General features: G+C 41.4%; 1 protein-coding gene and 2 pseudogenes across 1 annotated transcript; 1 reads left to right on the top strand and 2 right to left on the bottom strand.

Annotated features, from left to right (window-relative positions):
• Positions 1 to 8,685: 8,685 nt before the first annotated feature.
• Positions 8,686 to 8,804, bottom strand: LOC134937519 (5S ribosomal RNA; annotated as a pseudogene).
• Positions 8,805 to 35,134: 26,330 nt separating this feature from the next.
• LOC134937516 (5S ribosomal RNA) lies at positions 35,135 to 35,253 on the bottom strand (annotated as a pseudogene).
• A 54,780-nt stretch (positions 35,254 to 90,033) lies between these two features.
• LOC134934260 (zinc finger protein 260-like) lies at positions 90,034 to 118,009 on the top strand. Its single transcript, XM_063929734.1, has 5 exons — positions 90,034 to 90,110; positions 92,104 to 92,686; positions 100,751 to 101,179; positions 109,195 to 109,895; positions 117,556 to 118,009. The coding sequence occupies exons 1-5, from the start codon at positions 90,034 to 90,036 to the stop codon at positions 118,007 to 118,009; spliced, it is 2,244 nt and encodes a 747-aa protein (XP_063785804.1).
• The last annotated feature ends 26,170 nt before the right edge of the window (positions 118,010 to 144,179 follow it).

The raw sequence follows: 144,179 nt of genomic DNA, 5'->3' as shown, positions 1-144,179 counted from the left end.
CAGTGTATATACATCTTGATCAAGAAGCCAATTTTTATAATTCCAAATCTTTTAAAATTCCCTTTATTAGCCTTATAATATTTGTACAAACTGCAGAAACTACAAGGCATTTCAGCCATGTAACATGTACTTTTCATACTCTGCTTTTTTCGATTAGTCATAACAAGCTCAAGGTACTAAGTTTATGTTGTATTCTCACTCAAATGTCTAAAAATGTTATATCAAATCAAAATCAGAAATTAACTTGATATCAATATGATATCAAATTGGAATCAAGGGGACGGGGCACCTGTCAAAATATATTTGATGAAATCTGGATGAGTTCTGCTACACTCACAAACTAACTTATTAATAGCACCTCACATCATTGTCCAAATACATCATAATGAGTTTAAACAGCAGATACACCTCACCATCAACTGATCGAAGAAGATATGAATCAGAACTTTATGGTAGAAAAAAATATATATGTATATATATATATATATATATATAGATATATATATAGATATATATATAGATATAGATATAGAAGAAAGGGAAATTGGCGCCCAGAGGTGATTACAACCTATAAATACATGGGAACCCAGTGGCTTTCACAATTATCAATAATTTGAAAACATAAGCATGAACTGTTCTTTCATTAAAAGTTTTTTTTATTAAAATGTACTGAAGTAAAGAAGCATGTCCATCATATTACATAGACAGAATGATGTAATTTCTCTTCGAATACTCCACCATTGGAGTTGGTAGAGGAATATCGGCAACTTAGTACAGTATCTTTATTCTTCCTCATATGATATTCAGAGATAACATCAAGTATAACAACCCAACATGTTTCGTCTAGTAACTAGACTTCATCAGGGGTATGTTTAAAAATTACAGAACAACTAGTCAATATTTATACAATGTTACATACAGTAAAAATTGTACAAAGAACAGTCCATGGAAAATAGAATGTGCGAGACATGGTAAAACAAAGCGACAGACAATAATTGGGCTGATGGCAAAATCTGAAAACTGGATTAGATGGTTACAATAAGAATCCATATATATTATCATCATTGGGTATTTTACATACCTTTTGGTATTAGCGCCTATCAGAATGTAATCAAACAAGGTGGATAATCAGGATTTTTTAAAGATTAATCTCAAAGCATCACAATCAAGGCTGCTAAGGCTTCCAGCCATTCTAGTTAAAAAAATAATTAATAATTGACTCTTATTATTATCAAAGAATGGATTACCGACCATTGTATAAGTCATATGATTAAAACATCACATACCTCATGCGTCCAACTGATAAAAATTAATCTACTTCCTACATTTCTAATTTTCAAAAGGAAGGTGGGGACAGCAAGATGCTGCCAGAAATGGACTTAATGAGTCAATTCATTTTAATGATTAAATGTCTGGGACAATTATGACAAAGGAACAAGAGAGGAAGGGAGGAGGGTGAGTGGAGGCTTAATTATCATCACCCTCATTATTGTTTTCAATAGGGGGAACACATATGTGTCTAATACATGGATCAAACTAAAACTAACTGATCAGTATAAACTGATATAATGTACACATAGTCCCCTGACAAAAAAATAGTATAAACAACCTTAGTGGTAGCGAAAAAGGAAACACATTAATCAAGATCAACAATTATATTGGTATTAATATAAATGTTTTTATGGATATTACAGATAGAATTCTTGAGAATCACAACATACCTCATGGGTCAAATACGAGCGTTAAAAATATATACGGATAGGATGTTCATACAGATTCCCACAGGAAACAACCTAAGGGTCAATTAGATAATAACCAATGATTTTAGATATGGTGGCCATACTCAACTACTAGCTTGATCACCTGACCTCTGTATGAGTGTTAAAAACTGAGACATTGTGCATTGCTCACATGCTAGCAGATTTATAATAAATCCAATTCACATTAATTAGACTACATAAGTAAGACATGATACATGTTCAAATAGTCAATCTTAAATATCACTCCTTTTATACATAATACCTGGCACTATGTAAGTCTAAATTAAAGACTAAGAACTTTAAACATTAGAAAATTAAGTGCCAATCAGCCTAACCCAGAATAATATACATATCATAAATTATATATATGAAAAACCCTTACTTTCCAAGCAGACAGCCAGTAGTACTCCAGTATCCTTGCAATGGAACATGGGAGCTCAATTCAAACTTCTTATGACATCATTCCCCTGATTAGTCTAATGGACATTAGACCTATGTCAATCTCATCTGGAAGCCAGTTAATTAATCAATTAAATGGGTATATAAGTCAATTTCACTAAAGTGTGGTATATAAACCATGTTTATTCTGTGCACCCCTAGTGCTACAGTGTACAACTACATTGTTCAAAGTGACATAGTACTTAACAAATAAAGGTAATGAAGAGCGTGCCCAGAACCCTGCAATATTAACTTTATATACTTGTGTGCTAATTACCAAAATTATCTAGTCAATCCGAGTCGTGAATGAGCGCCTCACTGCTCGTCACTCGTGTCGCTGTCCCGGGGTTACCAGGGGAACCTTCCCCATCCGTCCTCGTCACGTGAACCAGTCACGTGGTGCGGAAAAGGTCCGGCTTGCGTTCCAGCGCCATAGCAACTGGCGCTGCGCATAGCCGCCTCTGTGCATCCTTAATAGATGCAATCACCTGTTGTTACTGAACCAATGGGGACACGGAAGGGTTAGTGCCGCAAAGAAACTAAACTTAACATGTTTACAGTATACAGAAACCAGTTAACTAAAGGGGCCTTAAGTGTGACTGAATTACTATTAATGATGTGTGATGCTCGTTCAACCCGATAATTATAAAGAATGGTATAATGCCTCACTGGCAACATTAGCAACAATTATGTCCTTTTTAGACTTATTTACTTTGAGGAAACCTCTCCAAGTAGTGGAGGTGAACGGGTTAGATCTAAGAAATATACAGCTTAATATGTTACTCATACTTTAGAGAAAAAGGCTCCACTTTTACAAAAGATATCAGTATACACATACATTAATTTCCATAGTAAAAATGGACATTCTACATAGTATACATTGAATCATCCAGCAAGATATTAGTCCTTACAGTGCAGTTCTAATGCACAACACATGTCAGATATCAGAAAAATATTCACTGCAAAAATACACAAGAAGAAGAGGGAAGAAGAAGGAGTAAAAGTGGAAAAGAGTGGGGCCTAATTTGAGAGACCTGACTAATGAGGAGCGAACTATACTCAGGTTCTCTGTATTCACCCTAATATATATATATATATATATATATTAGGGTGGTCCTTAAAGTACCATGTTTGGCATTTTTCAAATATATCTTTCCACCATATATTGAAGGTCATGAAAAATAAGCCTTATGTGCGTAATTTGACTTTATTTCTATAATATTTACAGGTGTCACATTGACATTGAAAAGAGCAATTACTGTGTACCATACATGAAAATATAATAATACATTTACAACTCAGTACCCAATCTACCCATTGTATTTAAACCAATAATAACTACAACATTTGTTTAAAAAAATAAAACATTGATCCTTGATCACAGTTACAACCTGCAGAATATACAGTGTTTGGTTTTCTTTCCTTGCTAAAATGTTTTTGAATGTCCGCATAAGAGCAACACCTCTTTCAGCAATGTCATTTACAACCCCCAGGTTTAGAACAGCAGATTTAGCTGCCTCGTAATCTTCTCTATCCTCCCAATCCTGTGTATCAACTTCTAAAAACTTGGTTGGCAAGTTGAGGATTTCAAAGAACTAAAGGGTTGAATGGGTAACATAATCTGCAACTGTCTGCTGAAAAACCAATGAGTTGATAACTTTCCAAATTGATTTGCTTCAGACAGTTTTCTGTTCCTTCCTTATGTAAGGATTTGAGCATCTCCTTTTGACTGGCAGGCTTTTTTCAGCATCAAAAACAGAGAGGAAAACCAAAGTCTCACTAAGGTACCATTGGTGATGAGAATACGCCTTTACTACTGCCTTGGATATCTGTTTGTCTACATATGCCTCTAACTTCTTCATTAGACAAAGGTCGCTTCTTAGGGCAGCAGCTGCTAACTGTGTAAGAAACCAGTACTGGACATAAATTGTGACCATAAAGGTAGCAAAATGCTTCATACCAAGTACTTCATTCTTTGTCATGGGAATTGTGACCAGAACAAGCAAAGTTCTAAAGCATAGCTGATCCATATGGCTCTATGCAAAGCTCCTGTTGCCTCAAATTAACTCCTTCAGCACAATTAATTTCAAAAGTATCTGTAATAGAAATACTACCATTAAAAACTGAAAAAATCATCTTTCATTGCAAGCATACAGTCTGCACAGTTCGAGCTTCAAGTGACCTGCAACAGTAATATTGAATCATATTTGCTAAAACTTCAAACTCCATGTGACACCACTAAAACCTTTGAATCCCTATGAAACTCTACATAGGGTATTACTACTATACATACATCACATCAAGGTGGTGAGACTTCAGATCTTTGGACTTTTATCTTTAGGACCACCCTAATATATATATATATATATATATATGCTCAGCAATAATAGGCACTAACTTATGGATGAATGCCGAGGTGCCTTCCTTAAAATTAATAGAAGTAACTCCTAAGTGACCAGGTTCCGGAGCTGCCAGGATGTCGCTCCCACCGCTGGCTTCTGGCAGAGATCACAGAGGGGCTTACGCTGTAATGACGTATTCACCTATATAAGGTAAGACTTTGCTGCATGTCTGTCTGTTTACAGCATAGCACCTAAAAAAAGATGCCCTGCATGTCATTGAAATGTTGGTATTTAACTATGTCTTTTTTCACTTAATACAATTAATTATTTATAAAGACCATTGAGTGCAGCCTGGTTCCTTTTGGTTAAAGGGTGGACCTACTAGTCTCAACCCAGGGAACACTGCAACTCTCTCTCTCTCTCTATATATATATATATATATATCTGCCTGGAATTATATAAGATCAGTCGGTTTTTCGGGAGGCTGCACCCCTCACAAAGTTCACTGGAATGAGACATGCTGGGAGACTTACGATGTGATGATAATCTGCTACTGTCCGTCTGCCATAACTGAGGGCTGAGACTGACTGAGGGAAATCTCAGTTGTAGGGGCTGGCGTGTAGGTGAACCCTGGAGGGGAGATTAGGTTCCTAGACATGCAGTATGATTATAGCACCATGAGCCCGAAGGCGTGACCACAACAATGGAGTAAAAATATAAACAGTCAGTTTATTGAACACACAGTATACTCTTGGCAAAGAGATAGCATCAACAGTGAGTGCAGGATAACAATGCAGCGCAGTTCCTGAGAATGCAAATTGTTAATTGAGACTGTGGTTATGTAGAACAAGATCACAAAGTCCTTTGCTAGAATCTGGATTTGGAAAGTCCGTGGCCACAGATAACTGCTGCAAGGAGTAACAACAAGTACTGCACAGTAGATGGTAAACAGGAGACTGGAATAGGCACTGATACACTGAGGTTGAAATATTGTAGACAGAATTGCCAGAGACTATCGGACGGAACAGGTGTGAGGAAAGCTGTGCTTGAACTCACCACTAGAGCAACAGTTTGATGGTGAGCATTGATGGATACTGTGGTCCAATGTTGTGTGGGATGAAATACTGGGTGATATATGAATACCGCTGGGGATGAGATGAAGCACCACTGAAGACAGATGGTAACACCCAAGACTGCTGGAAACTGGAAGCAATGGAACGCTGGAAGCTGGAAGCCAGTGACAAATGTACCTTGAAGATAGAGAGTGATGCAGTAGTACAGAGCGATATAGGAATACCGCTGAGGACAGATGGTAACACCCAACACTGCTGGAAGCTGGAAGCAATGGAACGCTGGAAGCTGGAAGCCAGTGACGAATATACCTTGAAGCTTGAGAGCGATGCAATAATGCAGAGCTATATAGGAATACCGCTGAGGATAGATGGTAACACCCAACACTGCTGGAAGCTGGAAACAATGGAACGCTGGAAGATGGAAGCCAGTGACGATTTACCTTGAAGCTTGAAAGCGATGCAACAGTGCAGAACAAAATAGGAATACCGCTGTAGGTGGTATGGATCAGCACTGTAAGCAGATGGTAAGATCAATTACTGCTGGAAACCGAGAGCGATGTGAATGACACACTGAAGCTGGAAGCCAGTGACACTTTACCACAGAAGCTAGAGTGCGATGCTGTAGATAACTGGAAACAGTAATGATGCCAGGATACCGCTGGAAGCTGGAGGCAGAGTAGAACCTGCACTGGAAGCCAGTATCAGGATTGCTGTAGAAAGCCAGGAAGCAGGGCTGGAACAATGCAAGAGTCAGGCTGCACCACAAGATGGTAATTGGTGTCAGTCTCTTGGAGAAGCTGAATCACAGGAGATGGAATCCCTGGAAAGTCAAGCTGAGCATTCACCAAACAAGAGAGACATGTATGCAGGATTGACAACTAAAGCACTGACGATCATCCAGCCCTTGAGCAGGATATTTATCCTAGCTGGTGAGCAGGGATTGGCTGAATAATTACACAGAGTCCAGACTGCAGTGGATAAACTGAGAACAACATGTGATGCAAAACAAACATGGCTGCGCCCATGTTTGAAACTGGAGGGAAAATCTGTTTGTATTCCACATGTGAGAATCGGCAGTAATGGTGGCGGAGGCCGAAGAGGGCAGGAGACGCATACTTTAAACAGATGGATGTTTACTGTAATGTTGCCATGTCAGTGCTGCAGTGATCACAGAGAAGCAACTTGAGATTCAGATATGCAGCACGCTGCCCGCAGACAGTGCTGGTGGAATCTGGGCCTGGAATGCCGGGACAGTCTCAGAAGGCACTGAGCAGGTAGATAATGGGGCCTGATAACCCGGATCGTGACAGCACCACCCTCCCTTTAGGAGTGGACCCAGGACACTTCTTAGGCTTTAGTGGAAATCTGATGTGGAAAGCCTAGACCCACTTGGGAGCATGGTCATCCGATGCATTTGTCCAGGAACGTTCCTCAGGGCCATAGCCCTTCCAATCAATTAGGTACTGAAGATGACCATACCGGAAGCATGAGTCCAGAATCTTAGCGATCTCATACTCCACACTCCTTGTTGAGTTTCAACCTTTGGTGCTATAAGGAGTGCAGAATGGAAATGATTCAGGATGACTGACTTGAGAAGAGAAATGTGAAATGTCTTAGGAATCTTAAGGAATGGAGGCAACTTAAGTCTGTAAGCAACTAGATTGATGACTTGTTCAATCTGAAATGGGCTGATGTATTGAGGAGCGAACTCCATACAGTATATGGTGGTATCGCTGGACTTATACGGCAGCACCAATGGTCTGGACTTATACGGCGGTACCCCTGGACTTATACGGTGGTACCCCTGGATTTATACAGCAGTACCCCTGGACTTTTGGCAGCACAGGACACCACCATTGGACTGATGCAGCACAAGACAGCACCAGTGGACTGGACTTATACAACAGCTCTAGACTTATGGCAGCACAGGACACCACAACTGTGACTGGACTGATGCAGCACAAGATACCACCACTGGACTGATACAAAAGAGCAGGTTGCCACCCCACCCACGCAGCACACCACTTTTCTGCGCAAACACTGAGGAGACACATCCTCTCACTACACTGTCCAGGACTGGAGTGAAAATGGCGGTGTCGCCCGACTGTTTATATGTAATCCAAATCCTGTGAGAATCCTACAGCGTGATGATGATGTTTTGCCTCGTTCTGGTTTCCGAGTCTGGCTGGAAGTCCTGAGCCAGTTCTCTGAGAACCGAACCCTCTCATCTCTAATTTTAACCAGCTGAAATGTAGGCTTGATGTCAGCCAGCCACAGAACCTGTGTAATCCATGAGCATATACTAAAGATAGTTCCGCAACAGGTTATTTTTTCAGACATTGACCAATAATAGATCTAAGTCTGTGACCGACTTAAGGCTAACAATGTACAATGAGTGTACTGAACTAATTACACGTCGGTGGTGCTCCCAGAGTCAGTGGGTTTAAGCAACAAAACAAAAGAGGAGAAAGACTCTATGTTGGGGCACTCTTTATCAAAAATTAGACACTAAAACTTAACTTTTAGTGAACATAGTAAAATATAGTGACTCAAATATGAACAAAAAAACATTAATATGAATATTAGTGCATGTTAATAATGCTACTATTATAAGAATATATAAGTGGAACGCCTTGGTGAAAATAATTTGTTATTAGTGCGTCAAACTGGGAAAAACCTGTCTATGATATGAAACAGGTTGTATTTTTTAATCCCAGCGGGATAATGACTCGGTTTAGCTTCTCCGTATTGTAAATGCTCCAAGAAGGGAGAAATGTCATATAGCAGGTAAAAATGTGGCCTATATAGGTCCTTAAGCACCTACTGCTCTTTGTTTGGGCAGTTGTGTTACCAAAAGGCATTTACTTCAATAGTTGTATAATTAGACTTTTTGCAACAGGCAAAAGACTGAAGATATGAGATTGCTGGTTTAGTATAAGTGTGTATTTAAAGATGAAGCTATAGCATATTCAGCAATCACAAACTGAGTTATTTAAATTCAAAACGGATAGGAAGAAAGAAAAGATAGAATCAAAAGAGAAGGGGTGTCTTACTTCTGCTGTTCAGCTGGGTTGTTTACTGCACCTGGTGTTCACTGTTGGTCCCCCACACAATTACTGACCAGGCCTGCCACAGTTTAGCTTCCAAGATCGGACGAGATCAGGCGTATTCTGTGGAGTATGGCCGTAATCTGCTGAATGAGAGAGTATGACTACCAAGATGCTTCTGCTGTCCGGATTAGTGGATGAGAGAGCATTGAAAACATGCAAAGTATAATTGGCTAGAAGAGAAAATGTAAGCTGTGTCTTAAACACACATATATATGGTGATGTTTGACTGGTATTGTTGCTAGAAAAAAAAACTTCAATCTCTATGGTGTGAACATGGGGGGTAATTCCAAGTTGATCGCAGCAGGAAATTTTTTAGCAGTTGGGCAAAACCATGTGCACTGCAGGGGAGGCAGATATAACATTTGCAGAGAGAGTTAGATTTGGGTGGGTTATTTTATTTCTGTGCAGGGTAAATCCTGGCTGCTTTATTTTGACACTGCAAATTAGATTGCAGATTGAACACACCACACCCAAATCTAACTCTCTCTGCACATGTTATATCTGCCCCCCCTGCAGTGCACATGGTTTTGCCCAATTGCTAACAGAATTCCTGCTGCGATCAACTTGGAATTACCCCCATAGTTTGTAACCCACGCTGGTATGTTTCTAATAATGAGTCAACCAGCCAAAAGAAGAAAAAATCTTAAAAGTTGGTGCTATTCAGAATTTGAAACAGAGTTAGTTTAATCCTTATAGAGACTGATAAACTAATCACATAACCCTGTCAAGCTAATACCCATCAGGTATCAGTTTAATTGTCAAGCAAGTTTTTTTGCGTGCTTACAGAACCATATTTTGGCTGATAAAGTTAGTAAATTTATTTATGTTGCAAAATGCGGTATCAGAAAAGATTTATAGTTTAAAGTCCATGGTAAGGAAAAGCTATCATTACACCGTTATTGCATAATTGCTATGAGCTAATACCCACTAACGCAGTCCCACTAGGTCCCACTAACCAAACGGCCCGTTTCACCAATATATAGGCTTGCTCACTGGTGAGCAAGCCTATATATTGGTGAAACGGGCCGTTTGGTTAGTGGGACCTAGTGGGACTGCGCAGCCCACTCCCACACAAGGGACACATCGGTTTAGTAAGCGCCCATTTGGGCCAAATGATTTATATTCATTCTACTATTATAATTGTTTTCTCTTATTGATATAACTATCTCCTTAATTACATGCTCGATATCTGTAACAATATGTAATACCAGTATAGCAATGATGCAATAACAGTATAATGATAGCTTTTTCTTTATCATGAACTTCAAACCATCGTGATACCTCCTTTTGCAACATAGATAAATGTATTAACTTTATCAGATAATTATAGTTTTTGTAAGCACGCAAAATAACTTGCTTGATAAGTAATTTGACATCTGATGGGTATTAGCTCTTAGCAATTATGCAATAATGGTGTATCGATAGCTTTTCCTTACCATGGACTTTAAACTATAAATCTTTTCTGATACCTCATTTTGCAACATAAATAAATGTACTAACTTTATCAGCCAAAATATGGTTCTGTAAGCACGCAAAAAAACTTGCTTGATAATTAAACTGATACCTGATGGGTATTAGCTTGACAGGGTTATGTGATTAGTTTATCAGTCTCTATAAGGATTAAACTAACTCTGTTTCAAATTCTGAATAGCACCAACTTTTAAGTATATATGTTTGAAAAAATCTTTTCACTTATGATTGATAATGTGCTGATCCAGAGTTCATACAAACTCCACACAGAGACTTGATATGGAAATTATGATACTATTTAAAAAGCACTATTGATACTTGTCATTTTTTGCAATTGCTTGGTGGTTAAGGTGTGAGTATAGAGAGATTTTTTGGTATTTTAATATTGTATTCAAACTTGTGAGTTGGGGTATGCACCATTCTGCACCAAAGATACCTTGATTGGCTTTTCCCACTCTACAAATCTAGTGAGTGGGGCACGCCAATCTAATCACATTTAATACCATATTACACACCATATGATGACAATCATATGGTGGTAAACTAAAAGATACCTTTATGCACATATCTCTACGTACTAAAGTGTGAGTCAGGGTACGCTCCTATCACATCTATATGCACTTAACCAAGAAGGACTAGAAAATAGTTACATGTGAACATTGAATGCTGTTACTATAAGACAGTTCTACACATATGCACTATTATCTGTTTTTCATATTTTTCACAATATTTGGAGAATAATATTGGATGAAAACAGAATGAAGAAAAGAATGCCATTGGAATTCACTAGGAGGAACGTATTGTATTTATTGTAACATATGTATGTGGGCACATTCGTGTTTTTTTCACATTTCTAGTTTTTGTATATATTGACACAACATACAGCACCAGGGTTGCGCTTCTTCCAACCAATTTTTGTCCATTCTCTGTTTGAAAGTGTGGTAACACTTTGGGAAGGAGCACAATTCAGGGCAGCTTTTCCAGACACCAGTGTGATAGGAGTCCCCTACACCATTTTTTGTTCTGGTACATTGCTACCTATATGTTTGCTAAAATCTCTACCCTTATGATTTATGATGGGATGATGGAGAGTTCATACAAACTCAATACCAAGATTTGATATGAAAATTATGATACTAATTAGAAGGCACTACTTGTAATTTTTTGCAATTGTTTGGTGGTTAAGGTGTGAATATAGAGAAGCCAATTCTCTCAAAGTATTGTAACGAGGTAATATACCTCTGAGAGAGTTTTTGATATTTCAATACCGCATACTGTATATTTCGTTATGATATATTGGATAACCGTCTCAAGAAGTTTGTGATTACAATTTTGATTACTGTACCAAAAGTTTATGATTACAATTTTTACATATCACCATGTTGCTTTGTGAGATGATCTGTTTTAATTGAGAATATTAAAAGTTATATTGTATTAATATTTTTTGACAAGTGTGCCCCAGGACAGACTTATAGTCTCCTTTTGTCTTTACCTCCTATGTAAAGATTTTCCATTTATACAGTTTATTGTACTATTTTTTCTGGGAGTACCACCAACCAGGTGCCAGGAGTATTTGACCCTTTACAGGGCATGTGCTACTTTGTGAGTAAGAGACTGAACAAAAGTCTCAATACAACATCAATTGGCATTAACAAAAGCCTGGGGGGAGGCAAATTGAAACCTAATTAGTTGTCTGCCTTGGGATGGTGCACTGGGCCTGATGTACTAAGCTTAAAAAGTGATAAAATGGAGAGTGATAAAGTACCATCCAATCAGCTCCTTACTGCCATGTCACAGGCTGTGATTGAAAATGACAGTTAGGAGCTGATTGGTTGGTGTTTTATCACCCTCCACTTTATCACTTTTTAAGGCTTAGTACATCTGTGTGCTGAGTCAAACAATAGGTGAAAGCGGGGGCACTTCAAGAGAGCAGGAGGCCCGTGTGATTGCTGACATCGCTGGACTGAAAATCACTCAGAGCATACACACTGAGCGATTTCCCCCCGGCCCAGTGATGTCAGCGGGAGTGATGTCAGCGGGAGTGAATGGCTTTCCATAGCAGAACGCTATGGAAAGCTGTCCACCCTGATGTACATCTGCTGGTATTACCAGCAGATGAACGGCAGCCACCGGTGATGAAGCAGGAGTACGCATCAGCGCTCACCGCTCAATGCCGAGGCTTAACACCTTTACACAAGCCTGCTTTGTCCTGGAAAAATTGACTAATGAGGCCTACACACATAGCTATTTAGGCTGCTTTTCTAAGTGATTTGACTGAATCGCTTAGCAATTCAGCACAAATCGCTCTGCGTGTGGACTATAGCAATAGTGATACGTGTCGCTATCGCCCGTCTAGATAGTTCAAGCATGTTTGAAAGATCTAGTCATCTCCCGTGCTTTCCCTATTGAGAACACAGGCAGTGACAGATCGCTCAGCACACATCCCTGGTGAAGCGATGTGTGCTGAGCGATCTTGCTGAGTGATCTGAGTGATCTAGCATCGCTCAGATCACTGACTGCAGTCACCCCATGTGTAGGCCCCATTATTCAGCTGCAGAAAAGAAAAGTTTAATATATCCATTGGACTAAAGAGAAGCAATAGGTTATAGCAGACATTCCCAACCGCGGTCTTCAAGGCACACCAACAGTGCAGGTTTTAGTGAAATCCAGGCTTCAGCACAGATGGTTAAATCAAAATAACTGAGGTACTAATTAAGTCACCTGTGTTCAAGCCAGGATATCACTAAAACCAGGACTGTTAGTGTGCCTTGAGGACTGAGGTTGGGAAACACTGGGTTATAGCAATACAGTAACTAAAACAGTTTAGGCTCTGTTCATGAACCCATGATAATCTCTGGATTACACACTGAATTGGGAAAAAACTGCTTTCTCTCCCTCTTTCATCATCAAATGCTGTTCATGCTTATAGTAGGTAGGGATGAGTGGGCTCAGATCTACAAGATCCGAGCCCACACGGACTTCCCGATCCAAGCTGGGATCAGAGTCTGGCTCGGGTTTTCCTGCCAGACTTAGATCTCGGAACAAGGCAAAACATCATAATCCCGCTGTTGGATTCACGTGAGATCTGGACTATATACTATTTCACACTTCTTGCCGCAATTATCACTACGGCATTGGAGAGGGAGCAGGACAGACGTGTCTGTTGTCTGTCTGCAGGAGGGTCACGGGAAGGGAGGGGTGGGCGGGTGCTGGTTCTGCTCTTGGTGCTGTTGTCCTGTGCTGTCACAAACCAGTCGAGTGCTTGGGGTCTGTCTGCCATACAAGTGGATCCTGTACCTGTCTGACACAAATCAGTCCAGTGATTGGGCTGTGCAATCATTTTAACTGGACCCAGCAACGGGGAACGCGGTCCGCCAATGGCGTCCCCGTTGCTAGGGTCCGTGCGGCTCAGTGCGCCCGGCGTCTAGCGTTGCCAGGGAGCCGGCGGCTGTACGCGTACGGCGTCCCTGGTTGCTAGGCGCCGGGCCGCACCGACGAGCGGACCCCGGCGCCTAACAGTACCCCCCCCCTTGAGGAGGGGTCAAGGAACCCCTAAAGCCCGGCTTCCGAGGAAATTCCCGAAAAAATGCCCTCTTGAGCCTCGGGGCATGAAGATCCTTATCCAGGACCCAAGACCTTTCCTCTGGACCATAGCCTCTCCAGTGAACCAGAAAATAATGCCTGCCCCGGGACAATTTGGAATCGAGAACCTTCTCCACCAGGAACTCCTGTTGTCCCTGTACATCCACTGGAGATCTTCCCTGAGAGATCTTCCGAGGAAATCTACTGGAAGAAACGTATGGTTTCAACAGGGAGCAATGAAACGTATTTCCAATCCGGAGAGATCTTGGTAAACGTAACCGGAAAGCAACTGGGTTGACTTTTTTAATAATATGAAATGGTCCAATAAATTTGGGTCCCAATCTAGCCGAGGATTGTCGAAGTCTAATGTTACGAGTCGACAACCATACTCTATCTCCCACCTTAAAAGTGCAAGGACGTCGGAGCCTGTCAGAAATTTTTTTCTCTCGAAAGGCCGCTTTTCTGAGAGCAAGGTGCACTTTTTTCCAAATGGCTCTGAGATGGGAGGTTAAGGTTAGCGAGGAAACCGAGGAATGTTGAAAAAAAGAATTAGCTCTGGGGTGAAAACCAAAAACTGAAAAGAATGGAGACACAATAGTGGAGGAATGACAAGAATTATTGTAAGCAAACTCCGCCAATGGAAGAAACTCGGACCAATCATTCTGGAGTTTGGCTGAGTACAAATGCAAATACTGTTTCAATGATTGTTTAACTCGCTTGGTTTGCCCGTTGGATTGGGGGTGGTAACCGGATGTTAATGACAATTTCATCTTTAATGAAGCACAAAAACACTTCCAGAATTGTGCAATGAATTGTGGACCCCGATCAGAAACAATATCAGTGGGCAACCCATGAAGTTTGAAAACATGGCGGAGAAACAAAACTGCCAATCCTTGGGCAGATGGCAGTCGGGGAAGAGCAATGAAATGAGCCATCTTGCTAAAACGGTCCACTACCACCCATATGACTCGGAATCCGGCTGAAAGGGGAAGGTCTACCACAAAATCCATGGAAATATGAGACCATGGCCTGAGGGGGACATTTAAGGGCATAAGTTGCCCGATAGGCAAGGAACGGGGAACCTTATGCTGTGCACAAACCTGACATGAAAAAACAAACTCCTTAACATCTTTAGAAAGACCAGGCCACCATACTGAGCGGGAGACTAACTCCAAAGTCTTAGAGATACCCGGATGCCCGGAAACTTTGTTATCATGGAACTCAGTCAAAACAGTAGCTCTCAAAAACTCAGGGACGTAAAGACGACCAGCAGGAGTATTTCCAGGAGCTTGGTGTTGAAGCTGTTTTAACTGGGTAAATAAATCTTGTGTGAGGCCTGCCCAAATGACTGAAGATGGAAGTATGGGAGTAACAGGACTGTTATTGTGAACCGGAAGAAAACTGCGTGACAGGGCATCCGCCTTGGTATTCTTGGAACCTGGCCTGAAAGTGATAATAAATTTGAAACGAGTAAAGAATAAAGCCCAACGAGCCTGCCGGGCATTCAGCCGCTTAGCTGATTCGATGTATTGCAGGTTTTTATGGTCAGTCAATACTGAAATAGTATGTGTTGCTCCCTCCAGCCAATGCCTCCACTCCTCGAAAGCCCATTTTATTGCCAGTAACTCCCGGTTACCAACGTCATAGTTGGATTCAGCGGAGGAGAATTTCCTGGACATAAAGGCACAAGGATGTAGTTCCAGAGACTCCGGATCCTTTTGAGATAGGATAGCCCCCACTCCAACCTCCGAGGCATCAACCTCCACAACGAAGGGCAATTCTGGATTGGGATGTCTGAGGACTGGAGCCGAGACAAAAGCTTGTTTCAGGGCCCGAAAGGACAACTCAGCTTCACGCGACCAGTTGGTAGGATCCGCACCTTTCTTTGTCAGAGCCACAATGGGAGCAACCAGGTCGGAAAAAGAATGAATGAACCTCCTATAATAATTTGCAAACCCTAAAAAGCGCTGAATTGCTTTTATATTGGTGGGTTGCGCCCAACTAAGGATGGCCTGGAGCTTCTTAGGTTCCATGAAAAATCCCCGAGGGGAAATAATGTACCCTAAAAAAGATACCTCCGTGACATGAAACTCACATTTCTCCAGCTTGGCATATAGATGATTCTCACGTAACTTTTGAAGAACCTGACGCACCTGGGTAACATGTTGTTCAATTGAGTCAGAATAAATCAGGATGTCGTCTAAGTAAACGACCACGAATTTCCCTAGGAAGTCACGGAGCACATCTTTATTGAGGTCCTGGAAAACTGCTGGAGCGTTAGACAAGCCGAACGGCATCACCAGGTACTCGTAGTGACCCGACTGAGTACTGAAGGCCGTCTTCCACTCATCTCCAGACTTGATTCGGATGAGGTTATACGCTCCTCTTAGGTCAATTTTAGAAAAAATCACAGCCGAACGCAGCTGATCAAAGAGGACAGAAATCAGCGGCAGAGGATAAGTATTTTTAACTGAGATTTTACTCAGGGCTCTAAAGTCAATGCAAGGTCTAAGCGAGCCATCCTTTTTCTCCACAAAGAAGAAGCCTGCACTTAAAGGAGATTTTGATGGCCTAATAAATCCTTTCCCTAGGCTCTCCTTAACATAATCATTCATGGCCGCAGTTTCTGGCCCGGATAAAGCATATAACCTTCCCTTTGGCAATGCGGCACCAGGAATTAGCTCAATAGCACAATCATAAGGCCGATGTGGAGGCAGAATGTCTGCATTGCCCTTGGAGAACACATCAGCAAGCTCTTGGTAATCCACGGGAATGAGTTCAGGAATGGCAGCCGCTATTCTGACTGGAAACGTAATACATTCCTTATCACAGAAGGTACCCCATTGTGAAATCTCCCCCGACCACCAATCAATGGTGTGATTATGAAAGGCCAGCCAAGGGTGACCCAGAACCACTGGAACTGCTGGGTAATGGGTAAGGAAGAACTCGATTTTTTCAGAATGAAGAGCTCCTACCGTAAGTAGTACAGGGGGTGTACAGAGGGAAATAACCCCATTGGACAGTGGACTCCCATCTAAGCCATGCATGGTGACACACCTACCCAAAGATAACTGAGGAATGCCTAAGGCCTTAGCCCAAGTTAAATCCATAAAGTTTCCTGCAGCTCCACTGTCAACAAAAGCCGACACCGAAGAACTGAGGCTGCCAAAGGAAACTTTAGCGGGGACTAAAAGGGAGTTATTCGAGGAGATAAGCTGCAGACCTAGGTGAATACTGCTACATGCTGCCCTCAATGCTCTGGTATAGGGAGAGGCCCCATAGTAAAATGATTTTCTAGGTGGTAGTGTGGTAGTGGGGTTTCTCCTCTCTCAACCATAAACAGCTATAGCCATTCCTCCCGATTTAAGCTCCAAAAGTGTCTGTCTGCACTGGGCTCTTCAGTACCATTTAAAAAACAGGAGGGAAATAGTCATCAACTTTGCCCATGCTGCGCCTGTGATTAAGTAGAACCTGATGTTAACACACATTAATATAATAACAGTCTATACAAGCACAATCAATATAAGTTCTAAATACACACAGTATAATGAAAGAAAGTCATACAACCCTCTGTGGAGACCCTCAGGGAAGGTAAATCCCAAGGACAAATGTCTGTGTGCCTATTGGACAGCACACGTTTACAATGCTAACATTATGTTTTACTGGAAAAATCTGTAAAATAACATTATGCAAAAATGAAACACAATACGTTCATGAATGAGATGATTAATTCACAAATTATTTCTTTTTAAATGTAAGTAATCTTATTTTCTAAACCATTTAACATCACTTTCATAGTCCAGTATTATTACTAAATGCAAATATTAAGGGAAGATTTGATAGACAATCTACCCTATATATCCCATGATAACAATTGTAAGAAATGGTTACTATTACTAGGTGAAAAACATGGATTTATTATATATAAATGACTGTAGATATACAAATAATCATAAATCAATAACTGGCAATTAATGTGCTATAAATAATATTAACAATACATATGTGACTATACATGGGGTAACACAGACTAAAGTCTATTTAACCACTTTTGCAAATGACAGGAATAGTTACAGCAATGCTGTTTCTGATGGCACTCAGTTGGACACAGTATCAACCCCTTTTTTTCTTGGAATCATTTTAATTATTTTAGAGTGGAACCAGCTGTAAATCTTGCACCAACTTGCAACCTTAGGTTATCAGAGTACTGAGTTATTTTCTCTGAGCATGGTATAAAAGTCAATGAGAAGGCAGGAAGGAGATCCAAAGTGACTTCTAACATCCATAACTATGTATGATGGTGGCCGTTATATCTACCAGACTTCAACAATTACAATGGATAACACGCAGATACTGTATAATTCACAGGAGTTTATAGGTTAACTTGACTTGTGTATTATAATAGTGGTAAAAGTAATCTATTTGTCTTTATATGTTTAACTATATTCTCAGAAAGGAACGTTGTAGAAAATATTAATGACAGGCGGACAGATTACACTATATAGTTAAAAGCATTTGGAAATAAAAACAACAGAAAAAAATCCAGAGCAAAGATGAGATAAATGTAAACCACCTGTATAACTGAATGCCTGAAACAAAAGAAAGGGAAAACATTTACACAACTTATAAAGTTATAATGGAACTTTCAGCATCCACTATAACATTTTCATGAGGCAGTGTGTATTCAGGAGGCAAGTGATATCTATTGCAAAGCTTGTCCCTGCTAATCTCTTCCTCTTTCCCAGCAACCATACCGGGTTGGGGAATTCTATTATACAGTACTACTGCCTTATACAACAAGAAGAACTCATTTTATGCCCATACAGATAAACCAGTAATGCCATCTGAAATCTGAAAAAGTAGGATTAAAATACAACCCCTATGTACTACATTTCATCCGCTGTACATTTCCAATGCCAGATTTATAGGTAAACTACTTACTGCGACAATTGTTAATTTTTTTAGGGCTTCCAATGCTAATACTGGTAGCAAATTCAAATGGGTTGATCCCATAAGGCTAAACCACAGCGGTGTGTGGGAGCTGCAGATACCACAGCCCTGTGTAGGAAACAAATATTTCATTTAAACCTAATGTGCCATTCCTCTGCATTGAGTATCTGTGGCCATTGCCTCTCTGGGTAAAAAATACATAATTATTCCTCTAAATTGCAAATGTTAGTGTAACCCCTCTCTCACCACCCAGGGGTACTTAATACATATGTGCCTCCACCCAAGCTATATTCTATTTGGCTTGCTTGGGTAAGCCTGATAGGTAGGCAATCTGTGTCCTATGTATAGGCATGTGAGATTACAATTGTACTATTTTAAACAATACCATGACATTTACACCTGAAATTGTTGCTGTATAAGAATACCTGTACTCTTTATCTGCTTTCACAAAGAATATTACACTAGAATGTTATGCAACAGACAAGTACATAGGTTTTAATGTAAGCACATAGGTATAATAACATTGCCAACATTAACATTTATCGAATAGTTGCGCCGTATGTAGTTGTAGAACACATAGCTATGCCCTATTATATACAAATAACAAAACAAAACCAAAAATCATAACTATAAACCCGGGTTCAAATTTGTCTCACTGTGTACTGCAGTAACGTCGGTGCACTTACGTTGGGGCCCTTTAAGGAGGATCTTAAGTTTCGTTAACTGTGAGTTATCTTTAAGTATTTCACTAGTTCCACTGTGAAGGATTAGTCAGCACTATATGTGCTGTACTGTATGTTGTTGCTTCTCCTTGTAAGCCTAAACTGAGTTTGAAGTTATATTTCTCTGTTTAATAAACTCTTTAGTTGAATGTAGAAATGTTTTTGATTCACGCAGAAAATTACAATTCACCTACTCAATATAGCTGCGTTTAATCCCCTTCAGGAAAGAGTTCAGTCATTTTATATTTAATTCACTCCTCCGTAAAACTCAACTGTAACCATCAAATAAAAATGTCCTTTCCAGTTTTTAACTTTGCTTTATATATTATAGCTACATTTGTTTAAAATCCAAAAAGGCGGCATATTTCTCTTCATCTGCCTCCATTAGATCTTAGTTACGAGCCTCTCATTTACTATATGGAGTCACACATACAGCCACTCTACGGTCCTGCCACTCTTCTACTAACTTGTGTATAGTTCTGTTAGCTACTCTTCTCTCTGCAACTGTTATGGAGTTAACGCAATAGGTAGCAATGTCACAGATGGTGCTGCTTATTATGTGAGCTGAGTAATGTAGCTATCACTACAATGTGTATGAACATCCGTAGATGAGATCAATGATATTTTATGCAGCTATACTGTACTTTATCTTCTTGGATTAACTGTCACTTAGCTGCTATAATAGCTACAAAGTATTAGTCTAAGATATTTACTCCTTTGAAGTTACAAGTGCATGCAATATTAGCTGCAGTGCAGGGGCTGTCACTTTGCCTTGGTGTAGCTGGGGTGAGCATAGTATTACACTTACAAATGCCTCACTGCTGCTCAGTCTCCGCCTCCTGCCGACACTCCCCCAACTTCTCCCTTACACTTACAGCCACACAGAATGGAGCCTCTGCTGCTGCGGCTTCTGTGTTGTGACTATCAGAGTCTGTTTCTGTAGTAGGTAGAGCTGCCATAACTCGGGGTACAGGAAGGAACCCTCTCTGCCTCCCTGTCACAGACGCGCCCTTCTAATACTGCTGGTTGATTTGAATAGCACTGATGCCGGGTTCTGTGAACAGTGCTGAGCCTCAATGCCGTTGACGCCACCTTTACAGCCAGGAAGCTCTGCTCTGGCTTCACATACTAAGCCCCCTCCGGCCGCTGCAATGTATACTACTCAGCTCTAATGTGGGCGACGGCCGGAGCAGCAATTAGGTGTGTGCTCTCACCAGAGGATCCGCAGTCTCCTTGTCAGCTACACTGACAGCACCTATCCACCCCTCTCTAGTAGTCACATGACTCACTCTGAGGTGATGCCCCACTAGGTGATTGACAGTTAGGAGCACAAGGACATTAACCGTTCAGATGAACTGTGAAACCATAAAATAAGCTTTAATTGTTTTTACCACTACATTTACATCTATGTACATACAATTACATATATGTGAACTATATTATTTACCTCAGAAAATGCATATAAAAACATTAGTTAACTTCAATATGCTTATACTTAATTTTTTATTAAAATATTTGAACTACCTCAGTATAAGTGTTGTATAAACCCTTAATCAGGGTTACATTTGTTACTGCACAACATGATCCATTCCATAGTAGTTGTATGCTGGCTAGTAAACAATATTGGCATAGAGTAGTAAAATACCATTTCGGGATTATGTAAATAGGGACTTTATCAGTCTTCCTCTAATTTGTACCATCTAAGGGTTAATTTTGCACAAAGGTGTGGTGGTGTAGCCAAGCTCTTATCTAAAACAACTTGTCTTGTAAGAGACGTTTGTGATTGCCCTATGACTTGGAGAAGAAGAAAAAAACAATTTATGTATTATGTTAATTTTAACGTAATGTACCCTGCAACTCCTGCACTAGGAATGGTGAGGAACGCAGGATTGGCCGCATATACTTCCTGTTTAAGGGCCTAATTGAGACCTGATCACTCACAAGGGTTTTTTTGCGCTGCTGCGAGCAGATAGTCGCCGCCCATAGGGGAGTGTATTTTTGCTGTGCAAGTATGCAAACGCACGTGCAGCTGAGCAGTACTAAAAAACTTTGTGCAGTCTCTGAGTGGCCCAGGACTTACTCAGCCACTGTGATCACTTCAGACTGTTCAGGGCCGGAATTGACGTCAGGAACCCTCCCTGCAAATGCATGGACATGCCTGCATTTTTCCAAACACTCCCTGCAAAATGGTCAGTTACCACCCACAAACGCCTTCGTCCTGTCAATCTCCTTGCGATTGGCTGTGCAAATGGATTCTTCATAAAACCCATCACACAGCAACGTTCCGTTTTGTACCCATGTAACGTGCTTGCAAATTGCAGTGCCTATGCATGCGCAGTTCTGACCTGATCCCAGCACTGCAAAAAATGCTATTGAGCGGTCAGATCTGAATGACCCCCTAAGTATTTAGAATGCAGTGTGAGAATGGGCACAACATTACTTTCTGTTTGGAGCACTTGGAATGCTGACTGGAATACTTGTAGTACTGGTTTGGCGGTCATGTTACTTCTGGTTTTCTGAAAACTTCACAGAGAATTTAGACAATTAGCAGGGTTGTTATGTAACTATTTGAAGCTGTTTTATGCACTGTATATAAAGGACTATATGCATACTGTGCCACAGACTCATTAGACAGGACATACACATCAAGTGTACTACCGGGACCAGCTCCCCGGGATCAGCAATATCTGTCATTTTTGCTGACTGTAGGATTTTCCAGCTGTGTCTAATGTGATTGGGGCATTGTGGCTTTGAAGTGCTTATTACCATCTTTACATCCAGCAGGAATCCTTCACAAAAAGGGGTAACATGCTGTATGGTGGCTTATTATATCATGTATTAAATGGCTTTAGTACATGTGAGTAGGTGTCCGTATACTTGGTCACACAGTGCCATCATGTTGCATGTGCATTTGTCTTTTTTATGTATCCTTAAAGAAAACTGGAAAATATGAATTGTTCCTTCAAGTGGATTTATTGATGTGTAGACAGTAAACATTATTTAGTGTAAGGAGATGCTGAACATATCCCGTATTATAGTATCACTACTCCATAATTATTACTCTGCCCGTGAGAGTGTTTGGACTGTTACTGGCTATGGTATGTGGTTTTCCCCATCTTACTGTATATTTTGTCATGAATACATATAATCAGTAGGTGTGTTAGGGCTGATTCACTTACATCTACCTCTTTTTGCAGCATTTAAAGACTTATCATCTTTGTTTTTACAGCTGGGCTGCACCTTTTTCACTGTTCTGTTATTTTCTAATACAAGACTATTGTACTATATTTATAAAGTAGACTGCACACAAAAAATATAAACCTGTTATAATGAACAAAAAACTGAGGAAAGTTTGCCTATTTCTGGCAATCCAACATCTACAAAAATGGAAGCACCAAACCTACATATATTTCTACATTTTATTATTTCTGAATGAACCCTCATTTTTTACTTTAGATTTTTTTTCTATCACATGTACATTAACAGAATAATATCTTATAAATGATTATCTATATGCTACATCAAAGCAGCAACATTTTAGAAACTGTGTATTTCTTGCTGTGAATACATTAATGTTTTTTTTACATTCACTGAACACTTTCTAACACCAGCCACACTCAATAACACCATACATTTTACAGAAAAACATGAATCAAAATACAGTCTACTGAAATTCATACCTCAAAGAGCTTTCAGCAGATTGAACCATATCTGCTACATACTGTAGATCTCTATCCAGTAGAGAGTTCCAGCACCTCCTCTCAGTTTCTTTCTATAGGACCACTTCAATTACCTGCAAATTTCTCATGTCCGCAAGTAAGTGTGACTGCATGCACCAGTTACAGTACAGCTGGACTCATGGATGTGTCCATATACACAGGGGCATAGCCAGAACTTTGTGAACCAAATAGCAACATTTTGAAGGGGCCACTGTCCCAATGCTTGTAGAGAGACACCTATCCATAGCAGGTGTTCATTTTATGCCCCATAGAAGATCCCTACTTCATTTCCTGAGCCATAGTAGTGCCCAAGTACATGTCATGTCACATTGTAGTGCTACCAGTATATATTATTCATCACAGGACCCCCAATCCACATTATGGGGTTGATCATATTACCCATGAAGTGTGTGATGTGCCATTGCCGCAGTGTTTAAATGCCAGCAACGGCACCTGATCTCGTCACCCTTCATGGGCTGAATTTGCATAATAGTGCTTGGAGCCCTATGGGGGAGCGAACACTTTTGTGCAAATTCAGGTTGCCATAAAGTGCGCCCATTGCCACAATGATTCTCACCCACAATATCATTGCAGCTAAAAGGATTGAGCCATATGACTACAGTGTTTTCAGTTCATACTATGTTACATTACAGTGTCTTATGCCACACTATAGTGCCTCCAATTCATTTTGTGACACATTACAGTGTCCCAGTTCATATTATTTAACATTATAATTTCATCAGTTTATGTTATACAATAAGGTCGAGTGACATAATTACATATATAATTGGATATATTGCAGATCCCAAGGCAAAAGTTGTAAGGGCTCTTATATACCACTCAATGGGCAACAATGTATGTATCTCATGTAAATATTAAAGGGAAAGTGAGCTCCCCTAAGCTCTTGGCTCCATAGCAGCTGTACTCCCTACACCTATGGTAACTACACCCTTGCACATACACCTATAATAAAATTGAATCAAATAGCAACATTTATTGTTTCACAGACTTTGCTACTTGGTAGAACACTAATCTTAACATCCTAGTACAATATTTACCAATTTATGTTGTATGAGTATAGTTTAGGAGTAAAGTTATTAACAATCCTGTTTGGACCATGTTTGCACAAATTCAAAGCACTTGGATTCGCTGGAACATGTGTTTTCCTGCAATCATGTGTGATGATGGCAAATGGATTCATGTTTTTGAAGCAGAGTTTTCTGTTTCTCTGGCCAAACACTCCAGTGCATTGATGACTGCACTCTAGCCCATGTTTGCAAATTACAACTGAACATGGAAGCTGCTTCCTATCGTGTTTTCATTGGCTAAAACTGTCACATGTGGTAGTGTGATGCCTAAGACATATAAATGCTCCCCAAACTTAAAGGATCATCATGGTTTATTCTGAGGAGTATAGAAAGGAAAAAGGGGAGGGGGGACTGGCCTCTTTTTCTAAGCATATTAAGAGATGCTACCATGCTAAGGCTTCTAGTGCTATGCTGGAGGAAGAAAGATGCTGATTGCAAACTACATGGAGTATAAGGGAAGTTTTTAGCACATATTTTTGCACATATGTGGGCCCATGCACTACAACCAGGTGACTTCATTAGATGGGTCCCTAACATGTCTAACACTATCACATAATATACATTTATATAATTCTTACCTTCAAATAGAGCCCTTATTAATGTGTGATCAGCAATGTAGGAACCTGTGCTAATTAAAACACCTTAGTATAAATGGGAGGTGTGCCAATATAAGAGTGAAGGTACTTAATTTCAACAGTATGAAGCAGTGGTACATAACTGTTTCCAACCCTCTGGGGTTCTATAAAGTCTGTGTACACGTACAAACTATATTGACCCCCATTGATTTCAGCACATGGTTTTAAAACGTGATTTTAGGCTATAAATCCAGTATCCTTGTCAGTTTATTGCCAGCCGTGAGCTAGCACAATGGCTTGCTGTCGAATGATACAACGCGCTCAAGCGGATCATGTTGTAGTCTTAATCCACCCTCCAGCTCATGTTGTGCGATTTTTGCATTGATTACGTCCAGTAGCGTATTGATTGATTCATAAAACATTGGTTCAATGCACACATTTTTGACTATCACTGTCGGGCCATCCCACTTTGTATTTGCATCATACAATTGTGTATATCCAAAGTATTCCACCTGTGCGGTACTGTATTTCTGTAAGAGCAACTTCCAGTCACCGGTTAGGTCTATCGCCTTTGACAGTTTTGTTGTGTAGTTAGAAATCTTGTTTTGTGGAAATGTGTCTGCTGAAGTATTACTCTGCAAGATTATGTGGATGCTTTGTTATCCATTGTTCGCCTTGTTTAGAGAATGTTGTGCTTTATATATCTTTTATCTCTGTTGCTGCAACCCAACTGTAATATTTTGTGGGGTACTCGCGCCACTTGACTAACGCATATTTCTGACATCTGACCAACTAATTTTTTTATACTTTGTAAATTCCATTATAGAGTTTTGTGATGATTTAAAGCTCTTCAGGGTTAAAATTGATGGTATTATCTTTGCTGTAGAGATCCACCAATGTATAAAGCGGCTTAAGACCTTTAGTGTACACGCTGCATACTACAAATATTTCCTCAGAAAAATTCTGTTCATATCCTTTCTGAAATATATCCTTATATTTGGAAATGCATACATGTTCACCAATGGCTAAACCTGGCAGAGTTTTCTTACTTCTATAATAATCACCGTACGTTGTCTTGAAAATTCTCAAAGCGTTAGAGGGGCACACTTCGCACGGCATACACATAATCGCTTTATGGTAAGTGTTATTATAACTGTATATGAAATTCTATATATCTGTACATATTCTGAGCTGTGAAATAGCCCCACATATGAGTTTTTAATGTCCTATTGAATCATTCTACAATGACTGCTTTTACATCATTATTGCTCATGAAATGTTGTACTTTTTTAAAACTTTTTTAGGACCTTGTTTAGAAACTCTTTAAAGTGAATGGTTAGCAAGTTCTTTGGCATTTTATCCTTTTGGAATATATTTTCAAAGGCATTAGCAACTACTGTAGCATGACTATTAGCATGACTATTAGACTGACACCCTACACTCACTTACTCAATATAGCAATAATGGAGAATATATATTTAAAACCATCGTTGTACTTCACAAGGTCTTATTTGCGAGACCAGATTGCACTACTATTGCTGATATATAGCCAATACACAAATTGTGTTCCTTTTATAGGTTTATCACGATGGCTTATGCAGTGTATATACATCTTGATCAAGAAGCCAATTTTTATAATTCCAAATCTTTTCAAATTCCCTTTATTAGCCTTATAATATTTGTACAAACTGCAGAAACTACAAGGCATTTCAGCCATGTAACATGTACTTTTCATACTCTGCTTTTTTCGATTAGTCATAACAAGCTCAAGGTACTAAGTTTATGTTGTATTCTCACTCAAATGTCTAAAAATGTTATATCAAATCAAAATCAGAAATTAACTTGATATCAATATGATATCAAATTGGAATCAAGGGGACGGGGCACCTGTCAAAATATATTTGATGAAATCTGGATGAGTTCTGCTACACTCACAAACTAACTTATTAATAGCACCTCACATCATTGTCCAAATACATCATAATGAGTTTAAACAGCAGATACACCTCACCATCAACTGATCGAAGAAGATATGAATCAGAACTTTATGGTAGAAAAAAATATATATGTATATATATATATATATATATATAGATATATATATAGATATATATATAGATATAGATATAGAAGAAAGGGAAATTGGCGCCCAGAGGTGATTACAACCTATAAATACATGGGAACCCAGTGGCTTTCACAATTATCAATAATTTGAAAACATAAGCATGAACTGTTCTTTCATTAAAAGTTTTTTTTATTAAAATGTACTGAAGTAAAGAAGCATGTCCATCATATTACATAGACAGAATGATGTAATTTCTCTTCGAATACTCCACCATTGGAGTTGGTAGAGGAATATCGGCAACTTAGTACAGTATCTTTATTCTTCCTCATATGATATTCAGAGATAACATCAAGTATAACAACCCAACATGTTTCGTCTAGTAACTAGACTTCATCAGGGGTATGTTTAAAAATTACAGAACAACTAGTCAATATTTATACAATGTTACATACAGTAAAAATTGTACAAAGAACAGTCCATGGAAAATAGAATGTGCGAGACATGGTAAAACAAAGCGACAGACAATAATTGGGCTGATGGCAAAATCTGAAAACTGGATTAGATGGTTACAATAAGAATCCATATATATTATCATCATTGGGTATTTTACATACCTTTTGGTATTAGCGCCTATCAGAATGTAATCAAACAAGGTGGATAATCAGGATTTTTTAAAGATTAATCTCAAAGCATCACAAACAAGGCTGCTAAGGCTTCCAGCCATTCTAGTTAAAAAAATAATTAATAATTGACTCTTATTATTATCAAAGAATGGATTACCGACCATTGTATAAGTCATATGATTAAAACATCACATACCTCATGCGTCCAACTGATAAAAATTAATCTACTTCCTACATTTCTAATTTTCAAAAGGAAGGTGGGGACAGCAAGATGCTGCCAGAAATGGACTTAATGAGTCAATTCATTTTAATGATTAAATGTCTGGGACAATTATGACAAAGGAACAAGAGAGGAAGGGAGGAGGGTGAGTGGAGGCTTAATTATCATCACCCTCATTATTGTTTTCAATAGGGGGAACACATATGTGTCTAATACATGGATCAAACTAAAACTAACTGATCAGTATAAACTGATATAATGTACACATAGTCCCCTGACAAAAAAATAGTATAAACAACCTTAGTGGTAGCGAAAAAGGAAACACATTAATCAAGATCAACAATTATATTGGTATTAATATAAATGTTTTTATGGATATTACAGATAGAATTCTTGAGAATCACAACATACCTCATGGGTCAAATACGAGCGTTAAAAATATATACGGATAGGATGTTCATACAGATTCCCACAGGAAACAACCTAAGGGTCAATTAGATAATAACCAATGATTTTAGATATGGTGGCCATACTCAACTACTAGCTTGATCACCTGACCTCTGTATGAGTGTTAAAAACTGAGACATTGTGCATTGCTCACATGCTAGCAGATTTATAATAAATCCAATTCACATTAATTAGACTACATAAGTAAGACATGATACATGTTCAAATAGTCAATCTTAAATATCACTCCTTTTATACATAATACCTGGCACTATGTAAGTCTAAATTAAAGACTAAGAACTTTAAACATTAGAAAATTAAGTGCCAATCAGCCTAACCCAGAATAATATACATATCATAAATTATATATATGAAAAACCCTTACTTTCCAAGCAGACAGCCAGTAGTACTCCAGTATCCTTGCAATGGAACATGGGAGCTCAATTCAAACTTCTTATGACATCATTCCCCTGATTAGTCTAATGGACATTAGACCTATGTCAATCTCATCTGGAAGCCAGTTAATTAATCAATTAAATGGGTATATAAGTCAATTTCACTAAAGTGTGGTATATAAACCATGTTTATTCTGTGCACCCCTAGTGCTACAGTGTACAACTACATTGTTCAAAGTGACATAGTACTTAACAAATAAAGGTAATGAAGAGCGTGCCCAGAACCCTGCAATATTAACTTTATATACTTGTGTGCTAATTACCAAAATTATCTAGTCAATCCGAGTCGTGAATGAGCGCCTCACTGCTCGTCACTCGTGTCGCTGTCCCGGGGTTACCAGGGGAACCTTCCCCATCCGTCCTCGTCACGTGAACCAGTCACGTGGTGCGGAAAAGGTCCGGCTTGCGTTCCAGCGCCATAGCAACTGGCGCTGCGCATAGCCGCCTCTGTGCATCCTTAATAGATGCAATCACCTGTTGTTACTGAACCAATGGGGACACGGAAGGGTTAGTGCCGCAAAGAAACTAAACTTAACATGTTTACAGTATACAGAAACCAGTTAACTAAAGGGGCCTTAAGTGTGACTGAATTACTATTAATGATGTGTGATGCTCGTTCAACCCGATAATTATAAAGAATGGTATAATGCCTCACTGGCAACATTAGCAACAATTATGTCCTTTTTAGACTTATTTACTTTGAGGAAACCTCTCCAAGTAGTGGAGGTGAACGGGTTAGATCTAAGAAATATACAGCTTAATATGTTACTCATACTTTAGAGAAAAAGGCTCCACTTTTACAAAAGATATCAGTATACACATACATTAATTTCCATAGTAAAAATGGACATTCTACATAGTATACATTGAATCATCCAGCAAGATATTAGTCCTTACAGTGCAGTTCTAATGCACAACACATGTCAGATATCAGAAAAATATTCACTGCAAAAATACACAAGAAGAAGAGGGAAGAAGAAGGAGTAAAAGTGGAAAAGAGTGGGGCCTAATTTGAGAGACCTGACTAATGAGGAGCGAACTATACTCAGGTTCTCTGTATTCACCCTAATATATATATATATATATATATATATATATATATTAGGGTGGTCCTTAAAGTACCATGTTTGGCATTTTTCAAATATATCTTTCCACCATATATTGAAGGTCATGAAAAATAAGCCTTATGTGCGTAATTTGACTTTATTTCTATAATATTTACAGGTGTCACATTGACATTGAAAAGAGCAATTACTGTGTACCATACATGAAAATATAATAATACATTTACAACTCAGTACCCAATCTACCCATTGTATTTAAACCAATAATAACTACAACATTTGTTTAAAAAAATAAAACATTGATCCTTGATCACAGTTACAACCTGCAGAATATACAGTGTTTGGTTTTCTTTCCTTGCTAAAATGTTTTTGAATGTCCGCATAAGAGCAACACCTCTTTCAGCAATGTCATTTACAACCCCCAGGTTTAGAACAGCAGATTTAGCTGCCTCGTAATCTTCTCTATCCTCCCAATCCTGTGTATCAACTTCTAAAAACTTGGTTGGCAAGTTGAGGATTTCAAAGAACTAAAGGGTTGAATGGGTAACATAATCTGCAACTGTCTGCTGAAAAACCAATGAGTTGATAACTTTCCAAATTGATTTGCTTCAGACAGTTTTCTGTTCCTTCCTTATGTAAGGATTTGAGCATCTCCTTTTGACTGGCAGGCTTTTTTCAGCATCAAAAACAGAGAGGAAAACCAAAGTCTCACTAAGGTACCATTGGTGATGAGAATACGCCTTTACTACTGCCTTGGATATCTGTTTGTCTACATATGCCTCTAACTTCTTCATTAGACAAAGGTCGCTTCTTAGGGCAGCAGCTGCTAACTGTGTAAGAAACCAGTACTGGACATAAATTGTGACCATAAAGGTAGCAAAATGCTTCATACCAAGTACTTCATTCTTTGTCATGGGAATTGTGACCAGAACAAGCAAAGTTCTAAAGCATAGCTGATCCATATGGCTCTATGCAAAGCTCCTGTTGCCTCAAATTAACTCCTTCAGCACAATTAATTTCAAAAGTATCTGTAATAGAAATACTACCATTAAAAACTGAAAAAATCATCTTTCATTGCAAGCATACAGTCTGCACAGTTCGAGCTTCAAGTGACCTGCAACAGTAATATTGAATCATATTTGCTAAAACTTCAAACTCCATGTGACACCACTAAAACCTTTGAATCCCTATGAAACTCTACATAGGGTATTACTACTATACATACATCACATCAAGGTGGTGAGACTTCAGATCTTTGGACTTTTATCTTTAGGACCACCCTAATATATATATATATATATATATATATGCTCAGCAATAATAGGCACTAACTTATGGATGAATGCCGAGGTGCCTTCCTTAAAATTAATAGAAGTAACTCCTAAGTGACCAGGTTCCGGAGCTGCCAGGATGTCGCTCCCACCGCTGGCTTCTGGCAGAGATCACAGAGGGGCTTACGCTGTAATGACGTATTCACCTATATAAGGTAAGACTTTGCTGCATGTCTGTCTGTTTACAGCATAGCACCTAAAAAAAGATGCCCTGCATGTCATTGAAATGTTGGTATTTAACTATGTCTTTTTTCACTTAATACAATTAATTATTTATAAAGACCATTGAGTGCAGCCTGGTTCCTTTTGGTTAAAGGGTGGACCTACTAGTCTCAACCCAGGGAACACTGCAACTCTCTCTCTCTCTCTATATATATATATATATATATATATATATATCTGCCTGGAATTATATAAGATCAGTCGGTTTTTCGGGAGGCTGCACCCCTCACAAAGTTCACTGGAATGAGACATGCTGGGAGACTTACGATGTGATGATAATCTGCTACTGTCCGTCTGCCATAACTGAGGGCTGAGACTGACTGAGGGAAATCTCAGTTGTAGGGGCTGGCGTGTAGGTGAACCCTGGAGGGGAGATTAGGTTCCTAGACATGCAGTATGATTATAGCACCATGAGCCCGAAGGCGTGACCACAACAATGGAGTAAAAATATAAACAGTCAGTTTATTGAACACACAGTATACTCTTGGCAAAGAGATAGCATCAACAGTGAGTGCAGGATAACAATGCAGCGCAGTTCCTGAGAATGCAAATTGTTAATTGAGACTGTGGTTATGTAGAACAAGATCACAAAGTCCTTTGCTAGAATCTGGATTTGGAAAGTCCGTGGCCACAGATAACTGCTGCAAGGAGTAACAACAAGTACTGCACAGTAGATGGTAAACAGGAGACTGGAATAGGCACTGATACACTGAGGTTGAAATATTGTAGACAGAATTGCCAGAGACTATCGGACGGAACAGGTGTGAGGAAAGCTGTGCTTGAACTCACCACTAGAGCAACAGTTTGATGGTGAGCATTGATGGATACTGTGGTCCAATGTTGTGTGGGATGAAATACTGGGTGATATATGAATACCGCTGGGGATGAGATGAAGCACCACTGAAGACAGATGGTAACACCCAAGACTGCTGGAAACTGGAAGCAATGGAACGCTGGAAGCTGGAAGCCAGTGACAAATGTACCTTGAAGATAGAGAGTGATGCAGTAGTACAGAGCGATATAGAAATACCGCTGAGGACAGATGGTAACACCCAACACTGCTGGAAGCTGGAAGCAATGGAACGCTGGAAGCTGGAAGCCAGTGACGAATATACCTTGAAGCTTGAGAGCGATGCAATAATGCAGAGCTATATAGGAATACCGCTGAGGATAGATGGTAACACCCAACACTGCTGGAAGCTGGAAACAATGGAACGCTGGAAGATGGAAGCCAGTGACGATTTACCTTGAAGCTTGAAAGCGATGCAACAGTGCAGAACAAAATAGGAATACCGCTGTAGGTGGTATGGATCAGCACTGTAAGCAGATGGTAAGATCAATTACTGCTGGAAACCGAGAGCGATGTGAATGACACACTGAAGCTGGAAGCCAGTGACACTTTACCACAGAAGCTAGAGTGCGATGCTGTAGATAACTGGAAACAGTAATGATGCCAGGATACCGCTGGAAGCTGGAGGCAGAGTAGAACCTGCACTGGAAGCCAGTATCAGGATTGCTGTAGAAAGCCAGGAAGCAGGGCTGGAACAATGCAAGAGTCAGGCTGCACCACAAGATGGTAATTGGTGTCAGTCTCTTGGAGAAGCTGAATCACAGGAGATGGAATCCCTGGAAAGTCAAGCTGAGCATTCACCAAACAAGAGAGACATGTATGCAGGATTGACAACTAAAGCACTGACGATCATCCAGCCCTTGAGCAGGATATTTATCCTAGCTGGTGAGCAGGGATTGGCTGAATAATTACACAGAGTCCAGACTGCAGTGGATAAACTGAGAACAACATGTGATGCAAAACAAACATGGCTGCGCCCATGTTTGAAACTGGAGGGAAAATCTGTTTGTATTCCACATGTGAGAATCGGCAGTAATGGTGGCGGAGGCCGAAGAGGGCAGGAGACGCATACTTTAAACAGATGGATGTTTACTGTAATGTTGCCATGTCAGTGCTGCAGTGATCACAGAGAAGCAACTTGAGATTCAGATATGCAGCACGCTGCCCGCAGACAGTGCTGGTGGAATCTGGGCCTGGAATGCCGGGACAGTCTCAGAAGGCACTGAGCAGGTAGATAATGGGGCCTGATAACCCGGATCGTGACAGCACCACCCTCCCTTTAGGAGTGGACCCAGGACACTTCTTAGGCTTTAGTGGAAATCTGATGTGGAAAGCCTAGACCCACTTGGGAGCATGGTCATCCGATGCATTTGTCCAGGAACGTTCCTCAGGGCCATAGCCCTTCCAATCAATTAGGTACTGAAGATGACCATACCGGAAGCATGAGTCCAGAATCTTAGCGATCTCATACTCCACACTCCTTGTTGAGTTTCAACCTTTGGTGCTATAAGGAGTGCAGAATGGAAATGATTCAGGATGACTGACTTGAGAAGAGAAATGTGAAATGTCTTAGGAATCTTAAGGAATGGAGGCAACTTAAGTCTGTAAGCAACTAGATTGATGACTTGTTCAATCTGAAATGGGCTGATGTATTGAGGAGCGAACTCCATACAGTATATGGTGGTATCGCTGGACTTATACGGCAGCACCAATGGTCTGGACTTATACGGCGGTACCCCTGGACTTATACGGTGGTACCCCTGGATTTATACAGCAGTACCCCTGGACTTTTGGCAGCACAGGACACCACCATTGGACTGATGCAGCACAAGACAGCACCAGTGGACTGGACTTATACAACAGCTCTAGACTTATGGCAGCACAGGACACCACAACTGTGACTGGACTGATGCAGCACAAGATACCACCACTGGACTGATACAAAAGAGCAGGTTGCCACCCCACCCACGCAGCACACCACTTTTCTGCGCAAACACTGAGGAGACACATCCTCTCACTACACTGTCCAGGACTGGAGTGAAAATGGCGGTGTCGCCCGACTGTTTATATGTAATCCAAATCCTGTGAGAATCCTACAGCGTGATGATGATGTTTTGCCTCGTTCTGGTTTCCGAGTCTGGCTGGAAGTCCTGAGCCAGTTCTCTGAGAACCGAACCCTCTCATCTCTAATTTTAACCAGCTGAAATGTAGGCTTGATGTCAGCCAGCCACAGAACCTGTGTAATCCATGAGCATATACTAAAGATAGTTCCGCAACAGGTTATTTTTTCAGACATTGACCAATAATAGATCTAAGTCTGTGACCGACTTAAGGCTAACAATGTACAATGAGTGTACTGAACTAATTACACGTCGGTGGTGCTCCCAGAGTCAGTGGGTTTAAGCAACAAAACAAAAGAGGAGAAAGACTCTATGTTGGGGCACTCTTTATCAAAAATTAGACACTAAAACTTAACTTTTAGTGAACATAGTAAAATATAGTGACTCAAATATGAACAAAAAAACATTAATATGAATATTAGTGCATGTTAATAATGCTACTATTATAAGAATATATAAGTGGAACGCCTTGGTGAAAATAATTTGTTATTAGTGCGTCAAACTGGGAAAAACCTGTCTATGATATGAAACAGGTTGTATTTTTTAATCCCAGCGGGATAATGACTCGGTTTAGCTTCTCCGTATTGTAAATGCTCCAAGAAGGGAGAAATGTCATATAGCAGGTAAAAATGTGGCCTATATAGGTCCTTAAGCACCTACTGCTCTTTGTTTGGGCAGTTGTGTTACCAAAAGGCATTTACTTCAATAGTTGTATAATTAGACTTTTTGCAACAGGCAAAAGACTGAAGATATGAGATTGCTGGTTTAGTATAAGTGTGTATTTAAAGATGAAGCTATAGCATATTCAGCAATCACAAACTGAGTTATTTAAATTCAAAACGGATAGGAAGAAAGAAAAGATAGAATCAAAAGAGAAGGGGTGTCTTACTTCTGCTGTTCAGCTGGGTTGTTTACTGCACCTGGTGTTCACTGTTGGTCCCCCACACAATTACTGACCAGGCCTGCCACAGTTTAGCTTCCAAGATCGGACGAGATCAGGCGTATTCTGTGGAGTATGGCCGTAATCTGCTGAATGAGAGAGTATGACTACCAAGATGCTTCTGCTGTCCGGATTAGTGGATGAGAGAGCATTGAAAACATGCAAAGTATAATTGGCTAGAAGAGAAAATGTAAGCTGTGTCTTAAACACACATATATATGGTGATGTTTGACTGGTATTGTTGCTAGAAAAAAAAACTTCAATCTCTATGGTGTGAACATGGGGGGTAATTCCAAGTTGATCGCAGCAGGAAATTTTTTAGCAGTTGGGCAAAACCATGTGCACTGCAGGGGAGGCAGATATAACATTTGCAGAGAGAGTTAGATTTGGGTGGGTTATTTTATTTCTGTGCAGGGTAAATCCTGGCTGCTTTATTTTGACACTGCAAATTAGATTGCAGATTGAACACACCACACCCAAATCTAACTCTCTCTGCACATGTTATATCTGCCCCCCCTGCAGTGCACATGGTTTTGCCCAATTGCTAACAGAATTCCTGCTGCGATCAACTTGGAATTACCCCCATAGTTTGTAACCCACGCTGGTATGTTTCTAATAATGAGTCAACCAGCCAAAAGAAGAAAAAATCTTAAAAGTTGGTGCTATTCAGAATTTGAAACAGAGTTAGTTTAATCCTTATAGAGACTGATAAACTAATCACATAACCCTGTCAAGCTAATACCCATCAGGTATCAGTTTAATTGTCAAGCAAGTTTTTTTGCGTGCTTACAGAACCATATTTTGGCTGATAAAGTTAGTAAATTTATTTATGTTGCAAAATGCGGTATCAGAAAAGATTTATAGTTTAAAGTCCATGGTAAGGAAAAGCTATCATTACACCGTTATTGCATAATTGCTATGAGCTAATACCCACTAACGCAGTCCCACTAGGTCCCACTAACCAAACGGCCCGTTTCACCAATATATAGGCTTGCTCACTGGTGAGCAAGCCTATATATTGGTGAAACGGGCCGTTTGGTTAGTGGGACCTAGTGGGACTGCGCAGCCCACTCCCACACAAGGGACACATCGGTTTAGTAAGCGCCCATTTGGGCCAAATGATTTATATTCATTCTACTATTATAATTGTTTTCTCTTATTGATATAACTATCTCCTTAATTACATGCTCGATATCTGTAACAATATGTAATACCAGTATAGCAATGATGCAATAACAGTATAATGATAGCTTTTTCTTTATCATGAACTTCAAACCATCGTGATACCTCCTTTTGCAACATAGATAAATGTATTAACTTTATCAGATAATTATAGTTTTTGTAAGCACGCAAAATAACTTGCTTGATAAGTAATTTGACATCTGATGGGTATTAGCTCTTAGCAATTATGCAATAATGGTGTATCGATAGCTTTTCCTTACCATGGACTTTAAACTATAAATCTTTTCTGATACCTCATTTTGCAACATAAATAAATGTACTAACTTTATCAGCCAAAATATGGTTCTGTAAGCACGCAAAAAAACTTGCTTGATAATTAAACTGATACCTGATGGGTATTAGCTTGACAGGGTTATGTGATTAGTTTATCAGTCTCTATAAGGATTAAACTAACTCTGTTTCAAATTCTGAATAGCACCAACTTTTAAGTATATATGTTTGAAAAAATCTTTTCACTTATGATTGATAATGTGCTGATCCAGAGTTCATACAAACTCCACACAGAGACTTGATATGGAAATTATGATACTATTTAAAAAGCACTATTGATACTTGTCATTTTTTGCAATTGCTTGGTGGTTAAGGTGTGAGTATAGAGAGATTTTTTGGTATTTTAATATTGTATTCAAACTTGTGAGTTGGGGTATGCACCATTCTGCACCAAAGATACCTTGATTGGCTTTTCCCACTCTACAAATCTAGTGAGTGGGGCACGCCAATCTAATCACATTTAATACCATATTACACACCATATGATGACAATCATATGGTGGTAAACTAAAAGATACCTTTATGCACATATCTCTACGTACTAAAGTGTGAGTCAGGGTACGCTCCTATCACATCTATATGCACTTAACCAAGAAGGACTAGAAAATAGTTACATGTGAACATTGAATGCTGTTACTATAAGACAGTTCTACACATATGCACTATTATCTGTTTTTCATATTTTTCACAATATTTGGAGAATAATATTGGATGAAAACAGAATGAAGAAAAGAATGCCATTGGAATTCACTAGGAGGAACGTATTGTATTTATTGTAACATATGTATGTGGGCACATTCGTGTTTTTTTCACATTTCTAGTTTTTGTATATATTGACACAACATACAGCACCAGGGTTGCGCTTCTTCCAACCAATTTTTGTCCATTCTCTGTTTGAAAGTGTGGTAACACTTTGGGAAGGAGCACAATTCAGGGCAGCTTTTCCAGACACCAGTGTGATAGGAGTCCCCTACACCATTTTTTGTTCTGGTACATTGCTACCTATATGTTTGCTAAAATCTCTACCCTTATGATTTATGATGGGATGATGGAGAGTTCATACAAACTCAATACCAAGATTTGATATGAAAATTATGATACTAATTAGAAGGCACTACTTGTAATTTTTTGCAATTGTTTGGTGGTTAAGGTGTGAATATAGAGAAGCCAATTCTCTCAAAGTATTGTAACGAGGTAATATACCTCTGAGAGAGTTTTTGATATTTCAATACCGCATACTGTATATTTCGTTATGATATATTGGATAACCGTCTCAAGAAGTTTGTGATTACAATTTTGATTACTGTACCAAAAGTTTATGATTACAATTTTTACATATCACCATGTTGCTTTGTGAGATGATCTGTTTTAATTGAGAATATTAAAAGTTATATTGTATTAATATTTTTTGACAAGTGTGCCCCAGGACAGACTTATAGTCTCCTTTTGTCTTTACCTCCTATGTAAAGATTTTCCATTTATACAGTTTATTGTACTATTTTTTCTGGGAGTACCACCAACCAGGTGCCAGGAGTATTTGACCCTTTACAGGGCATGTGCTACTTTGTGAGTAAGAGACTGAACAAAAGTCTCAATACAACATCAATTGGCATTAACAAAAGCCTGGGGGGAGGCAAATTGAAACCTAATTAGTTGTCTGCCTTGGGATGGTGCACTGGGCCTGATGTACTAAGCTTAAAAAGTGATAAAATGGAGAGTGATAAAGTACCATCCAATCAGCTCCTTACTGCCATGTCACAGGCTGTGATTGAAAATGACAGTTAGGAGCTGATTGGTTGGTGTTTTATCACCCTCCACTTTATCACTTTTTAAGGCTTAGTACATCTGTGTGCTGAGTCAAACAATAGGTGAAAGCGGGGGCACTTCAAGAGAGCAGGAGGCCCGTGTGATTGCTGACATCGCTGGACTGAAAATCACTCAGAGCATACACACTGAGCGATTTCCCCCCGGCCCAGTGATGTCAGCGGGAGTGATGTCAGCGGTAGTGAATGGCTTTCCATAGCAGAACGCTATGGAAAGCTGTCCACCCTGATGTACATCTGCTGGTATTACCAGCAGATGAACGGCAGCCACCGGTGATGAAGCAGGAGTACGCATCAGCGCTCACCGCTCAATGCCGAGGCTTAACACCTTTACACAAGCCTGCTTTGTCCTGGAAAAATTGACTAATGAGGCCTACACACATAGCTATTTAGGCTGCTTTTCTAAGTGATTTGACTGAATCGCTTAGCAATTCAGCACAAATCGCTCTGCGTGTGGACTATAGCAATAGTGATACGTGTCGCTATCGCCCGTCTAGATAGTTCAAGCATGTTTGAAAGATCTAGTCATCTCCCGTGCTTTCCCTATTGAGAACACAGGCAGTGACAGATCGCTCAGCACACATCCCTGGTGAAGCGATGTGTGCTGAGCGATCTTGCTGAGTGATCTGAGTGATCTAGCATCGCTCAGATCACTGACTGCAGTCACCCCATGTGTAGGCCCCATTATTCAGCTGCAGAAAAGAAAAGTTTAATATATCCATTGGACTAAAGAGAAGCAATAGGTTATAGCAGACATTCCCAACCGCGGTCTTCAAGGCACACCAACAGTGCAGGTTTTAGTGAAATCCAGGCTTCAGCACAGATGGTTAAATCAAAATAACTGAGGTACTAATTAAGTCACCTGTGTTCAAGCCAGGATATCACTAAAACCAGGACTGTTAGTGTGCCTTGAGGACTGAGGTTGGGAAACACTGGGTTATAGCAATACAGTAACTAAAACAGTTTAGGCTCTGTTCATGAACCCATGATAATCTCTGGATTACACACTGAATTGGGAAAAAACTGCTTTCTCTCCCTCTTTCATCATCAAATGCTGTTCATGCTTATAGTAGGTAGGGATGAGTGGGCTCAGATCTACAAGATCCGAGCCCACACGGACTTCCCGATCCAAGCTGGGATCAGAGTCTGGCTCGGGTTTTCCTGCCAGACTTAGATCTCGGAACAAGGCAAAACATCATAATCCCGCTGTTGGATTCACGTGAGATCTGGACTATATACTATTTCACACTTCTTGCCGCAATTATCACTACGGCATTGGAGAGGGAGCAGGACAGACGTGTCTGTTGTCTGTCTGCAGGAGGGTCACGGGAAGGGAGGGGTGGGCGGGTGCTGGTTCTGCTCTTGGTGCTGTTGTCCTGTGCTGTCACAAACCAGTCGAGTGCTTGGGGTCTGTCTGCCATACAAGTGGATCCTGTACCTGTCTGACACAAATCAGTCCAGTGATTGGGCTGTGCAAAAAAAAGGGGGGTGAGACTGCGCTAAATTTGATCAATACAACAATAGTAGTGTAATTAATAAAACACAATTTATTCCTAAAATCAATGCAATAGGTTTCAGTTAAAAATTAAATACATGAAAGACAAATGCATGTCAGAAACAGTTGGTATATGGTCTATGTTTCATAAAACAATTCTATGGGATTACCCAATACGACAGGCTTGTAATGTTGAGATTTGGGAGTTTTGAGGAGACTGTTCCGGATTATTTTCCCCTATAGAGCTTAGAGATGAGCGCCTGAAATTTTTCGGGTTTTGTGTTTTGGTTTTGGGTTCGGTTCCGCGGCCGTGTTTTGGGTTCGAACGCGTTTTGGCAAAACCTCACCGAATTATTTTTGTCGGATTCGGGTGTGTTTTGGATTCGGGTGTTTTTTTCAAAAAACCCTAAAAAACAGCTTAAATCATAGAATTTGGGGGTAATTTTGATCCCAAAGTATTATTAACCTCAAAAAACATAATTTACACTCATTTTCAGCCTATTCTGAACACATCACACCTCACAATATTATTTTTAGTCCTAAAATTTGCACCGAGGTCGCTGTGTGAGTAAGATAAGCGACCCTAGTGGCCGACACAAACACCGGGCCCATCTAGGAGTGGCACTGCAGTGTCACGCAGGATGTCCCTTCCAAAAAACCCTCCCCAAACAGCACATGACGCAAAGAAAAAAAGAGGCGCAATGAGGTAGCTGTGTGAGTAAGATTAGCGACCCTAGTGGCCGACACAAACACCGGGCCCATCTAGGAGTGGCACTGCAGTGTCACGCAGGATGTCCCTTCCAAAAAACCCTCCCCAAACAGCACATGACGCAAAGAAAAAAAGAGGCGCAATGAGGTAGCTGACTGTGTGAGAAAGATAAGCGACCCTAGTGGCCGACACAAACACCGGGCCCATCTAGGAGTGGCACTGCAGTGTCACGCAGGATGGCCCTTCCAAAAAACCCTCCCCAAACAGCACATGACGCAAAGAAAAAAAGAGGCGCAATGAGGTAGCTGACTGTGTGAGTAAGATTAGCGACCCTAGTGGCCGACACAAACACCGGGCACATCTAGGAGTGGCACTGCAGTGTCACGCAGGATGTCCCTTCCAAAAAACCCTCCCCAAACAGCACATGACGCAAAGAAAAAAAGAGGCGCAATGAGGTAGCTGTGTGAGTAAGATTAGCGACCCTAGTGGCCGACACAAACACCGGGCCCATCTAGGAGTGGCACTGCAGTGTCACGCAGGATGTCCCTTCCAAAAAACCCTCCCCAATCAGCACATGATGCAAAGAAAAAGAAAAGAAAAAAGAGGTGCAAGATGGAATTATCCTTGGGCCCTCCCACCCACCCTTATGTTGTATAAACAAAACAGGACATGCACACTTTAACCAACCCATCATTTCAGTGACAGGGTCTGCCACACGACTGTGACTGATATGACGGGTTGGTTTGGACCCCCCCCAAAAAAGAAGCAATTAATCTCTCCTTGCACAAACTGGCTCTACAGAGGCAAGATGTCCACCTCATCTTCACCCTCCGATATATCACCGTGTACATCCCCCTCCTCACAGATTATCAATTCGTCCCCACTGGAATCCACCATCTCAGCTCCCTGTGTACTTTGTGGAGGCAATTGCTGCTGGTCAATGTCTCCGCGGAGGAATTGATTATAATTCATTTTAATGAACATCATCTTCTCCACATTTTCTGGATGTAACCTCGTACGCCGATTGCTGACAAGGTGAGCGGCGGCACTAAACACTCTTTCGGAGTACACACTTGTGGGAGGGCAACTTAGGTAGAATAAAGCCAGTTTGTGCAAGGGCCTCCAAATTGCCTCTTTTTCCTGCCAGTATAAGTACGGACTGTGTGACGTGCCTACTTGGATGCGGTCACTCATATAATCCTCCACCATTCTATCAATGTTGAGAGAATCATATGCAGTGACAGTAGACGACATGTCCGTAATCGTTGTCAGGTCCTTCAGTCCGGACCAGATGTCAGCATCAGCAGTCGCTCCAGACTGCCCTGCATCACCGCCAGCGGGTGGGCTCGGAATTCTGAGCCTTTTCCTCGCACCCCCAGTTGCGGGAGAATGTGAAGGAGGAGATGTTGACAGGTCGCGTTCCGCTTGACTTGACAATTTTGTCACCAGCAGGTCTTTCAACCCCAGCAGACCTGTGTCTGCCGGAAAGAGAGATCCAAGGTAGGCTTTAAATCTAGGATCGAGCACGGTGGCCAAAATGTAGTGCTCTGATTTCAACAGATTGACCACCCGTGAATCCTTGTTAAGCGAATTAAGGGCTGCATCCACAAGTCCCACATGCCTAGCGGAATCGCTCCGTGTTAGCTCCTTCTTCAATGCCTCCAGCTTCTTCTGCAAAAGCCTGATGAGGGGAATGACCTGACTCAGGCTGGCAGTGTCTGAACTGACTTCACGTGTGGCAAGTTCAAAGGGCATCAGAACCTTGCACAACGTTGAAATCATTCTCCACTGCACTTGAGACAGGTGCATTCCACCTACTATATCGTGCTCAATTGTATAGGCTTGAATGGCCTTTTGCTGCTCCTCCAACCTCTGAAGCATATAGAGGGTTGAATTCCACCTCGTTACCACTTCTTGCTTCAGATGATGGCAGGGCAGGTTCAGTAGTTTTTGGTGGTGCTCCAGTTTTCTGTACGTGGTGCCTGTACGCCGAAAGTGTCCCGCAATTCTTCTGGCCACCGACAGCATCTCTTGCACGCCCCTGTCGTTTTTTAAAAAATTCTGCACCACCAAATTCAAGGTATGTGCAAAACATGGGACGTGCTGGAATTGGCCCAGATTTAATGCACACACAATATTGCTGGCGTTGTCCGATGCCACAAATCCACAGGAGAGTCCAATTGGGGTAAGCCATTCCGCGATGATCTTCCTCAGTTGCCGTAAGAGGTTTTCAGCTGTGTGCGTATTCTGGAAAGCGGTGATACAAAGCGTAGCCTGCCTAGGAAAGAGTTGGCGTTTGCGAGATGCTGCTACTGGTGCCGCCGCTGCTGTTCTTGCGGCGGGAGTCCATACATCTACCCAGTGGGCTGTCACAGTCATATAGTCCTGACCCTGCCCTGCTCCACTTGTCCACATGTCCGTGGTTAAGTGGACATTGGGTACAGCTGCATTTTTTAGGACACTGGTGACTCTTTTTCTGAGGTCTGTGTACATTTTCGGTATCGCCTGCCTAGAGAAATGGAACCTAGATGGCATTTGGTACCGGGGACACAGTACCTCCAACAAGTCTCTAGTTGGCTCTGCAGTAATGATGGATACCGGAACCACGTTTCTCACCACCCAGGATGCCAAGGCCTCAGTTATCCGCTTTGCAGTAGGATGACTGCTGTGATATTTCATCTTCCTCGCAAAGGACTGTTGAACAGTCAATTGCTTACTGGAAGTAGTACAAGTGGGCTTACGACTTCCCCTCTGGGATGACCATCGACTCCCAGCGGCAACAACAGCAGCGCCAGCAGCAGTAGGCGTTACACGCAAGGATGCATCGGAGGAATCCCAGGCAGGAGAGGACTCGTCAGACTTGCCAGTGACATGGCCTGCAGGACTATTGGCATTCCTGGGGAAGGAGGAAATTGACACTGAGGGAGTTGGTGGGGTGGTTTGCGTGAGCTTGGTTACAAGAGGAAGGGATTTACTGGTCAGTGGACTGCTTCCGCTGTCACCCAAAGTTTTTGAACTTGTCACTGACTTATTATGAATGCGCTGCAGGTGACGTATAAGGGAGGATGTTCCGAGGTGGTTAACGTCCTTACCCCTACTTATTACAGCTTGACAAAGGGAACACACGGCTTGACACCTGTTGTCCGCATTTCTGGTGAAATACCTCCACACCGAAGAGCTGATTTTTTTGGTATTTTCACCTGGCATGTCAACGGCCATATTCCTCCCACGGACAACAGGTGTCTCCCCGGGTGCCTGACTTAAACAAACCACCTCACCATCAGAATCCTCCTGGTCAATTTCCTCCCCAGCGCCAGCAACACCCATATCCTCCTCATCCTGGTGTACTTCAACACTGACATCTTCAATCTGACTATCAGGAACTGGACTGCGGGTGCTCCTTCCAGCACTTGCAGGGGGCGTGCAAATGGTGGAAGGCGCATGCTCTTCACCTCCAGTGTTGGGAAGGTCAGGCATCGCAACCGACACAATTGGACTCTCCTTGTGGATTTGGGATTTCGAAGAACGCACAGTTCTTTGCGGTGCTTTTGCCAGCTTGAGTCTTTTCAGTTTTCTAGCGAGAGGCTGAGTGCTTCCATCCTCATGTGAAGCTGAACCACTAGCCATGAACATAGGCCAGGGCCTCAGCCGTTCCTTGCCACTCCGTGTGGTAAATGGCATATTGGCAAGTTTACGCTTCTCCTCCGACAATTTTATTTTAGGTTTTGGAGTCCTTTTTTTTCTGATATTTGGTGTTTTGGATTTGACATGCTCTGTACTATGACATTGGGCATCGGCCTTGGCAGACGACGTTGCTGGCATTTCATCGTCTCGGCCATGACTAGTGGCAGCAGCTTCAGCACGAGGTGGAAGTGGATCTTGATCTTTCCCTAATTTTGGAACCTCAACTTTTTTGTTCTCCATATTTTATAGGCAGAACTAAAAGGCACCTCAGGTAAACAATGGAGATGGATGGATTGGATACTAGTATTGGATACCTGCCGACTGCCGACACAGAGGTAGCCACAGCCGTGAACTACCGCACTGTACACTGGTTGATAAAGAGATAGTAGTATACTCGTAACAACTAGTATGACACTATGACGACGGTATAAAGAATGAAAAAAAAACCACGGTTAGGTGGTATATATTATAATAATAATACAATTATGGATGGACGGACTGCCTGCCGACTGCCGACACAGAGGTAGCCACAGCCGTGAACTACCGCACTGTACACTGGTTGATAAAGAGATAGTAGTATACTCGTAACAACTAGTATGACACTATGACGACGGTATAAAGAATGAAAAAAAAACCACGGTTAGGTGGTATATATTATAATAATAATACAATTATGGATGGACGGACTGCCTGCCGACTGCCGACACAGAGGTAGCCACAGCCGTGAACTACCGCACTGTACACTGGTTGATAAAGAGATAGTAGTATACTCGTAACAACTAGTATGACACTATGACGACGGTATAAAGAAAGAAAAAAAAATACCACGGTTAGGTGGTATATATTGTAATACAATTATGGATGGACGGACTGCCTGCCGAGTTCCGACTGCCGACACAGAGGTAGCCACAGCCGTGAACTACCGCACTGTACTGTGTCTGCTGCTAATATAGACTGGTTGATAAAGAGATAGTATACAATACATACAACAATATACTACTATACTGGTGGTCAGGCACTGGTCACCACTAGTCACACTGGCAGTGGCACTCCTGCAGCAAAAGTGTGCACTGTTTAATTTTAAATTAATATAATATTATGTACTCCTGGGGGCTCCTGCTATAACAACCTGCAGTGCTCCCCAGTCTCCCCCACAATTATTATAAGCTTTGCCTTTTATACATTGATGTGCAGCACACTGGGCTGAGCTGAGTGCACACAGACTGAGTCACACTGTGTGACTGGCTGCTGCTGTGTATCGTTTTTTTTCAGGCAGAGAACGGATATAGCAGAGAACGGATATATTAAAATAAATAAAAGTTAACTAACAACAACTGCACTGGTCACTGTGGTAAACTCTGTCTGACTCTGCACAATCTCTCTCTCTCTTCTAATCTAATTTCTAATGGAGAGGACTCCAGCCACGTCCTCTCCCTATCAATCTCAATGCACGTGTGAAAATGGCGGCGACGCGCGGCTCCTTATATAGAATCCGAGTCTCGCGAGAATCCGACAGCGTCATGATGACGTTCGGGCGCGCTCGGGTTAACCGAGCAAGGCGGGAGGATCCGAGTCTGCTCGGACCCGTGAAAAAAACATGAAGTTCGTGCGGGTTCGGTTTCAGAGAAACCGAACCCGCTCATCTCTAATAGAGCTACAGTCCAGCATGAACAACAGTCTAAGAGATAAGCAATAGCCAATGGATAGGCAATTTACCGTTAGAGGGTAGTATGCTCCAGAATCTTTTTGGTGGAGAGCTCCTCATGCATTACGGTTGATGCAGTCCTTTTGTGCGGTTATAGCTATTTGTAGTCTCAGAATTTGGATGGGTCGTCTGGACGAAGTTTAGGGGATGGTCCGGTCCTCCTTCAGAACAGTTCCTGGCGGGGGTCCCATAATAAGTCACTGGGTGCTCTGTATGCCATACAAGTGGGTGCTGCACCTATCTGCCACAAATCAGTCCAGTGCTGGGGCTGTGCTGCCATAATAAGTAGTGGGTGCTCTGTTTGCCATACAAGTGGGTGCTGCACCTGTCTGCCACAAATCAGTCCAGTGCTGGGGCTGTGCTGCCATAATAAGTCACTGGGTGCTCTGTCTGCCACAAATAATGTCAGTGCTGGGGCTGTGTTGCCATAATAAGTCACTGGGTGCTCTGTCTGCCATACAAGTGGGTGCTGTGCCTATCTGCCACAAATAAGTCCAGTGCTGGTACTGTGCTGCCATAATAAGTTACTAGGTGCTCTGTGTGTCATACACATGGGTGCTGCATCTGTCTGCCACAAATCGGTCCCGTTCTGGGGCTGTGCTTCTATAATAAGTCACTGGGTGCTCTGTCTGCTATACAAGTGGGTGCTGCACCTGTCTGCCACAAATCAGTCCAGTGCTGAGGCTGTGCTGCCATAATAAGTCACTGGGTGCTCTGCCATACAAGTGGGTGCTGTGCCTATCTGCCACAAATAAGTCCAGTGCTTGGCCTGTGCTGTCATAATAAGTCACTGGGTGCTCTGTCTGCCATATAAGTGTGTGCTGCACCTATCTACCACAAGTCAGTCCAGTGCCTGGGCTGAGCTGCCATAATAAGTCACTAGGTGCTCTGTGTGCCATACACGTGGGTGCTGCGTCTGTCTGCCACAAATAGGCCCAGGGCTGGAGCTGTGCTGCCATAAGTCACTGGGTGCTCTGTCAACCATACAAGCGTGGGCTGCGCCTGTTTGCCACAAATCATTCCAGTGCTGATACTGTGCTGCCATAATTAGTCACTGGGTGTTCTGTCTTCCATACAAGTGGGTGCTGCACCTGTCTGCCACAAATCAGTCCAGTGCTGGGGCTGTGCTGCCATAATAAGTCACTGGATGCTCTGTCTGCCATACAAGTGGGTGCTGCACCTGTCTGCCACAAATCAGTCCAGTGCTGGGGCTGTGCTGCCATAATAAGTCACTGAGTGCTCTGTCTGCCCTCAAGTGGGTGATGCATCTGTCTGCCACAAATCGGTCCAGTGCTGAGGCTATGTTGCCATAATTAGTCACTGAGTATCCTGTCTGCCATACAAGTGAGTTAAGAAACATGAGACCCAGGGCCTGATCAACCAATAGGCTGATCAGGCTGCAGCCTTGATGCACAGCACCGGCACAATAGACGCTTAGGCTCTACCTACTACTGGAAGCTACAGATTCCATGCAGACAGCATGGAAGACGGCCCTTTAAAAATGGCAGCTGCCTTCTAGGAGACTGATGCTAGAGGTATTACTAGATCAATACCCAGCACTACCCGAAATGAGCATGTAACCCTCTGGCACTGACCATGTAACCTCTATGGCAATGATTTTTTTTTTAAAGTAAGGTCACTTCTGCAAAACTGTATACTGTAATTTTGTATGGATTGTACATAGCATCCAAGTGATTGCATTAATTTTCTCCACTTACAGTATGTTTATAATCTTTAGTTGGAAATATTTTATCATTGCAAAATCTTATAATATGTTCTTTTACTTTGTAGCACTATTAGATTTTTCTTAATTTATTCTTTAATTTCACTTTAGACTTCATTCACCTCTGTGCTCTGAGCAACATAACATCCCCCAGCCAGTTGTTATCTGTACCCACTAAGGAGTCTACTTCAAAGGCCTCTCACACTGAGATTTTCACACCTACACAATTAGGAATTAGACTCTAAAGCTGGCCATACATTAGAACGACCTGCATACGTTCAGATTACAGTATCTATTCTACAGCATATACAGGTGGAAAGCTATGTTATGTGATTCACTAGCCACCCAGTGGTGAAACTATGAATTGTCATGGCACAACATCATAGCACAACAACACAAGGAATTTATGGCCTGCCAAATTGACTGCCATGGCACTGTTTTCAGAAAGATAATCGTGGACACATCTGTATATCTTTTAACATTATGTTTCATATCAGTCAGTTATCTACAGGCTATATAGCCTAGTGGAACAAGACATAGAGTTGTCGACCCCAAAGACATGGGTTCAATCTCAAACTCTAACTGATTGTTTTGTACTTATATTATTTTGTATTCTAATATCCTTTAAAGAAGAAATTATATGCATGGTCTAGCTGATAGATCTTTATATTAATTGACAATCAGGACAGTCCTAACTAACAATATAGCATTCAATAAACCACAAGTCTCTCCCAAAGTTGTCCTAATCAGCAATATATCAAACAATAAGGCACATATGGGGGGTAATTCCAAGTTGATCGCAGCAGGAATTTAGTTAGCAATTGGGCAAAATCATGTGCACTGCAGGGGAGGCAGATTTAACATGTGCAGAGAGAGAGTTAGATTTGGGTGGGGTGTGTTCAATCTGCAATCTAATTTGCAGTGTAAAAATAAGTAGTACCCCTTATAGACGTTACACCACAGTAACAACCCTTATACATGTTACACCACAGTAGTACCCCTTACACATGTTACACCACAATAGTACCCCTTATAGACATTACACCGCAGTAGTAACCCTTATACATGTTGCGCCAAGGAAGAGCCCCTTCAATTTAGCTTTTTATGCTGACATGGTAGTTAAAAGATGAGCAAAAATTATTTAATGTGTATGAAGTTATATGTACAATAAATAATATTTCAATTTGTAATAACTTATTTTTTTATTATACTATAAATTATATTATACAACTAAATGTGGTGGTGGGGGGGGTGAATTAATTTGCATGAAACATCACTGTTTTTGGACTACTGCCAGCTAAATGAATCAGGACTCTGGAAAGGTCATCACACGTAATGAATGTAAGATCAATTAGTAATTATAATATAAACACATTGCATTTTCTGATACTGTGAATGGGATGTAGTCAAGATCCCGACAGTCAGAATTCCAATGCAGGGATCTGAACCGCCAGAATACTGGCAGCGCTGCCACAGCTAATCCCATCCCTGGGTGTCCACGACACCCATGGAGTGGGAATAGAACCTGTGGCAAGCCTGCATCATTGTGCTTGCCCCCCTACTGGCATTCTGGTGGTTGAAATCCCGGCGTCGGTATTCTGAAACCCCTGTGCCAAATAGCAAACCCCTGTGAATGTATGGTGTGGATTTTGCCTAACTGATTATTTGTTTTTTTGACAGGGCAACTGTGGGATTGGATGTCTACAATTAATAAGCAAATTAGTGAATATATGAAGAATATCTGTGAAATGTAGGTGCTTAATGTAAATAAAGTAAAATAAATGTTTTTGCACTGTCGTTTATATGTACATACACTCCGAGTCCACGCTTACATCTGCGTCTCACTCAGCATTTCAGGCTAGCTCAGAGCTCCTCTCCAGGCTTCATAGGATGGGGGTGGAGGGGTCCATCCAACTATCAGGGCACACACTTTATTTACATCCTGTCCTCAGCAACGGCAGCCAGCTGGCTCCAGCTGCACTCACTTCTACAAAGGGGGTGGAGGGGGCAGCGCGCGCACATGGGATGCCCAGAACTCTATGCCATAAGTTTTGCTGCACCGGAACACCAGGAGGAGAGCCGGCCACAAGGAGGAACCTGCCCACCGCTGCCTCATTTCAGGTCTGCAGCACTGGCACAGCAAGGGGGATGGCTGAGCACACAACTTGGGAAATTCACTCTCTGCCTCCCCAGTTCACAGCGCTGCCTGTTGTCATATCTACAGCAGACAGCGCTGCAGCTCTTCCCACATAGAGAGCTGGTCAATAGGTGTGGGCAGACGGTGCACCCACAGGACAAATGCGCTGTGTGCAAGGCACCGTCTGCCCACACCTAGTTTCGGCCCTGGTCATACCCCTATAAAACCTCAAACAGGGAGACCATCAGAAAACCTTATTGCCACAAGTTAAATCTTGTATGCAAAAGGTAAATATATGTTACTTATTTCCCTACCATTAGGAGTCTGCACAAACCACATTAAAGTAAGTCATTAGAAACATATGTTGCCAAACACATTTCTGCTACAAATAACGTATGACAAAGGGGGTCATTCTGACCCATTCGCATGCAGCGGTTTATCGCTGCGGTATGAACGAGTGCGGTATGCGCATGCGTGGCGGGTGAAGTGCGCGTGTGCGATGCTGCCCGGCGACAGGGGTCACTGGGTTATGTCACGGCTTAAGAAGAAAGCGGTCACAGGATGGACCGCAAAGAAGATTAACAGGAAGAGGGCGGTGCAGGGCAGATCCGGACCATTTGGAGACGTTTTAGGGGAGTGGTGAGTAAAATGCAGGCATGCCCAGGAGAAAGGAGGGTGGAGGAGTGACATCAAAGCCGAGACCATCATCGCTGGACCCATCGCACAGGGTAAGTAAAAACAACAGAGAAACAAAACCACAGCACCGTCAGCATAAATCGACATTCCTCTTGTTTGCAGCGACTATCCAAAAGCAGTTCAAGATCACACAACCCTAGGGTGCCTTCACTCCACCAATAAAGAAGTTATGCCCAAAGAGAGGAAAATATGAGGTCAGTGGGGGACAATCCTTCCCACCAATATATGGTGGGATACAGGTACCCTTTTTAGGCACTGACCTTGGAATAGTGCCCTATATGCACCAAAAGGTTTCTTTATAGGTTTGTCGCACACTCCTCCTCCTCTCCTATAGCTTCATATGGGGTAAAGGATAAAGGGCAGAGATAACCTGGCAAGCACTGACCTTCTATGAGTGCCCTATATGCATTGAAAGGTATCTTTGTCCACCGTTTTCAAAGTGTCTCCTTTATCTCCAAATATATAGCCAGTATATGATCACCCATAATGAACTGACCTTTTGATAATTCCCTATGTTCACATAAAGGGTTCTTTTTGTGCTGGGATCAACAGTTCGTGTAGAGATATCTTCAATAGAACTTTATAGTCACGATCCTCAAATATTGACCAAAAAATGAATGTAGGAAACAATTTATTGGTACAAAGGACCATAAAAGCAGATAAAAACAAATATATAAACCTTTGACCGGAAACACCGCCACTGGCTGAACAGGCAAGGAATGATTGGTGTTAATACTCCTAAATCCGGATTATAAGGAGAAGCTTATATGACATAAGCATCATACTATACCTGACAGCCAATGGAGATGTCTCTTGGTCTGGAGGCCACAGCACACTGAATATGAGACTAATCCCCTCTAAAACGAAATTTTTCTTCTCCACAGAGTATTTTTCTTGTTCCAAAAAAAAGCTGACCGATTCCAAACCCTTACTATGGTCAATAATAGTGTATAGTGACGTGACATCCGCAGTCACTAACCCCAGATCTGGAGTCCAACTAATATTATCTATTTTTCTGATAACATCAATGGTATCCTTCAAGTATGCTCGAGTTCTAGTGACTATTGGCTGTAACATATGATCAATAAAATGCAATAAATTTGCCAATACCGAATTAGTGCCAGCTACTATGGGCCTACCGGGTGGTTCAGTTAAAGACTTGTGAATCTTGGGTAGGACGTATAGAACAGGTATGGAGGGTTTTTCAACAGTCATATACAGTTGTTCCTTATCAGTGATCACACTTTTAGAGGTATAGAGGGATAATAGTACATTTAATTTTTGTTTAACTTTATCCGAAGGGTCTGCCCTTAGTTTTTTTGTAGGTATTGGTTTCTGCTAACTGTCTAAAAATTTCTGCATTATAATCATCTCTGTTCATTATAACAACCCCGCCGACTTTATCGGCGGGTTTAATAACTATGGTGGAGTCAGCTTGTAAAGAGAGGATAGCCAATCTTTCACTTTTGGACATATTCACATGTTTGGCTTTTTTAAAAACAGTCCTCTCCAAATCTTCTTTGACTATTTTTTCAAAGGACTCCACAAAACACCCCATTTTTGTGGGCAGGATAGAAAGTAGACTTACGTTTGAATACAGAATGTGGGCCTATTTCATTAGTATCAGGGTTGGTACCCTCTGGTTTCTCTGCAAAAAACCTTTTTAATGCTAACTTCCTAATTAATTTTTGCAGGTCAATGAAGACCTCAAAATCGTCCACATGGTTAGAGGGAGCGAATTTTAATCCTTTCTCCAACACACATTGTTCTTCCTTACTACAAATGTAATCACTCAAATTATATATTTTAGTTTTATTGTCCTCAATAACTGGGTGATTCTCTATTGATTTACTATTATCTATTGGTTCCTATGTCTAGTCCTTTTTTTCTTTTTATTTGGTCCTTGGTGTTTGCCTGCCCTTTTACCCCGATGTTTACGTTTTAACGCCACCTTGATGGGTGGATCGGTCTCTGGTCTAAAAAACGTTCCTGATCTTTTACTGGTTCATATCGATTTTTCCTATATTCATTACCGAAATTGTCTCTCTCATGTCTACTTTTATAAAAATCTCTTTCCCTATACCTATCTCGATTTTGTGAACCCCAATTCTGATTTTTGTTGTTTTCTCTAAAAGTATTTCTATACTTTAGAGAACTATCCTCCCTTTCTATCCTCCTCTGGTTTGGATATTTCTCAAAATCTTTATGCCCAAACCTTTGTCTATATGGGATAATATTCTCATCTTTTCTCTGTACTTTCTTCTGGTTTTTGTCTTTATCATGTAAAGTGGAGGATTTAGATGGGGTACCTGTCGTATTAGACTGGTCCTTACCAACTAAGAAATTTTGTTTTGTTTTTTTTCTCATATGTTCCTCCCCTTGCTGATAATCATATCTATCCCTCTGAAATTTCTTGTGTTTTTTTAGTCTAATTTCTTTCTCATTTGTCTCTACTTTTCTAATAATTTCTATTTCCAATTCTTTAAAATCTCGGAGTTCAGAAAATGGATCCACCAAGGCTCTGGTTAACAGAATTTCTTCTTCTATTTTTTTAAGTTCACTATTTTTTTCTCCAATAATTAGCTGCATTAATGCAAATGAACAGGATTCTAAAATGCGAAACCACTCTTTTTTAAAATCACCTGTCTCATTATCAAATGATGGTATTTTATCTAACCTTAAACCCCTGGGTATAATCTTGTCTTTTAAATACCTCTCAAGGGTGGCTATCTCCCACCATATTTTCCCTTCTTTTATTAATAGTTTTTCTAATTTCCACATAGCCGTCTCTAAATCATTATCTTCTAAAACAACATCATTCATATCCTTGTTCCCAAAAACATGATGTAATTGTGATTTTCTATTATCCCTGTGTGAGATCATGATGGGGAGGCGCAAGTAGAAAACAAAGGTAAATTACTAAGATGTATAGAAAAGGATAGTTTTCCACCTGCGCCAGCCAAAGACAGCAGCTAGATTTTGTTTCCGAGCCCACCTAGCCAGATAAAAACAACAGAGAAACAAAACCACAGCGCCGTCAGCATAAATCGATATTCCTCTTGTTTGCAGCGACTATCCAAAAGCAGTTCAAGATCACACAACCCTAGGGTGTCTTCACTCCACCAATAAAAAAGTTATGCCCAAAGAGAGGAAAATATGAGGTTAGTGGGGGACAATCCTTCCCACCAATATATGGTGGGATACAGGTACCCTTTTTAGGCACTGACCTTGGAATAGTGCCCTATATGCACCAAAAGGTTTCTTTATAGGTTTGTTGCACACTCCTCCTCCTCTCCTATAGCTTCATATGGGGTAAAGGATAAAGGGCAGAGATAACCTGTCAAGCACTGACCTTCTATGAGTGCCCTATATGCATTGAAATGTATCTTTGTCCGCCGTTTTCAAAGTGTCTCCCTTATCTCCAAATATATAGCCAGTATATGATCACCCACAATGAACGGACCTTTTGATAATTCCCTGTGCTCACATAAAGGTTTCTTTTTGTGCTGGGATCAACAGTTCGTGTAGAGATATCTTCAATAGAACTTTATAGTCACGATCCTCAAATATTGATCAAAAAATTTATATAGGAAACAATTTATTGGTACAAAGGACCATAAAAGCAGATAAAAACAAATATATAAACCTTTGACCAGAAACACCGCCACCGGCTGAACAGGCAAGGAATGATTGGTGTTAATACTCCTAAATCCGGATTATAAGGAGAAGCTTATATGACATAAGCATCATACTATACCCGACAGCCAATGGAGATGTCTCTTGGTCTGGAGGCCACAGCACACTGAATATGAGACTAATCCCCTCTAAAACGAAATTTTTCTTCTCCACAGAGTATTTTTCTTGTTCCAAAAAAAAAAACTGACCGATTCCAAACCCTTACTATGGTCAATAATAGTGTATAGTGACGTGACATCCGCAGTCACTAACCACAGATCTGGAGTCCAACTAATATTATCTATTTTTCTGATAACATCAATGGTATCCTTCAAGTATGCTCGAGTTCTAGTGACTATTGGCTGTAACATATGATCAATAAAATGCGATAAATTTGCCAATACCGAATTAGTGCCAGCTACTATGGGCCTACCGGGTGGTTCAGTTTAAGACTTGTGAATCTTGGGTAGGACGTATAGAACAGGTATGGAGGGTTTTTCAACAGTCATATACAGTTGTTCCTTATCAGTGATCACACTTTTAGAGGTATAGAGGGATAATAGTACATTTAATTTTTGTTTAACTTTATCCGAAGGGTCTGCCCTTAGTTTTTTGTAGGTACTGGTTTCTGCTAACTGTCTAAAAATTTCTGCATTATAATCATCTCTGTTCATTATAACAACCCCGCCGCCTTTATCGGCGGGTTTAATAACTATGGTGGAGTCAGCTTGTAAAGAGAGGATAGCCAATCTTTCACTTTTGGACATATTCACATGTTTGGCTTTTTTAAAAACAGTCCTCTTCCAATCTTCTTTGACTAATTTTTCAAAGGACTCCACAAAACACCCCATTTTTGTGGGCAGGATAGAAAGTAGACTTACGTTTGAATACAGAATGTGGGCCTATTTCTTTAGTATCAGGGTTGGTACCCTCTGGTTTCTCTGCAAAAAACCTTTTTAATGCTAACTTCCTAATGAATTTTTGCAGGTCAATGAAGACCTCAAAATCGTCCACATGGTTAGAGGCAGCGAATTTTAATCCTTTCTCCAACACACATTGTTTTTCCTTACTACAAATGTAATCACTCAAATTATATATTTTAGTTTTATTGTCCTCTATAACTGGGTGATTATCTTTCGATTTACTATCATCTATTGGATTTATCCTATGTCTAGTCCTTTTTTTCTTTTTATTTGGTCCTTGGTGTTGGCCTGCCCTTTTACCCCGATGTTTACGTTTTAATTCGGTATTGGCAAATTTATTGCATTTTATTGATCATATGTTACAGCCAATAGTCACTAGAACTCGAGCATACTTGAAGGATACCATTGATGTTATCAGAAAAATAGATAATATTAGTTGGACTCCAGATCTGTGGTTAGTGACTGCGGATGTCACGTCACTATACACTATTATTGACCATAGTAAGGGTTTGGAATCAGTCAGCTTTTTTTTGGAACAAGAAAAATACTCTGTGGAGAAGAAAAATTTCGTTTTAGAGGGGATTAGTCTCATATTCAGTGTGCTGTGGCCTCCAGACCAAGAGACATCTCCATTGGCTGTCGGGTATAGTATGATGCTTATGTCATATAAGCTTCTCCTTATAATCCAGATTTAGGAGTATTAACACCAATCATTCCTTGCCTGTTCAGCCGGTGGCGGTGTTTCTGGTCAAAGGTTTATATATTTGTTTTTATCTGCTTTTATGGTCCTTTGTACCAATAAATTGTTTCCTACATTCATTTTTTGGTCAATATTTGAGGATCGTGACTATAAAGTTCTATTGAAGATATCTCTACACGAACTGTTGATCCCAGCACAAAAAGAAACCTTTATGTGAACATAGGGAATTATCAAAAGGTCAGTTCATTGTGGGTGATCATATACTGGCTATATATTTGGAGATAAAGGAGACACTTTAAAAACGGTGGACAAAGATACCTTTCAATGCATATAGGGCACTCATAGAAGGTCAGTGCTTGACAGGTTATCTCTGCCCTTTATCCTTTACCCCATATGAAGCTATAGGAGAGGAGGAGGAGTGTGCGACAAACCTATAAAGAAACCTTTTGGTGCATATAGGGCACTATTCCAAGGTCAGTGCCTAAAAAGGGTACCTGTATCCCACCATATATTGGTGGGAAGGATTGTCCCCCACTAACCTCATATTTTCCTCTCTTTGGGCATAACTTCTTTATTGGTGGAGTGAAGACACCCTAGGGTTGTGTGATCTTGAACTGCTTTTGGATAGTCGCTGCAAACAAGAGGAATATCGATTTATGCTGACGGCGCTGTGGTTTTGTTTCTCTGTTGTTTTTATCTGTTTGTATATGGGCTAGGTGGGCTCGGAAACAAAATCTAGCTGCAGTCTTTGGCTGGTGCAGGTGGAAAACTATCCTTTTCTATACTTCTTAGTAATGCACAGGGTAAGTAGGTATAGGGCTGGTCTTGTTTTGTGGGATTTTTTTTCAGCTTAGCAGGGCTGCACAAGCGATCGCAGCCCTGCTAAGCTAAAATACACTCCCCCATAGGCATGACCTAGTTGATCACAGCAGCAGCAAAAAGTTTCTGGCTGCGATCAACTCGGAATGACCACCTAAGAGCAATGTGGTTAGATATACATGTGATATTAACATTGGATGTGGTAAATTTTGTCACTCTTGGTATATTGGCTCATAACAAGTCAGGGCATGTATAGAGATTCCCTTCTACTGTATGTCATTTTCAGAGGATTTTAGGGGGTAATTCAGACCTGATCATAGCAGCACATTTGCTAGCAGTTGGGTAAAACCATGGGGGTCATTCTGAGCTGATCGCTCGCTAGCAATTTTTGCAGTGCTGCGAACAGATAGTCGCCGCCTATAGGGGAGTGTATGTTTGCTTTGCAAGTGTGATAACGCATGTACAGCCAAGCGGTACAAAAAAGTTTTGTGCAGTTTCTGAGTAGCTCAAAACTTTCTCAGCTGCTGCAATCACTTCAGCCAGTCTGGGTCCGGAATTGACGTCAGCTGCAAGCGCTTGGGACGCCTACATTTTTCCAAACACTCCCAGAAAACGGTCAGTTGCCACCCACAAACGCCCTCTTCTTGTCAATCTCCTTGCGATCGGCTGTTCGAATGGATTCTTCGTTAAATCCATCGCTCAGCAACGATCCGCTTTGTACCCATACGACGCGCCTGTGCATTGCGTTGCATACGCATGCACAGTTCAGCCCTGATTGCTGTGAAAAAACCTAGCGTGCGATCAGGTTGGACTGATCCCCCGTGTGCACTGCAGGTGTGGTAGATATAACATTTGCGAGAGAGTTAGATTTGCGTGGGTTATTTTATTTCTGTGCAGAGTAAATACTGTCTGCTTTATTTTTGCACTGCAATTCAGATATCAGCTTGAACACCCCCCCACCTAAATCTAGCTCTCTCTGCACATGTTATATCTGCCCCACCTGCACTGCAACATTATTTTGCCCAACTGCTAACAAATTAGCTGCTACGATCAGGTCTGAATTACCCCCTTAGTCTTTTGGTAATCATAGGAGGAAATGTCAGAAGGACAAAGGACACATGTAACGTGTACTGGGTTTCTGCTTCTGGAAATCTGCTACATAAGCATCAAATTTACAATGAGAGAACCGCATAATACACACATGTGCCCCAAAGACCTGTATCTGCTTTTAACTCTTGATGTGCCCACAGATTGCCACTGGTTAATGAGAATACAGGGGAGAGGTTCTTATGTGCAATTAGTTTTTCTTAATGCTTAATACTTATAAGCCCAATGAAAAATTGATAATGAAAATTGGTAATATTATATTTGTGTAGCAAAATGGTACTTTGGTTTGAAATTAAATAATAATTTATTTCATGGATAGCATTGAAAGTAAGGATAATCATCCAAATAGGACTCCAGTCATAAATAATTCCACTCTTAGATTGTGTTAGACAGCCCATTTAAAGTGATAGATATTGAGAACGTTTCACAGGTAGGTAACACCAAGGATTTCTGCTGTCCACAATCATATCATAGGAAACTGAATTGTAGATGAGAGAACCCACAGGTGCATCTACATTGAATAAGGTGTGCTTCTGCTGTTGGTGTCCTAGTAACTAGCATATAGATTGGTAAATGCTCAATTAGCTTAGTGATATCATTCAGGTGCTCGAAAGGAAGGGGTATTTCTGAGCAAGAAAAAAAGCAATTGTTTCCCCAGCACCCTGAATGGATAACAGTAACCAGATATAAATCCCACATGATAATAGAATTCAGAGATCTTCGTTACACATATTTGCGCAAATGTGTGGTTAAGCCCCAAAGCCGCATCAAGGCCTCTCTGTATATTTGGGGTCCCTAGCGCTATATCTAGGTGCAGGGTGTGGCACCCCAAAACACCAGAATGAGCCAGAAAGCCCAGTGTGGCATACCAGTGTAAAAAACTATAGTGTTAATAAATTAGTATATAGGAAGCCGAAGCTATAGAGAGGGTGATACAGGCTGGATGGCTTTAGTGTGGCATACCTTTACATTCTATTAACACTTTTCACTTATTAATTTTCTAACACTATCTCTCTATTTTAATTACATTTCATGTTTGTATCACCCCCTCTATAGCTTCGGCTTCCTAAATACTAATTTATTAACACTATAGTTTTTTACACTGGTATGCCACGCTGGGCTTTCTGGCTCATTCTGGTGTTTTGGGGTGCCACACCCTGCACCTAGATATAGCGCTAGGGACCCCAAATATACAGAGAGGCCTTGATGCGGCTTTGGGGCTTAACCACACATTTGCGCAAATATGTGTAACGAAGATCTCTGAATTCTATTATCATGTGGGATTTATATCTGGTTACTGTTATCCATTCAGGGTGCTGGGGAAACAATTGCTTTTTTTCTTGTCCTAGTAACTAGGCAACCGATGAGAGAGCACAGAAATTAAGCAAAGAGTGAAAAATCACTGGGTGTCTGAAAGATTTTCTATGAAAAAATACAGTCTTTTACAGATGTGTATAGTGGAAAAGGATGACTATTGTCCATGATATGGGATACCCTATTGTACACCATGTAGTAATTATGCCTATATATCACTACAGAAGCCTTTAATTACCTGTTGCCTAAAAAGAATCTATACATACATATATACATGTAGATGGAGACATAAGGTATAAATGTGATTAAGGGCCTCATTCAGAGTTGATCGCTCGCTAGGGTTTTTTTTTTAGAGATGAACGGGTTCGGTTCGTCGAGATCCAAACCCCCCCGAACTTCACCTATTTTACATGGGCCCGAGGCAGCCTCGGATCTTCCCGCCTTGCTCGGTTAACCCGAACATGCCTGAACGTCATCATCCCGTTGTCGGATTCTTGCTAGATTCGTATTCTATATAAAGAGCCGCGCGTCGCCGCCATTTTCACTGGTGCATTGGAGATTGAACGGAGAGAACGTGGCTGCATTCTCTCCCTGAAATGCTCCGTATCTGTGTTCAGTGTGCTGCAAATATCTGTGCTCAGTGTGCTGCAAATATCTACGTTCTCTGCCTAAAAAACGCTCCATATCTGTGCTCAGTGTGCTGCAAATATCTGATCAGTGTGCTGCATTGTGGGGACCACCAATATTATAGTACAGTACAGTAGGCCATTGCTGTATCTTGCAACTCTGTGTCAAGTATACTATCCATATCTGTGCTGCATTATTGTGAGCAGTATATAGTAGGACAGTGCAGCATTTTGGTGACCAGCAGTATAAATATAGTACGGTACTGTAGGCCATTGCTGTATCTTGCAGCTCTGTGTCAAGTATACTATCCATATCTGTGCTGCATTATTGTGAGCAGTATATAGTAGGACAGTGCAGCATTTTAGTGACCAGCAGTATACATATAGTACAGTACGGTAGGCCATTGCTGTATCTTGCAGCTCTGTGTCAAGTATACTATCCATATCTGTGCTGCATTATTGTGAGCAGTATATAGTAGGACAGTGCAGCATTTTAGTGACCAGCAGTATACATATAGTACAGTACGGTAGGCCATTGCTGTATCTTGCAGCTCTGTGTCAAGTATACTATCCATATCTGTGCTGCATTATTGTGAGCAGTATATAGTAGGACAGTGCAGTTTTTTGGTGATCAGCAGTATACATATAGTACAGTACAGTAGGCCATTGCTGTATCTTGCAGCTCTGTGTCATTTCTAGTATCCTTATCAGTGTTCAATATCTGCTGCATTGTAGTGACCAGTTTGTATACTGTACTGTGCGACGTGTGTTATACACCTGGTGATTTTATACATCCTGTAATCTGTACTGAGCGATGTGTGAGATACACCTGGGGATTATACACCCTATATACTGTACTGAGCGATGTGTGAGATACACCTGGTGATTATACATCCTGTAATCTGTACTGAGCGATGTGTGAGATACACCTGGGGATTATACACCCTGTAGACTGTACTGTGCAGCGTGTGTTATACACCTGGTGATTATACATCCTGTAATCTGTACTGAGCGATGTGTGAGATACACCTGGGGATTATACACCCTGTAGACTGTACTGTGCAGCATGTGTTATACACCTGGTGATTATACATCCTGTAATCTGTACTGAGCGATGTGTGAGATACACCTGGGGATTATACACCCTATATTATTATTATTATTATTATTATTATTATTATTATTATCCTTTATTTATATGGCACCACAAGGGTTCCACAGCACCCAATTACAGAGAACATAAATAATCAAACAGGAAAACAGCAACTTGCAGTTGATGACAATATAGGAATAGTACAGGGTAAATAAACATCCTCTGTTTCAAACATATGCTCCACTGCTTTACCAATCATTGTGTCAGCCAAATGGGCATCGCTGATTCGGGATGAGGCAACTCTGTCTGGTAGAACTTCAAGAGCAGACACCATTTCATCCTTGTGAAGCTCGAGTCCATAGACACAATCAAATCCATCATACTTTATAAGATAGAGGGAGGAATTCACTGGTACTTGATCCAGAACTGTTCCTTTCCACTGGGTTATTGGCCCACTGCCCTCTTTCCACCCATGCTGTATTCTACAGCCTACAATATTTCGCCTTGGCTGGGAGATTGGTTTACTTGGTCCCATATTGTTTCGATGTTTCTTATGAGATGTTCTTTTCTTCACATATTTGCAGAAACACCTGCATGTGCTGCATCAGCTCTTGATCGCTGAGCGGCCGCCTTTCCAAATGGAGTCTTCATTCATCTGTGTATAAAGGGCAGCAAGGCTGCCGAACTAGGGTGAAAAGTGTAGTCACTCCAAGTTTGTTGTAGTCCTTCCAGTCTACATGAAAAAGAACCCCTTCCTTTCCACCTTTCTGAAAAACTCCGACCCTCAATTGCTCTGATCAGAAGTCACTTATCTGGGGCAGATAGGATGTGTTTCCCTCCACTCCCCCTGCAGATGATGGCTGCGGCACAGTGCTCCCCTGTGGCCAGTTGCCCCAATCCTCCTCCTCTCTCCTTTGTCAGACTCCGTCACCACCACTGTGCGCTGCTATGGAAGAGCAGCTCCCGCCTCACTCCCCCTGATCTTCCAAGCCCTCCGCTCAGACACTCCAGTGCTCGTTCCCTTCCCTCACCCTCTCCCTCTCCACACACTGCCAGATTTCGAGCTGGCTGCTACTATACGGCTGCCTGTCACTCTGCTGCCAGGACCAGGCCTCGCCTTCCTGCCAAATACTGATCCCTCCAGAGCTGCATACTGTATACTGTACTGTGCGACGTGTGTTATACACCTGGTGATTATATATCCTGTAATCTGTACTGAGCGATGTGTGAGATACACCTGGTAATATCTGTGATCAGTGTGCTGCATTGTGGGGAGTATATAATTATAGTAGTACAGTACAGTAGGCCATTGCTGTATCTTGCAGCTCTGTGTCACTTCTAGTATCCTGATCAGTGCTTAATATCTGTGCTCAGTGTCAGTGCTGCATTGTGGTGACCAGTATACTACAGTATAATAGTCCAGTGCTGTTCTCGCTGCTCAGTGTCAGTTCTCCGTAGTATCATCAGTGATCAGTATAATCAGTTCATAGTATAATCAGTGCGCTGTTAGACGTGTGCCCGTTTCCGCCATTAGTGCAGTGGGATTTAGACAATTGATGAAGTTATTGTGTGCCCGATACAAAATCCCATCTAGATTCCACTTCACTAGGCAGGCGATAGCGAGATTTTACCAATTAATATCAGTGATTTTTAATTATTAATTACAGTGATCTTGCCAAATAATTCCAGATTTTGTAATTTTCTTCCAGTGATTTGGACAAATAATACCATTGATTAGAACAATTAATTCCAGTGATTTTGTCATTTTCTTCCAGTGATTTGGACCAATAATACCATTGATTAGAACTAATAATTCCAGTGATTTTGTCATTTTCTTCCAGTGATTTGGAACAATAATACCATTGATTAGAACAAATAATGCCAGTGATTTTGTCATTTTCTTCCAGTGATTTGGACCAATAATACCATTGATTAGAACAAATAATTCCAGTGATTTTGTAATTTTCTTCCAGTGATTTGGACCAATAACACCATCGATTAGAACAAATAATTCCAGTGATATTGCGGTGTTTGTGTCGCTTAGCTTAGCCATCCAGCGACCACAGTGCACCTCTTTTTCTCTTTTCTTTGCATCATGTGCTGTTTGGGGCCAATTTTTTTAAGTACCATCCAGTGTGACACTGCAGTGCCACTCCTAGATGGGCCAGTTGTTTGTGCCGCCCACTTGGGTCGCTTAGCTTAGTCATCCAGCGACCTCGGTGCAAATTTTAGGACTAAAAATAATATTGTGAGGTGTTCAGAATACACTAGAAATTAGTGGAAATTATGGTTATTGAGGTTAATAATACTATGGGATCAAAATTACCCCAAAATTATATGATTTAAGCTGTTTTTGAGGGTTTTTTGAAAAAAAAACACCCGAATCCAAAACACACCCGAATCCGACAAAAAAAATTTCAGGGAGGTTTTGCCAAAATGCGTCCGAATCCAAAACACGGCCGCGGAACCGAATTCAAAACCAAAACACAAAACCCAAAAAAATTCCTGTGCACATCTTTTTTTGCAGTCCTGTGTTCACATAGTCGCCGCCCACAGGGGAGTGCATTTTAGCTGTGCAAGTGTGCGATCACATGTGTAGCAGATCTGCACAAACAGATTTTGTGCAGTCTCTGAGTAGTCCAGAACTTTCTCACCTGCTGCGATCGCTTCTGCCTGTTTGTGACCAGAATTGATGTCAGACACCCACCCTGCCACACTTGGGAACACCTGAGTTTTTCAAGACACTCCCCGAAAATGGCCAGTTGCTACCCACAAATGCCTTCATCCTGTCCATCACCTTGCGATTGCCTGCGCAATCACATTTTTCGCACCAACCCACTGCTGTGCCCCAAATCCCTGTGCAGTCATCCGTCGCGCCTGCGCATTGCGGTGCATACACATGTGCAGTTTAGACCTGATCGCAAGCTGTGAGAAATCGCAGCCTATAAATCAACTCTGAATTACCCCCTAAGTTAGGTGCTTGAAGTGATAACATGTAAGCATCAAATTTGCCATAGCGCCTTGTTTCTTATGAGTGCTATACAGAGTCTGTTGAATGTTGAAAAGCTGCAGCACATGTGAATACAATAAATGCTGCAGTGTCTATTCATTCACTGTTAACTAGCGCTGCCACTTCCAGCGGGACTTATCTGATGTGGCTTCCCCGTCCGGTATACATTCATGTTAGGCAGCACCTATACTCATGATCATGATCACGGTGGTTGCGTGTACGTGCGCTGTCCATCCGATGTGCACGTTTCAACTGGGCGGCTTTGTCAGGAACTGTGATTCCATCCACTTAAAGAGACATGCACCAATTTCCATCCAGCGGTGCTGCGTGACTCCATCAATGTTCCAACATCATTCCTGATACCATCGGTGACCCATCATCGATTCTGGTTACTTTCAGTGTGCCATCATCGATTCCTGCTACCATTGTTGTGCTATCATTGATTCCTGTAACCATTGGTGTGCCATCATCGATTCCTTCCACTATTGGTGTTCAATCATTGATCCCTCATCATCGGTGTTTCACCATCGAATCAGCATCATGGGTAATTCACCATCAACCCTGCACCACTAGTAGCACCTCTCTCTGGTCAGTATCAGCTCATTACCTCTGTAGAAGTTGTTTGCTGACTGCATCTATGGACTTCCGTTACCAGCATTGCATCTTCCATGATTGCAGCCATATTGTTGACTAATATTACCAAAAGCATTTATCTGACTTCTGTGCATTGAGGACTATTACTGACTTTGTGATAGCTACTCTGTGTGCTTCCATTGGGTTATCCGATTGCTGATATTTAAGTCTATTACCATCTGCCGCTGTGATTGCTTTACCTGCGTGCTTCATAAAAGACTTACCTTTTTCAAATCCTGTGTTGTTCTGGTCACATTTTCGGGCATATACTCCAAGGGTATCTTACATGTCTAGGAACCCTATCCAGCCATCCAGGTTTAATTACACATATGCTCCTACACCTGAGGCTTCACCAGGTCAGCCTCTGACCTTCGGCGTGACGACCTTGATGAAACGTTTAAACTTGTTTACATTTCCTGTATTGTTCTACCTAAATTTCTTAAAGTAGTGATGGACTTTCATTTGTCTGTGATAACTTGTGTATGGCATATTATGGACTTCTACATAAAAAAGATGGCTTTACACTAATAAAAGACCCACTGCACTCAAAGCAATACAGCACAAACAACAAATATGTATAAATGGAGGCTCTACAGTAACATAGCGAACTACATTAAATAAGAAATACACGTGAGTGAAATGGTGGAACTTGTGAGTGGTGGGCACAGGTGCAAAAATAAAATTTGGGCTCCCCTCCTCCAACCGAACCCAAGTTCACAATATGCAACATGGCAGTTAGTGACCGAGGCAGAGGGTGACAATGGAAGACAAGAGGAGGCAGGTGGAGGCAGCAGTCTACAAGGGGAGTCAGTAGGTGATGCAGAGAGAGAGAGTGGGTGACAGGGGCACAAGCACAATGTCCTGTGTAATGTGGAGAACAGGGGGCATGGGACACAGTAGCCTCTGCTCTGTCCATGACCACCCTTTGCGCTTCTCTTAGTTTGGCACTCGGTCAGGCAGACTCTGTTAGTGCCAGTTACACCAGTTATGAGCTGCCTTTAATTCACAGACACCAGTGAATCAGAAAAATTGTACATGTGGCTGGGATCAACAGCACTTATAGGTGGCAGGACTCCTCTATCAGTCCGTCCAGCACACACAAGTTCAGCTCTGCCTACCTAAGGTAAGGGGCAAGTCCCTCAGGTAGTGGGGCCCACCCTGCTTCATGCATTGGACCATAAATAAAAAATTGCTCAAAACATTGTGTATGGGGGAGTCGCTTCCAAGGGATGACTCATTGCTGGTTTGGCCAGCAGTGGGCCCCTTAGATCTCAGGGGCCAGGTTAAATTCACCTGCTTCAACAATTGCAGTTCCACGTCTGCATGGGTGAGGCTCCAGCTAGAGGCCATTACTTTAGAAACTGGGACTTTTAGTTACAATTGTTGCAACATTTGCTAAGCTGAAATTGTGTTAAAGACTTTATATTTATCCAATCCAAATTATTTAGGACTCTTGCACCAGCTCCATTGATATTTTATTTTAAAAATATCTGTTTTATTGACTTTAAGTAGGCTTACAGCAAATATAAACAATAATGTAACATTAAACATACAATAGCAGAAGTACAAACAGCCCCAAAATGAGAAAAACTAAACCTCATGTCACTAAAACAATTAGGCATATGTGCGTTGGTGTACTAGTCACTGTAGGGCAAGAAAAAAGGGAAGACCAGAACAATTTTAATATAGGAAATAAATATATAATAAAAAAGGATAAATGATGTACCCCAGTGATATTTTTTATCACTTTATCATGTATTTCTGTTCTAATATTTCACTGATATATTTTAATATGAATTATCTACTTTTTATAAAAATACAATTAAAGTTATGTTTTTATCCAGAGCCCTACACCAAGAAACTGCTGTTCTCTCTCTCGTGTATTGTATACTTTTGTATTAGATGTCAGTAGTAGCGCCTCTTATGCCATGGTAGTGAAAACATATATTTACAAATAATGAATCAAATCATGCAATTTTGGTGGGTTTCACCCTACACTTTGTTTATTACACACATTGGTGCAGAGGATCAACTATTGATGTTTCTCCTCTCTATTCTTTAACAAGATTAATTTCTATAAAACACAAGTTTCATTCAGAAAGTAAAAATGACCTTACTTGTAACCATATAGAATTGATACAAGCTAACTTACTTAAGAAACACAGGATACAATCAGGCCCTCGGTGTGACTCCTCACATGATTAATAAGTGATATATTTCTAGTAAAACACTTGTTACATTCAAAGCAATTAAAAGTCTTCTCTCCTGTATGAATCATCTGATGTATAACAAGATATTGCTTATCTATAAAACTCTTGCTGCATTGAGAACATTTACAGTATATGATTTCTCTCCTGTGTGTGCTCTCTGATGTAAAACAAGATGTGACTTCTGGGAAAAATCCTTGCTGCATTCAAAACATGTAAATGGTTTCTCTCCTGTGGGAGTCCTCTGATGACTAACAAGGTCTCGCTTGTGGGTAAAACACTTGCTACATTCAGAGCACTGAAATGGTTTCTCTCCTGTGTGACTCCTCTGATGTGTAACAAGATTTGAGTTTTGGGTAAAACATTTGCTACATTCAGAGCATTGAAATGGTTTCTCTCCTGTGTGACTCCTCCGATGTAAAACAAGATGTGAGTTTTGGGTAAAACATTTGCTGCATTCAGAACATGTAAATGGTTTCTCTCCTGTGTGAGTCCTCTGATGACTAACAAGCTTTCGCTTGTGGGTAAAACATTTGCTACATTCAGAGCATTGAAATTATTTCTCTCCTGTGTGAGTCCTCTGATGACTAACAAGGTCTTGCTTGCGGGTAAAACACTTGCTACATTCAGAGCATTGAAATGGTTTCTCTCCTGTGTGACTCCTCTGATGTCTAACAAGATTTGAGTTTTGGGTAAAACATTTGCTACATTCAGAGCATTGAAATGGTTTCTCTCCTGTGTGACTCCTCCGATGTAAAACAAGATGTGAGTTTTGGGTAAAACATTTGCTGCATTCAGAACATGTAAATGGTTTCTCTCCTGTGTGAGTCATCTGATGACTAACAAGGTTTCGCTTCTTGGTAAAACACTTGCTACATTCAGAGCATTGAAATGGTTTCTCTCCTGTGTGAGTCCTCTGATGACTAACAAGGTCTTGCTTCTGGGTAAAACACTTGCTACATTCAGAGCATTGAAATGGTTTCTCTCCTGTGTGAGTCCTCTGATGACTAACAAGGTCTCGCTTCTGGGTAAAACACTTGCTACATTCAGAGCATTGAAATGGTTACTCTCCTGTGTGACTCCTTTGATGTCTAAAAAGATGTGACTTTTGGGTAAAACATTTGCTGCACTAAGAACATGGAAATGATCTCTCTCCTGTGTGACTCCTCTGATGTGTGAGAAGATGTGATTTATATGTAAAGCTTTTGTCACACTCAGAGCACAGATGTGGTTTCTCTCCTGTGTGTAGCCTCTGATGTATGAGAAGCTGTGATATATATCTAAAGCTTTTGAAACACTCAGAGCACAGATGTGGTTTCTCTCCTGTGATACTCATCCTGTATTAGATGAGAAACAAATTAGCTGTAGAATGTTTCTCCTATCCAGAACATGAGAACAGCTTGTGTGATTCCTCCAGAGGTGTAAGGAGAAATGATGCCTGTAGTTGGTTTGATCAGAGAAAAATGTCCCTTTCTACAATACCTTCTTAGTTAAAATCCTGTAAATTTGTTGTCCTGCAAGAAAAAATATATATTTAATAGCATAAAGGTTACTGGGGTAATTCTACTTTTACAGTATCAGTGTGACTATATATAATGAACTTTATATATTTTTATATACACTAACAAATATAACCCAGTCATTTACCATTGTTTTTATATTTGTGTAGCAGCTACTGATACTTAATATAATACACAGGTGTAGATGTATGAAACAGCATTATGGGGAAGTGGTATCAGAGCAGACTCTGCACTCTTTACTGAATGAGATCCATATTGCACATATTATACCACAGTACTGATATACAAAAAATAGTAGTTCACATGAGACCAATATACTGAGAGAGTATATATATTTATTTAATACACATAATCCCACAGTAATAAGTAGTCTATTCATCACTTATTTTCAACAAAAGAAGGTGATAATTAACATTTTCAGAATGAGCATTGATGCACAGGCAGCTATGTGCCCGGGGTTGTGGGAGAAGTGGGGGTGCCCATCTGTTGACTATGTGTCTAGCTTGGGTGCAGGCACAGGGAGCATATGGCAGCAGCAAGAAGGAAGATAGCTGTGTACCCAGGTGCCCATCTGTTGGCTGTGTGTCCAGCTTGGGGTGCAGGCACAGGGAGCATATGGCAGCAGAGAGAGGGCTGTGTGCCCAAGGTTGCAGTGTAAGTGTGGGTGCCTGGCTGTTGGCTGTATGCCCAGCTCGGGGTGCAGGCACAAGGAGAACATGGCAGCCGAGAGCAGGGAGAGAGCTGTGTGCCCAGGTTGTAGGGGAAGTAGGGGTGCATGCCTGTTGGCTGTGTGCCCAGCTCGGGGTGCAGGCACAAGGAGAACATGGCAGCCAAGAGCAGGGAGAAAGCTGTGTGCCCAGGGTTGTAGGGGCACAACTGTTGGCTGTGTGGATAGGGAGAAGGGGCAATGAAGTCACTGTGACCGGATCCACTGATGTGGGTATAAATATGACAAGAACCATGGAAGCAGGAGAAAAGTCTCTCACCTCTGAAAGCTGTCTTAGCAGAAAGAGCAGTTTTCCATAAATGATACATTTGTTAGATACATGATGATAGTCCCTGAAAGCTTTTTTAAACTTGCATCGAGTTTAAAACATAATTATAACAAGTGATAATTATGTAGCACCTAATAGAGACTATATAGATTATATTATATACATGATACTATAATATTACTACAAAATATACATACAAAGAATAGTGCAGCCCGAGCGTCCCCGGGATTGCACGACTGTTACCTGTGAATCATAGCGGTGTAGTGCAAATTAGTTGGCGTCTTCTATCCGCATGGCAGGATGAATCACGCTGATGGGAGGTTTCCGTACGGGCAGCCCGACAGTTCCAACGAGCGGGCTATCACTGTTGCTAAACCCGCTCGAGCGGTTAGCCACACAGCCGCTCCGGCTTCCAGAAGACACTGTTCTCTCCGGCACTGAATGAAGGTAGCTTACACGGTTTGCTGGTAACAGGTGCCAAGTGTTCTGGAAATGCCGGACGAAGGTCTGAACTATTCAGCAATCACTTAATTGGGGAGTCCTAGACGCGTTTCTTAACATCCAGTTACTTCTTCCATAGGTGGTACTCCCGTTGTTCACAGAGGGTCCTTTTATATGCTAATTTTCTTCATGTGAAGATAGCACACCTGTTTCAATTCAGGGAAGGTTCTCCTAATTATCTATCAGCCACTGCAAATATTCCCTAACAGGCTCTTTCTATCTAGCACATTTCACAGTAAATTAAACCTGATCACAAGAGCGACATTTAACAAAATTAATCAATAAAGATATTTACACCTATATTTAATAGAAATACATCTGTGTTAGAATGTTAGTTTTAGAAAAAAGGCTGAGTCCATGTGTTAAATCTAAAAGATACCTGATGCAATTAATCAATATAAATATATATATAGAAATAATACGTTTATTCATACACACATATGCATATACCCACATGTATACAAATATATAGTTTGCATACATATACGTACAACACGAGTGCCCAAAAACAGGCACAAAAAGACATATTAAGCGGTCCCAGTTGGTACTATAATAACTTAGATTGTATGAACCACAAACAAATTATATACTTATTTATTTTCCTAATAAATCCAATCTCTAAAGTATAAACATAGAACACAAAAAATCTTCATATTTATTTTTTATTGAGGACAAAATACCTTAGCTAATTAATTGTATCTATCCCTGAAAATATATAGATACTCACAATAAATTTAATATAGCCTGTTTTAGGTTGTGATTGATATCACTATCCAACCATCCCTACTTAGAAACTAGAAATGTAATATATCAGAACAACCAAATATGAGATTATCTAATATTACTCAGATGGTATCCTATCTACTGATCGAACAAGATAATAGTAAGCTCACTTTAGATGGATTGCTTCAGAAGAAGACACAAGAGGCAAGAAATTAAGAGGATAGAGGGATTACTTCAGATTAATAAACACAAAAGGCCAGAAATGATACAGGGTTAAGACAGATTCTAAGAACATTAGGAACAATTCTATAGTGTCCTCCCCAATGTTCTTATAAGGCTATGGGTCTATTTCAATATACTCATTGAGTCCCTCTGGTACAAGGGTCCCTAGTGTATGAATCCAGTAATTTTCACGTGTACATAGTTTTCTATATCGGTGCATAGCCTTTGGATAAAAATACCAGTGTCCTCTGGACTCTATTATGGGGTGCAACTTAACACGGAGGATCCTATTACTGACGGAACTTTTGGCATAATTCTTGCCAGTCTGGATACTATACTATTCAGCACACTTATTTTTATGATGAGAATTGTCTCTTTTTAATTGCTATGTAGTTGAGGGTGTTGTGACCACACCAGATCTTAAATATCACAAGAATAATATTTTTATATGGTTATATGTTTGAAATAAATATTTACAATTGAGAATGGTGTGGAACAATTAATTGGCTCTATAGCGCTACAAAATATACAGTTTAAAGTTTGATATTACTGAGTATTAAACAATTTTGGACTAAATTTAAGCAAATGTCCAACCAAAAGTTGGTCGTCACAATTAAGGGACAACTAAATTATTCCTGCTGCTACGTATCTGGCCCATACACATAAGTGACAGACTCTAAGTGCCCATAAATATACTTACACATTTATTATGGACTTACATTCAGTTACATAGTGATTCATGAATATCTACCTACACTACAACTTATATGATAATTCTGTGTCATATACAGCGTGTTATCTTCTTATTTTTCTTTTAAAATACGTAAATTCAGTTTTTATTAAATACAATATTTATTTGATAATGCCAAATATAGGATATAAAGTTCATAATAGTTTGCCCTATGAAATATAATTCTATTATATTGTAATACTAACTATATAACAATTGTTTATATAAAACGTTTTAAGTATTGACAACAGTACAAGATCTACAAAATAACATCTATAAATATTTATGTATATATCAATATATTCATATGTATAATATAATCACCTTACTCTAGAGATCCTTTCTTTCTCTTACTGCTCCAACCAGTAACTCATCCAGCAGCTCCTCCATCAGCTATCAGTGGCCTGATACAGCCTATTTATAGTCACTCCTCCCCCATCTCTCCCCAGTAGTTCCTGGGATGGGCAGAAGAAATTCTTGCACTGAGAGGTGACATGTAAATGAGGGTGTCATAACATTAGTATATAGTTATTCAGCACATCAGCTTCTCGTGCCCAGCTCCTTGTCTTGTAAATGAAGTGTAAATATTCCTAAAGTCACTTACTACAATGGGAAATGCTAATTACACCCTGGCAGGGGTAACACCTTGCATTCTAATCAGATCACAGCATCCTCTGTTATGTCACTAAAGGGTCCATTGTTTAGGAGTCACCTATTGTTCAGGCAGAGTTTAGGCAGACAGATCTTTTCTACATACAGTATCAGCAGCAGGAACATCACAATGATTCACTGTAAATATAATCAAAATGACACATATAAAGCACCAAGAAAAAGTTTGCACAAATCTTGAAAAAAATAAAAAATATTATATGTATATATAAATGATATATATAAATGGGAAAGCCCTCACTCACTCACTCACTCACTCACTCACTCACTCATCACTAATTCTCTTTCTTCCTGATATGTTAGGAAGCTGAAATGTAACATAGGTATTCTTCAGGTGGGAAATAGGAAACTACATAATTAGAATTTAATAAACCTCCCCTAAGGGGATGAAAAGGGGGTTGGAATAATTATATAATGCGTGGCTTGCATTGCGTGAATGATAATGTCCAAACGGACAAACACATTTAAATTTGAATTGCATTGGACTCCAGTGTGTAGAATTAATATAAACCTCCCCTAAGGGCATGAAAAGGGGGTTGGAATATTCATATCATACGTGGCTTGCATTGCGTGAATGATAATGTCCAAACAGACAATCACATTTAAATTTGAATTGCATTGGACTCCAGTGTGTACAATTTAATAAACTACAAAAATGGTCCTGTCACTTTTTACTGTGTCTGCTACGCGTGTTCCTAGGGCACTGCCAAGAACCATGTATTAATATTTACTGACATTAAGACATCTCAAATTTACATCTCTAAAAAGTTACCAAATTTGTATCACTCATTTAAATGCAAAGAGCAGGTAGAACAGCGAGTGAGACATAAATATTCCGAAGGTCACTTACTAAAGCATAGAAACATAGATTTTAATGGCAGATAAAAACCACTTGGCCCATCTAGTGTACTATCTAGTACAAAGTATAGTCAGAATTAGCACTTAGTCAAAATCACACATAGACAAAATCTCTGATAGTCAAAATCTGTACAATCTGTGTTATCTGGGCTCTGGGGGAGTTCAAGGGAAATCACATAGTCAAAATCAGACATAGCAAGGATCTCACCGTGTGGAAACACTTTAAGTTGCCAAGGTACAGATACAAGCACACACCCTATGGTTAATATTTTGTGCAGGAAACCAATTAACCTATCAGTATATTTTTGGAGTATGGAAAGAAACAAGCGCAGTCCGAGGAAATCCACACAAGTATGGGGAGAATGTGCAAAGATATAGACAGATCTAAAATAGTGTGAGACGCATATAAAGCTGCAGGGACAGATTGGCCTTTAAAGCTGCTGGGAAAGTTCCTGGGAGGCTGACCGCAGTGTGGGGCCGCATGTAGCTCTGCATCCAGTACCGCATCAGTGCCACTCACATTATATCTGGCAGCTGCCAGCACCTATAAGAGGCCACAGCTTGGGGAGCTCTGGCATTGTGAGTATAAGCTGTCATCTCACGTGACAGAGCTCCTCCAGTCACCAGTTCCTGGCAGCCACACAGCACACACACACAGTGACGGTGAGTGATATCTATCCCTTTGTCCCCTCTGCTTTCCCCTACTCTCCTGCTCTCTCTGCCCTCCCACTTTCTGCTACACCACTGACCCCTTTTCACAGACACCTCCAACCCCCCATCTACTCTCACCCCCTGCGGCACCCCCCTTTCCACCCACGGCACTCCCCTCCCCCACTTGTGGAACTACCCCCCCAACCCATGGTTCTCCCCTCCCCCTGTGCCCCACCCCCCCACTTGCATTATCCCCACTCATTTTGAAATCAGTGAAAATAAAGTAAACTATCTGGATGTCGAGCTCTCCCAGGAAAATGGTCACTTATATATGGACTTACACAAGAAACCAACCGACAGGAATAAAATAAAATTTTGAAAGTGGACAGTAAACATCCAAGTTCCATTAGGAATAGTCTCCCCTGTTCACAATTTTTCCGAGCAGTAAGAATTTCTGACAACACTGCTAAGGCAGAGGCTAGAATTGATGAGATGTCAATGCAATTTAGAAGCAGGGGTTATGATGCAATGCACCTGAGAACTGTCAAGCAACAAGTTCTGTCTATTCCGAGAATGGATTATTATTATTATCCTTTATTTATATGGTGCCACAAGGGTTCCGCAGTGCCCAATTGCAGAGTACATATGCACATAATCAAAACAGGAAAACAGTGACTTACAGTTGAAGACAATATAGGACAAGTACAGGGTAACTAAGCATAACTACACCAGTAAAGGACATAGAGATAAGTTTCAAGGTGGACAAAAAACTGCAGTATTTGGGCAGTTGAGGATTTTAAATGTAAGAAAAGGTTAAGCACATGAGGGAAAAAGGACCTACTCATGAGAGCTTACATTCTAAAGATGCACTTAAGGTGTCCTCACGGGATGCCATTTGTACAACAATGTCATCCATACTGTCATAGCAACATGCGGACTGGTAAAGAACTGGGGCCTATTATTACAGGTGGCCCTGGAGTTGAAGCAGTAAATGATTCCAAACTGATGCCTAGCTACAGGAGGACTAAAAATCTATGTAACATCCTGGTCCATATTAACATCTCGGGCTTGGGTAAAACACTTTCCTCAACCGGGATGTTACAAGTGTCTCGATTGTACTACTTACCGGTATATGGAATGTGGGCCCACATTCTCGCACCTGCATTCGGGTATTCAAGTGAAGATTAAACACGTGATATCTTGTCTCAGTTCATAGAAACATAGAAACATGGAATTTGATGGCAGATAACCACTTGGCTCATTTAGTCTGCCCCTTTTTTACCATATTTTTATCTCAAACCTTATTTGATCCATTTTTCTTTGTAAGGATATCCTTATGTCTATCCCAGGCCTGTTTAAATTGCTCTACTGTCTTAACCTCTACCACTTCTGATGGGAGGCTATTCCACTTGTCCACTACAATTTCTGTGAAGTCATTTTTCCTCAAATTACCCCTGAACCTCCCCGTCCTCCAGTATCAGTGCATGTCCTTGTATCCTATTGCTTCTCTTCATTTGGAGAATGTTTCCCTCCTGGACTTTTTTAAAACACTTGATATATTTGCACGTTTAGATCATGTCCCCCTTTCCCTTCTCTGCTCCAAACTATGCATATTGAGATTTTTTTAGTCTTTCTGGGTATGGTTTGTGATGTAGGCCATGCACCATTTTGTTATCTACTACCTACGTTGCCCATGTGGACTTTTATATTTCGGAAAGACTATCAGGCAATTCTGTGAGAGAAAGGCTCTGCATCAGCAGGCAATTAAAGCAGCATAGGAAGGAAAATGTCAAGACCAACCGGTGGCTCACCACTTTAGGGACTTTAAACACCCCTTAGCCACAATGAGGCATAAGATTATAAACCATATCCCTATTAACATCAGGGGAGGTGATCGGAGTACACAATTATTACAGATGGATCCATTATCTCCGGACAGTGGCACCCCTGGGCCTCAATGAGACCAACAAGCTGGGATGTATTCTTTGAAGATCCATTCTCTTTTACAGATTAACATTTTACATTCTGGCCAATTAACCATTTGTCTTTTTAGGTTTAAAGTAAGGTGTTTGACTGGGGCATTATAGCCTTTAGAACAGTTAGCCATATATAATTTACTGCATTTGGACTAATAGAGAGTTTTATAGATATTTTCTAACATTATGAATATGGCAGCGTTTTGTCTCTTTATACTTAGCACAAGTCTACTTTTCAGATTGCTTACTGGATATGTTTTTTTGTAACACTATTCTTATACTCTGCTGCCATCTTGTGGTTCTAAATAAGTATGCACCTTTTCTGTAGGGTGTTTTCTTTCTGTGCTGGAGCGCATGCTGTGCGGGATCCCATGGTAACGATACTTGGAGGTGCACATTGTGGGATCGTGATGACATTGGTTCCCTACGTCATGGGCACAGCGCTGGGTGATAGTTCTGGTGGAGGCTTCTATCTCTTCTCTTGTTATATAATGTAAGATTTTTATGTTATTGTGTATGTCCTGGCAAAATTTTGTTGATTAAAATGAGACATTGACCAGCATTTTGTACATCACGCTGATGTTTTGAGTCAGTCTTCTGGAGAAATGAAGCCCTAGGATAGCTGTAGGGCTAACATTTGCTGCAATGCTTCCTTCCTAAAGGCAACCAGGCATTCACTAACATTTTCAAATGGGAGTGCAAGTCACCTACCGTGTTTATCTATATATTTATAGTCCCACAAACCGCCACTCCAATAATCAACCAGCTTCTTGTGTGCCTTTGTTAAATTAAAATAAAGCCAAGATAGGCAGACTGACGTCTGTATAAAAAACACGGCACTCCAGAAATTTAGAATAAATATACTGGATTTAACACAGTGGCCCAAAGTATACAGGGCTGTATTTACCGTGATGGTAGTTTCCAGTTCTATCTGAATCTTCTTTAGCTCCTGTCCAACCTCCTCGACAACAAGGGCAATGAGATCTAATGAACATTTATTCAGAACCCGCACCAGCGGCTACAGAACACAGGATTATTTCTACCCAAAGTAGGTACATTGGCAATACGGAAACCACGTGGTATTTGTTTCCATCTCAGATATTCAGATAGAAATTGACCATACAATGTAAGGTCAATTTCTCTTTGTCTGTGTTTTAGTACCTTATAGAAGACATCGGCCGGTATTTCGGCCGAAAGTAATTCAAAGTCAAAATTGTCAAATAATAGTTTTTCTATTTCATCATCTGTAAAAGATACTATTCCTATTTCTGTCACAAAAGAAATTAACCAATTGTCATGTGCTCACTGTGTTCACCATATAAAATGGAAAAATTATTTCTAAATAGTTACGCTGATCTCTGTGAAGATGTCAGGTCTCTGTTAAATGGCTCCTAGAAGATGTCATACGTCTCGTCCAATCCTCCAGTTGTTTGAGTTTTGTTAAAAAAACAATATGAACAAATCATGTTATAGTATGTTTAACAATAGAACAGAAATTCAAGGTTCTTCATATCCCGCTTGTAATCAAATGCGTACCCGACTTACACATCACACATGTGAATTCCACTCATAAAGGCATCTTTAAATCACCATTATGTCGTCTGTGTTAAGATTCTATAAAGCCACCACCAATCTCAATTTATGCGTACCATACTCACTGATAAACAGGATGGTACACCTCCTATAACGGTTTCTTCGATAAGTTTAGCGTGACTCCGTCACTTCATCTATCCCAATATCAGGCTTGAGCAAGGTGGATAGTCAAAACAATTTATTAAAAAGGTTTTAAAAACACACTAATGACAGACAGGTTTTTATAAGTATTTAAAACAGTGGTAAGAACCAAGAGATCATGTAGTGTTCACCAATTGGAAGCTATGCATGTGGGTGCATGACCCGGCGGCCAAAATCGGGACTGCCCACATAGAATGGAAACTGCAACACTGACCAACTTGAAACACTACACCGGTTTGATACACTCGCTTCCGATGTGTTTCGACCTGTTGTAGGTCTTTACCGAGGAAACGAAGTGTATCACATAACCCCAGTATTTATTGTACAGATCCAGAAGCGTTTGTGACGTCAAGGGCTTGGTTGATTGGTCGCCGCATTGCTAAGCGACCATACATCACCGCCCGCGCCGTCATGAAAAATCAACGAACGGCAGCGGAATCAGTACATCATTACACTGTCCAGCACCAACCAATCACAACATTTGGTTCATGGATGACGGCACCAAAACCCTACACAACAAATGTATGCACAGAGAATGAACCAAAACAATGTGGTTACGTCACCTCATAACTAGATTTAGTTGCTAGGTTGCAAGAAACACACAATCCTGATCAAAGGGACTCCACGTAACCCCCACACTGCATGTATCCATTTGTATAATATAAACTTCATTACTAGGGGATGTTTTGATATTTAACCTCACAATATATATATATATATATATATATATATTAATACTGAGATACTAAATGATAATATTGTAAAAACTTATTTAAAACTGGTTCCGTCATCCATCTACTATACATTACATCTCTATTGTTCGTGCGCCAATGTATTATTGATTTGTTTCAAGTTCATAAAAAGCGCACGAACAATAGAGATAAAAGATTGGCACAAGCAGAGATGAGGTGGATTTTTAATTTAGGTACTTTAGCGCCTAATGGTCTAAATCATAAGTTTAAATTAAGGTGGTTTTTATAATAACTTATTTAGTATGTTATATATTACTATGTAATGAATGGTAGATGGATGACGGAACCAGTTTTAAATAAGTTTTAAGTCCGTATGTTGGTATGACAGTATGGATGACATTGTTGTACAAATGGCATCCCGTGAGGACACCTTAAGTGCATCTTTTTACTATCTGTGCTAGAGATTTTGTCTATGTGTGATTTTGACTAAGTGCTAATTCTGACTATACTTTGTACTAGAGATGAGCGGGTTCGGTTTCTCTGAATCCGAACCCGCACGAACTTCATGTTTTTTTTCACGGGTCCGAGCGACTCGGATCTTCCCGCCTTGCTCGGTTAACCCGAGCGCGCCCGAACGTCATCATGACGCTGTCGGATTCTCGCGAGACTCGGATTCTATATAAGGAGCCGCGCGTCGCCGCCATTTTCACACGTGCATTGAGATTGATAGGGAGAGGACGTGGCTGGCGTCCTCTCCATTTAGATTAGAAGAGAGAGAGAGAGATTGACCTGATTTACTGGAGCTTAGGAGTACTGTAGAACTGTAGAGAGTGCAGAGTTTACTAGTGACTGACCACAGTGACCACCAGACAGACAGTGCAGTTTTATTTAATATATCCGTTCTCTGCCTGAAAAAAACGATACACAGTGACTCAGTCACATACCATATCTGTGTGCACTGCTCAGCCCAGTGTGCTGCATCATCTATGTATATATCTGACTGTGCTCAGCTCACACATCTTATAATTGTGGGGGAGACTGGGGAGCACTGCAGTGCCAGTTATAGGTTATAGCAGGAGCCAGGAGTACATATTATTATTAAAATTAAACAGTGCACACTTTTGCTGCAGGAGTGCCACTGCCAGTGTGACTGACCAGTGACCTGACCACACTGACCACCAGTATAGTTAGTAGTATAGTATACTATATTGTGATTGCCTGAAAAAGTTAAACACTCGTATCTGACTGTGCTCAGCTCACACATCTTATAATTGTGGGGGAGACTGGGGAGCACTGCAGTGCCAGTTATAGGTTATAGCAGGAGCCAGGAGTACATATTATTAAAATTAAACAGTGCACACTTTTGCTGCAGGAGTGCCACTGCCAGTGTGACTGACCAGTGACCTGACCACACTGACCACCAGTATAGTTAGTAGTATAGTATACTATATTGTGATTGCCTGAAAAAGTTAAACACTCGTCGTGTGACTTCACTTGTGTGGTGTTTTTTTTTTATTCTATAAAAAACTCATTCTGCTGACAGACAGTGTCCAGCAGGTCCGTCATTATATAATATATACCTGTCCGGCTGCAGTAGTGATATATATATATTTTTTATATCATTATTTATCATCCAGTCGCAGCAGACACAGTACGGTAGTTCACGGCTGTAGCTACCTCTGTGTCGGCACTCGGCAGTCCGTCCATAATTGTATACCACCTACCCGTGTTTTTTTTTTCTTTCTTCTTTATACATACATACTACTACTACATCTCTTTATCAACCAGTCTATATTAGCAGCAGACACAGTACAGTACGGTAGTCCACGGCTGTAGCTACCTCTGTGTCGGCACTCGGCAGTCCGTCCATAATTGTATACCACCTACCCGTGTTTTTTTTTCTTTCTTCTTTATACATACATACTACTACTACTACATCTCTTTATCAACCAGTCTATATTAGCAGCAGACACAGTACAGTACGGTAGTCCATGGCTGTAGCTACCTCTGTGTCGGCACTGGGCAGTCCGTCCATAATTGTATACCACCTACCCGTGGTTTTTTTTTCTTTCTTCTTTATACATACATACTACTACTACATCTCTTTATCAACCAGTCTATATTAGCAGCAGACACAGTACAGTACGGTAGTCCACGGCTGTAGCTACCTCTGTGTCGGCACTGGGCAGTCCGTCCATAATTGTATACCACATACCCGTGGTTTTTTTTTCTTTCTTCTTTATACATACATACTGCTACTACTACATCTCTTTATCAACCAGTCTATATTAGCAGCAGACACAGTACAGTACGGTAGTCCACGGCTGTAGCTACCTCTGTGTCGGCACTGGGCAGTCCGTCCATAATTGTATACCACCTACCCGTGGTTTTTTTTTCTTTCTTCTTTATACATTCATACTACTACTACATCTCTTTATCAACCAGTCTATATTAGCAGCAGACACAGTACAGTACGGTAGTCCACGGCTGTAGCTACCTCTGTGTCGGCACTGGGCAGTCCGTCCATAATTGTATACCACCTACCCGTGGTTTTTTTTTCTTTCTTCTTTATACATACATACTACTACTACATCTCTTTATCAACCAGTCTATATTAGCAGCAGACACAGTACAGTACGGTAGTCCACGGCTGTAGCTACCTCTGTGTCGGCACTCGGCAGTCCGTCCATAATTGTATACCACCTACCCGTGGTTTTTTTTTCTTTCTTCTTTATACATACATACTACTACTACATCTCTTTATCAACCAGTCTATATTAGCAGCAGACACAGTACAGTACGGTAGTCCACGGCTGTAGCTACCTCTGTGTCGGCACTCGGCAGTCCGTCCATAATTGTATACCACCTACCCGTGTTTTTTTTTTCTTTCTTCTTTATACATACATACTACTACTACATCTCTTTATCAACCAGTCTATATTAGCAGCAGACACAGTACAGTACGGTAGTCCACGGCTGTAGCTACCTCTGTGTCGGCACTGGGCAGTCCGTCCATAATTGTATACCACCTACCCGTGGTTTTTTTTTTCTTTCTTCTTTATACATACATACTACTACTACATATCTTTATCAACCAGTCTATATTAGCAGCAGACACAGTACAGTACGGTAGTCCACGGCTGTAGCTACCTCTGTGTCGGCACTGGGCAGTCCGTCCATAATTGTATACCACCTACCCGTGGTTTTTTTTTCTTTCTTCTTTATACATACATACTACTACTACATCTCTTTATCAACCAGTCTATATTAGCAGCAGACACAGTACAGTACGGTAGTCCACGGCTGTAGCTACCTCTGTGTCGGCACTCGGCAGTCCGTCCATAATTGTATACCACCTACCCGTGGTTTTTTTTTCTTTCTTCTTTATACATACATACTAATACTACATCTCTTTATCAACCAGTCTATATTAGCAGCAGACACAGTACAGTACGGTAGTCCACGGCTGTAGCTACCTCTGTGTCGGCACTCGGCAGTCCGTCCATAATTGTATACCACCTACCCGTGTTTTTTTTTTCTTTCTTCTTTATACATACATACTACTACTACATCTCTTTATCAACCAGTCTATATTAGCAGCAGACACAGTACAGTACGGTAGTCCACGGCTGTAGCTACCTCTGTGTCGGCACTGGGCAGTCCGTCCATAATTGTATACCACCTACCCGTGGTTTTTTTTTCTTTCTTCTTTATACATACATACTACTACTACATCTCTTTATCAACCAGTCTATATTAGCAGCAGACACAGTACAGTACGGTAGTCCACGGCTGTAGCTACCTCTGTGTCGGCACTCGGCAGTCCATCCATAATTGTATACTAGTATCCATCCATCTCCATTGTTTACCTGAGGTGCCTTTTAGTTGTGTCTATTAAAATATGGAGAACAAAAATGTTGAGGTTCCAAAATTAGGGAAAGATCAAGATCCACTTCCACCTCGTGCTGAAGCTGCTGCCACTAGTCATGGCCGAGACGATGAAATGCCAGCAACGTCGTCTGCCAAGGCCGATGCCCAATGTCATAGTACAGAGCATGTCAAATCCAAAACACCAAATATCAGTAAAAAAAGGACTCCAAAACCTAAAATAAAATTGTCGGAGGAGAAGCGTAAACTTGCCAATATGCCATTTACCACACGGAGTGGCAAGGAACGGCTGAGGCCCTGGCCTATGTTCATGGCTAGTGGTTCAGCTTCACATGAGGATGGAGGCACTCAGCCTCTCGCTAGAAAAATGAAAAGACTCAAGCTGGCAAAAGCAGTAGCACCGCAAAGAACTGTGCGTTCTTCGAAATCCCAAATCCACAAGGAGAGTCCAATTGTGTCGGTTGCGATGCCTGACCTTCCCAACACTGGACGTGAAGAGCATGCGCCTTCCACCATTTGCACGCCCCCTGCAAGTGCTGGAAGGAGCACCCGCAGTCCAGTTCCTGATAGTCAGATTGAAGATGTCAGTGTTGAAGTACACCAGGATGAGGAGGATATGGGTGTTGCTGGCGCTGGGGAGGAAATTGACCAGGAGGATTCTGATGGTGAGGTGGTTTGTTTAAGTCAGGCACCCGGGGAGACACCTGTTGTCCGTGGGAGGAATAGGGCCGTTGACATGCCTGGTGAAAATACCAAAAAAAATCAGCTCTTCGGTGTGGAAGTATTTCACCAGAAATGCGGACAACAGGTGTCAAGCCGTGTGTTCCCTTTGTCAAGCTGTAATAAGTAGGGGTAAGGACGTTAACCACCTCGGAACATCCTCCCTTATACGTCACGTGCAGCGCATTCATAATAAGTCAGTGACAAGTTCAAAAACTTGGGCCGACAGCGGAAGCAGTCCACTGACCAGTAAATCCCTTCCTCTTGTAACCAAGCTCACGCAAACCACCCCACCAACTCCCTCAGTGTCAATTTCCTCCTTCCCCAGGAATGCCAATAGTCCTGCAGGCCATGTCACTGGCAATTCTGACGAGTCCTCTCCTGCCTGGGATTCCTCCGATGCATCCTTGCGTGTAACGCCTACTGCTGCTGGCGCTGCTGTTGTTGCTGCTGGGAGTCGATGGTCATCCCAGAGGGGAAGTCGTAAGCCCACTTGTACTACTTCCAGTAAGCAATTGACTGTCCAACAGTCCTTTGCGAGGAAGATGAAATATCACAGCAGTCATCCTGTTGCAAAGCGGATAACTGAGTCCTTGACAACTATGTTGGTGTTAGACGTGCGTCCGGTATCCGCCGTTAGTTCACAGGGAACTAGACAATTTATTGAGGCAGTGTGCCCCCGTTACCAAATACCATCTAGGTTCCACTTCTGTAGGCAGGCGATACCGAGAATGTACACGGACGTCAGAAAAAGACTCACCAGTGTCCTAAAAAATGCAGTTGTACCCAATGTCCACTTAACCACGGACATGTGGACAAGTGGAGCAGGGCAGGGTCAGGACTATATGACTGTGACAGCCCACTGGGTAGATGTATGGACTCCCGCCGCAAGAACAGCAGCGGAGGCACCAGTAGCAGCATCTCGCAAACGCCAACTCTTTCCTAGGCAGGCTACGCTTTGTATCACCGCTTTCCAGAATACGCACACAGCTGAAAACCTCTTACGGCAACTGAGGAAGATCATCGCAGAATGGCTTACCCCAATTGGACTCTCCTGTGGATTTGTGGCATCGGACAACGCCAGCAATATTGTGTGTGCATTAAATATGGGCAAATTCCAGCACGTCCCATGTTTTGCACATACCTTGAATTTGGTGGTGCAGAATTTTTTAAAAAACGACAGGGGCGTGCAAGAGATGCTGTCGGTGGCCAGAAGAATTGCGGGACACTTTCGGCGTACAGGCACCACGTACAGAAGACTGGAGCACCACCAAAAACTACTGAACCTGCCCTGCCATCATCTGAAGCAACAAGTGGTAACGAGGTGGAATTCAACCCTCTATATGCTTCAGAGGTTGGAGGAGCAGCAAAAGGCCATTCAAGCCTATACAATTGAGCACGATATAGGAGGTGGAATGCACCTGTCTCAAGTGCAGTGGAGAATGATTTCAACGTTGTGCAAGGTTCTGATGCCCTTTGAACTTGCCACACGTGAAGTCAGTTCAGACACTGCCAGCCTGAGTCAGGTCATTCCCCTCATCAGGCTTTTGCAGAAGAAGCTGGAGGCATTGAAGAAGGAGCTAAAAGGGAGCGATTCCGCTAGGCATGTGGGACTTGTGGATGCAGCCCTTAATTCGCTTAACAAGGATTCACGGGTGGTCAATCTGTTGAAATCAGAGCACTACATTTTGGCCACCGTGCTCGATCCTAGATTTAAAACCTACCTTGGATCTCTCTTTCCGGCAGACACAAGTCTGCTGGGGTGCAAAGACCTGCTGGTGACAAAATTGTCAAGTCAAGCGGAACGCGACCTGTCAACATCTCCTTCACATTCTCCCGCAACTGGGGGTGCGAGGAAAAGGCTCAGAATTCCGAGCCCACCCGCTGGCGGTGATGCAGGGCAGTCTGGAGCGACTGCTGATGCTGACATCTGGTCCGGACTGAAGGACCTGACAACGATTACGGACATGTCGTCTACTGTCACTGCATATGATTCTCTCAACATTGAAAGAATGGTGGAGGATTATATGAGTGACCGCATCCAAGTAGGCACGTCAGACAGTCCGTACTTATACTGGCAGGAAAAAGAGGCAATTTGGAGGCCCTTGCACAAACTGGCTTTATTCTACCTAAGTTGCCCTCCCACAAGTGTGTACTCCGAAAGAGTGTTTAGTGCCGCCGCTCACCTTGTCAGCAATCGGCGTACGAGGTTACATCCAGAAAATGTGGAGAAGATGATGTTCATTAAAATGAATTATAATCAATTCCTCCGCGGAGACATTGACCAGCAGCAATTGCCTCCACAAAGTACACAGGGAGCTGAGATGGTGGATTCCAGTGGGGACGAATTGATAATCTGTGAGGAGGGGGATGTACACGGTGATATATCGGAGGATGATGATGAGGTGGACATCTTGCCTCTGTAGAGCCAGTTTGTGCAAGGAGAGATTAATTGCTTCTTTTTTGGTGGGGGTCCAAACCAACCCGTCATATCAGTCACAGTCGTGTGGCAGACCCTGTCACTGAAATGATGGGTTGGTTAAAGTGTGCATGTCCTGTTTATACAACATAAGGGTGGGTGGGAGGGCCCAAGGACAATTCCATCTTGCACCTCTTTTTTCTTTTATTTTTCTTTGCGTCATGTGCTGTTTGGGGAGGGTTTTTTGGAAGGGACATCCTGCGTGACACTGCAGTGCCACTCCTAGATGGGCCCGGTGTTTGTGTCGGCCACTAGGGTCGCTAATCTTACTCACACAGCTACCTCATTGCGCCTCTTTTTTTCTTTGCGTCATGTGCTGTTTGGGGAGGGTTTTTTGGAAGGGACATCCTGCGTGACACTGCAGTGCCACTCCTAGATGGGCCAGGTGTTTGTGTCGGGCACTTGGGTCGCTGAGCTTAGTCACACAGCTACCTCATTGCGCCTCTTTTTTTCTTTGCGTCATGTGCTGTTTGGGGAGTGTTTTTTGGAAGGGCCATCCTGCGTGACACTGCAGTGCCACTCCTAGATGGGCCAGGTGTTTGTGTCGGCCACTAGGGTCGCTTAGCTTAGTCATCCAGCGACCTCGGTGCAAATTTTAGGACTAAAAATAATATTGTGAGGTGTGAGGTATTCAGAATAGACTGAAAATGAGTGGAAATTATGGTTTTTGAGGTTAATAATAATATGGGATCAAAATGACCCCCAAATTCTATGATTTAAGCTGTTTTTTAGGGTTTTTTGAAAAAAACACCCGAATCCAAAACACACCCGAATCCGACAAAAAAAATTCGGTGAGGTTTTGCCAAAACGCGGTCGAACCCAAAACACGGCCGCGGAACCGAACCCAAAACCAAAACACAAAACCCGAAAAATTTCAGGCGCTCATCTCTACTTTGTACTAGATAGTACACTATATGGCCCAAGTGGTTTTTATCTGCCATTAAAATCTATGTTTCTATGCTTTAGTAAGTGACATTCGGAAAATTTATGTCTCACTAGCTGTTCTACCTGTTCTTTGCATTTAAATGAGTGATACAAATTTGCTAATTTTTTAGAGATGTAAATTTGAGACGTCTTAATGTCAATAAATATTAATACATGGTTCTTGGCAGTACCCTAGGAACACATAGGATTTGTCGGCAGATAAGAACCACTTGGCCCATCTAGTCTGCCCCTTATTTTTTTTTTTTTATCACTAACCTTATTTGATCCTTATTTCTTTGTAAGGATATCCTTATGTCTATCCCATGCATGTTTAAATTGCTCTACTGTCTTAGCCTCTACCACCTCTGATGGGAGGCTATTCCACTTGTCCACTACCCTGTCTGTGAAATAATTTTTCCGCAAATTTCCCCTGAACCTCCCCCCCCTCCAGTCTCAGTGCATGTCCTCGTGTCCTATTGCTTCTCTTCATTTGGAAAATGTTTCCCTCCTGGACTTTGTTAAAACCCTTCATATATTTGAAAGTTTCTATCATGTCCCCCCTTCCTTTCTCTGCTCCAAACTATACATATTGAGATTTCTTAGTCTTTCTGGGTATGTTTTGTGATGTAGGCCATGCACCATTTTAGTTGCCCTCCTTTGTACAGTTTCTAATGTATTAATATCCTTTTGAAGATATGGCCTCCAGAACTGAATACAGTATTCTAGATGAGGCCGTACCAATGACCTATACAGTGGCATTATTACTTTTTTCTTTCTGCTGCTGATTACTCTCCCAATGCAGCCAAGCATCTGACTAGCCTTCCTCATTGCCTTGTTACATTGCTTACCTGCTTTAAAGTCATCTGAAATAGGGACTCCTAGATCCATTTCCTCCTCAGTAGTTTCCAGTATAGTGCCATTAATACTGTATTTAGCTTTAGGATTTTTGAGACCCAAGTGCATGATTTTGCATTTTTTGGCATTAAACTGTAATTGCCAGACTCTTGACCATTCCTCTAGTCTACCTAGATCCTCAATCATTTGTTTTACCCCACCTGGTGTGTCTACCCTGTTGCATACCTTTGTGTCATCTGCAAAAAGGCATACTTTCCCTTTAATGCCATTTGCAATGTCACCAATAAAGATATTAAAAAGCACTGGTCCAAGTACAGATCCCTGGGGTACTCCACTGGTAACATTTCCCTCCTGTGAATGCACTCCATTTACCACAACTCTCTGTTTTCTATCCTTCAACCAAGATCTATCCATTCAATAATCTTAATATCCAATCCCAAACTTTCAAGCATATCCAATCCCAAACACGCATAGCAGACACAGTAAAAAGTGACAGGACCATTTTTGTAGTTTATTAAATTCTACACACTGGAGTCCAATGCAATTAAAATTTAAATGTGATTGTCCGTTTGGACATTATCATTCACGCAATGCAAGCCACGCATGATATGAATATTACAACCCCCTTTTCATCCCCTTAGGGGAGGTTTATTAAAATTCTAATTATGTAGTTTCCAGTGGCGTGCGGTGAGGTCAGTGGCTGGTGAGGCACTACAGCCATAATGTCCGCCGAATCTGCTGATGACCCCTACCACTACCGAGCCAATGCTCGCTACTGCACCTGAGTCGATGCCCACTGCCACCGCTAACGGTTTACAAACTCGCCCACAATAAACTGACCCAGCCCTCCAGCACTAATTTGTATCTCACTCCGATGCCACCAATGCCCGCTGCCTGCCTGCTCATCATACTTGTTATATATTGTACATTTTTATAGAAAAAAAAATAGTGTTTGGGACTGGGAAGGGAGTGGGAGGAGGACATGAATGCAATTCTGTTGTCCAGGGCTTCCATTAACTTAATGGAGAAGGGTCTGAATGGGTTAAAAAATAAAAAATAAAAATGCGTGAGGTCCCCCCTCCTTAGTATAACCAGCCTCGGGCTCTTTGAGCCAGTATTGGTTTTTTAAATACTGGGGAAAAATTGGACAGGGGTTCCTCGTAATTAGACAACCACAACCAGGCTCTTAGTCCGGTTCCAAAAATATGGGGGACAAAAGATGTAGGGGTCCCCCGTATTTTTAAAACCAGCACCGGGCTCCACTAGCCAGCGGCATAATGCCACAACCGGGGGACACATTTACGTAGGTACCTGCGGCCGTGGCATTACCCCCCCAACTAGTCAGCCCTGGCCGGGAATCCCTGGAGGAGTGGGGACCCCTTAAATCAAAGGGTTCACCCCTCCAGGCACCCAAGGGCCAGGGGTGAAGCCCGAGGCTGTCCCCAGCACCCATAGGCGGTGAGTGCCAAGCTGATAGTCATGAGTCTTAAAAACATAATATTGTTTTTTTGTTGTGGAACTACAAGACCCAGCAAGCCTCCCCCACTTGCTGGTACTTGGAGGACCTCAAGTACCAGCATGCGGGGAAATAACGGGCTCACTGGTACCTGTAATTCTACAACAAAAACAATACACAAATTAAAACACAATACACACACTGTGAAAGTAAAATTTTATTATAACACACTTACACACTCACACATACTTACCTACATTCCACACCGAGAATCACGTCCACTTGTCCAGTAGAATCCAATAGTGGCACCTGTAAAAGTGAATGAAAATAAATAGTTACAGAGGGGGGAACAAAAAGAGAGAGAGAGAGAGAAAGAGAGAGAGAGAGAGAAAGAGAGGGGAACACGCTCACTTGTCACTGCACCCCGTTGCTTAGTAATGGGACGGGACGCCTGGCAACAACAAGCAGTCTGAGTGGAGGCTGTAGAGACGGGATCTGGAGGTGGACAGCTGCAGAGACAGATGGGATGGCCCAGTGTAGAGGTGAGCACTGCGGGGACATTTTAGACAAAACAAATAGAAAACTAACTCACCCTTCACTCCTGCTTCAGCCCCGACACTCCAACGCCGGTCACAGCCGCCGGGTCCCGCCGCCTCTTCCGCCTCCAGCATCGCGTGGGTGATTGGACAGCGGATCCATCACTGGATCCGCTGCCGAATCACAGGTGCCTCACTGACATGGGGGTGGTGTCCCTGTCAGCGAGGCACTTCTTTCAGTGCCGCTTTCCCTATCAATTTGAAAGAGCTCATACAGCCCAGTGCTTTGCCCTGCCCCCCGCTCTGCCCCAGTTCCCATTATCTATGGGAGGCACCACTATCAGTGCCTCCCAAATGCATTTAAATGCATCAAATTATTACAATTAAATAAAGAAGATACTTATTACACAGACTATGTGTCATAAGTATCTTCTTTGTATGTTTGTAATAATTAATCACAGGGGAGGCACTGTCTCCCCTGCCTCCCCTGACTGCACGTCCCTGGTAGTTTCCTATTTCTCACCTGAAGAATACCTATGTTACATTTCAGCTTCCTAACATATCAGGAAGGAAGAGAATTAGTGATGAGTGAGTGAGTGAGTGAGTGAGTGAGTGAGTGAGTGAGTGAGTGAGGGCTTTCGCATTTATATATAGCATTTATATATACATATAGTATTTTTAATTTTTTTCAAAATTTGTGCAAACTTTTTCTTGGTGCTTTAAATGTGTCATTTTGATTATATTTACAGTGAATCATTGTGATGTTCCTGCTGCTGATACTGTATGTAGAAAAGGTCTGTCTTCCTAAACTCTTCCTGAACAATAGGTGACTCCTAAACAATGGACTCTTTAGTGGCATAACAGAGGATGCTGTGATCTAATTAGAATGCAAGGTGTTACCCCTGCCAGGGTGTAATTACCATTTCCCATTGTAGTAAGTGACCTTGGGAATATTTACACCTCATTTACAAGACAAGGAGCTTGGCAGGAGAAGCTGATGTGCTGAATGACTATATACTAATGTTATGATACCCTAATTTACATGTCAACTCTCAGTGCAAGAATTCCTTCTGGCCATCCTGGGAACTACTGGGGAGAGATGGGGAAGAGTGACTATAAATAGGCTGTATCAGGCCACTGATAGCTGATGAAGGAGCTGCTGGATGAGTTACTGGTTGGAGAGCTGGGCATATGGTACAATAGGAGAAAGAAAGGATCTCTAGAGTAAGGTGATTATATTATACATATGAATATATTGATATATACATAAATATTTGTAGATGTTATTTTGTAGATATTGTCCTGTTGTCAATACTTTAAAAGTTTTATTTAAACAATTGTTATATAGTTAGTAATACAATATAATAGAATTATATTTCATAGGGCAAACTACTGTGAACTTTATATTCTATATTTGGCATTATCAAATAAATATTGTATTTAATAAAAACTGAATTTACATATTTTTAAAGAAAAATATGTTGATAACACACTTTATATGACACAGAATTATCATATAAGTCATAGTGTAGGTAGATATTCATGAATCACTATGTAACTGAATGTAAGTCCATAATAAATGTGTAAGTATATTTATGGGCACTTACAGTCTGTCACTTATGTGTGTGGGCCAGATACGTAGTAGCAGGAATAATTTAGTTGTCCCTTAATCGTGACGCCCAACTTTTGGTTGAACATTTGCTTAAATTTAGTCCAAAATTGTTTAATACTCAGCAATCTCAAACTTTAAACTGTATATATTGTAGTAAAATTATAGTGTCATGTATATATTATTATCTCTATAGTCTCTATTAGATGCTACATAATTATCACTTATTATAATTATGTTTTAAACTCAATGCAAGTTTAAAAAAGCTTTCAGGGACTATCATCATGTATCTAACAAATGTATCATTTATGGAAAACGGCTCTTTCTGCTGAGACAGCTTTCAGAGGTGAGAGACTTTTCTCCTGCTTCCATGGTTCTTGTCATATTTATACCCACATCAGTGGATCCAGTCACAGTGAGTTCATTGCTCCTTCTCCCTACCCACACAGCCAACAGTTGTGCCCCTATAACCCTGGGCACACAGCTCTCTCCTTGCTCTCGGCTGCTATGTTCTCATTGTGCCTGCACCCCAAGGTGGGCACGCAGCCAACAGCTAGGCACCCCTACTTCCCCTACAACCTGGGCACACAGCCCTCTCTCTGCTGCCATATGCTCCCTTTGCCTGCACCCCAAGCTGGACACACAGCCAACAGATGGGCACTTGGGCACACAGCTATCTTCACGCTTGCTGCTGCCATATGCTCCCTGTGCCTGCACCTAAGCTTGACACATAGCCAATAGATGGGCACCCCCACTTCTCCCACAACCCCGGGCACATAGCTGCCTGTGCATCAATGCTCATTCTGAAAATGTTAATTATCACCTGCTTTTGTTGAAAATAAGTGATGAATAGACTACTTATTACTGTGGGATTATGTGTGTATTAAATAAATATATATATATACTCTCTCAGAATATTGGTCTCATGTGAACTACTATTTTTTGTATATCAGTAGTGTGGTATAATATGTACAATATGGACCTCATTCAGTAAAGAGTGCAGAGTCTGCTCTGATACCACTTCCCCCATAATGCTGTTTCATACATCTACCCCTGTGAACTATATTAAGTATCAGTAGCTGCTACAGGATAATAGAGTTATCCATTCTGCAAAATACACAAATATGAATACAATGGCAAATGACTGGGTTTTATTTGTTAGTGTATATAAAAATATATAAAGTTCATTATATATAGTCACACTGATACTGTAAAAGTAGAATTACCCCAGTAACCTTTATGCTGTTAAATATATATTTTTTTCTTGCAGGACAACAAATTTACAGGATTTTATCCAAGAAGTTATTGTAGAAAGGGACATTTTCTCTGATCAAACCAACTACAGGCATCATTTCTCCTTACACCTCTGGAGGAAACGCACAAGCTGTTCTCATTTTCTGGATAGGAGAAACATTCTACAGCTAATTTGTTTCTGATCTAATACATGATGAGTCTCCCAGGAGAGAAACCACATCTGTGCTCTGAGTGTGACAAAAGCTTTACATGTAAATCAGCACTTCTAATTCATCAGAGGAGTCACACAGGAGAGAGACCATTTACATGTTCTGAATGCAGCAAATGTTTTACCCAAAACTCACATCTTGTTAGACATCAGAGGAGTCACACAGGAAAGAACCCATTTCAATGCTCTGAATGCAGCAAGTGTTTTACCCACAAGCGAGACCTTGTTAGTCATCAGAGGACTCAGACAGGAGAGAAACCATTTCAATGCTCTGAATGTAGTAAGTGTTTTACCCACAAGCAAGACCTTGTTAGTCATCAAAGGACTCACACAGGAGAGAAACCATTTCAATGCTCTGAATGTAGCAAGTGTTTTACCAAGAAGCGAAACCTTGTTATTCATCAGATGACTCACACAGGAGAGAAACCATTTACATGTTCTGAATGCAGCAAATGTTTTACCCAAAACTCACATCTTGTTAGACATCAGAGGAGTAACACAGGAGAGAAACCATTTCAATGCTCTGAATGTAGCAAGTGTTTTACCCACAAGCGAGACCTTGTTAGTCATCAAAGGACTCACACAGGAGACAAACCATTTCATTGCTCTGAATGTAGCAACTGTTTTACCAAGAAGCGAAACCTTGTTATTCATCAGATGAATCACACAGGAGAGAAACCATTTACATGTTCTGAGTGCAGCAAATGTTTTACCCAAAACTCACATCTTGTTAGACATCAGAGGATTCACACAGGAGAGAAACTATTTCAATGCTCTGAATGAAGCAAGTGTTTTACCCACAAGTGAGACCTTGTTAGTCATCAGAGAACTCCCACAGGAGAGAAACCATTTACATGTTTTGAATGCAGCAAGGATTTTTCCCAGAAGTCACATCTTGTTTTACATCAGAGAGCTCACACAGGAGAGAAATAATGTACTGTAAATGTTCTCAATGCAGCAAGAGTTTATAGATAAGCAATATCTTGTTATACATCAGAGGATTCATACAGGAGAGAAGACTTTTAATTGCTTTGAATGTAACAAGTGTTTTGCTAGAAATATATTGCTTATTAATCATGTAAGGAGTCACACCGAGGGCCTGATTGTATCCTGTGTTTCTTAAGTAAGTTAGCTTGTTTCAATTCAATATGGTTGCAATTGAGGTCATTTTTATTTTCTGAATGTAACTTGTGTTTTATAGAAATTAATCTTGTTAAAGAATAGAAAGGAGAAACATCAATAGTTGATCCTCTGCACCAATGTGTGTAATAAACAATGTGTTGGGTGAAACCCCCCAAAATTGCCTGATTTGATTAGTTATTTGTAAATATATGTCTTCACTACCATGGCAAGAGGCGCTACAACTGACACCTAATACAAAAGTATACAACACACAAGAGAGAGAACAGCAGTTTCTTGGTGTAGGGCTCTGGATCAAAACATAACGATAATTGTATTTTTATAAAGAGTAAATAATTCATATTAAAATATATCAGTGAAATATTAGAAAAGAAATACAGGATAAAGTGATAAAAAATATCACTGGGGTACATCATTTATCCTTTTTTATTATATATTTATTTCCTATATTAAAATTGTACAGGTCTTCCCTTTTTTCTTACCCTACACTGATTAGTACACCAACGTACATATGCCTAATTGTTATAGTGACATGAGATTTCGTTTTTCTCATTTTGGGGCTGTTTATACTCCTGCTATTGTATGTTTAACTTTACCTTATTGTTTATATTTGCTGTAAACCTACTTAAAGTCAATAAAACAGATATTTACAAATAAAATATTAATGGGGCTGGTGCAAGTGTCCTAAATAATTTGGATTGGATATATATATATATATATATAAAGTCATTAACACAGTTTCAGATTAGCAAATGTTGCAACAATTGTAACTAAAAGTCCCAGTTTCTAAAGTAATGGCATCTAGCTGGAGCCTCACCCATGCAGAGGTGGAACTGCAATTGTTGAAGCAGGTGAATTTAACCTGGCCCCTGAGATCTAAGGGGCCCACTGCTGGCCAGATTAGCAATGAGTTATCCCTTGGAAGCGACACCCCCATACACAATGTTTTGAGCATTTTTTTTATTTATGGTCCAATGCAGGGAGCAGGGTGGGCCCCACTACCTGAGGGACTTGCCCCTTCCCATAGGTAGGCAGAGCTGACCTTGTGTGTGCTGGATGGACTGATAGAGAAGTCCTGACACCTATCAGTGCTATTGATCCCAGCCACATGTGCAATTTTTCTGATTCACTGATGTCTGTGAATTAAAGGCAGCTCACAACCAGTGTATCTGGCACTGTCAGAGTCTCACATATATACATATATAAGAGAGCGCATTAAGTTTTTAGAACAGTTTATTACACTTTAAAACACTAAAAAAATACTTCATCACAAGTTTCATTGATTAAAACATTGGTAAAGTGGAAATACAAGAGGCACAAACGAGGAGAAGCTGGGCGGTGTGTAGCTGCAGTCGGGTGCTGCTCTCCTAACGGAAAGACTGCTGACCGCGGTCGGGTGAGAACATTTTGTTGTTCCGGTAATCAAGCAACTCCAGCAAAGGAAAAATCCAGAGGCGCGCTGCTGCAGCCGGGCACTGCTTTTTTCCGGAATTTGGTACTATCGATCCTGGTCGCAGTTAGGTGAGACCTTGTTCTCCATTAATTCACCCGCTACTGGCAGGAACTTATAACACACTGTGCCATTAAAGGGATAAAGCCTAAGTGATTTATCAGCTGCCGTACAGCGCACAAAATTGTCATACAGTCTATACCATTTAAAATCGGATTCAGACTCATAATGTTTTCTATAGACACACGATACATATTCCATCAATATAAGTGGCATATATACAAGTTTCCCTTGTTGATAATTATCTAGAATACAGTATTGCTGGACATTATCAACTTTTGCCACACTAGTGAAAAGTAAAAAGAGCCAAAGGTGTGTATAATCTGCCAGCGATAGCTGGGAATAGATGTGTAATAAGGACGGATATGCATATATATGAAAGGTTAATTAATTTGTACAACTGAATAGGAATATACACTGCAGTGTTTCTAATAGCTCTTTGGTGTTTTTATGTATTTAAAGGAGCAATCAATTAATTAAACTTGTGATAAAGTAAATTTTTAGTGTTTTAAAGTGTAATAAACTGTTCTAAAAACTTAGGGTGTCATTCCGAGTTGTTCGCTCATTGCCGATTTTGGCTATACTGCGATTAGTCGCTAACTGCGCATGCGCATGGTACGCAGAGCGCATGCGCTTAGTTATTTTACTAAAAATTTAGCTGTTTTGCTGTAGTGTCTGCGGCGCTTTTCAGTAGCACTGGTGTTCGGTAAATGATTGACTGAAAATGGGAGTTTCTGGGCGGCAACTCAGCATTTTCCCGGCGTTGGCTAAAAAACGCAGGCATGTCAGGGAAAAAAGTGGGAGTGTCTGGAGAAATGGGGGAGTGGCTGGCCAAACGCAGGGCGTGTTTGTGACGTCAAACCAGGACCGAAATGGGCTGAGCTGATCGCAGTGTATGAGTAAGTCTCGAGCTACTCAGAAGCTGCTAAGAATGATTTATTCGCAATTGTGCTAATCTTTCGTTTGCAATTCTGCTATGCTAAGATACACTCCCAGAGGGCGGCGGCCTAGTGTGTGCAATGCTGCTAAAAGCAGATAGCGAGCGAACAACTCGGAATGAGGGCCTTAATGCGCTCTCTTATATATGTATATATGTGTAACCGTTTTATAGTATAACTTCAGAATACTATGTTGGAGCTGCTTTTAGGTTTTTTATATATATAATTTCTGTGGTGACCAGCTTATAGTTAGGAACCTTTTTGCAAGATGTCTATAGTAATTAAATATAATTTTTTGTTGTTGTGCCTGAAATTATATTCACATACGGACGCATATTTAAATTTCCAATCCTTTGGTTGATTAATTGGTCCGTCTGTGTGTATATATAGCACCTGTAAAAAGGGAAATCTATATTACTGTCAGAGTCTTCCTGACCTAGTGCCAAACTAAGGAAAGCACAAGGGGTGGTCACAGACAGAGCAGAGGCTACTGTGTTCCATGCCCCCTTTTCTCCACATTACACAGGACATTGTGCTTGTGCCCCTGTCACCCACTCTCTCTCTGCATCACTCACTGACTCCCCTTATCAGGGCCGGTGCAAGGGTGTTTGGCGCCCCCCTGCAAACTATAAATTTGCACCCTCCCATACTTAACAAAGGGACAGCGCACGTCGAAAAAGGGATGTGGTCTCACAAGGAAGGGGCATGGCCACACAATTGTACCCCCATTTAAAACACCCTCAGTAGTGGCGCTGCTTACACATAACACCACAGTTGTAGCACAGCTTACATATAACGCTACAGTAGTAGCGCCACTTACACATAACAACCCCAGTAGTAGCACAGCTTACACATAATGACCCAGTAGTAGCGCAGCTTACACATAATTCCCCCAGTAGTAGCACAACTTACACATAATGACCCAGTAGTAGTACCGCTTACACGTAACACCCCATTAGTAGCGCAGCTTACACATAATTCCTCCAGTAGTAGCGCCACTTACACGTAATACCCCAGTAGTAGTGCAGCTTACACGTAACACCCCATTAGTAGCGCAGATTACACGTAACGCCCCAGCAGTAGCGCAGCTTAGATGTATTGCTCCAGTAGTAGTGCAGCTTACACGTAACGCCCCAGTAGTAGCGCAACTTACATGTAATGACCCAGTAGTAATGCATCAGTAGTAGCACAGCTTACACATAACGCCCCAGTAGTAATGCTGCTTACATGTAATGCCCTAGTAGTAGCGCAGCTTGAATGTAATGCCCCAGTAGTAATGCCCCAGTACTAACGCCCCAGTAGTAATGCAGCATATATTTAATGCCCCAGTAGTAGAGCAGCTTGTATATAGCGCCCCAGTAGTAACGCCCCAGTAGTAGCGCAGCTTACATGTAATGCCCCAGTAGTAACGCCCTAGTAGTAGCACAGTTTACACGTAATGCCCCAGTAGTAATGCCCCACGAGTTACTGGATGCAGAGCTACATGTGGCCCCACACTGCGGTCAGCCTCCAAGGAACCTTCCCCGCAGCTTTCAAGGCCAATCTGTCCCTGCAGCTTTATATGCGTCTCACACTATTTTAGATTTATCTATATCTTTGCACATTCTCCCCATACTTGTGTGGATTTCCTCGGACTGCTCTTGTTTCTTTCCATACTCCAAAAATATACTGATAGGTTACTTGGCTTCCTGCACAAAATATTAACCATATGGTGTGTGCTGGTATCTGTACCTGGGCAACTTAAGGTGTTTCCACACGGTGAGATCCTTGCTATGTGTGATTTTGACTATGCGATTTCCCTTGAACTCGCCCAGAGCCCAGATAACACAGATTGTACAGATTTTGACTATCTGTGCTAGAGATTTTGTCTATGTGTGATTTTGACTAAGTGCTAACTTTGACTATACTTTGTACTAGATAGTACACTAGATGGGCCAAGTGGTTTTTATCTGCCATTAAAATCTATGTTTCTATGCTTTAGTAAGTGACCTTAGGAATATTTATGTCTCACTCGCTGTTCTACCTGCTCTTTGCATTTAAATGAGTGATACAAATTTGGTAAATTTTTAGAGATGTAAATTTGAGACGTCTTAATGTCAGTAAATATTAATACATGGTTCTTGGCAGTACCCTAGGAACACGCGTAGCAGACACAGTAAAAAGTGACAGGACCATTTTTGTAGTTTATTAAATTCTACACACTGGAGTCCAATGCAATTCAAATTTAAATGTGATTGTCTGTTTGGACATTATCATTCACGCAATGCAAGCCACGCATCGGTAATTATATTATTATTCCAACCCCCTTTTCATCCCCTTAGGGGAGGTTTATTAAATTCTAATTATGTAGGTTCCTATTTCCCACCTGAAGAATACCTATGTTACATTTCAGCTTCCTAACATATCAGGAAGAAAGAGAATTAGTGATGATGAGTGAGTGAGTGAGTGAGTGAGTGAGTGAGTGAGTGAGGCTTTCGCTTTATATATAGCATTTATATATACATATAATATTTTTTATTTTTTTCAAGATTTGTGCAAACTTTTTCTTGGTGCTTTATATGTGTCATTTTGATTATATTTACAGTGAATCATTGTGATGTTCCTGCTGCTGATACTGTATGTAAAAAAAGTCTGTCTGCCTAAACTCTGCCTGAACAATAGGTGACTCCTAAACAATGGACCCTTTAGTAACATAACAGAGGATGCTGTGATCTAATTAGAATACAAGGTGTTACCCCTGCCAGGGTGTAATTAGCATTTCCCATTGTAGTAAGTGACTTTAGGAATATTTACACCTCATTTACAAGACAAGGAGCTGGGCACGAGAAGCTGATGTGCTCAATGACTATATACTAATGTTATGACACCCTAATTTACATGTCACCTCTCAGTGTAAGAATTCCTTCTGCCCATCCTGGGAACTACTGGGGAGAGATGGGGAAGAGTGACTATAAATAGGGTGTATCAGGCCACTGATAGCTGATGGAGGAGCTGCTGGATGAGTTACTGGTTGGAGAGCTGGGCAGATGGTACAGTAAGAGAAAGAGAGGATCTCTAGAGTAAGGTGATTATATTATACATATGAATATATTGATATATACATAAATATTTGTAGATGTTATTTTGTAGATATTATCCTGTTGTCAATACTTAAAAAGTTTTATTTAAACAATTGTTATATAGGTAGTATTAAATATAATAGAATTATATTTCATAGGGCAAACTACTGTGAACTTTATATTCTATATTTGGCATTATCAAATAAATATTGTATTTAATAAAAACTGAATTTACATATTTTTAATGAAAAATATGAAAATAACATACTTTATATGACACAGAATTATCATATAATTCATAGCGTAGGTAGATATTCATGAATCACTATGTAACTGAATGTAAGTCCATAATAAATGTGTAAGTATATTTATGGGCACTTACAGTCTGTCACTTATGTGTATGGGCCAGATACGTAGCAGCAGGAATAATTTAGTTGTCCCTTAATCGTGACAACCAACTTTTGGTTGAACATTTGCTTAAATTTAGTCCAAAATTGTTTAATACTCAGTAATCTCAAACTTTAAACTGTATATACTGTAGTAATATTATAGTGTCATGTATATATTATTATCTATATAGTCTCTATTAGGTGCTACATAATTATCACTTGTTATAATTATGTTTTAAACTCAATGCAAGTTTAAAAAAGCTTTCAGGGACTATCATCATGTCTCTAACAAATGTATAATTTATGGAAAACTGCTCTTTCTGCTGAGACAGCTTTCAGAGGTGAGAGACTTTTCTCCTGCTTCCATGGTTCTTGTCATATTTATACCCACATCAGTGGATCCAGTCACAGTGAGTTCATTGCTCCTTCTCCCTACCCACACAGCCAACAGTTGTGCCCCTATAACCCTGGGCACACAGCTCTCTCCTTGCTCTCGGCTGCTATGTTCTCATTGTGCCTGCACCCCAAGGTGGGCACGCAGCCAACAGCTAGGCACCCCTACTTCCCCTACAACCTGGGCACACAGCCCTCTCTCTGCTGCCATATGCTCCCTTTGCCTGCACCCCAAGCTGGACACACAGCCAACAGATGGGCACTTGGGCACACAGCTATCTTCACGCTTGCTGCTGCCATATGCTCCCTGTGCCTGCACCTAAGCTTGACACATAGCCAATAGATGGGCACCCCCACTTCTCCCACAACCCCGGGCACATAGCTGCCTGTGCATCAATGCTCATTCTGAAAATGTTAATTATCACCTGCTTTTGTTGAAAATAAGTGATGAATAGACTACTTATTACTGTGGGATTATGTGTGTATTAAATAAATATATATATATACTCTCTCAGAATATTGGTCTCATGTGAACTACTATTTTTTGTATATCAGTAGTGTGGTATAATATGTACAATATGGACCTCATTCAGTAAAGAGTGCAGAGTCTGCTCTGATACCACTTCCCCCATAATGCTGTTTCATACATCTACCCCTGTGAACTATATTAAGTATCAGTAGCTGCTACAGGATAATAGAGTTATCCATTCTGCAAAATACACAAATATGAAAACAATGGCAAATGACTGGGTTTTATTTGTTAGTGTATATAAAAATATATAAAGTTCATTATATATAGTCACACTGATACTGTAAAAGTAGAATTACCCCAGTAACCTTTATGCTGTTAAATATATATTTTTTTCTTGCAGGACAACAAATTTACAGGATTTTATCCAAGAAGTTATTGTAGAAAGGGACATTTTCTCTGATCAAACCAACTACAGGCATCATTTCTCCTTACACCTCTGGAGGAAACGCACAAGCTGTTCTCATTTTCTGGATAGGAGAAACATTCTACAGCTAATTTGTTTCTGATCTAATACATGATGAGTCTCCCAGGAGAGAAACCACATCTGTGCTCTGAGTGTGACAAAAGCTTTACATGTAAATCAGCACTTCTAATTCATCAGAGGAGTCACACAGGAGAGAGACCATTTACATGTTCTGAATGCAGCAAATGTTTTACCCAAAACTCACATCTTGTTAGACATCAGAGGAGTCACACAGGAAAGAACCCATTTCAATGCTCTGAATGCAGCAAGTGTTTTACCCACAAGCGAGACCTTGTTAGTCATCAGAGGACTCAGACAGGAGAGAAACCATTTCAATGCTCTGAATGTAGTAAGTGTTTTACCCACAAGCAAGACCTTGTTAGTCATCAAAGGACTCACACAGGAGAGAAACCATTTCAATGCTCTGAATGTAGCAAGTGTTTTACCAAGAAGCGAAACCTTGTTATTCATCAGATGACTCACACAGGAGAGAAACCATTTACATGTTCTGAATGCAGCAAATGTTTTACCCAAAACTCACATCTTGTTAGACATCAGAGGAGTAACACAGGAGAGAAACCATTTCAATGCTCTGAATGTAGCAAGTGTTTTACCCACAAGCGAGACCTTGTTAGTCATCAAAGGACTCACACAGGAGACAAACCATTTCATTGCTCTGAATGTAGCAACTGTTTTACCAAGAAGCGAAACCTTGTTATTCATCAGATGAATCACACAGGAGAGAAACCATTTACATGTTCTGAGTGCAGCAAATGTTTTACCCAAAACTCACATCTTGTTAGACATCAGAGGATTCACACAGGAGAGAAACTATTTCAATGCTCTGAATGAAGCAAGTGTTTTACCCACAAGTGAGACCTTGTTAGTCATCAGAGAACTCCCACAGGAGAGAAACCATTTACATGTTTTGAATGCAGCAAGGATTTTTCCCAGAAGTCACATCTTGTTTTACATCAGAGAGCTCACACAGGAGAGAAATAATGTACTGTAAATGTTCTCAATGCAGCAAGAGTTTATAGATAAGCAATATCTTGTTATACATCAGAGGATTCATACAGGAGAGAAGACTTTTAATTGCTTTGAATGTAACAAGTGTTTTGCTAGAAATATATTGCTTATTAATCATGTAAGGAGTCACACCGAGGGCCTGATTGTATCCTGTGTTTCTTAAGTAAGTTAGCTTGTTTCAATTCAATATGGTTGCAATTGAGGTCATTTTTATTTTCTGAATGTAACTTGTGTTTTATAGAAATTAATCTTGTTAAAGAATAGAAAGGAGAAACATCAATAGTTGATCCTCTGCACCAATGTGTGTAATAAACAATGTGTTGGGTGAAACCCCCCAAAATTGCCTGATTTGATTAGTTATTTGTAAATATATGTCTTCACTACCATGGCAAGAGGCGCTACAACTGACACCTAATACAAAAGTATACAACACACAAGAGAGAGAACAGCAGTTTCTTGGTGTAGGGCTCTGGATCAAAACATAACGATAATTGTATTTTTATAAAGAGTAAATAATTCATATTAAAATATATCAGTGAAATATTAGAAAAGAAATACAGGATAAAGTGATAAAAAATATCACTGGGGTACATCATTTATCCTTTTTTATTATATATTTATTTCCTATATTAAAATTGTACAGGTCTTCCCTTTTTTCTTACCCTACACTGATTAGTACACCAACGTACATATGCCTAATTGTTATAGTGACATGAGATTTCGTTTTTCTCATTTTGGGGCTGTTTATACTCCTGCTATTGTATGTTTAACTTTACCTTATTGTTTATATTTGCTGTAAACCTACTTAAAGTCAATAAAACAGATATTTACAAATAAAATATTAATGGGGCTGGTGCAAGTGTCCTAAATAATTTGGATTGGATATATATATATATATATATAAAGTCATTAACACAGTTTCAGATTAGCAAATGTTGCAACAATTGTAACTAAAAGTCCCAGTTTCTAAAGTAATGGCATCTAGCTGGAGCCTCACCCATGCAGAGGTGGAACTGCAATTGTTGAAGCAGGTGAATTTAACCTGGCCCCTGAGATCTAAGGGGCCCACTGCTGGCCAGATTAGCAATGAGTTATCCCTTGGAAGCGACACCCCCATACACAATGTTTTGAGCATTTTTTTTATTTATGGTCCAATGCAGGGAGCAGGGTGGGCCCCACTACCTGAGGGACTTGCCCCTTCCCATAGGTAGGCAGAGCTGACCTTGTGTGTGCTGGATGGACTGATAGAGAAGTCCTGACACCTATCAGTGCTATTGATCCCAGCCACATGTGCAATTTTTCTGATTCACTGATGTCTGTGAATTAAAGGCAGCTCACAACCAGTGTATCTGGCACTGTCAGAGTCTCACATATATACATATATAAGAGAGCGCATTAAGTTTTTAGAACAGTTTATTACACTTTAAAACACTAAAAAAATACTTCATCACAAGTTTCATTGATTAAAACATTGGTAAAGTGGAAATACAAGAGGCACAAACGAGGAGAAGCTGGGCGGTGTGTAGCTGCAGTCGGGTGCTGCTCTCCTAACGGAAAGACTGCTGACCGCGGTCGGGTGAGAACATTTTGTTGTTCCGGTAATCAAGCAACTCCAGCAAAGGAAAAATCCAGAGGCGCGCTGCTGCAGCCGGGCACTGCTTTTTTCCGGAATTTGGTACTATCGATCCTGGTCGCAGTTAGGTGAGACCTTGTTCTCCATTAATTCACCCGCTACTGGCAGGAACTTATAACACACTGTGCCATTAAAGGGATAAAGCCTAAGTGATTTATCAGCTGCCGTACAGCGCACAAAATTGTCATACAGTCTATACCATTTAAAATCGGATTCAGACTCATAATGTTTTCTATAGACACACGATACATATTCCATCAATATAAGTGGCATATATACAAGTTTCCCTTGTTGATAATTATCTAGAATACAGTATTGCTGGACATTATCAACTTTTGCCACACTAGTGAAAAGTAAAAAGAGCCAAAGGTGTGTATAATCTGCCAGCGATAGCTGGGAATAGATGTGTAATAAGGACGGATATGCATATATATGAAAGGTTAATTAATTTGTACAACTGAATAGGAATATACACTGCAGTGTTTCTAATAGCTCTTTGGTGTTTTTATGTATTTAAAGGAGCAATCAATTAATTAAACTTGTGATAAAGTAAATTTTTAGTGTTTTAAAGTGTAATAAACTGTTCTAAAAACTTAGGGTGTCATTCCGAGTTGTTCGCTCATTGCCGATTTTGGCTATACTGCGATTAGTCGCTAACTGCGCATGCGCATGGTACGCAGAGCGCATGCGCTTAGTTATTTTACTAAAAATTTAGCTGTTTTGCTGTAGTGTCTGCGGCGCTTTTCAGTAGCACTGGTGTTCGGTAAATGATTGACTGAAAATGGGAGTTTCTGGGCGGCAACTCAGCATTTTCCCGGCGTTGGCTAAAAAACGCAGGCATGTCAGGGAAAAAAGTGGGAGTGTCTGGAGAAATGGGGGAGTGGCTGGCCAAACGCAGGGCGTGTTTGTGACGTCAAACCAGGACCGAAATGGGCTGAGCTGATCGCAGTGTATGAGTAAGTCTCGAGCTACTCAGAAGCTGCTAAGAATGATTTATTCGCAATTGTGCTAATCTTTCGTTTGCAATTCTGCTATGCTAAGATACACTCCCAGAGGGCGGCGGCCTAGTGTGTGCAATGCTGCTAAAAGCAGATAGCGAGCGAACAACTCGGAATGAGGGCCTTAATGCGCTCTCTTATATATGTATATATGTGTAACCGTTTTATAGTATAACTTCAGAATACTATGTTGGAGCTGCTTTTAGGTTTTTTATATATATAATTTCTGTGGTGACCAGCTTATAGTTAGGAACCTTTTTGCAAGATGTCTATAGTAATTAAATATAATTTTTTGTTGTTGTGCCTGAAATTATATTCACATACGGACGCATATTTAAATTTCCAATCCTTTGGTTGATTAATTGGTCCGTCTGTGTGTATATATAGCACCTGTAAAAAGGGAAATCTATATTACTGTCAGAGTCTTCCTGACCTAGTGCCAAACTAAGGAAAGCACAAGGGGTGGTCACAGACAGAGCAGAGGCTACTGTGTTCCATGCCCCCTTTTCTCCACATTACACAGGACATTGTGCTTGTGCCCCTGTCACCCACTCTCTCTCTGCATCACTCACTGACTCCCCTTATCAGGGCCGGTGCAAGGGTGTTTGGCGCCCCCCTGCAAACTATAAATTTGCACCCTCCCATACTTAACAAAGGGACAGCGCACGTCGAAAAAGGGATGTGGTCTCACAAGGAAGGGGCATGGCCACACAATTGTACCCCCATTTAAAACACCCTCAGTAGTGGCGCTGCTTACACATAACACCACAGTTGTAGCACAGCTTACATATAACGCTACAGTAGTAGCGCCACTTACACATAACAACCCCAGTAGTAGCACAGCTTACACATAATGACCCAGTAGTAGCGCAGCTTACACATAATTCCCCCAGTAGTAGCACAACTTACACATAATGACCCAGTAGTAGTACCGCTTACACGTAACACCCCATTAGTAGCGCAGCTTACACATAATTCCTCCAGTAGTAGCGCCACTTACACGTAATACCCCAGTAGTAGTGCAGCTTACACGTAACACCCCATTAGTAGCGCAGATTACACGTAACGCCCCAGCAGTAGCGCAGCTTAGATGTATTGCTCCAGTAGTAGTGCAGCTTACACGTAACGCCCCAGTAGTAGCGCAACTTACATGTAATGACCCAGTAGTAATGCATCAGTAGTAGCACAGCTTACACATAACGCCCCAGTAGTAATGCTGCTTACATGTAATGCCCTAGTAGTAGCGCAGCTTGAATGTAATGCCCCAGTAGTAATGCCCCAGTACTAACGCCCCAGTAGTAATGCAGCATATATTTAATGCCCCAGTAGTAGAGCAGCTTGTATATAGCGCCCCAGTAGTAACGCCCCAGTAGTAGCGCAGCTTACATGTAATGCCCCAGTAGTAACGCCCTAGTAGTAGCACAGTTTACACGTAATGCCCCAGTAGTAATGCCCCACGAGTTACTGGATGCAGAGCTACATGTGGCCCCACACTGCGGTCAGCCTCCAAGGAACCTTCCCCGCAGCTTTCAAGGCCAATCTGTCCCTGCAGCTTTATATGCGTCTCACACTATTTTAGATTTATCTATATCTTTGCACATTCTCCCCATACTTGTGTGGATTTCCTCGGACTGCTCTTGTTTCTTTCCATACTCCAAAAATATACTGATAGGTTACTTGGCTTCCTGCACAAAATATTAACCATATGGTGTGTGCTGGTATCTGTACCTGGGCAACTTAAGGTGTTTCCACACGGTGAGATCCTTGCTATGTGTGATTTTGACTATGCGATTTCCCTTGAACTCGCCCAGAGCCCAGATAACACAGATTGTACAGATTTTGACTATCTGTGCTAGAGATTTTGTCTATGTGTGATTTTGACTAAGTGCTAACTTTGACTATACTTTGTACTAGATAGTACACTAGATGGGCCAAGTGGTTTTTATCTGCCATTAAAATCTATGTTTCTATGCTTTAGTAAGTGACCTTAGGAATATTTATGTCTCACTCGCTGTTCTACCTGCTCTTTGCATTTAAATGAGTGATACAAATTTGGTAAATTTTTAGAGATGTAAATTTGAGACGTCTTAATGTCAGTAAATATTAATACATGGTTCTTGGCAGTACCCTAGGAACACGCGTAGCAGACACAGTAAAAAGTGACAGGACCATTTTTGTAGTTTATTAAATTCTACACACTGGAGTCCAATGCAATTCAAATTTAAATGTGATTGTCTGTTTGGACATTATCATTCACGCAATGCAAGCCACGCATCGGTAATTATATTATTATTCCAACCCCCTTTTCATCCCCTTAGGGGAGGTTTATTAAATTCTAATTATGTAGGTTCCTATTTCCCACCTGAAGAATACCTATGTTACATTTCAGCTTCCTAACATATCAGGAAGAAAGAGAATTAGTGATGATGAGTGAGTGAGTGAGTGAGTGAGTGAGTGAGTGAGTGAGTGAGTGAGTGAGTGAGGCTTTCGCTTTATATATAGCATTTATATATACATATAATATTTTTTATTTTTTTCAAGATTTGTGCAAACTTTTTCTTGGTGCTTTATATGTGTCATTTTGATTATATTTACAGTGAATCATTGTGATGTTCCTGCTGCTGATACTGTATGTAAAAAAAGTCTGTCTGCCTAAACTCTGCCTGAACAATAGGTGACTCCTAAACAATGGACCCTTTAGTAACATAACAGAGGATGCTGTGATCTAATTAGAATACAAGGTGTTACCCCTGCCAGGGTGTAATTAGCATTTCCCATTGTAGTAAGTGACTTTAGGAATATTTACACCTCATTTACAAGACAAGGAGCTGGGCACGAGAAGCTGATGTGCTCAATGACTATATACTAATGTTATGACACCCTAATTTACATGTCACCTCTCAGTGTAAGAATTCCTTCTGCCCATCCTGGGAACTACTGGGGAGAGATGGGGAAGAGTGACTATAAATAGGGTGTATCAGGCCACTGATAGCTGATGGAGGAGCTGCTGGATGAGTTACTGGTTGGAGAGCTGGGCAGATGGTACAGTAAGAGAAAGAGAGGATCTCTAGAGTAAGGTGATTATATTATACATATGAATATATTGATATATACATAAATATTTGTAGATGTTATTTTGTAGATATTATCCTGTTGTCAATACTTAAAAAGTTTTATTTAAACAATTGTTATATAGGTAGTATTAAATATAATAGAATTATATTTCATAGGGCAAACTACTGTGAACTTTATATTCTATATTTGGCATTATCAAATAAATATTGTATTTAATAAAAACTGAATTTACATATTTTTAATGAAAAATATGAAAATAACATACTTTATATGACACAGAATTATCATATAATTCATAGCGTAGGTAGATATTCATGAATCACTATGTAACTGAATGTAAGTCCATAATAAATGTGTAAGTATATTTATGGGCACTTACAGTCTGTCACTTATGTGTATGGGCCAGATACGTAGCAGCAGGAATAATTTAGTTGTCCCTTAATCGTGACAACCAACTTTTGGTTGAACATTTGCTTAAATTTAGTCCAAAATTGTTTAATACTCAGTAATCTCAAACTTTAAACTGTATATACTGTAGTAATATTATAGTGTCATGTATATATTATTATCTATATAGTCTCTATTAGGTGCTACATAATTATCACTTGTTATAATTATGTTTTAAACTCAATGCAAGTTTAAAAAAGCTTTCAGGGACTATCATCATGTCTCTAACAAATGTATAATTTATGGAAAACTGCTCTTTCTGCTGAGACAGCTTTCAGAGGTGAGAGACTTTTCTCCTGCTTCCATGGTTCTTGTCATATTTATACCCACATCAGTGGATCCGGTCACAGTGACTTCATTGCCCCTTCTCCCTACCCACACAGCCAACAGTTGTGCCCCTACAACCCTGGGCACACAGCTCTCTCCTTGCTCTCGGCTGCTATGTTCTCATTGTGCCTGCACCCCGAGGTGGGCACGCAGCCAATAGCTAGGCACCCCTACTTCCCCTACAACCTGGGCACACAGCCCTCTCCCTGCTGCCATATACTCCCTTTGCCTGCACCCCAAGCTGGACACACAGCCAACAGATGGGCACTTGGGCACACAGCTATCTTCACGCTTGCTGCTGCCATATGCTCCCTGTGCCTGCACCTAAGATTGACACATAGCCAATAGATGGGCACCCCCACTTCTCCCACAACTCCGGGCGCATAGCTGCCTGTGCATCAATGCTCATTCTGAAAATGTTAATTATCACCTGCTTTTGTTGAAAATAAGTGATGAATAGACTACTTATTACTGTGGGATTATGTGTGTATTAAATAAATATATATACTCTCTCAGTATATTGGTCTCATGTGAACTACTATTTTTTGTATATCAGTAGTGTGGTATAATATGTGCAATATGGACCTCATTCAGTAAAGAGTGCAGAGTCTGCTCTGATACCACTTACCCCCATAATGCTGTTTCATACATCTACACACCTGTGAACTATATTAAGTATCAGTAGCTGCTACAGGAAAATAGAGTTATACATTCTGCAAAATACACAAATATAAAAACAATGGTAAATGACTGGGTTATATTTGTTAGTGTATATAAAAATATATAAAGTTCATTATATATAGTCACACTGATACTGTAAAAGTAGAATTACCCCAGTAACCTTTATGCTGTTAAATATATTTTTTTTCTTGCAGGAAAACAAATTTACAGGATTTTAACCAAGATGTTATTGTAGAAAGGGACATTTTTCTCTGATCAAACCAACTACAGGCATCATTTCTCCTTACACCTCTGAGGAATCACACAAGCTGTTCTCATTTTCTGGATAGAAGAAACATTCTACAGCTAATTTGTTTCTCATCTAATACATGATGAGTCTCCTAGGAGAGAAACCACATCTGTGCTCTAAATGTGACAAAAGCTTTACATATATATCAAAGCTTCTCATACATCAGAGGAGTCACACAGGAGAGAGACCATTTCCATGTTCTGAGTGCAGCAAATGTTTTACCCAAAACTCACATCTTGTTTTACATCAGAGGAGTCACACAGAAGAGAAACCATTTCAATGCTCTGAATGTAGCAAGTGTTTTACCCACAAGTGAAACCTTGTTATTCATCAGATGACTCACACAGGAGAGAAACCATTTACATGTTCTGAATGCAGCAAATGTTTTACCCAAAAGCGAGACCTTGTTAGTCATCAGAGGACTCACACAGGAGAGAAACCATTTCAATGCTCTGAATGTAGCAAGTGTTTTACCCACAAGCAAGACCTTGTTAGTCATCAAAGGACTCACACAGGAGAGAAACCATTTCAATGCTCTGAATGTAGCAAGTGTTTTACCCACAAGCGATACCTTGTTATTCATCAGATGACTCACACAGGAGAGAAACCATTTCAATGCTCTGAATGCAGCATGTGTTTTACCCACAAGCGAGACCTTGTTAGTCATCAGAGGACTCACACAGGAGAGAAACCATTTCAATGCTCTGAATGTAGCAAGTGTTTTACCCACAAGCAAGACCTTGTTAGTCATCAAAGGACTCACACAGGAGAGAAACCATTTCAATGCTCTGAATGTAGCAAGTGTTTTACCAAGAAGCGAAACCTTGTTATTCATCAGATGAGTCACACAGGAGAGAAACCATTTACATGTTCTGAATGCAGCAAATGTTTTACCCAAAACTCACATCTTGTTAGACATCAGAAAATTCACACAGGAGATAAACTATTTCAATGCTCTGAATGTAGCAAGTGTTTTACCCACAAGCGAGACCTTGTTAGTCATCAGAGGACTCACACAGGAGAGAAACCATTTACATATTTTGAACGCAGCAAGAATTTTTCCCAGAAGTCAGATCTTGTTTTACATCAGAGAGCTCACACAGGAGAGAAATCATATACTGTAAATGTGCTCAATGCAGCAAGAGTTTTATAGATAAGCAATATCTTGTTATACATCAGATGATTCATACAGGAGAGAAGACTTTTATTAACAAGTGTTTTACTAGAAATATATCACTTATTAATCATGTAAGGAGTCACACTGAGGGCCTGATTGTATCCTGTGTTTCTTAAGTAAGTTAGCTTGTTTCAATTCTATATGGTTACAAGTAAGGTCATTTTTACTTTCTGAATGAAACTTGTGTTTTATAGAAATTAATCTTGTTAAAGAATAGAGAGGAGAAACATCAATAGTTGATCCTCTGCACCAATGTGTGTAATAAACAATGTGTAGGGTGAAACCCCCCAAAATTGGCTGATTTGATTAGTTATTTGTAAATATATGTCTTCACTACCATGGCATAAGAGGCGCTACTACTGACATCTAATACAAAAGTATACAATACACGAGAGAGAGAACAGCAGTTTCTTGGTGTAGGGCTCTGGATAAAAACATAACTTTAATTGTATTTTTATAAAAAGTAGATAATTCATATTAAAATATAATAGTGAAATATTAGAAAATAAATACATGATAAAGTGATAAAAAATATCACTGGGGTGCACCATTTATCCTTTTTTATTATATATTTATTTCCTATATTAAAATTGTTCTGGTCTTCCCTTTTTTCTTGCCCTACAGTGACTAGTACACCAACACACATATGCCTAATTGTTATAGTGACATGAGGTTTAGTTTTTCTCATTTTGGGGCTGTTTATACTCCTGCTATTGTATGTTTAACTTTACCTTATTGTTTATTTTTGCTGTAAGCCTACTTAAAGTCAATAAAACAGATATTTAAAAATAAAATATTAATGGGGCTGGTGCAAGTGTCCTAAATAATTTGGATTGGATATATATATAAAGTCTTTAACACAGTTTCAGCTTAGCAAATGTTGCAACAATTGTAACTAAAAGTCCCAGTTTCTAAAGTAATGGCATCTAGCTGGAGCCTCACCCATGCAGAGGTGGAACTGCAATTGTTGAAGCAGGTGAATTTAACCTGGCCCCTGAGATCTAAGGGGCCCACTGCTGGCCAGATTAGCAATGAGACATCCCCTGGAAGCGACTCCCCCATACACAATGTTTTGAGCATTTTTTTATTTATGGTCCAATGCAGGGAGCAGGGTGGGCCCCACTACCTGAGGGACTTGCCCCTTACCTTAGGTAGGCAGAGCTGACCTTGTGTGTGCTGTACAGACTAATAGAGGAGTCCTGCCACCTATCAGTGCTGTTGATCCCAGCCACATGTACAATTTTTCTGATTCACTGATGTCTGTGAATTAAAGGCAGCTCACAACCAGTGTATCTGGCACTGTCAGAGTCTCACATATATAAATATATAAGAGAGCGCATTAAGTTTTTAGAACAGTTTATTATACTTTAAAACACTAAAAAAATACTTCATCACAAGTTTAATTGATTAAAACATTGGTAAAGTGGAAATACAAGCGGCACAAACGAGGAGAAACTGGGTGGTGTGTAGCTGCAGTCGGGTGCTGCTCTCCTTACGGAAAGACTGCTGACCGCGGTCGGGGTGAGAACATTTTGTTGTTCCGGTAATCAAGCAACTCCAGCAAAGGAAAAATCCAGCGGCGCGCTGCTGCAGCCGAGCACTGCTTTTTTCCGGAATTTGGTACTATCGATCCTGGTCGCAGTTAGGTGAGACCTAGTTCTCCATTAATTCACCCACAACTGGCAGGAACTTATAACATACTGTGCCATTAAGGGGATAAAGCCTAAGTGATTTATCAGCTGCCGTACAGCGCACAAAATTGGCATACAGTCTATACCATTTAAAATCAGATTCAGACTCATAAAGTTTTCTATAGACACACGATACATATTCCATCAATATAAGTGGCATATATACAAGTTTCCCTTGTGGATAATTATCCAGAACACAGTATTGCTGGACATTATCAACTTTTGCCACACTAGTGAAAAGTAAAAGGAGCCAAAGGTGTCTATAATCTACCAGCGGTAGCTGGGAATAGATGTGTAATAAGGACTGATATGCATAAATATGAAAGGTTAATTAATTTGTACAACTGAATAGTAATATACACTGCAGTGTTTCTAATAGCTCTTTGGTGTTTTTATGTATTTAAAGGAGCAATCAATCAATTAAACTTGTGATAAAGTAAATTTTTAGTGTTTTAAAGTGTAATAAACTGTTCTAAAAACTTAGGGGGTCATTCCGAGTTGTTCGCTCGTTGCCGATTTTGGCTATACTGCAATTAGTCACTAACTGCGCATGCGCATGGCACGCAGAGCGCATGCGCTTAGTTATTTTACTAAAAACTTAGCTGTTTTGCTGTAGCGTCTGCGGCGCTTTTCAGTCGCACTGGTGTTCGTAAATGATTGACAGAAAAGGGGCGTTTCTGGGCGGCAACTCAGCATTTTCCCGGCGTTGGCTAAAAAACGCAGGCATGTCAGGGAAAAACGTGGGAGTGTCTGGAGAAATGGGGGAGTGGCTGGCCAAACGCAGGGCGTGTTTGTGACGTCAAACCAGGAACGAAATGGGCTGAGCTGATCGCAGTGTAGGAGTAAGTCTCGAGCTACTCAGAAGCTGCTAAGAATGATTTATTCGCAATTGTGCTAATCTTTCGTTTGCAATTCTGCTATGCTAAGATACACTCCCAGAGGGCGGCGGCCTAGTGTGTGCAATGCTGCTAAAAGCAGATAGCGAGCGAACAACTCGGAATGAGGGCATTAATGCGCTCTCTTATATATGTATATATGTGTAACCGTTTTATAGTATAACTTCAGAATACTATGTTGGAGCTGCTTTTAGGTTTTTTATATATATAATTTCTGTGGTGACCAGCTTATAGTTAGGAACCTTTTTGCAAGATGTCTATAGTAATTAAATATAATTTTTTGTTGTTGTGCCTGAAATTATATTCACATACGGACGCATATTTAAATTTCCAATCCTTTGGTTGATTAATTGGTCCGTCTGTGTGTATATATAGCACCTGTAAAAAGGGAAATCTATATTACTGTCAGAGTCTTCCTGACCTAGTGCCAAACTAAGGAAAGCACAAGGGGTGGTCACAGACAGAGCAGAGGCTACTGTGTTCCATGCCCCCTTTTCTCCACATTACACAGGACATTGTGCTTGTGCCCCTGTCACCCACTCTCTCTCTGCATCACTCACTGACTCCCCTTATCAGGGCCGGTGCAAGGGTGTTTGGCGCCCCCCTGCAAACTATAAATTTGCACCCTCCCATACTTAACAAAGGGACAGCGCACGTCGAAAAAGGGATGTGGTCTCACAAGGAAGGGGCATGGCCACACAATTGTACCCCCATTTAAAACACCCTCAGTAGTGGCGCTGCTTACACATAACACCACAGTTGTAGCACAGCTTACATATAACAACCCCAGTAGTAGCACAGCTTACACATAATGACCCAGTAGTAGCACAGCTTACACATAATGACCCAGTAGTAGCGCAGCTTACACATAATGACCCAGTAGTATAACCGCTTACACATAATAAACCCAGTAGTAGCGCAGCTTACACATAATTCCCCCAGTAGTAGTGCAGCTTACACATTACATCCCTAGTAGTAGCACAGCTTACACATAATGACCCAGTAGTAGCGCAGCTTACACATAATTCCCCCGGTAGTAGCGCCACTTACACGTAATACCCCAGTAGTAGTGCAGCTTACACGTAACACCCCATTAGTAGCGCAGATTACACGTAACGCCCCAGCAGTAGCGCAGCTTAGATGTATTGCTCCAGTAGTAGCGCAGCTTACACGTAACGCCCCAGTAGTAGTGCAGCTTACACGTAACGCCCCAGTAGTAGCGCAACTTACATGTAATGACCCAGTAGTAATGCATCAGTAGTAGCACAGCTTACACATAACGCCCCAGTAGTAATGCTGCTTACATGTAATGCCCCAGTAGTAGCGCAGCTTGAATGTAATGCCCCAGTAGTAATGCCCCAGTACTAACGCCCCAGTAGTAATGCAGCATATATTTAATGCCCCAGTAGTAGAGCAGCTTGTATATAGCGCCCCAGTAGTAACGCCCCAGTAGTAGCGCAGCTTACATGTAATGCCCCAGTAGTAACGCCCTAGTAGTAGCACAGTTTACACGTAATGCCCCAGTAGTAATGCCCCATGAGTTACTGGATGCAGAGCTACATGTGGCCCCACACTGCGGTCAGCCTCCCAGGAACCTTCCCCGCAGCTTTCAAGGCCAATCTGTCCCTGCAGCTTTATATGCGTCTCACACTATTTTAGATTTATCTATATCTTTGCACATTCTCCCCATACTTGTGTGGATTTCCTCGGACTGCTCTTGTTTCTTTCCATACTCCAAAAATATACTGATAGGTTACTTGGCTTCCTGCACAAAATATTAACCATATGGTGTGTGCTGGTATCTGTACCTGGGCAACTTAAGGTGTTTCCACACGGTGAGATCCTTGCTATGTGTGATTTTGACTATGCGAGTTCCCTTGAACTCCCCCAGAGCCCAGATAACACAGATTGTACAGATTTTGACTATCTGTGCTAGAGATTTTGTCTATGTGTGATTTTGACTAAGTGCTAACTTTGACTAAACTTTGTACTAGATAGTACACTAGATGGGCCAAGTGGTTTTTATCTGCCATTAAAATCTTTGTTTCTATGCTTTAGTAAGTGACCTTAGGAATATTTATGTCTCACTCGCTGTTCTACCTGCTCTTTGCATTTAAATGAGTGATACAAATTTGGTAAATTTTTAGAGATGTAAATTTGAGATGTCTTAATGTCAGTAAATATTATTACATGGTTCTTGGCAGTACCCTAGGAACACGCATAGCAGACACAGTAAAAAGTGACAGGACCATTTTTGTAGTTTATTAAATTCTACACACTGGAGTCCAATGCAATTCAAATTTAAATGTGATTGTCTGTTTGGGCATTATCATTCACGCAATGCAAGCCACGCATCAGTAATGATATAATTATTCCAACCCTCTTTTCATCCCCTTAGGGGAGGTTTATTACATTTCTAATTATGTCGTTTCCTATTTCCCACCTGAAGAACACCTATGTTACATTTCAGCTTCCTAACATATCAGGAAGAAAGAGAATTAGTGATGAGTGAGTGAGTGAGTGAGGCTTTCGCTTTATATATAGCATCTATATATACATATAATATTTTTTATTTTTTTCAAGATTTGTGCAAACTTTTTCTTGGTGCTTTATATGTGTCATTTTGATTATATTTACAGTGAATCATTGTGATGTTCCTGCTGCTGATACTGTATGTAGAAAAGGTCTGTCTGCCTAAACTCTGCCTGAACAATAGGTGACTCCTAAACAATGGACCCTTTAGTGGCATAACAGAGGATGCTGTGATCTAATTAGAATGCAAGGTGTTACCCCTGTCAGGGTGTAATTAGCATTTCCCATTGTAGTAAGTGACTATAGGAATATTTACACCTAATTTACAAGACAAGGAGCTGGGTACGAGAAGCTGATGTGCTGAATGACTATTTACTAATGTTATGAGACCCTAATTTACATGTCACATCTCAGTGTAAGAATTCCTTCTGGCCATCCTGGGAACTACTGGGGAGTGACTATAAATAGGCTGTATCAGGCCACTGGTAGCTGATGGAGGAGCTGCTGGATGAGTTGCTGGTTGGAGAGCTGGGCGGATGGTAAAGTAAGAGAAGGAAAGGATCTCTAGAGTAAGGTGATTATATTATACATATGGATATATTGATATATACAAAAATATTTGTAGATGTTATTTTGTAGATCTTGTCCTGTTGTCAATACTTCAAAAGTTTTATTTAAACAATTGTTATATAGTTAGTATTACAATATAATAGAATTATATTTTGATAGGGCAAACTATTGCAAACTTTATATTCTATATTTGGAATTATCAAATAAATACTGTATTTAATAAAAACTGAATTTACATATTTTAAAAGAAAAATATGAAGATAACACACTGTATATGAATCAGAATTATCATATAAGTCATAGTGTAGGTAGATATTCATGAATCACTATGTATCTGAATGTAAGTCCATAATAAATGTGTAAGTATATTTATGGGCACTTACAGTCTGCACTTATGTGTATGGGCCAGATATGTAGCAGCAGGAATAATTTAGTTGTACATTAATTGTGATGACCAACTTTTGGTTGAACATTTGCTTAAATATAGTCCAAAATTGTTTAATACTCAGTAATCTCAAACTTTAAACTGTATATTTTGTAGTAACATTATAGTGTTACCCTGAGCTGGGCAAACAGCCAACAGCCAGGCACCCCTACTTCCCCTACAACCTGGGCACACAGCCCTCTCTCTGCTGCCATATGCTCCCTTTGCCTGCACCCCAAGCTGGACACACAGCCAACAGATGGGCACCTGGGCACACAGCTCTCTTCATGCTTGCTTCTGCCATATGCTCCCTGTGCCTGCACCTAAGCTTGACACATAGCCAATAGATGGGCACCCCCACTTCTACCACAACCCCGGGCACATAGCTACCAGTGCATCAATGCTCATACTGAAAATGTTAATTATCACCTGCTTTTGTTGAAAATAAGTGATGAATAGACTACTTATTACTGTGGGATTATGTGTGTATTAAATAAATATATATACTCTCTTAGTATATTGGTCTTGTGTGAACTATTTTTTGTATATCAGTACTGTGGTATAATATGTGCAATATGGACCTCATTCAGTAAAGAGTGCAGAGTCTGCTCTGATACCACTTCCCCCATAATGCTGTTTCATACATCTACACCTGTGAACTATATTAAGTATCAGTAGCTGCTACAGGAAAATAGAGTTATCCATGCTGCAAAATACACAAATATAAAAACAATGGCAAATGACTGGGTTATATTTGCTAGTGTATATAAAAATATATACATTTCATTATATATAGTCACAATGATACTGTAAAAGTAGAATTACCCCAGTAACCTTTATGCTGTTAAATATATATTTTTTCTTGCAGGACAACAAATTTATAGGATTTTAACTAAGAAGTTATTGTAGAAAGGGACATTTTTCTCTGATCAAACCAACTACAGGCATCATTTCTCCTTACACCTCTGGAGGAATCACACAAGCTATTGTCTGGATAGGAGAAACCTTCTATAGGTAATTTGTTTCTCATCTAATACAGGATGAGTCTCACAGGAGAGAAACCACATCTGTGCTCTGAGTGTGACAAAAGCTTTACATATAAATCACATCTTCTCAGACATCAGAGGCAACACACAGGAGAGAGACCATTTCCATGTTCTGAGTGCAGCAAATGTTTTACCCAAAACTCACATCTTGTTATACATCAGAAAAGTCACACAGGAGAGAAACTATTTCAATGCTCTGAATGCAGCAAGTGTTTTACCCACAAGCGAAACCTTGTTATTCATCAAAGGACTCACACAGGAGAGAAACCATTTAGATGCTCTGAATGTAGCAAGTGTTTTACCAAGAACCAAAACCTTGTTAGTCATCAGATGACTCACACAGGAGAGAAACCATTTACATGTTCTGAATGCAGCAAATGTTTTACCCAAAACTCACATCTTGTTTTACATCAGAGGAGTCACACAGGAGAGAAACCATTTACATGTTCTGAATGCAGCAAATGTTTTACCCAAAACTCACATCTTGTTAGACATCAGAGGAGTCACACAGGAGAGAAACCATTTCAATGCTCTGAATGTAGCAAGTGTTTTACCCACAAGCAAGACCTTGTTAGTCATCAGATGACTCACACAGGAGAGAAATCATTTCAATGCTCTGAATGTAGCAAATGTTTTACCCACAAGCAAAAACTTGTTAGGCATCAGAGGACTCACACAGGAGAGAAACCATTTACATGTTCTGAATGCAGCAAATGTTTTACCCAAAACTCATGTCTTGTTAGACATCAGAGGAGTCACACAGGAGATAAATCATATACTGTAAATGTTCTCAATGCAGCAAGAGTTTTATAGAGAAGCAATATCTTGTTATACATCAGAGGATTCATACAGGAGGGAAGCCTTTTAATTGCTTTGAATGTAACAAGTGTTTTACTAGAAATATATAACTTATTAATCATGTGAGGAGTCACACTGAGGGCCTGATTGTATCCTGTGTTTCTTAAGTAAGTTAGCTTGTATCAATTCAATATGGTTACAATTGAGGTCATTTTTATTTTCTGAATGTAACTTGTGTTTTATAGAAATTAATCTTGTTAAAGAATAGAGCGTAGAAACATGAATAGTTGATCCTCTGCACCAATGTGTGTAATAAACAATGTGTAGGGTGAAACCCCCCAAAATTGCCTGATTTGATTAGTTATTTGTAAATATATGTTTTCACTACAATGGCATAAGAGGCGCTACTATTGACACCTAATACAAAAGTGTACAACACACAGGAGAGAGAACAGCCGTTTCTTGGTGTTGGGCTCTGGATCAAAACATAACGTTAATTGTATTTTTATAAAGAGTAGATAATTCATATTAAAAATATATCAGTGAAATATTAGAAAAGAAATACATGATAAAGTGATAAAAAATATCACCGGGGTTCATCATTTATCCTTTTTTATTATATATTTATTTCCTATACTAAAATTGTACTGTTCTTCCCTTTTTTCTTGCCCTACAGTGATTAGTACACCAACACACATATGCCTAATTGTTTTAGTGACAAGAGGTTTAGTTTTTCTCATTTTGGGGCTGTTTATACTCCTGCTATTGTATGGTTAACGTTACCTTATTGTTTATATTTGCTGTAAGCCTACTTAAAGTCAATAAAACAGATATTTAAAAATAAAAAATCAATGGGGCTGGTGCAAGAGTCCTAAATAATTTAGATTGGATACATATAAAGTCTTTAACGCAGTTTCAGCTTAGCAAATGTTGCAACAATTGTAACTAATAGTCCCAGTTTCTAAAGTAATGGCATCTAGCTGAAGCCTCACCCATGCAGAGGTGGAACTGCCACTGTTGAAGCAGGTAAATTTCATCTGGCCCCTGAGATCTAAGGGGCCCACTGCTGGCCAGATTAGCAATGAGTCATCCCCTGGAAGCGACTCCCCCATATACAATGTTTTGATCATTTTTTTTAGTTATGGTCCAATGCAGGGAGCAGGGTGGGCCCCACTTCCTGAGGGACTTGCCCCTTACCTTAGGTAGGCAGTGCTGACCTTGTGTGTGCTGTACAGACTAATAGAGGAGTCCTGCCACCTATCAGTGCTGTTGATCCCAGCCATATGTACAATTTTTCTGATTCACTGATGTCTATGAATTAAAGGCAGCTCACAACCAGTGTATCTGGCACTGTCAGAGTCTCACATATATACATATATAAGAGAGCGCATTACATTTTTGGAACAGTTTATTACACTTTAAAACACTAAAAAAAATACTTCATCACAAGTTTAATTGATTAAAACATTGGTTAAGTGGAAATACAAGCGGCACAAACGAGGAGAAGCTGGGCGGTATGTAGATGCAGTCGGGTGCTGCTCTCCTTACGGAAAGACTGCTGACCGTGGCCGGGGTGAGAAAATTTTATTGTTCCGGTAATCAAGCGACTCAAGCAAAGGAAAAATCCAGTGGCGCGCTGCCGCAGCTGGGCACTGCTTTTTTTCCAGAACTTGGTACCATCGATCCTGGTCGCAGTTAGGTGAGACCTAGTTCTCCATTAATTCACCCGCTACTGGCAGGAACTTTTAACACACTGTGCCATTAAGGTGATAAGGCCTAAGTGATTTATCAGCTGCCATGCAGCGCACAAAATTGGCATACAGTCTATGCCATTTAAAATTGGATTCAGACTCATAAAGTTTTGTATAGACTAGTGATGTGCACCGGAAATTTTTCGGGTTTTGTGTTTTGGTTTTGGTTCCGCGGCCGTGCTTTGGGTTCGGACGCGTTTTGGCAAAACCTCACCGAAATTTTTTTGTCGGATTCGGGTGTGTTTTGGATTCGAGTGTTTTTTTTTCAAAAAACCCTCAAAAACAGCTTAAATCATAGAATTTGAGGGTCATTTTGATCCAATAGTATTATTAACCTCAATAACCATAATTTCCACTCATTTCCAGTCTATTCTGAACACATCACACCTCACAATATTATTTTTAGTCCTAAAATTTGCACCGAGGTCGCTGGATGGCTAAGCTAAGCGACCCAAGTGGCCGACACAAACACCTGGCCCATCTAGGAGTGGCACTGCAGTGTCACGCAGGATGGCCCTTCAAAAAAATACTCCCCAAACAGCACATGACACATAGAAAAAAAGAGGCGCAATGAGGTAGCTGTGTGACTAAGATAAGTGACCGAAGTGGCCGACACAAACACCTGGCCAACCTAGGAGTGGCACTGCAGTGTCACGCAGGATGGCCCTTCAAAAAAATACTCCCCAAACAGCACATGAGGCAAAGAAAAAAAGAGGCGCAATGAGGTAGCTGTGTGACTAAGATAAGCGACCCAAGTGGCCGACACAAACACCTGGCCAACCTAGGAGTGGCACTGCAGTGTCACGCAGGATGGCCCTTCAAAAAAATACTCCCAAAACAGCACATGACGCAAAGAAAAAAAGAGACGCAATGAGGTAGCTGTGTGACTAAGATAAGTGACCGAAGTGGCCAACACAAACACCTGGCCCACCTAGGAGTGGCACTGCAGTGTCACGCAGGATGGACCTTCAAAAAAATACTCCCCAAACAGCACATGACGCAAAGAAAAATGAAAGAAAAAAGAGGTGCAAGATGGAATTGTCCTTGGGCCCTCCCACCCACCCTTATGTTGTATAAACGGGACATGCACACTTTAACGAACCCATCATTTCAGCGACAGGGTCTGCCACACGACTGTGACTGAAATGACTGGTTGGTTTGGGCCCCCACCAAAAAAGAAGCAATCAATCTCTCCTTGCACAAACTGGCTCTACAGAGGCAAGATGTCCACCTCATCATCATCGTCCGATTCATCACCCCTTTCACTGTGTACATCCCCCTCCTCACAGATTATTAATTCATCCCCACTGCTGAAATCCACCATCTCAGGTCCCCGTGCACTTTCTGGAGGCAATTGCTGCTGGTGAATGTCTCCACGGAGGAATTAATTATAATTCATTTTAATGAACATCACCTTCTCCACATTTTCTGGAAGTAACCTCGTACGCCGAGTGCTGACAAGGTGAGCGGCTGCACTAAACACTCTTTCGGAGTACACACTGGAGGGAGGGCAACTTAGGTAGAATAAAGCCAGTTTGTGCAAGGGCCTCCAAATTGCCTCTTTTTCCTGCCAGTATACGTACGGACTGTCTGACATGCCTACTTGGATGCAGTCACTCATATAATCCTCCACCATTCTTTCAATGGTGACAGAATCATATGTAGTGACAGTAGACGACATGTCAGTAATCGTTGGCAGGACCTTCAGTCCGGACCAGATGTCAGCACTCGCTCCAAACTGCCCTGCATCACCGCCAGCGTGTGGGCTCGGAATTCTTAGCCTTTTCCTCGCACCCCCAGTTGCGGGAGAATGTGAAGGAGGAGCTGTTGACGGGTCACGTTCCGCTTGACTTGACAATTTTCTCACCAGCAGGTCTTTGAACCCCTGCAGACTTGTGTCTGCCGGAAAGAGAGATACAACGTAGGTTTTAAATCTAGGATCGAGCACGGTGGCCAAAATGTAGTGCTCTGATTTCAACAGATTGACCACCCGTGAATCCTGGTTAAGCAAATGAAGGGCTCCATCCACAATTCCCACATGCCTAGCGGAATCGCTCTGTTTTAGCTCCTCCTTCAATGTCTCCAGCTTCTTCTGCAAAAGCCTGATGAGGGGAATGACCTGACTCAGGCTGGCAGTGTCTGAACTGACTTCACGTGTGGCAAGTTCAAAAGGTTGCAGAACCTTGCACAACGTTGAAATCATTCTGCACTGCGCTTGAGACAGGTGTATTCCACCTCCTTTGCCTATATCGTGGCCAGATGTATAGGCTTAAATGGCCTTTTGCTGCTCCTCCATCCTCTGAAGCATATAGAGAGTTGAATTCCACCTCGTTACCACCTCTTGCTTCAGATGATGGCAGGGCAGGTTCAGGTGTTTTTGGTGGTGCTCCAGTCTTCTGTACGCGGTGCCTGTACGCCGAAAGTGGCCCGCAATTCTTCTGGCCACCGACAGCATCTCTTGCACGCCCCTGTCGTTTTTTAAATAATTCTGCACCACCAAATTCAAGGTATGTGCAAAACATGGGACGTGCTGGAATTTGCCCAGATGTAATGCACGCACAATATTGCTGGCGTTGTCCGATGCCACAAATCCCCAGGAGAGTCCAATTGGGGTAAGCCATTCTGCGATGATCTTCCTTAGTTGCCGTAAGAGGTTTTCAGCTGTGTGCGTATTCTGGAAAGTGGTGATACAAAGCGTAGCCTGCCTAGGAACGAGTTGGCGTTTGCGAGATGCTGCTACTGGTGCCGCCGCTGCTGCTCTTGCAGCGGGAGGCAATACATCTACTCAGTGGGCTGTCACAGTCATATAGTCCTGAGTCTGCCCTGCTCCACTTGTCCACATGTCCGTGGTTAAGTGGACATTGGGTACAACTGCATTTTTTAGGACACTGGTGACTCTTTTTCTGAGGTCTGTGTACATTTTTGGTATCGCCTGCCTAGAGAAATGGAACCTAGATGGTATTTGGTACCGGGGACATAGTACCTCAATCAAGTCTATAGTTGGCTCTGAAGTAACGATGGATACCGGAACCACGTTTCTCACCGCCCAGGCTGCCAAGTCCTCAGTTATCCGCTTTGCAGCAGGATGACTGCTGTGATATTTCATCTTCCTCGCAAAGGACTGTTGGACAGTCAATTGCTTACTGGAAGTAGTACAAGTGGTCTTCCGACTTCCCCTCTGGGATGACGATCGACTCCCAGTAGCAACAACAGCAGCGCCAGCAGCAGTAGGCGTTACACTCAAGGATGCATCGAAGGAATCCCAGGCAGGAGAGGACTCGTCAGACTTGCCAGTGACATGGCCTGCAGGACTATTGGCTTTCCTGGGTAAGGAGGAAATTGGCACTAAGGGAGTTGGTGGTGTGGTTTGCGGGAGCTTGGTTACAAGAGGAAGGGATTTACTGGTCAGTGGACTGCTTCCACTGTCGCCCAAAGTTTTTGAACTTGTCACTGACTTATGATGAATGCGCAGCAGGTGACGTATAAGGGAGGATGTTCCGAGGTGGTTAACGTCCTTACCCCTACTTATTACAGCTTGACAAAGACAACACACGGCTTGACACCTGTTGTCCGCATTTGTGATGAAATAATTCCAAACCAAAGAGATGATTTTTTTTGTATTTTGACAAGGGATGTCAATAGCCTTATTCCTCCCATGGACAACAGGTGTCTCCCCGGGTGCCTGACTTAAACAAACCACCTCACCATCAGAATCCTCCTTGTCACTTTCCTCCCCAGCGCCAGCAACACCCATATCCTCATCCTGGTGTACTTCAACACTGACATCTTCAATTTGACTATCAGGAACTGGACTGCAGGTGCTCCTTCCAGCACTTGCAGGGGGCGTGCAAATGGTGGAAGGCGCAAGCTCTTCCCGTCCAGTGTTGGGAAGGTCAGGCATCGCAACCGACACAATTGGACTCTCCTTGGGGATTTGTGATTTCGAAGAACGCACAGTTCTTTGCTTTTGCCAGCTAAGTCTTTTCTTTTTTCTAGCGAGAGAATGAGTGCTTCCATCCTCATGTGAAGCTGAACCACTAGCCATGAACATAGGCCAGGGCCTCAGCCGTTCCTTGCCACTCCGTGTCGTAAATGGCATATTGGCAAGTTTATGCTTCTCCTCATACGCTTTTAATTTTGATTTTTGGGTCATTTTACTGATCTTTTGTGTTTAGGATTTTACATGCTCTGTACTATGACATTGGGCATCGGCCTTGGCAGACGACGTTGATGGCATTTCATCGTCTCGGCCATGACTAGTGGCAGCAGCTTCAGCATGAGGTGGAAGTGGATCTTGATCTTTCCCTATTTTTTTAACCTCCACATTTTTGTTCTCCATATTTTAATGCGCACAACTAAAAGGCACCACAGGTATACAATGTAGATGGATGGATAGTATACTTATGGACGACGAGTGACGACACAGAGGTAGGTACAGCAGTGGCCTACCATACTGCTATATACAGTATAATGGACCTGGTGGACACTGTCAGCAGACTGCGTTTATACTATAGTAGAAAAAAAAAGCCACCACAGGTATACAATGTAGATGGATGGATAGTATACTTTATGGACGACGAGTGACGACACAGAGGTAGGTACAGCAGTGGCCTACCGTACTGCTATATACAGTATGATGGACCTGGTGGACACTGTCAGCAGACTGCGTTTATAGTATAAAAAAAAGCCACCACAGGTATACAATGTAGATGGATGGATAGTATACTTTATAGACGACGAGTAACGACACAGAGGTAGGTAGGTACAGCAGTGGCCTACCGTACTGCTATATACAGTATAATGGACTTGGTGGACACTGTCAGCAGACTGCATTTATATACTATAGTAAAAAAACAAAGACACCACAGGTATACAATGTAGATGGATGGATAGTATACTTTATGGACGACGAGTGACAACACAGAGGTAGGTACAGCAGTGGCCTACCGTACTGCTATATACAGTATAATGGACCTGGTGGACACTGTCAGCAGACTGCGTTTATATACTATTGTCAAAGTCGAAAAATATCATGCTGCACGTTGCCATATATTCACCCCATGCGCTTGCCCGCTGCACGTGCACATTCTCTCCCGTGCGTGCGCATATTTGCAGTTGCGTGACGATGCCTCTTCGGCCGTGCGCTCGGGCACATGGTATGTGCATTTACGGTAGAGTTTGTGTGCGTCTGGCGGGCGACTCAATCGTTACATAGTAAATCCAAATAGTATGTGTTATAGGTAATGTTCCCCTTAATAATAACTGTAAGTTTGTTTAGTGTAACAGGTTCCTGGACAAAGGAATTCCTCTTTGCATGATACGAAGGGTCAGACAGGGTCTGAGCGGTGGTGTTTGGTACCTAACTAAAGAACATTTTATTAGGAACAATACGGTGCTGGTTAGGTAAATATTAATCGCTCCTGCGTATAGTTATGTCTATTAGTAGTTTCTGGACATTTACTATATTTGCGGTTCATTATCCATGCGGCGGGAATCCTGAGATTCCCTCCCATCTAAACAGTTTGATATAGTCACAGTCCACCTGTTTAAACCAGCCTATGACCTTTTGTTATAATGCGGGGAGACATTCCTGTGTCCAATGAACAATGAGATTATAGGTCCCTTTGTAGTGTACTGTATGCAGTGTATATAAGAACAGCCAGCCTGGCCCAGCTCAGTCTTCTCCCCACAACGGTTTTCATCATTGACTAACCAGGAGCTGGTAACCAGGACTGCGCTGCGAATCATTCCCCAGTGTGTAAGTACTCTCTGTGACCAACCTTATTCTCTGATTGTATTTTTCCACGTTCTCTCCTTTTGGTCTCTCATTGCATGTTATTGTTAGCGATTGTGCCGCTATTGTATATTTATGTGTAGTTATACTGTTTAGATATTGATGTTAGCCTGTAGTGTATAAGCTGTTAACTGTATTTTCCCTTTTTACATAACTAATCCTCGTTAGTAAAGGTTTTGGTACCTTAGCAAGGTATTGTGTGTTTATTACATTGCTGAGGGTATTCGGAGCGTCTCAATCGCTCAAGCAGCTTTTATATTAACAAGGTTAAGAAGCGTTATATCGCTACAGTATTTCAGTATTAAGGTTTACAATCTAAGTATATCACTTCAGTATGTGGCATACAAGGTTTACTGAGTGTCATCCCGTGAGCGTCTGCGCCGCTCGTGTTCCCCTCGTGGGCTCAGCGTCCGCTACGCTAGTAGCGTAGCATTACGTTAATCGGCCGCCTATAACGTGCTCGATGCCAAGCATAAGCCGTGAGCGAACGTTACGCTCGTGCGTCTCGACCACGGATAAGCGTCTGCTACGCTAAGTGCGTACCCTTACGGTACCCCATACGCCAATTGCGTACTGAGTCTCTTACCAATTTGTAGTGAATGTTATAAGGTAATTAATCAGCATTATCAATTGGGAGCTCGTCCGTCCTCCACATATCCACACTAGCAAAAACAGACTTTATCTGTCAGCAAAGGGCGGGAAAGTAGTATCCCTTCGTATCCGTATTGGGGGTGAAGGATATAGTAGTGCTGACTAGATAAGCGTCTGTTTCGCTACGCTGTAGGAGTGCTGGTGGAATCCGGAACCGGAAGGTAAGAACAATACGCTATTGTCTTTTAAAACTGTTTATTTCTGTTTTGCGTACGCACACACACACCTGCATTTCTTTTCATTTGTATATTTTCACATTTCACCTTCCTGTTTGCCGTTTTATCATTGATAACGTACTGAGAAAGAGTTGTTGCTATTGATAGTTAAAAGTAAACTTAATACGTAAGGGGGTAATTTGTAAAACACGCACACGGCTTTGCCTAGATACAAGGAAAGATCTGTGCGGTGCTCGGTAGATGATTACAGTTAAAGATCATCTACATTGATATAAACGTGTTAGTTGTATTTCTGTGGATATATCTGGCCTGCGTACACGTGTCCCTAACAAAGGGCGGGACTAGCGTATGTGATGCAAGGGTCGTCGCATGGAGCATATATTACGCAACGGAGCGTACGGATACGCCCATGTAATACAAATCACACGATAGTATTGTTTAAGTAGGCGATACGGAGGCAACGCGATAATAGCGCAAATCAATCTCAGTGTCCTAAATTTTAATCTAATAGATCCTTCTCTAGTTGCAACTCTTCTAGGACTAGACTGCGATACTGAATGAAAGGGATTTCTGTACAGAAAGTAAAGAGTATATGAGGTGAAAGAGTGTGTATATATAAGTATTTTCTCATTTTTGGTTGGAACGTAGAAGTCGAGTTCTCGTGAGGACATCCGCGAAAGTGACGGCGTGTGGTGGCTTGGGAGGCATCCCTTGTTAAATATTGAAATAAGAGCATTAGAGTATAGCAAATTAGGAGGTCTACTGTAGACACAGACCAGGAAGTCACGGACCAGGATGTCCAGAGAGACAGACCAGGAGGTCTAGGTACAGCAGACTAGGAAGTCCGCTATAGATAGAGTCAAGAAGCACAACCCAGGGGGTTGGTGCAATACCTATATAGGCCAACAAGCTCATTGCTGAAGGAATTCGCAGCCGCAATTTTCGATTCCGTTGGTTGTTCCACACATAAGATTAGTTGCTTATGTGCAGTACGATTGTACCGCATGAAATTGTGTGCATTAGTTTGTACCTTGACCCAGTACCGTTTGCGTACGCTAGTGGGGTCATAAATGCTATTTGTACATTCTAACGTGATTTGTGTAATTTTTTTATTTTAAGGGAGGTTCGCTGGTCACTCAGGAATTCTCTAACAACCGATACTTGCTGGGGACGGGTAACCTACTCCCACAACGCCCCAGAAATAGAGGTTCAGGTCGCAGGGGCCCTGGGTTGAGTACGCCAGTGCTAGGGCAGCGTGTGGGTGTATTGGTCGACGTGGGCGAGTGTGTGAAGGTACTCGGTAAACTTTCACCGTCGGCCTACCCCGGACATCTTGGTTTTTGTAAGGGTTCGCTGAAGACCCTGATTTGAAGGTCAGAGGTAGTGAAAGCAACACCTGCAAAGATGGGGGCCAGTTGTTCAGGTAGGGGGCGATCAACCTTGGTTCCGGTTGATGTAGTAAACCGGCCAATAGGGTCGGCAAGGTATATCATGTGTGAGAAATACGGTTTACACACAGAGGTTTTGTGCGATGAATGGGAAAGAATGACTGTGCATGATGGGGAAAAGTTCCCACAGGTAGGCAGTTTTAGCCCAGAAGTGTTACAAAATCTAAGGAGAAGGATATGTTTCATTAAATCGGCAAAGAGACGGATCAGGCATTATGACTACTTACAGTTATGGCAACAGGAGGGTGAAATACAAAGAGGATTGGCTCAAGCGGCTGGATCTAACCCTATCAGAAAACTGATAGCCACCGCTCCCCCACCACCATACATGACAGGAGAGAGGCTGGTTACAGAGAGTGGCACACTGGTGTTTGATAAACATGCACTTAGTAAATGTATAGATGTTAAGAATAATGTAACTAAGATTGTTGATGCTAATACTAATCCATGCAAGCTGTACCCTGTTTTAAACTTTCCCCAGGATTGTGACCAAGAGGATGAGCCCACAACAATATCGGCACTCTCTCTAGCAGCCACCATAGCAGAAACGACAGTGGGCACGGCCCAACCAGTAAGAGTAGTATCAAAAGCCCCTAGCGGAGGGACAGGTGAGGTCGTATCAACTGGTAAGTACGGCACTGTACACTATGCAGAAACCATTACACCACATGTTGTAGAATCTACTCAGAATGACGTTATTGAACTTAATCCTGTCAGGGTAATTGCAGTGCCAAATGGGAAAACTGACACTTCAGGAGTCACTCCCGTCAGGAACATCGCCATGCACTGCCCCTTTTCCCGAACAGAATTAAGATCAATGATGTCTGAATTCCCTGATCCTAGGAAAGATCTGGTTGCAAGCCAGAGATACATTAGAGAGCTAAGTAATTCTGCAGAGCCCACTAACAAAGATTGGCGGACATTGCTGAGGGCATGTTTACCCCCCAATGTCGACTCAGTGAAATCTATCGCTGACTGTAAATTAGACGAAGAGGTACCCCTTACGGATGCGTACAATCAAGACAATGTAAAGAGAATCAATTTACAGTTAGGAGAGTATTTCCCAGCTGTTGTCAAATGGAACAAAATTTTCTCCATTAAACAAAAAGAGGGAGAAACTGCTGCTGAGTATTTCCATCGGGCATTACAGGACATGGCTAGGTATACAGGGATAGAAGACATCAAAACAAATGTAAATCATAGAGAAGTAGCAGTATCAGTGTTAATGGATGGTTTAAAGGAAGTATTGAAGACTAGGGTACAGACCATCCAACCCTGTTGGCGAGGTTTGTCGGTGGCTACTTTGAGAAAGGCCGCTATTGATCATGATAGGAATATCACCAGACACAGGGAGTCACAGAGTGATAAGCTGATGGCCGTAAGTATACAGGCCCTGACCACAAGGCCACCTCAGTATAAATCTCAGACCCCTGTGGGTAAGTCAAATGTGGTAACTTGTTATTACTGTCATAAAGAGGGACATTATGCACGACATTGTAAAGCAAGAAATACACAAAACTCATACCAAACCCCTAGACAACGACATGACACACGAAATTGGGATCAAGGACCGCAGAGACGGAGTTATGAGCCACACGCAGGGGAAACAAGAAGGTATCCCCTAAGAAGAGACTGGCAAGTCTCTGATAGTTCCAATTTACCCCCTTCACAGGTAATAGCTGCCAGTGTGATACAGGGAGGTCACCACACACCATAGGGGTGGGGCCACACCTGTAATCTGCAGCCAGTGAAATTAATTGCAAGCCTTGGAAGTGAACCCGAGGTCACAATTGATGTAGCTGGAAAATTTCTAAATTTCCTTGTAGATACGGGGGCGGCCAAGTCAGTGATAAATTCGACCGTGGGCATGAGAACCACAGGTAAAACAATTCCAGCCATGGGAGTAACAGGAGTAGTACAGCACTATCCTTTAAGCAAACCAGCAGAGATTACGATAGGGCCTTTGCATACCAAGCATTCTTTTCTGCTGGCTGCATCGGCTCCGACTAATCTCCTAGGGAGAGATTTACTGTGCAAAATGGGATGCGTCATATATTGTACCCCTGGAGGCGTGTTTTTAGACTTACCTGAGAACCACGCTCAGGAAGTACAGGATATGCTAGACTCCTCATCAAAATTAATGTCACACACTGTTATTGTAAATAGGTGTCCGTCCAAGGTAGAAGAAATTACTTCCCAGATACCGGAGTCACTTTGGACCAAGGATGGACAAGACACTGGATTAATGGCAAACATAGCCCCAGTAGTTGTGCAAGTAAAAGATGGTAGGATAGCTCCAAAAATCCCACAATACCCTCTGAAGCCAATCTTCCCTGTTAAAAAGAGTGGGGGGAGGGGTTACAGATTAGTGCAGGATCTAAGAGGGATCAACAAAATAGTTGAGAGTCAATTCCCTGTAGTCCCAAATCCAGCTGTTATCCTTATGCAAATCCCTCCCACTGCCAAATTTTTCACTGTAATTGACCTCTGCTCCGCTTTCTTCTCGGTACCTCTGCACCCTGACAGTCAATACTTATTCGCATTCACATACAGAGGAGTTCAGTACACCTGGACTCGCTTACCACAAGGTTTCATAGACAGTCCAAGTATTTTCTCACAGGCCTTGCATGATTGTTTACAGTCTTTCCAACCTGAGAGTGGATCAGTATTAATACAGTATGTAGATGATCTGCAGCTGTGTTCTGATTCACTCGAATCGTCCTTGAGAGATACAAAACAACTCCTGTTTCATCTTTCAGACACCGGACACAAGGTTTCCAAACATAAGTTACAATTATACCAGGCAAGGGTGAAGTATTTGGGACACTATCTGACACAAGGACTGAGACACCTCACCGCTGATAGAATTCAAGCAATTCGTGACATGACCCTGCCACAAACCCAGCAACAGATTAGAACGTTTTTAGGAATGTGTGGGTATTGCCGTAACTGGATCCCAGGTTTTTCCATACTAGCCCTACCTTTGCAGGAGATGGTCTCATCAAGCAAACCTGATCGGATTTCGCACACAGACGAATCTGAGATGGCATTTGAGAGACTTAAACAGTGCCTAACGCAGGCACCAGCATTAGGTATGCCAGACTATGGGAAACCCTTTGAGCTGTACGGAACAGAGAGTGCTGGGTGCGCAGCAGGTGTCTTAACCCAGAAGCATGGTGATACCAGCAGGCCGGTAGCCTACTACCACGCTCAGCTAGATACAGTAGCGCGATCCCTCCCCACATGCTTGCGAAGTGTTGCAGCAATAGCATTGCTAGTTACTAAAAGCGAAGATGTAGTGCTAGGACACAACCTCACAATTCATACACCACATGCAGTGTCAGCCTTGCTGAATTCTGCCCAAACCAGACACGTCTCATCAGCACGGTTTACAAGATGGGAATTAGCATTAATGGCCCCGGTAAACATTACTATAAAGAGATGCAGTGCACTAAATCCTGCAACATATCTCCCAGGTGTGCCTGGACAGCCACAAAGGGTGGAAGATGAGAGTGATGGTGAAGGAGGATTTAGTACAGGGGATGACACGCATGATTGTATGGAATATTTGACCCAAAATTTCACGGCAAGGCCTGACATCAGTGACAAACCACTGGAAGATGTAGATTTTACTTTCTACACTGACGGTAGTTGTCACAGACAGACGGACTCGGGAGACTTGTGTGCTGGATACGCAGTCGTAGATGACCAAAGTACCATAGAAGCAGAACTGCTAGGCCCACCACACTCAGCACAAGTTGCTGAACTGGTTGCCCTAACCAGAGCATGTGAATTGGCTAAGGGCAAGTCAGCCAATATCTACACAGATTCTAGGTACGCCTTCGGAGTAGTCCATGATTTCGGGGCCCTATGGCGCCTCAGAAATTTCATGACGGCAGCTGGCACACCCGTAGCGCATGCAGCCCACATCAAAAGACTTCTAACAGCGATACAGGAACCCGACAGAGTGGCTGTTATCAAGTGTAAAGCTCACACGTATAGCCAAGACCCGGTATCACTTGGTAACAGCCGAGCAGACGAAGCTGCTAAATCAGCAGTCGGTACCCCCATACAGACAGACATCACACAACTGATGGTATTCAATACTGTCAACACACAGAAATTGTGTGAAATGCAAAATTTGTGTTCCCCACAGGAAAAGGCAGTTTGGAGGTCAAAAGGATATGGCCAGGAGTCCTCAGGACTCTGGACAGATGGACAGGGTAAGCCAGTGGCACCCAGAGCATACCTTCCCAGTCTAGCGGAAGCGGCACATGGGCTGACTCATCTAGGCAAAGAAGGAATGTGTAAGTAGGTAAGAGCTTATTGGTGCGCCCCAGGATTTTCTTCCCATGCGGGTAAAAGAGCGATGACATGTCTCACCTGCTTGAGGAAGAATATCGGAAAGGCAATACCAACAGAGCCATCCCATATCCCTCCGACAGATGGCCCTTTCCAGGCAATACAAATTGATTTCATACAATTGCCACCTTGTAGAAATTTAAAGTATGTATTGGTCTGTATTGACGTGTTCTCAAATTGGGTTGAAGCATTTCCCGCGGCCACAAATACCGCTGTGTTTACTGCAAAGAAAATTGTGCAGGAATTTGTGTGTAGGTATGGTATCCCTAGAATCATTGAGAGTGATAGGGGTACCTACTTTACAGGTGAAGTCTTTCAAACAATGTGTAAGTTAATGGGAATTAATAGTAAGCTGCACACTCCGTACCGCCCCCAGGCGAGTGCAAAGGTGGAAAGAGTGAACAGCACTATTAAAAGTAAATTGAGCAAAGTGATGGCAGAAACAGGATTGCCATGGCCAGAAGCTTTGCCCCTCGTATTATACAGCATCAGAACCACTCCCAGGTCCCCTCTTAATCTGTCTCCTTTTGAAATTCTGTTTGGTCGACAACCCCATGTTATGATTAACCCCCAGGATGATTTGAAATGTAACAATGAAGTAACCGTAAAGTACTTGGTTAAGATGAGTAAGCAATTGAGGAATCAGAATGATAATCTAAAGTTGGTTATTCCTGATTTGCCAGACAGTAATTGTCATGACATTGAACCTGGGGATTATGTAATGATACAACATTTTCTACGCTCAGGTTGCCTTATTGACAGATGGGAAGGACCATATCAAGTCCTATTGACCAGCACAACTGCATTGAAGGTTGCCGAAAGAGAGACTTGGGTCCATTTGTCCCATTGTAAGAAGGTTGCTGATCCAGAGAGGTCTCGTGATAAAGAACAGACGGTAGAGGAAGTTGTATCACTAGAGTGTCTGTTTCAGGAAGATTGAGACGGCACCTGAGCGCTGAGAATAATAAGATCGGAGACGTTGTCGAGCTAGATTTCTTTTTCCCGTTGATTGTTTTCTCCAGTTCCCACCTCCCTCCTCCCTCCTATTTCCCTTCCCTCTTCTAATTTTTCTCCTTTTACGCCTCTAAGATGGACTTGCCTCAAGAGACTGTGATCCGGATTTTCCTGTTGACCATGATGTTGACCAGAGCAGTCTGTTTCGGTGAGAGTACCATGGAGGTCGAGAAAGGATCTGGAATGGGTTCTGATGACCAGGATTAAGGCGTAAATTTCCAAGAACAACATAATCACCGAGTAAAGGCGAGTATCAGAAAACGATCTGGTAGCATTGACAATAGAAGGAATTGTGAAGGATTGTTAGCTGAAGAAAACTGCATCTGTAGGCATTGTGACAATATAGTTGAGGATGGGTGCATCAAGAAAGGTCAGTCCAGTTTTAATATCCACATGGACCGGCATCCAATGGGTGACTATCACTCATTAGTGGGTAAAGTGTTAAATCAGACAGACTGTTGGGTATGCTCTCAAGTACCTCAAGGTCATAGCAAATCAGGGCTAGTACCATTCCCATTAACTGTAGGAGAGGTACTTGAGTTAAGTGGTGGGAGGCCGGTGGACAAGAGGTTTAATATCTCTAGTCCTCCTAGTTTGAAGCTCCTCCAATATCATGTGGATAGATCCTTAGTCTGCTTTAACATTTCCAATCCCCGAAAGCCGGGAAATTGGGAAGTGTTATGGAGTAATCAAACCATGACCTTTTCACACAGAGCCGACAGAATGCCCATAGACACAGAACTTATACGCCAGATAGCCGACAGTGGAAAATATTTCCGGTATAGGTATACTCTAGGAAGTAGGACCATGCGAGTTGGAGAAGTATCACCAGGATACTGTGCACATATCGTACAAACGGATACGTGTACCAAACAGATGGGAGAATTAGGGTTAGGAGATTTCACATGGAAAGTTTGTAACATGGTTATGGCATACTCAGTCCCATATGTTCTCCCCGATGATGCATATTTCATATGCGGGAGAAAGGCGTATAAGTGGCTTGCCCCAAACTCAGAGGGATTATGTTACATTGGAAAAGTACTGCCTGAAGTAATGACTGTATCCCATAACAAAATGAAAGATATTCACCATGGTGCCCAAGCTCCTTATACTCACACTCATTACGAGCACGTCATTAAAAGGCACCTGATAGAGAAGACAGAGCATCATGCCTCTGATCTGATCCATGAATCCACCGGGATTCAATTCCTCCTCGAGATGGATATCACTCGTACAGCCAGGGGAGTGATAAACTTTAGCGATATACCTGCGCTAGCAAATTTGTTAGACAATATCACCGAAATGTATGACGACACATTCAAGTATACAGGTAGAGAGTTACAAGCCTACAAAACAGAACTGGTTCAGCATAGGATGATTCTCAATTACCTCACAGCTGTGACAGGTGGGTATTGTGTTACCCTAGCAACTCAGTATGGAGTAAAGTGCTGCACGTACATTACAAACAGCACTGAGGACCCGGTCGAGGTCATAGACCAAAAGATGGATGACATTTTTTACAATTAAAGTGGGAGTTCCGAAGGAGGCACAATCTCACTCTCGCTGCTGTGGGTAATGAGCTGACCGGTTGGGTGTCATGGTTGAACCCACGAAATTGGTTCTCTGGTTTAGGAGAATGGGCCCAAGGTATTATTATAGATGTAGGGAAATTTCTCTTGGGAGTCGTCATATTGGTTGGTCTGATATTTAGATGCGTTCGGACTTTAATGAAGTGTAAAGGTAATACCAGAGTGATGAGTATGAGGAGCGAGGACACTGTAATAACAACAACTAATTTGATTCATGACCCAACGATAGAGACAATGTTGTGATGAAAATGTGATTCCACGGTCCATTTCTTTCACCCGTTTCTCCTTTGTTTTCCTCCAAGGTACCAAGACATCCGCTTGGAAGAAGAATTTGACAACCTCTTTTTATACAGACCATTGATGGACTATACCACAGACCTCCAATATCCCTAGTGACTTTAAATTTTTACGAAAGCCCAAATACTTTAGAGACTGTAATTATATGGACATTGGAAAAGCTTTTGTCGCCATTTATTGCAAAAGCATCGAGAGACATCAGACAACATGTACATCAAGATAAGACACCAGACAAGACCTCAATCGGCGAATGCATACTAAACTCACATAGTTTACGACTGCATTTATAATAATTGCTTCTTATCCTCATTTCTACAACCTTCAGGTAATGACACACATAGTCGATAGGGAATATAGACACAGATATCAGCACTCGCATATTCCCCCCATTCATGTATCATCAACTAAATGTGCTCCCCCATTTGTTGCAACCAAAAGCCGAAAAGAGCTCGGTAGAGTTTGACAGCCCATCCACAGACCCTTAATACGGGATAAGAAGGATTCAAATGTATACTTCGCAATACCTCGAAGCTTGATTTAAAACACGTACGGCACGATGATACATGACCCCTCAAACATGGATTCATACACACATGCTTCTACTATCTCACTAGGTCATACCTTTTCCCACCTTCTCCTCTCCTCACTTTACCCAATCATAAAAAGGTATTTACATGATGACATATATTTTTCTGTTTGAACTGTTTCAGGAAGTGGCAGTTAGTGATGGCTGCCAAAGGGTGGACTGTCAAAGTCGAAAAATATCATGCTGCACATTGCCATATATTCACCCCATGCGCTTGCCCGCTGCACGTGCACATTCTCTCCCATGCGTGCACATATTCGCAGTTGCGTAATGACGCCTCCTCGGCCGTGCGCTCGGGCACGTGGTATGTGCATTTACGGTAGAGTTTGTGTGCGTCTGGCGGGCGACTCAATCGTTACATAGTAAATCCAAATAGTATGTGTTATAGGTAATGTTCCCCTTAATAATAACTGTAAGTTTGTTTAGTGTAACAGGTTCCTGGACAAAGGAATTCCTCTTTGCATGATACGAAGGGTCAGACAGGGTCTGAGCGGTGGTGTTTGGTACCTAACTAAAGAACATTTTATTAGGAACAATCCGGTGCTGGTTAGGTAAAGATTAATCGCTCCTGCGTATAGTTATGTCTATTAGTAGTTTCTGGACATTTACTATATTTGCGGTTCATTATCCATGCGGCGGGAATCCTGAGATTCCCTCCCACCTGAGCAGTTTGATATAGTCACAGCCCACCTGTTTAAACCAACCTATGACCTTTTGTTATAATGCGGGTAGACATTCCTGTGTCCAATGAACAATGAGATTATAGGTCCCTTTGTAGTGTACTGTATGCAGTGTATATAAGAACAGCCAGCCTGGCCCAGCTCAGTCTTCTCCCCACAACGGTTTTCATCATTGACTAACCAGGAGCTGGTAACCAGGACTGCGCTGCGAATCATTCCCCAGTGTGTAAGTACTCTCTGTGACCAACCTTATTCTCTGATTGTATTTTGCCACGTTCTCTCCTTTTGCTCTCTCATTGCATGTTATTGTTAGTGATTGTGCCGCTATTGTATATTTATGTGTAGTTATACTGTTTAGATATTGATGTTAGCCTGTAGTGTATAAGCTGTTAACTGTATTTTCCCTTTTTACATAACTAATCCTCGTTAGTAAAGGTTTTGGAACCTTAGTAAGGTATTGTGTGTTTATTACATTGCTGAGGGTATTCGGAGCGTCTCAATCGCTCAAGCAGCTTTTATATTAACAAGGTTAAGAAGCGTTATATCGCTACAGTATTTCAGTATTAAGGTTTACAATCTAAGTATATCCCTTCAGTGTGTGGCATACAAGGTTTACTGAGTGTCATCCCGTGAGCGTCTGCGCCGCTCGTGTTCCCCTTGTGGGCTCAGCATCCGCTACGCTAATAGCGTAGCATTACGTTAATCGTCCGCCTATAACGTGCTCGATACCAAGCGTAAGCCGTGAGCGAACGTGACGCTCGTGCATCTCGACCACGGATAAGCGTCTGCTACGCTAAGTGCGTACCCTTATGGTACCCCATACGCCAATTGCGTACTGAGTCTCTTACCAATTTGTAGTCAATGTTATAAGGTAATTAATCAGCATTATCACTATAGTATAAAAAAAAGACACCACAGATATACAATGTAGATGGATGGATAGTATACTTTATGGACGACGAGTGACGACACAGAGGTAGGTACAGCAGTGGCCTACCGTACTGCTATATACAGTATAATGGACATGGGGGACACTGTCAGCTGACTGCGTTTATACTATAGTATAAAAAAAAGACACCACAGGTATACAATGTAGATGGATGGACAGTATACTTTATGGACGACGAGTGACGACACAGAGGTAGGTACAGCAGTGGCCTACCGTACTGCTATATACAGTATAATGGACCTGGTGGACACTGTCAGCAGACTGCGTTTATACTATAGTATAAAAAAAAAGACACCACAGGTATACAATGTAGATGGATGGATAGTATACTCTATGGACGACGAGTGACGACACAGAGGTAGGTACAGCAGTGGTCTACCGTACTGCTATATACAGTATAATGGACCTGGTGGACACTGTCAGCAGACTGCGTTTATACTATAGTATAAAAAAAAGACACCACAGGTATACAATGTAGATGGATGGATAGTATACTTTATGGACGACGAGTGACGACACAGAGGTAGGTACAGCAGTGGCCTACTGTACTGCTATATACAGTTTAATGGACCTGGTGGACACTGTCAGCAGACTGCGTTTATACTATAGTATAAAAAAAAAGACACCACAGGTATACAATGTAGATGGATGGATAGTATACTCTATGGACGACGAGTGACGACACAGAGGTAGGTACAGCAGTGGTCTACCGTACTGCTATATACAGTATAATGGACCTGGTGGACACTGTCAGCAGACTGCGTTTATACTATAGCAGAGAAAGTAATCTATCAAGTGTGATAAATAGATCGGGCGCTTAATGGTGCTGTTGCTCAAACAGCTGCTGCTATAAGAATTGGGTTAGTCACCCCCAATTTAAACACAACAAAGGAAAAGAACAATTAGCAGCGCTAATAGATGTATATAAACATAACAATATAATAGAAGGATTGGGTGCTGATATAAAATAATTTAATCAATTTTGATCATTAACACACTATAAACACGATAAAACATAAAATGGATAATATAATACTAAATAGTATTGGCTAAAAAATTGAGGGATCACAATATTGCTGCCTGCTGTTAATGTAGTCCGTTCCCAATTAATATGGACTGGATAGTGCAATGGATGAACTACTCTGGACTGACGGCGCAGTCTCTGGATGATATTTAGTTACCACAGTTGTACCGCTGGAGGAATTGATGTCCCTTCAAGATGTTAATTGTGGGTCCTCACTGCATCGCGGTGTCTCCTTAGTTGCCAAGGAGTGGTGGTGGTTCAGTTGGATGGAGTGTTCAGAAGGTCCAAATGATAAGCACAATGTCCAGTCCTGGTCCGGATAACGTGGCAGCAAATTTCCAATAGGTGATAGCCCCCAAAAGATTGGTCCCAAGGGACCAATCTTTTGGGGGCTATCACCTATTGGAAATTTGCTGCCACGTTATCCGGACCAGGACTGGACATTGTGCTTATCATTTGGACCTTCTGAACACTCCATCCAACTGAACCACCACCACTCCTTGGCAACTAAGGAGACACCGCGATGCAGTGAGGACCCACAATTAACATCTTGAAGGGACATCAATTCCTCCAGCGGTACAACTGTTGTAACTAAATATCATCCAGAGACTGCGCCGTCAGTCCAGAGTAGTTCATCCATTGCACTATCCAGTCCATATTAATTGGGAACGGACTACATTAACAGCAGGCAGCAATATTGTGATCCCTCAATTTTTTAGCCAATACTATTTAGTATTATATTATCCATTTTATGTTTTATCGTGTTTATAGTGTGTTAATGATCAAAATTGATTAAATTATTTTATATCAGCACCCAATCCTTCTATTATATTGTTATGTTTATATACATCTATTAGCGCTGCTAATTGTTCTTTTCCTTTGTTGCGTTTATACTATAGTATAAAAAAAAGACACCACAGGTATACAATGTAGATGGATGGATAGTATACTTTATGGACGACGAGTGACGACACAGAGGTAGGTACAGCAGTGGCCTACCGTACTGCTATATACAGTATAATGGACCTGGTGGACACTGTCAGCAGACTGCGTTTATACTATAGTATAAAAAAAAAGACACCACAGGTATACAATGTAGATGGATGGATAGTATACTCTATGGACGACGAGTGACGACACAGAGGTAGGTACAGCAGTGGTCTACCGTACTGCTATATACAGTATAATGGACCTGGTGGACATTGTCAGCAGACTGCGTTTATACTATAGTATAAAAAAAAGACACCACAGGTATACAATGTAGATGGATGGATAGTATACTTTATGGAAGACGAGTGATGACACAGAGGTAGGTATAGCAGTGGCCTACCGTACTGCTATATACAGTATAATGGACCTGGTGGACACTGTCAGCAGACTGCGTTTATACTATAGTATAAAAAAAGACACCACAGGTATACAATGTAGATGGATGGATAGTATACTTTATGGACGACGAGTGACGACACAGAGGTAGGTACAGCAGTGGCCTACTGTACTGCTATATACAGTTTAATGGACCTGGTGGACACTGTCAGCAGACTGCGTTTATAGTATAAAAAAAAGCCACCACAGGAGTGTTTTTCAGGCAGACAAACGTATGCTGGTGGTCACTGTCAGCAAAACTGGGCACTGTACTCCTGCTATAGCTGCTCCCCAGTCCCCACAATTAAGCAGTGTGAGCACTCAGCACAGATATATCATGCAGCACAGCACACTGAGCACAGCCACAGATATGGTATGGAGCGTTTTTTTCAGGCAGAGAACGGATAAAAAAGTAAAAACTAGCAAAACTCTGCACTGTACTCCTCCTAACAGCTGCTCCACAATCCTCCCCACAATAAGCTAAGCATAAGCAATCAGATCAACTGTAAGTGTATATAATTAACAACTATATAAATGGAGAGGACGCCAGCCACGTCCTCTCCCTATCAATCTCAATGCACGTGTGAAAATGGCGGCGACGCGCGGCTGCTTATATAGAATCTGAATCTCGCGAGAATCCGACAGCGGGATGATGACGTTCGGGCGTGCTCGGGTGAACCGAGCCATACGGGAGAATCCGAGTATGGCTCGGACCCATGTAAAAAGGCTGAAGTTCGTGGGGGTTCGGTTTCTCGGAAACAGAACCCGCTCATCACTAGTATAGACACACAATACATATTCCATCAATATAAGTGGCATATATACAAGTTTCCCTTATGGATAATTATCCAGAACACAGTATTGCTGGACATTATCAACTTTTGCCACACTAGTGAAAAGTAAAAGGAGCCAAAGGTGTCTATAATCTACCAGCGGTAGCTGGGAATAGATGTGTAATAAGGACTGAATTTGGGGTCCCAGGCACTCCGGACTTACGTTCACCTTGCTCCGGTGCCCTCCCTGCAGACCAGCGCCTATGTATAAATCCTTTATGTGGGCGGCACTCAGAGACTTGCAACCAAAGTTTTAAAGTGCAAAAAAAGACCCCAGTGGGCCAATTTATTAGTAACGTTTCGGGGTATTATTCCCCTTCCTCAGACAATTTAACATCAAAAACAGTGACATTTTATAGACAAAATAATAATCAAACTAATAATCAAACCTGTGTCTCTCCTGTGCCCTCCAGTGTGCGCCCCACGCTCCCGGCCGCCGTCCCTCCAAGGCACTTCCGGTCGCGGCGTTCCCTTCGTACCGGAAGTGGCGTCACTCGCCCGGCCCGGTCGTCATGGAGACACACTGTAAAGACAACAACAGTGTGTTGTGAACGTGTAAACCCACACCAATAAAGCCGCACTCCACCACTTCTTTGCCATAAACAGCTCTATGTAAACAAGCAACATGATATATTGCATACTAGTGAAATCAAAAGTTATTCATAAACAAACTCAATAAAGTGCTGAGTTGCATAAATATAGTAAAACATGATGTAATGATCAAAAATACTTTTTCAAAATCCTTAATACCATTCACGTACCATTTCCTTTGCAAACTGCTATATGTGGGAAATTGAAAAAGGTATTTTGTTTGAGAACCAAGGCATTGCTGATTCATTATGTATGTATTACCGATACATTGATGACCTGTTAATCCTGTGGAAAGGGGACATAGGTAAACTAGAGGCCATTGTCAAAGCTCAAAATCTCTCTATCAGTCCCATTAAATTCACCATGGCGATGAGTACTAGTGAAATTTGTTATCTGGATATTAAAATACAGATTAAGAACAATCAAATACATACCTTGTTGTACACGAAGCCCACGGATCGTAATACGATCCTACATGCGGATAGTTTTCATCCCAAAAACACCATCCGCGGGCTTCCGTACTCACAATTTGTCTGAGTATGTAGGACAAACAGTAATCAAGAAATGACACTGAGACAACTTGATAACATGATGGAGAAATTCAGGGCAAGAGGATACTCCTTAAGCGAGTTGAAAAAAGCAAGGAACAAAGCTTTAAGGATAGCTCGACAGAACCCCAAGGGTGATCTAACTGGTAAGAATAAAAAATTAACGGATACAATAGCATGGGTAAATGAATATAATGTACAAAGTCCCCGAACTTCAATGAAAGCCAAGGAATTGTGGCAAATGGTGAAAACTGACCCAGAGCTAAAATGTTTTCATAAAACCAGACTCATGTCCAGTTACTCACGGGGAAGGAATTTAAAAGATCTGCTAGTCAAAACCGATGTGACTGGTTTTCTGGAACCTACTACATCCCAAAATTTCCTCAGTCGTAAGAACGGATGCTTTAAATGCCTGGGCTGTACGACGTGTTCATATATGCTCACTGGGGACTCTATTCCACATCCCCACACGGGCAAACGGCTTAGTATTAAATGGCCTCTCTCATGTACTAGTCGTTTCGTAATTTACGTCATAGTGTGCCCCTGTGGATTATATTATGTTGGGAAAACCGAATGCCAGCTAAAGGTGAGGCTTACTCAACACAGATCTGCTATACGAAATGCACTTTTATCGGGTACTGCGTTTATAGTATAAAAAAAAGCCACCACAGGAGTGTTTTTCAGGCAGACAAACGTATGCTGGTGGTCACTGTCAGCAAAACTGGGCACTGTACTCCCGCTATAGCTGCTCCCCAGTCCCCACAATTAAGCAGTGTGAGCACTCAGCACAGATATATCATGCAGCACAGCACACTGAGCACAGCCACAGATATGGTATGAAACGTTTTTTTCAGGCAGAGAATGGATAAAAAAGTAAAAACTAGCAAAACTCTGCACTGTACTCCTCCTAACAGCTGCTCCACAATCCTCCCCACAATAAGCTAAGCATAAGCAATCAGATCAACTGTAAGTGTATATAATTAACAACTATATAAATGGAGAGGACGCCAGCCACGTCCTCTCCCTATCAATCTCAATGCACGTGTGAAAATGGCGGCGACGCGCGGCTGCTTATAAAGAATCTGAATCTCGCGAGAATCCGACAGCGGGATGATGACGTTCGGGCGTGCTCGGGTAAACCGAGCCATACGGGAGAATCCGAGTATGGCTCGGACCCATGTAAAAAGGCTGAAGTTCGTGGGGGTTCGGTTTCTCGGAAACAGAACCCGCTCATCACTAGTATAGACACACAATACATATTCCATCAATATAAGTGGCATATATACAAGTTTCCCTTATGGATAATTATCCAGAACACAGTATTGCTGGACATTATCAACTTTTGCCACACTAGTGAAAAGTAAAAGGAGCCAAAGGTGTCTATAATCTACCAGCGGTAGCTGGGAATAGATGTGTAATAAGGACTGAATTTGGGGTCCCAGGCACTCCGGACTTACGTTCACCTTGCTCCGGTGCCCTCCCTGCAGACCAGCGCGTATGTATAAATACTTTATGTGGGCGGCACTCAGAGACTTGCAACCAAAGTTTTAAAGTGCAAAAAAAGACCCCAGTGGGCCAATTTATTAGTAACGTTTCGGGGTATTATTCCCCTTCCTCAGACAATTTAACATCAAAAACAGTGACATTTTATAGACAAAATAATAATCAAACTAATAATCAAACCTGTGTCTCTCCTGTGCCCTCCAGTGTGCGCCCCACGCTCCCGGCCGCCGTCCCTCCAAGGCACTTCCGGTCGCGGCGTTCCCTTCGTACCGGAAGTGGCGTCACTCGCCCGGCCCGGTCATCATGGAGACACACTGTAAAGACAACAACAGTGTGTTGTGAACGTGTAAACCCACACCAATAAAGCCGCACTCCACCACTTCTTTGCCATAAACAGCTCTATGTAAACAAGCAACATGATATATTGCATACTAGTGAAATCAAAAGTTATTCATAAACAAACTCAATAAAGTGCTAAGTTGCATAAATATAGTAAAACATGATGTAATGATCAAAAATACTTTTTCAAAATCCTTAATACCATTCACGTACCATTTCCTTTGCAAACTGCTATATGTGGGAAATTGAAAAAGGTATTTTGTTTGAGAACCAAGGCATTGCTGATTCATTATGTATGTATTACCGATACATTGATGACCTGTTAATCCTGTGGAAAGGGGACATAGGTAAACTAGAGGCCATTGTCAAAGCTCAAAATCTCTCTATCAGTCCCATTAAATTCACCATGGCGATGAGTACTAGTGAAATTTGTTATCTGGATATTAAAATACAGATTAAGAACAATCAAATACATACCTTGTTGTACACGAAGCCCACGGATCGTAATACGATCCTACATGCGGATAGTTTTCATCCCAAAAACACCATCCGCGGGCTTCCGTACTCACAATTTGTCCGAGTATGTAGGACAAACAGTAATCAAGAAATGACACTGAGACAACTTGATAACATGATGGAGAAATTCAGGGCAAGAGGATACTCCTTAAGCGAGTTGAAAAAAGCA

The sequence above is a fragment of the Pseudophryne corroboree genome, chromosome 6 (assembly GCF_028390025.1).
Source record: "Pseudophryne corroboree isolate aPseCor3 chromosome 6, aPseCor3.hap2, whole genome shotgun sequence".
Taxonomy (NCBI): Eukaryota; Metazoa; Chordata; class Amphibia; order Anura; family Myobatrachidae; genus Pseudophryne; species Pseudophryne corroboree.
The sequence above is the reverse complement of the archived record's forward strand: the minus strand, read 5'-3'. Positions and strand labels throughout refer to the sequence as shown.

What these genes read in the sequence shown, in the direction of transcription:
- LOC134934260 (XM_063929734.1), top strand. Translation starts at nt 90,034, where the DNA reads ATGAAGGAGCTGCTGGATGAGTTACTGGTTGGAGAGCTGGGCATATGG. An exon ending in AGAAAGAAAGGATCTCTAGA is followed by an intron (nt 90,111 to 92,103) that starts GTAAGGTGATTA and finishes ACATCTTGTTAG; the next exon opens with ACATCAGAGGAGTCACACAG. An exon ending in ACAGGAGAGAAACCATTTAC is followed by an intron (nt 109,896 to 117,555) that starts ATATTTTGAACG and finishes GAAACCATTTAC; the next exon opens with ATGTTCTGAATGCAGCAAAT.